General features: G+C 37.1%; 12 protein-coding genes and 1 pseudogene across 13 annotated transcripts; all 13 read right to left on the reverse strand.

Moving 5' to 3' along the window:
- Window positions 1-2,342: 2,342 nt before the first annotated feature.
- LOC148675553 (trace amine-associated receptor 4-like) lies at window positions 2,343-8,810 on the reverse strand. The gene is made up of 3 exons (XM_088623510.1): window positions 8,279-8,810; window positions 8,063-8,248; window positions 2,343-2,482 (listed from the first exon to the last, which is right to left on the reverse strand). The coding sequence occupies exons 1-3, from the start codon at window positions 8,808-8,810 to the stop codon at window positions 2,343-2,345; spliced, it is 858 nt and encodes a 285-aa protein (XP_088479636.1).
- Window positions 8,811-17,430: 8,620 nt separating this feature from the next.
- LOC148675554 (trace amine-associated receptor 4-like) lies at window positions 17,431-19,039 on the reverse strand. The gene has a single exon (XM_088627216.1). The coding sequence runs from the start codon at window positions 18,559-18,561 to the stop codon at window positions 17,530-17,532; it is 1,032 nt and encodes a 343-aa protein (XP_088483342.1). The 5' UTR covers window positions 18,562-19,039; the 3' UTR covers window positions 17,431-17,529.
- A 3,074-nt stretch (window positions 19,040-22,113) lies between these two features.
- LOC148675555 (trace amine-associated receptor 4-like) lies at window positions 22,114-28,348 on the reverse strand (annotated as a pseudogene).
- A 7,957-nt stretch (window positions 28,349-36,305) lies between these two features.
- LOC148675556 (trace amine-associated receptor 4-like) lies at window positions 36,306-37,328 on the reverse strand. The gene has a single exon (XM_088627217.1). The coding sequence runs from the start codon at window positions 37,326-37,328 to the stop codon at window positions 36,306-36,308; it is 1,023 nt and encodes a 340-aa protein (XP_088483343.1).
- A 10,441-nt stretch (window positions 37,329-47,769) lies between these two features.
- Window positions 47,770-48,933, reverse strand: LOC148675557 (trace amine-associated receptor 4-like). Of its 2 annotated transcripts, XM_088627218.1 has the most exons (2): window positions 48,870-48,933; window positions 47,770-48,752 (listed from the first exon to the last, which is right to left on the reverse strand). In XM_088627218.1, the coding sequence occupies exons 1-2, from the start codon at window positions 48,931-48,933 to the stop codon at window positions 47,770-47,772; spliced, it is 1,047 nt and encodes a 348-aa protein (XP_088483344.1). The 2 variants fall into 2 exon arrangements, with proteins under 2 accessions (XP_088483344.1, XP_088483345.1); XM_088627219.1 differs by lacking the exon at window positions 48,870-48,933 and having other exon boundaries at window positions 47,770-48,780.
- Window positions 48,934-65,789: 16,856 nt separating this feature from the next.
- On the reverse strand, window positions 65,790-66,803 carry LOC148675558 (trace amine-associated receptor 1-like). The gene has a single exon (XM_088627220.1). The coding sequence runs from the start codon at window positions 66,786-66,788 to the stop codon at window positions 65,865-65,867; it is 924 nt and encodes a 307-aa protein (XP_088483346.1). The 5' UTR covers window positions 66,789-66,803; the 3' UTR covers window positions 65,790-65,864.
- A 7,514-nt stretch (window positions 66,804-74,317) lies between these two features.
- On the reverse strand, window positions 74,318-75,346 carry LOC148675559 (trace amine-associated receptor 1-like). Its single transcript, XM_088627221.1, has one exon. The coding sequence runs from the start codon at window positions 75,239-75,241 to the stop codon at window positions 74,318-74,320; it is 924 nt and encodes a 307-aa protein (XP_088483347.1). The 5' UTR covers window positions 75,242-75,346.
- Window positions 75,347-83,930: 8,584 nt separating this feature from the next.
- On the reverse strand, window positions 83,931-84,783 carry LOC148675560 (trace amine-associated receptor 1-like). The gene has a single exon (XM_088623519.1). It carries the CDS (start codon window positions 84,711-84,713, stop codon window positions 83,931-83,933), a length of 783 nt encoding a protein of 260 aa, XP_088479645.1. The 5' UTR covers window positions 84,714-84,783.
- Window positions 84,784-94,020: 9,237 nt separating this feature from the next.
- LOC148675561 (trace amine-associated receptor 1-like) lies at window positions 94,021-95,076 on the reverse strand. The gene has a single exon (XM_088623520.1). The coding sequence runs from the start codon at window positions 95,074-95,076 to the stop codon at window positions 94,021-94,023; it is 1,056 nt and encodes a 351-aa protein (XP_088479646.1).
- An 8,215-nt stretch (window positions 95,077-103,291) lies between these two features.
- LOC148675562 (trace amine-associated receptor 1-like) lies at window positions 103,292-104,369 on the reverse strand. Its single transcript, XM_088626860.1, has one exon. It carries the CDS (start codon window positions 104,353-104,355, stop codon window positions 103,300-103,302), a length of 1,056 nt encoding a protein of 351 aa, XP_088482986.1. The 5' UTR covers window positions 104,356-104,369; the 3' UTR covers window positions 103,292-103,299.
- Window positions 104,370-110,894: 6,525 nt separating this feature from the next.
- LOC148675563 (trace amine-associated receptor 1-like) lies at window positions 110,895-113,783 on the reverse strand. The gene is made up of 2 exons (XM_088626861.1): window positions 113,389-113,783; window positions 110,895-113,215 (listed from the first exon to the last, which is right to left on the reverse strand). Exon 2 carries the CDS (start codon window positions 113,205-113,207, stop codon window positions 112,146-112,148), a length of 1,062 nt encoding a protein of 353 aa, XP_088482987.1. The 5' UTR covers window positions 113,208-113,215; window positions 113,389-113,783; the 3' UTR covers window positions 110,895-112,145.
- Window positions 113,784-122,924: 9,141 nt separating this feature from the next.
- On the reverse strand, window positions 122,925-124,069 carry LOC148675564 (trace amine-associated receptor 1-like). Its single transcript, XM_088627222.1, has one exon. It carries the CDS (start codon window positions 123,983-123,985, stop codon window positions 122,939-122,941), a length of 1,047 nt encoding a protein of 348 aa, XP_088483348.1. The 5' UTR covers window positions 123,986-124,069; the 3' UTR covers window positions 122,925-122,938.
- Window positions 124,070-132,448: 8,379 nt separating this feature from the next.
- On the reverse strand, window positions 132,449-137,796 carry LOC148675565 (trace amine-associated receptor 1-like). Its single transcript, XM_088623526.1, has 4 exons — window positions 137,674-137,796; window positions 136,447-136,523; window positions 132,794-133,136; window positions 132,449-132,763 (listed from the first exon to the last, which is right to left on the reverse strand). Exons 1-4 carry the CDS (start codon window positions 137,794-137,796, stop codon window positions 132,449-132,451), a joined length of 858 nt encoding a protein of 285 aa, XP_088479652.1.
- Between the last annotated feature and the right edge of the window lie 1,979 nt (window positions 137,797-139,775).

Raw genomic sequence — 139,775 nt, forward strand, 5'->3', positions numbered from 1 at the left:
ATAGTCCATTAATTTCTGGAGCAACCTCTCTAATTCGTGCAACTACACTGCTGTGTCGGCTTGTCATTGCTCTAGCACCGTCTGTACAACTCCAACGCAATTTTTCAAGTTGATGCCATTCTCTTCGTTGAATTCATCCAGAAGCTGAAATATGGGCTCTCCTGTAGTTTCTGTTGGTAGCGGCTTACAGAACAAAAAGTCCTTATGGGACATACTCTCAAACTCGTATCTAACGTAAACGAGCAAATTGGCCAAATCAAAGGCATCTACAGACTCGTCTAATTGCAGTGAAAAGCATCTGCTCACCTTGACGCGTTCTATCAGCGTACTTTTGATATCATCCGCCACTCAATAATTCTATGAGTGACTGTGTCTTTCAGGGGAAGGGGGGCAGCAAGTCGAGGTGTTTAGCAGCTTTTTCTCCACAGACAATACGTGTCAGCTCTTTTATCAATGGTAAATAAGGTTCTTCAAAAATAGTGTGGGGCTTACCTGCTTTAGCAATCCACAAGCTTGTATTTTTCCCCATTTCCGTTTCAGGAATCCCGTCTCAGAAGTTAAAAGAAGTTTTTATTTCATGCGCATGGGAGCTAAAACACAGAGACGCTCGGTGTATTTTTCTCAAATTAACCTAGAACAGTTCTTAAATATTTTTCTGTTATCTATCACGCATTCCTGTGCTCACACGATTGCCAGCGTCAGAGCACACATTTCTATGGATTACTGTGCTTATAACACTGGCATTGTTCCAAAACCACGCACGTTCTCTTACCTTCCTATTTGTAGGAGATATGTTTTTTTAGATACAATTGGTCACTTATGTTCGTAACACGCATTTCTATGCTTTCCTCTGCTTACAAGATTGGCTGTGTGGTGGGCTGTGTATTCGACACGTATTAAAATAGAAAATAGGAAAACCTGTCCCGATTTTTCAGTGCACTTAACAAAGATCCAGGGTTATATGGCGTACCACCTGGCAGTTTGAGAACCCCTAATTTAGAGAATCCCAGTCAGGGTTCCCAGTGGAATAGTGACATGACCCAGGCTCAAACCTTTGAAGTACATTGATTAGCATTGCTACCCTGCAGCACAGGAACCCTGGGTTCAATTCCTCAGGTGCTATCTATGTGAAATTTGTTCTGTTACGAATAGAGGGTTACAAAAAAAGAGAATATCAGAGATAGCTGAGCAAATTAACACTTTCTCGCCTCTGGAAAAAGAGTCACTTTCCCCCTGGTATGATGTTCCCTCAAACTGTTAAAAATATCTCTGGAAGTTTATACACTAGAAGCCAGGTTTATGGCTTAGATTAAAGCTAAGTAATCATAACCCCCCCAACTTGTAAATATTTTTTCAAGAATACATCCAAGTGTTTGGTATAATCGGAGGCACCTCCATTTTTTTATTGATGCAACTTTGATGAAAAGAGTAATAACTCAGGTTAGACAAACATTTATTAATAATGACAATGACACACTTAATAACACACACAACATAAACATACAATATATGTGTTATGCTATTAGCAAACACTCAAGCAGGGCATTTCAGGAGCCTACTGTATATCCTAACCACCCAGGAAAGCCCCAGAATACCAAGTATTCAACTCCTCTATAATGCCTGCAAAGGCCAACAGAAGAGATAAAGCTGACTTCTAAATCTGACACAATACAACCTACGATTAAAAATCTCTCTGTAATCCAGGATGCTACAAAATGAATAGAAACTTATCTACCTCTTCTAAAAATGCACTCACTAAGCAGGGGAGGCCATGTTTAACTGAGGAATTCTTTAAACAAATCAAAGTCACAGAATAGCTCTCTTAACAAAGTTTCTAAGTTTTAAATATTTAAGTTTAAAATACTTAACTTGAATCTGGTTTTTATGGATGAGGAAGGGGAGGTCTTGCCTTCTCCTTCGGTCTCTTCCCCTGTCTTCCTGTATCCTCTTTTTTTCTCTCCTACCTCTTTTTCTTCCTAAATGCCTGTTTCATGCTGTCTACCTGAACTGTTGTTTGACAATTAATCATTTACCCCAAATGTATTAACTCCTTTGCAATCGCTTTGATCACGGAATCTTGCACCCCTAGATCTCGGCAAACATCTCCTTGCAGTAATAATAACATGTTCTACATTGACCTTTTCATTAAGTGCTAGATAAAAAAGCTGGGCATTGTCTTTCTCTACATGCTAGCGCTCACCAGAGCAGATCTGGCTGATGCGCTGTTCCAGTCTGCAGCCCAGACCCGAAGGCCTGGCTGGGCATGCCCATGTGTTAATGGCTCTGGCAGCCTGACTCCGGCTGCAGCCCCCGGCTACTCGAGGGCCAGGAAGACAGCCTGGTCACCCTGTGGATTTCTCCACACGGAGGCTGTAGAGCCACCTGTCTGCCTTTGCACAGCTGGTCATGTACCTTGACTTTAACCAGGGGAAGCTGAGAGGTGTTGCGCGCTCTGCGGAGGCCATCATCTGTGCCTGGTCACCTGATGGAGAGCAAAAACTCCAGCTGCGGGTCTGAGTAGAGATTTCCCATCTGTCTATCCGGGAGGACCAGAGGAACTTTGCTTCGGCGCGATCAGCAGAGGCTAGCCAGAGGCTGCTGGTCACTGGATCCAAAGACCAGCGCAATATACATCTAGAACTACTGCCTCTAGAGAGCAGTAGTAATGCCTTGCAGAGCCGGGTACCGCTGCAGAGCTCAGACATGTAGATCACCCCAGTCTTTGCTCACGGAGTGGACTGGGGTCACGGGCTCGGAGTGTTTTCAGTACTGGATTCGGGAACATCACTGCATAGCAAGGTGGCAAAGGAAATCCGGCACTGCCTTATAAGCAACTTTGTTCTTTCCTTGGATTTGAGGTTGGTAGAAAGCTGGTTATGATTCGCTATGATACGTTATGATTCAGAAACCCACTGTCCTGTCCCAGGACCTGACAGCAATCAGGTGGGACTGAGTAAAAATGTTATTTCTGTTAACAGAGTGATGTTATTTTAAACAAGAAAGATTTTTCTATATACAATTATCTGTGTTTATGAGGTAAAAATGGAAGAATCTCTGATGCTTTTATTATTTATTTTTTCCCTTGGCTTCATTTATAAGCCTTCTAAGGGTATTTAAATATTATTTGAGTTCTCTTTTTTCTTTCCCTTCTGCATCAGTGAATGTCTTTTTTCCTCTATTTATATGTATATTTGTGTCTTTGTTATTTTCTTGTCATTAAAAAAATAAATACAAAATAATTATTAATTTCTTTAGTTATGTGATTCCATGTTATTATTCCCTATTAAGTGGATTCTAAAAAGTACACGTTTTTTACCACAATATTGACAGCAAGTCAATACAGTCAATAAGACATTCATAAAAAAGATGAAAGCAATATAGTTTTTTTATAAAGTATACAAACTTTATATAGTTTGAATGAGAATGTCAAAGCATTTCCTTATAACCACAGTAAGTAACCGAGTTAAAGACATTGATGTATAAAATGTTTATGAAGAAGGTGGAGTACGTTTTTTAGCTTCCACTACCAGTCATATACAGTACAGTATGTATGATATACTGTATTTATATTCCTAAATTAAAATTCTTAATGATGTTCAGAGACATTATAGCCCTTATATTATTATGTTCAGCAACCAAAATTATACGTTATAAAATTCCATAGTAATATGCCATATGAAGCAGACACACCACAAGTGCCACCTATCGATCATCTTTGGCCAGTGAAATACATACGGATACGCAGCACACGACTTTCCGACGTTGGAAGAAATAATGCATGTTCTGAGTGGATGCATCTGTATTTTGGTAAATGACAGAACCTCAGTTCAGTATTTTTTTCTGTGACAGGGACAGAGCAGCTCTAATTTGTTCAATCAGACTTGTTTCAGCACTTTGGCTATGTCATTATGTCAGAGTAATTTCAGTAATAACCAGTAATACAGTAATTAGTTCAAGTAAAATGCTGATTCAAATGAAAATATCCTTTGAACATACAGTATACACTGTATAAATCATACTACCTAACTCTACTTCCATGGCTGATTTAAACTTATTCTTTTAAATTTGAGCACTGCATTATATAGCTCCCAAGTGGCATCACACCTCTAGCCAGTTCCATGTGAATAGTCTTCACTCACAAGCCTACACTCTTACTTTCTTTCAGTGCTGCCTGGGCATTGTGCTCCTCTGGGAGGTACTGTTAATGTCATTACTTTCTGGTCACTACTGGAACTCCATGGGTCCAGCCTTTACAAAATGAAGCATTAAATCCCTAATCTCCAATAAGTGTTAAAGCTACACTGAGTGCTTCCTTAATGTCTCCCAGAAGACTTTTCTAATTTCTGTTTAAAAGAAAATGAGGCAGAAAAGATCTGTGCCTCTGTGCTGTGCTGAAAGGTGTGGCAGGCTGTATTTGTTTAGATTCTAACACGTAATTATTACTAACAGCGGAATCTTTACTGATACATCTTTTAAAATTAAAATATAGCTTAAACCTTTTTTCTTGTCTGGAAAAAATAGTTTAGGAGCTTAAATTTCTTTTGCCAAGTTTTTTGGAAGAAACAAGAAATTCAATAATAGATTTTTTTATATTTTTCACTACATTTTAATAGAGCTATAAGTTTGCTAGAAATCCAAAACTACACTGAATATTCACACTTCCTGAAGGTTGAATTGATGATGTAAAGAAATGTGTAGATTTAAAAAAACTATGCATACAGTATGTTTTGTAGTGTGCAGGAACCATGGTATAACTGATACATTTTGAAGAGATTCATCATGCGATGGATGATTAAAAAGTTACGGATATAATTAGAGCAATTTATAATAGTTTAAGAATAATACATTACATTACTAATAAAATATATCAGTTAATTAGAAAAAATTAAAAAGACAGTGGGCATCTGTCACTGGAAAAGGTGCCTTTCTTCTCTTTCAGCATGGAATAAACCTATGACTTGTTCCTTTGCGCCTATGCATGCTGACGCAGCTACCCACCTGAACTACTGACAGCTTAGCCATGTTTAGTTCAAGCTAACAGGCAGCCCTCAACAGATAGGAAGTTTATAGTACAGATTGTACTCAATTGGTAAGATGTACATGAGTAGCCGATATGATGTTTTTAATAATTAATCCATTAGATCTATTACATTAATCCATTTACTGCAATTTCCCTCATGGGATCAATAAAGTATCTATCTATCTACATTTTTCGCTCAAATATCAAACAGTCTTGATCAGATCTTCCTCCTCATTAACATAATCAGTTCTTATATTTACATCTATAGCTCTATAAGGCCACCATTTGTTCTGCAAAATCTTTCCAGTTGATGATTTTTGTCCTCCATAATGAAAGAAAGATATGAGTGAAAAGAGTAGAAACATTTCTGCAATACTGTGTATATACTGTACATCCAGCCATTTTATATCCCCTTCATCCCAATAAGGGGCTTAGAGGAAGCCAGAGCCTATCTAAGCAAGTAATGGGTACACCTCGATAGGATTCCAGTCGTACACAGACCAGCACTCACATTAGAACCAGTTTTCCCAGAAATCAATTCACCTACCAGTATGTTTTGGGACTTTTTGATGAAACCAAAATTTTGAGGAAACTCACATGAGCACAGGGAGAACATACAAGCTCCATGCAGATAACACGCAGGCCCATAATAAAACTCTGGCTCCCAGTAGTGTGAAGCACCCATGCAAACCACTACCCCACTGTGCAACAGAATTATATATGATACCAATAACTAGTTACAATTATATGCAGCATTTTTTCCTATATAACATGTATGGCTTTTGAGACTCAATATAGGATTTTGCTAATTATTTGTGTTAAATTCATTAAGATAATCTTAAAAATATGTTTTCATTGCATTAAAAATACTTAATTTTTAGCAGTTTTAAATAAACAAACATACAATATTAATACTTTACACATTTATTGTATGCGGTCATTCATAACAAAGGTTAGCTAATACAATTTCTGTGACTGTCAAAAATAAAAATATATCATACAGCACATATTACCAATTTTGATAATCTGCAATAAAACATATTATTATCTTACAGATCATGTAAATAGTGAAATGATCAGAAAGATACTCTGCTGAGAAAATATTATAGAGAAACAAGCTGCTTAACAAAAACTTGAAAGTGTCTTTCTGGTCCTTTCAACATGACTAAAACTATTAATGAGTTTCTGGTGATTCATTTCCATTTTCTTTTTTCATGTAAGAGTACTAAGACAAAGCTCATTTGTCATATATAAATATAAATGCATGAAATTATGTTCACATATTGCAAAATTTGTTGTAATAAAACAATTCATACCTAAAAAGCGTATAATCCCTAATTATAAAGGCAAATATAAAACAAAATGTAGATATATTTATAAAATCTCTTAGATATTTAATGTTTCTGCAGACTCTTTCTGTAACCTATATTCCTTAAAAATCTTCTCATAATTATTGTGGAGGTAATCAAGGCAGATCTAACCCTAGTTACCAGCACTACAAAAGAGTGAGCTGTTCTTGTAAGACTTAAATTTTTGCTTTTGTCTTCTTGAACCACTTACCTACAACTCCTTTTTTTCCTGGAGTAATCACTGCGTCCTGCCAGACCAGTCAAATAATGAATGGCTTGCACAAGCTGTCACGTTGCTATTTGATACTCGCTAGAAGAACGTGGTTTGTGTGGCATTAAGAAAGCAAAGAAGAAACAATAAATTGACTGGGATTTAATATTTTTTAATAGCTTTTCCTGTCATGATTGTGGGACTATAGAGAAACACTGGGAACTCACATGTTGCATTAATGTTTGTCTGTGAAGAGATTTAGTGATGAAGAACCAACATGGAAAATCTTCCCTATTATGATTATTTTAAAGGATTTCTGAAACCAGGGATAAAAAAGCCATAAATCATGGGATTGCAGGCAGAATTAAAGTAGCCTAACCACATGAGGGTATCCAGTACAATAAAAGGTGTAGAAAAATTAGTGAAAGGATCAATAATAACAGTGACAAAAAATGGCAAACAACAGAGCAGGAAAACTGCCATTACGATACCTAATGTCTTTGCAGCCTTTTTTTCCCTTTTATCAGCTACAGTATGACATGTGGAATCATATTGATAAATTTGTTGTGAAAAAAATAGCTCTCAACAAATTATTTCTAAAATAAACCGAAATAAAATAAAAAATATTATGAATCAATGTTATGATGTTAAAATGTTTTTTCTAAAAGAAATGCAAAAACAAAATATCTATATTCATCTCATATACCTAAAGTATCCTTTTCAAATTATTTTTTTAATTGAATTTAAAATAATTATAAGGCACTGAAGAGCAGACACCCAGCAATTAAAAATAATTTTTAAAAGGTAGAAATTGTATATAATGTATCATTTTGTGTGATATACTGATATACTTCTGCTTCTTTTCTACAGAGACCACTTTAATCTGTTTTTCACCATGCCTAACCTATCAAATGAATGATGAACAGTAAATCTATTTAATAATTTTTCATTTCAACATTTCTATCATTCCATTATTTTCAACATGTTCTCATTCTGCATGTCATGTGTTGTCTATTTTAACTATGATCACATTTTCATGTAATTTTATGTTTATTTGAATTATTAAGAAAAAAATGCTGTTCCTATGAAAGGGTATTCTTAAGTGTTTCTTAATGTTAAAAAGTAGTGTTGAATAATGAAACAATTTGTTGTTCATGGAAAGTTTGAAACTGTGCCTACGTTTTCTAGAATTATGGGATCATGTTAGCAACTTTAGAATTATCTATTAATATTAATCTGAAAAGAGATTTATGGATGAAGAACCAAAATGAAAGACATTCCCTGTTATAATTATTTTGAATGCCTTCTGAAACCAAGGGTAAAAAAATGCATAAATTATGGGATTGCATGTAGAATTGAAGTAGCCCAACCATATAAGGGTATCAAATATAACCACAGGCGGAGAAAAAATCAAGAACAAATCAGTAACAGTAGTAACAGAAAATGGCACATAACAGAGCAGATATATTCCTATTACAATACTCAGAGTTTTTACAGCTTTCCTCTCCCTGTTTGCTTTTATTTTGTTTTTATTGCCATTCTGAGAAACAACTGTCCCTGATATTTCTTTTATTACTTTTGCCTGCCTACTGGCAACAATTAAAATCTTCACATAAAGAGAAATCATCAATACAGCTGGAAGAAAAAATACTAGTAATAGTCCCAGAACTGCCCAATGTTTATCAAACTGTATAAAACATGAGCCCACACAAGAGTTGGAAATGATCAGCTCATCAGTGCTTGCTAAACTTCCTTTAAAGAATACCAATCCGAAACCAAACAGCAGGGAATAAAGCCAAACAATGCCAATAAAAATGGCTACAACCAATGTAGTGATTATGTTTTGGTACCGTAAAGGATTACATATAGCAAAGTATCTATCAACAGCAATGCAATTTAGGTGTAAAATAGATGCTACTGAAATGGTCATGTCAAGACTTGAATGTATTTTACAAAACAAGTCCCCAAAGTACCAGCAGGTTTCCACAGATCTTACCATGCTGTATGGCATTACAAGAACGCCTAAAAGACAGTCAACACATCCTAAAGACAGGATGAGGAAATTAGTTGGAGAATGAAGCTGTTTGAAGTGAGCAATTGAAATAATGACCATTAAATTTCCACACACTGTAACTAAGATTGTTCCCAATACAAATGTGTATATAGCGCCTTTAATAGCTGCCAGCCGGCGTGCTTTGAGGCGTGCCATCTCCTCATTTGTAGAATTCATGATGAATCTCTTCAGTCCGTGATCTACTAGAAATTCCATAAACACAAAAGACAAAGATTTGATTTACCTTTGCATAATTACACTTTTAAATTATGTTTACCATAGTAAATTGTATATTTAAATAACATATCTTTGTGTTTGTACAGTACACTGCAGTGCAAAGTCTCTATTCTCTGCACTGGGTTATTTATTTATTTTTATTCATAAACACAATTCTATGGTTAATCTCAGTGAAATGTTAACTATTTTAGTTCCAGACAAAAAAATAATCCAGATATACAGTATGTCTACTGTAGGTTGCTGTAAAAAAGAGAGGAGCAAATTATGTTAGTGATAATGAATACATGACAATGAGACATTTGATTTGATTGATAAATATTTTACATTAGTATTTAAAGATTGTGTTTAAAAATATTTCTTAAAGGTGATAGTCTCATCACTCAAGCTAAACTTTACAATAACAGTGAAAACTGTTATAATAGTGGATATTCTCATGTAGAATCAGAGTACATTTTCTTAATCAATTATGCTCTAAATAAAAAATACTCTACAACCTTTAAATACATAGGGTACAAATATGTGGTCAAGAACATAAGATATGCATGGAAAATATATAAGTAGTAATAGTAGTACATTGTGTACTGTAAGTTTTCAGTCTGTTCCCTGTGCTGATTAAAAACATTATTGTAGTCTGTCACAAGTGTGAAGCTTGCTTGGTCACAAATTAAATTAAGTGCTGTATCCTATACATTCATTTGCTTTCCTTAAGTCACTCGCATTAATAGGTACAATGCATTAAGTGTAATAATCTTTTTTTCAATTCAATTTTTCAAAAACCTATTAAAGCAAGGTAACATTTATATTCTTATTATAATTAAAGTACATATACTATACAGTATAAACATATATTCTTTCTCTGTATATTATTTCAACTATAAAGTAAAAGAACTTTGAAAGCACTTTGATTAAGAGACAACAGGGAGAAATAAATTGATCATTCTTTTTCACCACACTTCCAACACAATATTTATTCTTTTTGTTAAGAGAACACAACATATGAAAAAACATTACTTGGTATATTTCAGAGTTATTACTTTAATTTTCTTTTTTTAAAACAAACAGACTTTTTGCTATTATTCTAAAGTACTTAAAGTATATTGTAACCTACAATTTAAGCATATTTATATTCAAATACATGAATAAAGATGTAGAAGTACTTCTATCACAATTACCGATCTGTGTCATCAAACTAGATAGCAATTTAATTTCAGAAGAGAAAGAAATGTACTCAGAGATGCAAAGAAACTAACCTAATCTATAGACTGCAGTGAAAATTGAACAATGTTTTTACTCCCTCAGCATCCCAGTACCAAGTTTTACAAGGAACTGCATTCAAACAATATCTAACAATGGCAAAATAAAGAAATACATTTACATTTATTCATTTTACAAATGTCTGCAACACACATTTACAAGCACTCATACTTATAGACAAGAACAAACTCATTTGTCGGTGTATTTTACCAGAGGCCAAACAATTGTTGAAATTGTCTTCAGTTTTTACTGTTAAAAATTAATGTTAAATCTTGTTTAAGATCTGATAACAATTTCATTTTTTTGCATTCTGAATGCAATGTTGTCTCGTTTCCTTTGCAAATAAAGCCCATACATTAATTTTCTAGCTAGTTACCTACCTTGTTTCCACAATAAACAGTAATTGTAAAAACAAAAAGTATGTAATATTATATCTGAAAGCTATCTTGAAGATTTTACACATAAACTAGATTTACATTAAATATGAATGGAAGTGGTAGTATTACACATTGCTTACAATGTTTCATTATAGCTTGAATTTATTAAGAACAGTTTGTTCATCAAACATTTATACTCTCACCTCCAGTAACAGCTAATACCCACAGTGGTCTGACGTGTTGACAGGCATTTGTTTGATGCCTCCCAAAAGTATATTTTTAACTCTCTTGTAAGCACAATGAGGGACTATGTTTCTTTATCTTTTGTTGTTGAACTTGACTGCAAGTAGTGACATGCTAAAATCTAATTATTAATGTCAAAGTTTTACACTGAGATTTCTGATACATTTTCCTAAATGTAAAACATATCTTAACATATACTATTAAAAAGTATTTTATATGATGTCAGGCATTTATGTTGCTTTGAAACAACAAATTAATTTTCAGTAGAACCACAGCATCTATCTTCAAATTTCACTTCACTTTTGCTTTACACATTTTTTGGCTTTTATTACAACAAGTCACTGTAGGAAACTGCATATTCTGAATATTCACTTTATCACTCTGTTGCATTGTGATCATGTCAAAAATGAAGTTTCTGATTGCATAGAAGAGATTGTGCTGGGTATTTTCCAGACACCAATTTAAACTGGTTGAATAAAACCTTTTGGTCCTAATGACAGTAATATATATTTTTAAAATAACGTGGTGCACTCATCAGGCAGTGATAGGGCACTGAGCAGACCAGCAACGGGGCTTGTGATGCCTGCCCCAGGAATAAAGGGATAGATGGGACCCTGTCTGGGATAGTGGGAGATATCTGGTCTGGGATATTGTTAACTCCTGGGACTTGGGGGGAAGGACAGGGATTTATGTAATGTGAAAGTGTACCTGTATGACCTGTACGAAAGTGTACCTGTAGTGTACCTTTATCCTCTTTATCATAAACAAAACCCAACTCAATTTTCAACATAAAGCATTACACAAAATCAATACCTCAACACTCCATACTCAACAACGATAATTCACAAACAGCCAGAACATGTAACTCCACATTCCCAAACAGACATCATTTCCATAGCCCCGCCCCTTATGCAAAACCAACATCCCTCCCCTGTTCTCTCTCTCCGCTGGCGGTTGTAATCATTTTTATTTTTAAATACATTTTAGCAAAGTCATGTATTTTAAAAATCTTAAGATTTCTATATTTATGTCTTTATTTAGTGGTTTCATTAGTGACAAAGGCTAAACTTTCTTGGAAAATGTCTTTTATGTAAACCATGTTTGCTATTAATTCATTTAGGGTTAGAATATTTTCATTGTCTTCCAATGAAAGAAGGGTTCCTTTCGCCGTAGTCGGGTTGACATTAGAAGCTTGCCACGCCCTGACTGTTACACAAACGCATTAGCATGTTAAAGCGATTTCATTGAGGAGCCTAGCTTTCTTAACTAGTAAGTACTGTACTTCCTTGGTTTTGGATGGGGGGAGGTGTCTTTCGCTGGAAATCTCGCCCCCTTCTACTTTGAAAATACCTGTGAAACCAGTTTTATTTGTCACAGCCAGCAGAGAGGGGGGTTGTACTTGCAGTGTATCGGTATACAGTAGATGGGAAAGCCAGAGCGTGTTATGCTCTTCGTTAATGTCTAAGCCGGAACACATCACTATATCTCATTTTGTATTTCTTTTTTAAAAAAATCGTTTGCCCAGCCTAACAGTATTGTTGTTATTGTTTTTATCCTGTAAAGTGCTTTGAGGAGCCACCTTTAAAGGCGCCATATACAATAAAGTTCATTATTATTACTATTGTTAATTTGCTGGACAGAGAGGTGAACATTATTACGCAGAAGACAAAGATAGCGATTTACATTGCATTGTCCATTGTGCTGCTGTAATACAGTTTTAAATAATTAAAAGTCTAAACAGTATCGGCTTTATTTATGGGTTTTAAATAAAGGCAATTTAAATGTGATTTAAATCAATATAAATGTTTATATTGTAACGCATAGGTGACTATTCATTGTTATAAAAATGACTTAAATTCGATCCTGTTGTGATATTTAGAAATATAAATTTGTTTGGTGCGAGTGAAGTTTTATTTAATCTCTGAGCCAGGGAAACGTTTTATTTTTTCAAAGAAATGTTTGTTAAAAAAAAAAGTCATGGTTCCAGCGGGATTCGAACACCCAACATGTGATGTGGTAGTCGGGAACCTAACCCACAGCACCACCGGCAAGGTCACATGAGTGGTGTTGAAAAAGCCCTACAAACATTATCAACAGACATCGTACAGCATGTACAATTCTTGTGTTGCGGTACATGAATATACTTATATCGTTATTAATTTCTTTAAATACGCGATTCTGTACTGTACTTTGCATGATTGGAAACAAATGTGTGATTGCGAAATGCTGTGGTGTTACTTTTACAAAGATGGTTAATGAAAAAAAGAATGTGGACCAGGGCAATACTTTCAGTTTACAGCTTGTCCAAGGTCATTCATTATTAATACTTTTAGTTATATCTTCGTTAAAGACTTTGATGGCGACAGCTCAAACATGAGAGGTGGAGCTTTATTAGCTCCACCTTGCGGAAATTCCGGATACTATTATTTTACTTGCGGTATTATAGGAGAATTTACGGTAACTCGCGGTAGACTGCGTAAAGTGCACTGCAAAATAATGCGGTATCGCCCGCTTGTTTTGAATGGCTGCATCTGTAACTTTAGCAGTTTTAAATAAGAAACACACAATATTAATATTTTACACATTTATTGTATGCAGTCATGCATAACAAAGGTTAGCCTCCCCGCCAGGGTCCTCCTCCCGGACCCGGTAGGGTGCCAGGCAGTCTAGGTGCAGGACCACCACTCTCCCCCGTGTTCGCAACCGGACCCGGTAGCAGAAATCGCCCACCACCAAAAGGACCTCAGTGGGCCCCTCCCACGACGGCGCCAGCTTAAGGCTGAGGCCTTTACGGCGGTGCGGGCTGTACCCAAACCTAGTCCCAGGGCTGGAAGGCAGGCCCCCTGCAGCGCAGGTCGTAGTGCCGTTTCTGCCGGACTCCCGCCTGAGTCAGGTGGGTTCGGGCAAAGCTGTGCACTCGCTGCATCCACTGTCGCAGGTCCCACTCGTTGTCCAGTCCAGCTGGTGGTACCGACTTGTCTCCGGGCAGGGGGCCCAAAGAACAGGTTCGCATTTCCCGGCCCAGCATGAGTGAGGCTGGGGTGCACCTGGTAGATTCCTGGACCACAGTCCGATATGCCCAGAGGGCAAGGGGGAGATGACTGTCCCAGTTCCGCTGGTGCCGGGACACCAAGGTAGCCAGCTGGGTGACGAGTGTCCGATTAAACCGCTCCACCAACCAATCACTCTGGGGATGCAGCATGGTGGTCCGCGTCTTAGATAACCCCAGGCGCTGGCACCCTCTGGCGAAGACCTGGGACTCGAAGTTACGTCCCTGGTCAACATGTAAATCCTCTGGCACCCCTAGCCTGGCAAACATCTCCTCCAGTAGGGCATTGGCCACTGTGGAGGCACTCTGGTCTGGGAGGGCATAGGCCTCCGGCCACTTTGTGAAATACTCCATTGCCACCAGGACGTAGTGGTTCCCAGCCTCAGTGTACGGAAATGGGCCCAAAACATCCACCCCCACACGCTCCATGGGAGCCCCCACTTGGTGTTGTTGGAGGGGGGCCTGAGAGCGCCCGGGGGGACACTTCTGCACCACGCACACCGCACACATTCAGCAGCACTACTCCATGTCCCAGTGGGACAGACCCCAATAAAAGTGGCCTTAGAGACGCTGCAGGGTTTTCTTACAGCCGAAATGTCCCACGCCCGGCTGGCCGTGCACCGCTTGGAGCACAGCCCCCTGAGCGACTGTGGCACAATCAGCCGCCACCAGATCTTGCCGATGGAGGGTACCCGCCACCCCCAGTGCAGCACCCCGTCCCTTACCTCCAAGGCCTCCCACAGGGAGCAGAGGGCCATCACAGACTTTGGGTGCGGGGCGAGCTCCTCCCGCACAGGGTCAGGCGGCGCTTGACAGAATGCTAGAGTCTGCCACGGGTTGTCCATCCTGCCCGCTTCTGACACCAATGTAGCATTTTTTAGTTCACTCAGGACAAAGGACCAATGAATCATCAATGGCACCTGATTTTAGTAAACTGTTTGTAGCCTCTATTTCTGCATGACAGCTGTATATAGTATCTACAAATCCTGTAGTAATGTATGATAAACACAGGTAGCAGCAGTTTCATTGATGTGTAAATGTATAAATGTTGGGGTCTGTAACCCACATTGAAACAGTCCCTTTGAGTAGCAAAGAGGCACAGTCTTTGCATTTGCTTTTTAAGGTTATTACGGCTAATTTCAAACGTCTGCAGTATGTCACTAAATGTTCTGAAAACTCAGGTGTTCTAAAATGTTTTATTTCTTTTCTTTTCAAGCAATATTACATATTTTCTTTGGGCTGTCCTTACCACATTTTCCATGATGATGTTATCTCACAACATCTATTAAAAGTTAACTACCGAACTGGATAGATGGATAGAATGACCTTATCTTGTTTGTAATTGTTCTTATGTTTTTATGTTTCAGAAATCTAGAAACTTTATTCTTTCTTTATATTTCTCCCAGAAATAATTTGTATTGATCCGTTTTCGGGATCTGCAGTATTGTATCGGTAAATGAAACATGGTTGGACACCAGGATTGGATTTAAAAAATTTGTTGAGAGACTTTGTTTTATTTTGTTTAGACATTTTTTATTTGCTTTATTTGTCTGCTCTCTGTGTTCATTAATAATCCCAGGGGATCACCTCAGTGTCCTGGCCAAATTTCCCTCTGGCCTTTGCCAATCATGGTCTCCTAATAATCTATGGCTGCCACCTCATCATCCAGGTGGGGCTGCACACTGGTGGTGGTGGAGGGGAGACCCCATTTTCTGTAAAGCGCTGAGTGGTAGCGTCCAGAAAAGTGCTATATAAGTGTAAGCAATTATTATTAATTATCTTTTTAATATCAATGTTAAATAGAAATGTTCTACATGTTCAGCAATTTCAGCTTCAAGATAGAGCTTCGCTCTGTGCAGCAGCCTTAGCTCTCAGCATCAAACATATAGCAGCTTCAGCTCCAAGCCGGCATTCAGCCTCACCGGCGCAGCAGAATCAGCTCCAGCGTCACCCAACACGCCAGCTTTAGCTCTTTGGCTGCTCTCTGCATCTCCTGATGCTGCAGTTTCATATTCTAGTCCCCTCTTGCTCTTTTCACTGCTCACCGCGTCGACCCTTGTGTTTGCCAACCCACACTCCTGGCACTCCTGAGAGCTGTGTCAGGTGGGAGGCAATAGGCCTTTCAAAAGTTCTCTCTCAATTCTGAGAGCCCCTTTGTCATCACAGCAGCAGGGGGCAGTCCCTGTCAGAGCCTGACAACTAGGAATCCTTAAGGGGCTCTGGCTAACAGAGAGATGCTCTCAGGCATCGAAGTGGAAACAGGATGCTTCACTCCCTAAGAAAGATACAGAAGGTTCTGCTGGAATGCTGAAAGGAGACTGGTAAAAATGATAGCAAAGAAAAGTTACCCAGATAGCTCAAAAGAAAAAGGTGAGGATAAAGAGCCCTGAGTCAGGAGAAGAAGTCACTTCAAGAAAAGCTGAGAAGGCAGCAGGAATGATAACAGATAAAAACTAAACTACTATGGCAGGACCCAAAAGAGCAAGAATGGGGCTAGGCTACGGAGAGGACAAACAGCTGCATGGGGAGAACCCTGGGGTCCTGGACAACAGAAGTTTCCTCTTGTGGGCAGGACAGAACTGCAGGTGACCAGCGGGGAAAAGTCAAGGATTCTGGGGTGGAGTCCAGGAGCTGCAAACAGTCAGGGACAGGAGTACAGAATAAAGTTCTGGAGAAGAGGCAACCTAGAAAAGAGATCTGCAGTGCAGAGAGGCTTGAAGTCATAGACTGCAGTCAGAGCAGACTGGAACAGAGCACTGCAGTGCAGGGTAACGTGAAGTCCTGGACTGGAGACAGAACAGACTGGAACAGGGCACTGCAGTGCAGGGTGACGTAGTGTCTTGGACTGGAGTCAGAGCAGCTTCAGCGGCGAGCAGTGAGGGTGTCAGTATAGAGCCCAAAGATCACAACCCTGGCAAATCAGCCCTTTGACAGGAATTAGGGAGCATCAGTTTCGGATTGGAATCCTGTGCTGAACACCCAAGAAAAATGAGGACACTCGGGTATCTCGGTTTTGGAGTGGAATCCTGTTGCTGTGTCCCCAGGCTGAAGAGCTATTCGACTTTGGAGCGGAATGGTGTCGAGAACCAAAGAAAGGGGTGCGAATGGGCTTAGAATTCCAGAAAAGCAGCTGAGGCATCTGCCCGACGAACAGGAGATCAGAAAGCAGTAGTACAAACTGGATGGGTTAAAAGAAACAATGATGAACCATCATTAAAGGAAAACAGGAACTGAATAATAAATTGAGTAAACATGAAGATTTTTATTCTCATCTATGTGTAATACATCAGAAATAAAGGGATTTTTTATTAATATTGAACACAGTTTTCATATAATAATGAAATGTTCTTGCAATATAATAAATGTACCTGTACCCTAGATTACTTGCCTGTTTTTTTTATTACTGACTGTAGTGTCACAATTAATTCTTCCTTTTTCTTACAGCCAACCACGAGTTATAACTCTGTTGTATTCAAATACTGCACATCTTTTTCCAAACATATTGGAGTATCTCATTAAATTTCTTAATCAGACATTTCTGAAGTTTTTAGTGTTTGAAATTTACATTTCGATAAAGGCTTATTAAGATTTAATATCACAATAAAAAGTCACATACTGTAAGTAATGAAAGCAGATGCTGGTTTTAAACATTTTATTTAAATAAACACAAACACATCTATAATGATGAATTGAAATTGTTCAAAGTGTACTATCCCAGCTATACATTTCGACAACTTTATTCAGACAAAAGTTTAATTCTAGATGAATTACGGTGAAATATTTTACATGTAACAATAAGTTTCAGTGCTTCTCGAAACCATGGATAGAAAAAAGCATATATTAATGGATTAAAAGTTGAATTTACATAGCCCAACCATATTAGGCCATCAAACACGAACAAAGGAGTTGCAAAATTGAGATAGGCGTCTATCATTGTATCTATGAAGAAAGGGACCCAGCAGACTATAAAGACACCCATAACTATACCTAGTGTTTTAGCAGCTTTATGTTCCCTGTTCTGTTGAGTTTTCTTTTTACTGCCGTCCACCGAAAATATTCTATTTTCCATAATTTGTATCATTCTTGCTTGGTTTCTAGCTACACGGAAAATGTGCGCATATATTCCAATCATGGCAAAACAGGGAGCAAAAAAAACAGCTGAATCCAGTAATGCCCATAACTTATTAAAAACAAGTAAACAACCACCCTCACATGACAGTATGGCAACCACATCTTCTAGGCCTTGGTCGTTAGATTTGGTGTAAAGTATTCCAAAGGTGTATAATGCTGGCAATATCCAACCAATAATAATAAACACACAGGACACTCTGATGCTGATTTTGTTTGCATAATGAAGAGGCTCACATACTGCATAATACCGATCAATAGCGATAAAACATAAATGGAAAATGGAGGCAAAGGAAAGCAACATGTCAAAAGATGTATGAAGTCTGCAAAAGAATGATCCCAAATACCAGCAAGTTTCAACCATTCTGACCATGCTAAATGGGAGAACAATTAAACCTAAGAGAAAATCAATGGTTGCCAGTGAAAGAACAAGAAAGTTATTTGGTGAGTGAAGCTGCTTGAAGTGAGAGATGGAAATAATCACAACAAGATTTCCACCAATTGTAATAAGGACTGTAAGACCAAAGACAAAATACATAGCTACCTTCATACCAACAGTTCTGTGCTCTTTTATACAGGATTTGTTCATGTCTTCAAAGCAGTATTCTATTGTGTCGATCTCCAATAATGTTGAATTCATAATGCTGAGATTCACAAAATGAGGCTGAAAGAAACAGAAGCCACGTGTTTCAATGAAACCTATTTTAAATTACTTCTGTAAGGAAGAAAGAGAATCAAATTAAACATTTGTCAAAGATATTTGGATGTTTACTTGAAATCATAAGGGATTATTACAAATATCATATTTCCTGTTGCCTGCATGTATTGTTGAAACAAAGAAAATCTTAATATAGTGAAAAATGCTCTATTGGGTGTCTTAAATTCCCTAAACAATGTGAAATACTAGAGTGCCGGGGAAGTTTTATTGGGATAAATGATAAATCATATTGTACACACTTTTTTTAAATGTTTCAAAATAATATACTGTGTTTTGTGTCTTTTAGTGATTCAAATTTCTGAAGTGTAATCTTAAAATGCCAGTAGAATCCTGTGCTTTAATACACTGTATTAGACTGTTGATGCTTAATGATTTCTAGTTCGCAATTAAATTGCAGTTCCTCAAGGGACGGGAAGATTATTTAATTTTTAACGTAGTCTTTCACAAAATATTTAAAATGTTTGTTTAAATTAATTAAACTAGGAAACTATAACTCTCGTTCATCATACTGTAAATACTATAAACTATAAATCATTTGTTTGAAATAGAATCCTGTTTGAAGTAATGTACAATATCAATAAATTGCTTTTGAATTGCACTGCGTGTTTACAGAGGGGATACAACTTATTATATTTATATAACAAACTCAAATTACCACTTCAATACTGCCTTTGTCAGAGATCAGGTTAACATTCGGGATACTCACAATTTCTAATTGACTCTATCCATAAAGTTTTTTTTATTCCACATTTATTGACTGAAAGCTTTAAATGAATAACAAAATACTCCTCTTGCCTGATAGGCTAAAAGGACAGAAGATTCAGAGTAAAAACAGCCCATTGATATTTATCTATTAACCTATGTTTATATTGAATGTGTATATATAATTAACTGAGGTAACTCTTACACACTAATATATTATGAACTCAAACACAATGAATTGTGAAATCATAAAACAATACTTACTATTTAACAGGCTCCTCATAAAGACATCTTGCAGAAACTTGCTTTCTCTTTCTTTGTTGATTCTTGTTAGAAAACAGGCTTTTATATAGCACTGGGTCTTTGTTATGTTCAACACTGTGTGGATGTCAAGGGGAATATCAAAAAGCTATTGGTCAAAGACAATACACATAATTATGAATAATCCAGCATTGTAAACAGACAATGAGAGAAAGAGATACAGTGCCTGACTAGCAGCTGTTTGCTGTTCCACCTGTAAACAATGGATTAGACCTGTAGTTTAAAAAGGCAATTAACCTTCAATTAAATATTTTATCATCATTTTATATATTATTGTTCCTTTGCAGCCTATGCATGCTGACGCAGCTACCCACCTGAACTACTGGCAGCTTAGCCATGTTTAGTTCAAGCTAACAGGCAGCCCTCAACAGATAGGAAGTTTATAGTACAGATTGTAGCCAATCTTCATAAAATCTGTATGATTTGTGTCCTCCATAATGAAAGAAAGATATGAGTGAAAAGAGTAGAAACATTTCTGCACAACTGTGTATATACATCAATCCATTTTATATCCCCTTCATCCCAATAAGGGTCATAGAGGAATCCAGAGCCTATCTAAGCATCGATAGGATACCAGTCTGACACAGATCCGCACTCACATTAGGACCAGTTTTCCCAGAAATCAATTCACCTACCAGTATGTTTTTGGACTTTTTGATGAAACCAAAATTTTGAGGAAATTCACATGAGCACAGGGAGAACATACAAGCTCCAAGCAGATAACACGCAGGCCCATAATAAACCTCTGGCCCCCAGTAGTGTGAAGCAGCCATGCAAACCACTACCCCACTGTGCAACAGAATTATATATGATACCAATAACTAGTTACAATTATATGCAGCATTTTTTCCTAGATAACATTTATGACTATTGAGACTCAATATAGGATTTCACTAATTATTTGTGTTAAATTCGTTAAGATTAACTTAAAAATCTGTTTTCATTGCATTACAAATATGTAATTTTTAGCAGTTTCAAATAAGCAAACACACAATAGTAATACTTTACACATTTATTGTATGCAGTCATGCATAACAAAGGTTAGCTAATACAATTTCTGTGACTGTCAAACATAAAAATACATCATACAGCACATATTACCAATTTTGATCAGCTGCAATAATACATAATGTTATCTTACAGATCATGTAAATAGTGAAATGATCAGAAAGATACTCTGCTGAGAAAATATTATAGAGAAACAAGCTGCTTAACAAAAACTTGAAAGTGTCTTTCTGGTCCTTTCAACATGATTAATACTATTAATGAGTTTCTGGTGATTCATTTCCATTTTCTTTTTTCATGTAAGAGTACTAAGACAAAGCTCATTTGTCATAATATCTGTAAAAAAATGTTTTGTTTCACATCTTGTATTAAAAGGAGCCACAAATTTTGAAATATGTTTTAAAAAAACACAAATACCAATTTAATTGATTTATAAAATATAAATGCATGAAATTATGTTCACATACATATTGCAAAATTTGTTGTAATAAAACAATACCTAAAAAGCGTAAAATCCTTAATTATAAAGGCAAATATAAAACAAAATGTAGATATGCGTTTTTGCTGTGGAGCCTTCTTCAGGTGTGAGAGAGACAGGGCAGTAGGCAAAGGTAAAGTAGCGGGAGAACAAAGGTTGGGAGGGAGGAGGAGTGAGAGGCGGGAGCAGGGGACAGAAAGAGAGGCCAATCAAGAGGTGTGAAGTCAGAATGGGTGCAGAGAGGTGTGAAATGAAACTTCCAATGAATGGAGAAAATTTAAAAGAACAGTAGTCTGTCGTTAAGGAAGGGAGAATGTGTGATCCTAGCTGCAGAATAATTTTGGTTTTGGTGGTCTTTCTGATGTATGAGTTCGGAAAACCATCTTTGAGAACACAGACGGAGAGATTAGAGTGGTCGTGGCCGTCAGAGGTGAAATGAGAAACAATGGGCTTGGAGAGATCTTTAATCTTCACAGCCCTGATGTGTTCTCTGAAGTGGTCTCCGAGTCTCCTTCCTGTTTCCTCCTTCCTGTGAAATGTAGATATATTTATAATATCTCTTGGATGCTTAATGTTTCTGCAGACTTTGTCTGTAACCTATATTCTTTAAAAATCTCCTCATAATTATTTTGGAGGTAATCAAGGTAGGTCTCACCCTGGTTACCAGCACTGCAAAAGAGTGAGCTGTTCTTGTAAGACTTAAATTCTTTTGTCTTCTTGAACCACTTAGCTGCAACTCCTTTTTTTTCCCTGAAGTGATCGATGCATCCTGCCAGACCAGTCAAATAATGAATGGCTCATACAAGTCAAACCGCCAAAACTGACAAGCTAGAAACATTTTTTTTTGTCAGCACTGCACAATCTGTCTTTTTTGATCAAGCTGTCATGCTGATATTTGATACTCGCTAGAAGAACGTGTTTTGTGTGACATTAAGAAAGCAAAGAAGAAACAATAAATTGACTGGGATTTAATATTTTGTTATAGCATTTCCTGTCATGATTCTAGGACTATAGAGAAACACTGGGAACTCACATGTTGCATTAATGTTTTTTTCTGTGAAGAGATTTAGTGATGAAGAACCAACATGGAAAGATGTCCCTATTATGATTATTTTAAAGGATTTCTGAAAACGAGGATAAAAAAAGACAAAAATCATGGGATTGCAGGCAGAATTAATGTAGCCTAACCACATGAGGGTATCCAGTAAAATAAAAGGTGTAAAAAAATTAGTGAAAGGATCACTAATAACAGTTATACAAAATGGCAAACAACAGAGCAGGATAACTTACGATTACGATACCTAATGTCTTTGCAGCCCTTTTTTCCCTTTTATCAGCTGTGTTGCTTTTATCATCAACTGGAGCTGCTGCAATTATGAGTCTGGCATGCCTTCTAGCAACAAAAAATATCTTTATATAAAGCGATATCATCACTGTTCCTGGAATTAAAAATGTTACCATTATAGCCAACATTCCCCACTCTTTGTTAAAAATCACAAAACATGTGCCAACACAAGCATTCGTAATGTTAAATTCCTCAATACCTGATAAATTTACCTTAGAGAGCACCATTCCAAAACCAAATGCAAAAGAAAAAAGCCAGCTTACTGTTATAAAAATTATTATAATAAGTGTGGTTATTTTATTTTTGTATCATAGAGGATCACATATTGCAAAATATCGGTCAATAGAAATGAAACTAAGATGAGTAAGAGATGCTATTGACATCATCATATCAAGACTGGAATGTATTGCACAAAATATTTCTCCAACATACCGGCAGCTTTCTATAGATCTTATCATGCTGTAAGGCATTATAAGTGATCCTAGCAAGCAATCAACACATCCTAAAGAAAGGATAAGGAAGTTAGTTGGAGAATGAAGCTGTTTGAAATAAGAAATGGAAATAATCACCATCACATTTCCACATACTGCCACCAATATTGTTTTAGCCATAAACACGTACATACAGATGCAGCCATTCAAAGTGCGCGGTAAAGACACCGCAGTACAGATACCGCAGGTAAGATGACACGCGATACCGCGGTGCGTGATTGGTTGACCGACAGGGGCACTCGTGGTCCGTTGGTCTGTCGTAGAAAGACTTACTGTACTGTAAACGTCTTTACTGTGCCCGTTGTAGATATTGAATTTTACCACTGAAGGGAAATCTTAGTAGCTGAGCATAAAAAGAATAGGAGCATACTGTAACGCGTGTGAAGGCCATAAACGATATTAATTTTGGAACGTAAACATACAGTATATGGCTGGTCTTGGTACTTTAAAGAAAAAAATACGCACCAGTATTCCATTTCTCCCTAAACATTGTAAGCTTCGAAGTCTTTAACTAACGTGATACCGGAGTCAACAAGCATACTTTTAGAATTTGATTAAAAGGGAATATAATATGGAATCGCGTATCTCAATAATTTAATAACGGTATGATTATATCCGTGTACTGCGGCAGGGCTGTGTAGGGCTGTTTCGCCTGCCTGATCATGTGAGCTCTCTTGTAGCCTACTGGTCTAGGTGCGTGCACACCAGCTGGTAGGTTGGGTGTTCGAATCCAGCTGGTACTGGACTTTTCATTTTTATTTATTTATTTTTTAATCGCGTAACATAAACATATTACCGTATGCAAACTGTACTGTATACAGTATGTATATGTATATTTAATGTCTTAACTGTGCCCGTTTAATTGAATTTAAAAAACATATTTAACACGAACATTAAGCTGCTTACATCTTCCGCCTGAGAACAGTCACCCGTTGCTACCCAACGCAGAATGGTGATTGGCTGACACCATCTGACACCCCTCTGATTGGAGAAAAAAGACGTGCTGGTGTGCTATACCAGGAAGAGGATTTCTTTCCATTCAAAACGTGTATTTTAAAAGTTTAAGAAGTAAAAACCTTACAGCGTACACAGATTTCTAAACTGATCAGGATCGTTATCTTTGTCTCATGCATAATAATGTTCACCGCTCTGTCCAGCAAATTAATAATAAACTTTATTTTATATAGCTTTTTAAACGAATAAGTAATTAGATTGCTCATAAACCTAATCACTTGCTTTTTCTTTTTATTTAGGCTCAGATTTCAACTATAGATCGTATTATTAATAACCATAATAACAACCAACCAACAAAAACAACCATATAAACATAATACCAACCAAAAACATAGATAACAACCACAATACAAAATCAAATAATCAAACCATTTTACACTCGCAAAGTCATCCAATTATCATAATCCCGCCCCTTATGCAAAACCAAACCTTCCTCCCATCCCAGTTTATCCTGTTTATCATAAACAAAATCCACCTCAATTTTCAACATAAAGCATTACACAAAATCAATACCTCAACACTCCATACTCAACAACGATAATTCACAAACAGCCAGAACATGTAACTACACATTCCCAAACATACCTACTTTCCATAGCCCCGCCCCTTATGCAAAACCAACATCCCTCCCCTGTTCTCTCTCTCCCCTGGCGGTTGTAATTGTTTTTATTTTCAAATAAATTTTAGCAAAGTCATGTATTTTAAAAATCTTAAGATTTTTCTATTTATGTCTTTATTTAGTGGTTTCATTAGTGACAAAGGCTAAACTTTCTTGGAAAAATGTCTTTTATGTAAACCATGTTTGCTATTAATTCATTCAGGGCTAAAATATGTTCATTGTCTTCTAATGAAAGAAGGGTTCCTTTCGCCGTAGTCGAGAGCCTAGCCTTTAACTAGTAAGTACTGTATTTACTGGGTTTTTGAGGGGGGGGGGGGGTGTCTTTCGCTGGAAATCTCGCCTCCTACTTTGAAAATACCCGTGAAACCGGTTCAATTCGTCACAGCCAGCACTCCTGCAGAGAGTTGGGTTGTACTTGCAGTGTATACAGTACACGCGTTATGCTCTTCGTTAATGTCTGTGAAGTTTTATTTAATCTCTGAGCCATACTGATTCTTCTGGAAGCACACCAGTATTCCACTTTCTCCCTAAACATTTTTAGGATCAGAGTCTTACATGTGGTTATTTCGAAAACGTTTGTACGTGCTCCTTCTTACCATGTTACTGTTTACCGTTACTGACCATATTAAGTTTAAGTGCCTGTGGGCACTTTTCCTGTCCGTGGGGGGTGGACCGTCTTTCATTAGAAGGTTAGTCTGTTCTACTCTGAGAATGTAGGGGGGGGGGGGGTGGGAAGTGCCCGCGGTCATTTAATTAGTATTAAAATCTTAGTTATCTTTCTAGTTCACAGGTTTGCATGCATAATTTAATTTTGAAAGCCACTGAGACATCAGGTACTACTGTTGTATTTATGAAAAAGAAACAAAACAAAAAACATACTAACAACTGTGCCATCCTACTCCTTAGTTAATACATTTTATTATTCATAAACAGTTAACATTGTTAGCAAAATATTTTGAATTATATTTAACCCTATTTTTTCTTTAGTTTTGTATTTAACTTATTATATGATAGACTTAATGTATATTAATGTATATTTGAACAATGAAAATATATTTTTACAAGATTTTACATTAAGCACTTAAAATTAATATGGTTAATAATAGTAAACTGTAACATGCTGTAACAAGATCGGTTAAACTTCGAAGAAAATCCTTTCAGAGAAAATGTTTCAGGTGTGAAGAACAAACCTGTTCCCACACACCCTGCCCCCACTACCATTAGAATATACACAAACATTTTATTTTTAGCGTTTCATTCTGAGCAGAAGACCCTCACACCTGAAGAGTGCTGGCTGTGACGAATTAAACCGGTTTTACAGGTTTCAATCACAGATTGGGACTCAGTAAAGTAACACACAGCGCCAGTGGATTTGATAATACTGTACCTAACCAAAATCCGCAATATGGAAACAGAACCTGTGTAATTGTTGATAGATGATGTACTCGTAACATTTTTTCAAGACGAACTACAACATTTAAAAAATGACTTGTATGTACTTGATATCTCTAATCAATCCACGGGTCCCAGCACAAAACGAAAGTAAAACGCATACCGTTTCGCGCTTCTTATTAGTTGCTCAAAAGTAATTTGACCGTATGAAATGCATAATATAAACCTAGAAACATATACGTGAGCAGTACTTAAGCACTGTAGTATCGGTGTTAAGACATACCTCTCAAATACTGTAAATCAAGTTAAAAATATCTCAAGAACGATTCTGGTCGTAATGAAACCATGTTTCGTGTATGTTTTCTTTTTCATCTTGAAATAACTCATTTCTAAATACCTTTTTCACTGTTAACATCTTGTAGCAACTTTGCGACAAAATATACACTCTGACAGTTCATCCTGCTACCAACATTAAATAAAACAAATCTTAAGATTTCTATATTTATGTCTTTATTTAGTGGTTTCATTCGAAGCTTACAATGTTTAGGGAGAAATGGAATACTGGTGCGTATTTTTTTCTTTAAAGTACCGAGACCAGCCATATACTGTATGTTTATGTTAAGATTTCCCTTCAGTGGTAAAATTAGATATGAATATTCAATACTTAAACGGGCACAGTTAAGACATTAAATATACATATACATATTGTATACAGTACAGTTTGCATACGGTAATATGTTTATGTTACGCGATTAAAAAATAAATAAATAAAACTGGAAGGTCCAGCACCACCATTATGTTTATATGGTTGTTTTTGTTGGTTGGTTGTTATTATGGTTATTAATAATACGATCTATAGTTGAAATCTGAGCCTAAATAAAAAGAAAAAGCAAGTGATTAGGTTTATGAGCAATCTAATTTCTTATTCGTTTAAAACGCTATATAAAATAAAGTTTATTATTAATTTGCTGGACAGAGCGGTGAACATTATTATGCATAAGACAAAGATAACGATCCTGATCAGTTTAGAAATCTGTGTACGCTGTAAGGTTTTTACTTCTTAAACTTTTAAAATACACGTTTTGAATGGAAAGAAATCCTCTTCCTGGTATAGCACACCAGCACGTCTTTTTTCTCCAATCAGAGGGGTGTCAGATGGTGTCAGCCAATCACCATTCTGCGTTGGGTAGCAACGGGTGACTGTTCTCAGGCGGAAGATGTAAGCAGCTTAATGTTCGTGTTAAATATGTTTTTTAAATTCAATTAAACGGGCACAGTTAAGACATTAAATATACATATACATACTGTATACAGTACAGTTTGCATACGGTAATATGTTTATGTTACGCGATTAAAAAATAAATAAATAAAAATGAAAAGTCCAGAACCAGCTGGATTCGAACACCCAACCTACCAGCTGGTGTGCACGCACCTAGACCAGTAGGCTACAAGAGAGCTCACATGATCAGGCAGGCGAAACAGCCCTACATAGCTCTGCCGCAGTACACGGATATAATCATACCGTTATTAAATTCTTTAGATACGCGATTCCATATTATATTCCCTTTTAATCAAATTCTAAAAGTATGCTTGTTGACTCCGGTTTCACGTTAGTTAAAGACTTCGAAGCTTACAATGTTTAGGGAGAAATGGAATACCGGTGTGTATTTTTCCTTGTGATATTTTAAGCTCTAGTTGAATGATAGGTGTCGCATTTTAAATCATTTTCGTAGCTAGAAATTATGAAACGCCCTGTTAAAAGCAAGGAAGTTTTTATGCCCCGTTGAAGTAAAACAAAATGCCTGACAAAGTATGGCTTGGACAGATTCCAAGTGCTTGTACAAATGTGCTAAAGAAATTATACTTTGAGTATACAGCTTGTCCAAAGTCATCCATTATTAATACTATTAGTAATATCTTCAGTAAAGGCTTTGATGCATAAATATTTCTGATAAAGGTAGGTTGTGTACTTCTGTCCAACTGAGCAATCTTGCTTTCATAATATATACCAACATTTTAATGACTGATGATTAACATGCTGTAATACACAGTTCCAAATTAAAGGCTCAAATGCTGTACATGAGAGGTTAAGCTCCCCCTGGCGGTTTTACAAGGCGACGCCGGATAGTTAGTCACGTGACACACGTGACACACGTGATACCGCGTGATACTGCGTGATACTGTGACACGCCCACCGGGGTATGCCGCGAAATACCTCACCCATTTTGAATGGCTGCATCTGTAGCAACTTTAGTAACTGCAAGCCTGCGTGCTTTTGGACATGATCCTTTCAGGTGCTGAAAACAGTACTGCATCTCTTCAATGACATCTGTTGAATTCATAATGAAACACTCCAGGAAGTGATTTCCTTGAAGTTACAGTAGCTTCTTAAACTTAACTAAACACAAAAATATAGTTATAATTATAAAATTATGTTTACTATCACTATAAATAAATATATATATGCTCCATGCGCATTCTCATATGAACATTCTTTTTTTGGTTGAGATGAGATAATTTAAGTTTGCTACTTACGTTCCTCATAAACTACATACAGAGACACGTAAATATTCTTAGCCCTATCAATAAAAATGATTAAATATGTGTTTAACAATTGCTTCTTATACAGATGCAGCCATTCAAAATGAGTGGGTTATACCGCGGTAAAACATGGTGGGCATGTCGCGGTATAACACGTCATAACACGGATTACCGTATAATACCACTTAATACCGCAAGTAAGATAATAGTATCCGGAATTACCGCCAGGTGGAGCTAATAAAGCTCAACCTCTCATGTACAGCGCTTGAGCTGTTGCCATCAAAGTCTTTACAAAAGATATTACTAATAGTATTGTAATGCATACGGCCACCATTGAGTGTGTAAGAGCCGGCTAACCAGAGCGGTGACATCACCGCCCTTCCCTCTGATAGCAGGGGCTGCAGCCGCTGGGCTGAGGGGAGATCTCTCTTTAGCTCAACAGGCAGGGTCCCTGTTGAGTGACGCCGGAGACCCGGGTTCGAGTCCCCAACGGTGGGGGGCCGACCTGATGTGGCAGCGGAAAGGGCGCCCACGTGAACCCCCGAGCGTTACAATGGTGTCAGAAGCCGGTTGGGATACCCCCCCCCCCGCTGAGGACGGCGAGTTAAGCGGGGGAGAGTGTAACGCACGTGAACCCCCGAGCGTTACAATATTAATAATGAATGACCTTGGACAAGCTGTAAACTCAAAGTATTACCCTGGTCCACATTCTTTGTAACCGTCTTTGTAAACAAAAATACTTTATTTTTTCATTGACAAAAAGTAACACAAAAGTAACACCACAGCATTTCGTTGAGCCGATCATGCATTTGTTTCCAATCATACAAAGTAATTCTTGAGAATCTCCGATTCACCATGCCTTTCACATGCTCATAAAAGATATTAATTTAGGAACATAAACATATTACTGTATGTAAACTGTACTGTATATAGCTGGTCTTGGTATTTTAAAGAAAAAATACACACCAGTAATTCATTTCTCCCTAAACATTTTAAGCCTCAAAGTCTTACATGTGGTTATGTCGGAAACGTTTTTACGTGCTCCTTGCTCCTTATGACCATGTCACTGTAGGTTTATACAGTATACAGTACTTTGTGAGAAAAGTGATAGTTTTTCTGCGAATACGCTTGATATCGGAGTAAACAAGCATACTTTTAGAATTTGATTAATATAATATATAATATGGAATCGTGTATCTAAAGAAATTAATAACGATATAATTATATTCATGCGGATATATTCATATATTCATGAGGATCACACATTCTCCCTTCCCTTAACGACAGACTACTGTTCTTTTAAATTTTCTCCATTCATTGGAAGTTTCATTTCACACCTCTCTGCACCCATTCTGACTTCACACCTCTTGATTGGCCTCTCTTTCTGTCCCCTGCTCCCGCCTCTCACTCCTCCTCCCTCCCAACCTTTGTTCTCCCGCTACTTTACCTTTGCCTACTGCCCTGTCTCTCTCACACCTGAAGAAGGCTCCATGGCTGAAACGTTGTGTTCTCTTTCTTCATTTTTTCAGCATGGAAACCTATTACTTGTTCCTTTGCAGCTTACGCATGCTGACGCAGCTACCCACCTGAACTAATTATATTCATGTACTGTAACACAAACAGTAGTATATACACATATCTATTGATATGTGTATCACTGTTTCACCACTTCATAATGTCTAATATCTTCGGTGTCGCATCTTCCCAGTATAGCTGATCTTTTGCTGCCTACACATGCTTACACAGCTCCCTAGGTAAATTATCATACTTGACTGAGAAAGCTTTAGAGAACTTAACATTTTTATTATCAACAAATTGTAAATACGACGTTTACATTGGTGTTATTAATTTTTCACTTTAGTGTATGGAGGAGTGTCAGCTATCAATGAGAGCAGACCCCCCCTCTTAGGCTGGGCAAATGATTTTTTTAATTTTTAAAAAAGAAATAAAAAATTAGATATAATGATATAAACATTTACTGCAATACAATACTGCAACGTTTCGGCTGTGAATCCTTCTTCAGGTGTGAGGATCTTCAGCTCAAAATGAAATGCTTGGAGTTTGTAATGTAAGGCGCTCTGAACGGGTTAAACTTTAATGCAGGAAAAATGTATTTCCCCGAAGCTACAGTGTACTGATTCTTATGGGAGCCTGTTTCCACCAGGGAGTAAAAAAAACGCTCTATGGTATTCTCTCCGATGCAGTGCAGTTAAAAATATCTCTGATGCTATTCCTAAATTAATATTGTTTATGACCATCAGACGCGTTATGCTCCTTTTCTTTTTTCCAATGGATTGAACAGGGTGAGGCATCTCATGAGAGAGACACAGAGAGAGACACACACACACATTTTCATTGACAAAAAGTAATGCCACACTCTCGTTTAAAGCACCATGTCTCTTCCTGTTAAAAGGAGGAGACAATTTACACTTTAACTCTTCAGTTCACAGAGAAATTTCACCAGAGCCTCTTCTCTTCTTGTGTCTAATTTTTAGTTTAGCAGGATTTCAGATGAAAGGCAGTGACCTCAAGCACCCCCATAGTTGAACCCGTTCAGAGCCTACATTACATTTCAGCATTTCATTTTGAGCTGAAGACCCTCACAACTGAAGAAGGCTTCACAGCCGAAACGTTGCATTTTCTCTCTTCTCTTTTAAGCATGTATACGATTCTGTAATACAGTTTAAAATAATTAAAAGTCTAAACAGTATCAACTTAAATTCGTATCTTTATTAATATAACTATCAAGTGATATTAAATAAATACAGCTTTTTAGTATAGATTACACTTTTCTAAAATGTATTTAAAAAATAAAAATGATTACAATCTAATCTTTCCACGTTTGATCCCAAGATTCCAAGAAAAATACATCTAAACGGGGAGAAAGCTATGCTGAAAGTTTATTAAGATACTTAGAAGACAAAGACAACAATTTACGTTGCATTTGTCAGATTGTGAATCAATAAAGACATTTAATTAAACACGAGTTTGCGATTTCAATCAAAATGGGGGTAACGGGGACTTGCAGTGCATCGACATAGATGGGAAAGCCAGAGCCGACCGCTACGCTGCCCTCGTGTTTCGAAATCTTGTGACTTTTGAAATTTACTGGGGGTTGAAAATACCTGTGAAACCGGTTTGTTTACCAACAATGCAGACAAAGAGACTCAGTATCAGTTTTGTTCTGTCAGTTCTTCCTCCCAGAACTTGTAAATTGTTGTTGTTATTGTTGTTGTTATCCTGTAAAGCACTTTGAGAAGCATACTGTCCAGCATATTGTATTTCATTGCACTTTGACAGTGAATTGCATTCAAAACCAAACATTTTCATCAATCAGTATTCCAGATGTATATGTCAAACAAGCTCGTAAGTCTTGAACAACAAAACTACAGCATGAGATGACTTGCAAAGAAATCCATTATTTGTGTTTTGAAGTTTAGTGAATCAAAAAAAGAAAAGAAAGGTGAAAGACTTGTGAAAAATATTACCGTACATCTCTAGACAATTCTAGAACATTACAAGTCTAAAAGATAATTTACTAGAGAATATACACAGGAACATATCTGATGGGGTAATTTTTTCAAGAAAGCTAATTTAACATTTTCAGATGAAACAGGAAACAATATATTGAAAAAGAGAAGATGAGAAATATAACAACGGGTTACTGTAGATAGCTAAATAATTGCACTTACCCAGTTATCGACAGACTGTTATTCATACTGTATGGTGGTATACATACAGTTTACAATTAACATTGTGTAAGACCTTTTTTATTTTGTTAGCCATTACATGTTCTTAGTACTGCCTGTATATTGTTATGGTTGATATTGTAATGTTGTTACAAAACAATTCCAAAATGTCAAAAACATTCTAAATTCCGCCCCTGATTCTAGGCCTTTTCGTCTTTTTCTTGGATGTTTCCATCAAGAAACATCTCAATGGATACTGTATGTCAAACATTTACCTAGCTTTTAATTTTTACTCTTTTGATTTACTTACTTAAACAGATTCGCTATGTGTAAAACGCGAACAAATAAACATATAACCAAACAGACACACGCAATGGGCATGCACATGCAATTTAGTGAAAGCTAGAGGTGTGAGTTTTTTTTTGTTCTGCACCTTAAAAGCTCTATAAATGATATTTCAGCCACAATGCTTCAGTATTGCTTAGAAACTTGCAACACTTTAGTGTTTATACTGTTCATAATACAAATAAATTATTGACTACCCCTCAGAACAATATGATTTTGTTAAATGTTTTAAACTTTTTTTCTACCCTGTAAATCATATTTTTTGTTTTGCTTTAAAGAAATGTTCAGGTTTAACCTACCTTGTTGCCACCTTTACTCTAAAGTACAGTAAGTAATAGAATAACTATATTAACAGCAACTTGGAGAACTTTCACACAAAGTTTATATTAGATTTATATAATCATACTGGATGCTTCATTTTTGCATACGTTATTTAACAGTTACTTGGATTTATTAATAAATAGTTAATGTATTAATATTAACTATTTATATTCTTATCTACGGAAACAGGTTACACCCACAGTGTTCTGAGTGGGTTTTGATAGGTGTTTGCTTATCTTAAAGCCTCTATTGCTTGATGTCTCCCAAAAGCCATCTCTTTGCTCATGTCTGTTAATCTTTTTATACAGTGAATAAGACAAAACTGATAGCATTGCAACTGCTTTATCTTTAATTGTAATTCACCAAATGCTACATTTGGGTAGACACAGAAATATACCTTCTTAAACAACTTCCTTTTTACATTAACTTTAACATGATACCTGTATATCTAAAAATAAAATTATACTAATATCCTGCTTAATGATCAAAGTTTTTGTTGCTGGAACAATGAATCATCAATGGCACCTGATTTTCGTAAATTGTTTGTAGCCTATATTGCTTCATGACAGCTGTGTATAGTATCTACACATCCTGTAGTAATGTATGATAAACACAGGTAGCAGCAGTTTCATTGATGTGTAAATGTATAAATGTTGGGGTCTGTAACCCACATTGAAACAGTCCCTTTGAGTAGCAAAGAGGCACAGTCTTTGCATTCGCTTTTTAGGTGATTATGGCTAGTTTCAAACGTCTGCAGTATGTCACTAAATGTTCTGAAAACGCAGATGTTCTAAAATGTATTATTTATTTTCTTTGCAAGCAATATTACATATTTTCTTTGGGCTGTCCTTACCACATTTTCCATGATGATGTTATCTCACAACATCAATTAAAGGTTAACTACCGAACTGGATAGATGGACAGAATGACCTTATCTTGTTTGTAACTGTTCTTGTGTTTTTATGTCTCAGAAATCTAGAAACTTTATTCTTTCTTTATATTTCTCCCAGAAATCATTTGCATTGCACCTTCTTCGGGATCTGCAGTATTTTATCGGTAAATGAAACATGGTTGGAAACCAGGATTGGATTTAAAAAGTTTATTGAGAGACTTTGTTTTATTTTGTTTAGAATTTTTTTATTTGCTTTATTTGTCTGCTCTCTGTGTTCATTAATAATCCCAGGGCATCACCTCAGTGTCCTGGCCAAATTTCCCTCTGGCCTTTGCCAATCATGGTCTCCTTATAATCTATGGCTGCCACCTCATCATCCAGGTGGGGCTGCACAGTGGTGGTGGTGGAAGGGAGACCCCATTTTCTGTAAAGCACTGTGAGTGGAGTGTCCAGAAAAGTGCTATATAAGTGTAAGCAATTATTATTAATTATTATTCTCATGAGGGCTCATGGTTTTCCAGGGTCTGCTGCTCTGACCTGATAATCTTTTTATGATCTACATTAATTTGAAATGTTCTACATAAAAAGGTAAAAACGTTTCCAAAATAACCACATGTAAGACTTTGATGCTTAAAGTGTTTAGGGAGAAAGTGGAATACTGGTGTGTATTTTTTCTTTAAACTACCAAGACCAGCCATATGCAGTTTACATGATATGTTTATGTTCCTAAATTAATATCATTTATGAGCATGTGAAAGGCATGGTGAATCGGAGATTCTCAAAACTTACTTTGTATGATTGGAAACGAATATGTGATCGGATCAACTAAATGCTGTGGTGTTACTTTTTGTCCATGAAAAAATTGTACTTTTGTTTACAAAGACGGTTACAAAGTAAGTGGACCAGGGTATTACTTTGAGCTTACAGCTTGTCCAAGGCAATTCATTATTAATACTATTAGTAATATCTTTGGTAAATACTTTGATGCATAAAATATTTCTTCATAAGGCAACATACAAATAGTATAAATATGGGAGGTACTGTCTCACTCCTGGTCTGGTGTTTTCTGAATGCCCACAGCTGCTTCTTGTATTATAGTTCCTTCAGATGTGGTCATCTAGTAATGGCCCCTCTCTAAAGAGAAGCTCCGCCCCCTGGTAGTCGTATTCTGGATGGCATTGCAGTATAAATACAGTACACATTTATAGAAATTAAGACTGATTGCAGGATTTTGCCAGTTAATTGTTAGATTATCTTTGGTCACCATTTAAAAACTTTTTAATAACATTTGATTTCATTCCTCATTTAATTTTCATTTTATTGAGAACAATGTATTTTTTTATTTTTATAATTTATTTTGTGATACAATACGTTTTATCATTCACTTCCTTAAACATTTATTAAATTCTAGATTTTTTGTAAATAAAATACACATAAAATAAAGTTTTGTAATATATTTATTATATACATGCAATTAAATAATGGAAGTCTGACAGAAATTTTGTTCACAAACATAAAAATGTTTTAATCAAACAATAGTTTAAACTAGAGGTCAACTACATTAGTAAAAACAGATCTGTGCTTCAGTGTGAGCAACAACAAGTACCATGTGTTACTGTTAAATCTGAAAGGTGGAGAACAGAAAGACAAAACAAACTCATACAGGTTTTTTCCAAAAAAGTGGAGGATTATTATTACTTTTATTGATAATAATTGTTACAAGTCAGGAAATCCATGTTCTCAATTAAAATAAAATAACTTATACCCATTTATTATAATAGTTATAAATGTGTATAATTAAATTGTGTGTCACCATTTAAAAAACAAAGCAAAAAACATTTTAATATTTTCTGGACAAGCTATTCGTTAGGAGGATATAACTTATTCTTATACTTAAATTCCACTTTAAAGTTGTTCTGCAGTTTTTAAGTTTTCAAATAAATTTTCCTCAATATAACATTTCAAAAGATTCCATGAATACTTTTCCCTAAAAGGTTATTGTAGGAATGAAAAGTAGTAATATAAAATAAAGTATGCCTAAGTAACATGAAATATGTTTGTCCAGTTATCCTATTTACATATTTAATTAACATTGTCCAGTATGTGTTGTACATGTAATATTACTATATTATAGAACATTACTGAATCATATGCATGATTTCTTTCCATGCTCTTTTATGAGTTTGCACATAATTTACCATGAAAGTTAGATCAAATGTCTTGACAAATTAAACCTGGTCACTAGAACTTCTTTTGCTTCTTTACAGGAGTGATCTCCTCTAAATAAAATGTCTTTATTCAGCACTGTGAAGTCATTTATGGTCTTGTTTAGTCAATATAGTCTTGTTTATCATATAGTATCATAGTATCATCTACTATGGTGATATTTGCTACTATGCATTTTGTAATAATTTTTACTGTCATGATTAAAATAGCGTGTAGCTTTGGGAAACAGTATGTGAACTACTGTAACTCAACATGGAACACTGTATGACATCATAGCATTTTGCATTAATATTTGTCTGTGAAGAGATTTATTGATGAAGAACCAACACAGAAAACCTTCCCTGTTACAACTATTTTAAAGGCTTTCTGAAACCATGGATAAAAAAATCCATAAATCATGGGATTGCAGGCAGAATTAAAGTAGCCTAACCACATGAGGGTATCAAATACAATTACAGGTGTAGAAAAATCAATGAAAGGATCAATAATAATAGTAATAAAAAACGGTAACCAACAGAGGAGGAAAACTCCTATTACGATACCTAATGTCTTTGCAGCTTTTTTTTCCCTTTTATCAGCTATGCTGCTTTTATCATCAACTGGAGCTGCTGCATTTATGACTCTGGCATGCCTTCTAGCAACAAAAAATATCTTTATGTAAAGGGATATCATCACTGTTCCTGGAATAATGAATGCTACTGATGCAGACAGCATCCCCCACTCTTTATTAAGAATTACAATACATGTGCCAACACAAGAGCTTGAAACAACAAACTCCTCAATGCCTGCTAAGTTAACCTTGGAGAGCACCACCCCAAAACCAAATGCAAAAGAAAAAAGCCAGCTTATAACAATAAAAAGAGTTATATTAAACATGGTCATTTTATTTCTATACCTTAGAGGATCACATATTGCAAAATATCGATCAGCAGCAATGAAACCAAGATGTAAAATAGATGCTATTGACATCATCATATCAAGACTGGAATGTATTGCACAAAATATTTCTCCAAAATACCAGCAGCTTTCTATAGATCTTATCATGCTGTAAGGCATAATAAGTGATCCTAGCAAGCAATCAACACATCCTAAAGAAAGGATAAGAAAATTAGATGGAGAATGAAGTTGTTTGAAATGTGAAATGGAAATAATCACCATAAAATTTCCACATACTGCCACAAATATTGTTCCAGCCATAAATACGTACATAGCAACTTTAATAACTGCAAGCCTGCGTACTTTTGGACATGATCCTTTCAGGTGCTGAAAACAGTACTGCATCTCTTCAATGACATCTGTTGAATTCATATTGAAGCTCCCCAATACGTGATGTGCTTGAAGTTAGTTAGTTCCTTGAACACACACAAACAAGATGTATTTAAAATAATTTAAATTTAAATGCCCCAGGTGCATTCACATAACATTTTATTGGTTGCGCTGAGATAATCCAGTGTTGTAACGTTTCACAAAAACACACAAAAACACTTAATACAATTCTTATAAATAATATAATAATTATTATTGCATCAGATAAATGAATACCTATTTAATATGGTTGAAACAGAGTGAAGTCTTGTCAATACAATGATAAAGTAAGTAGCAGAAGAACTTGAAGATTTAAGACAAGTATCTCATGACCAGTAGTTGATAGCTACACGCAGGAAAGTTAGGAGGAAATTTTCAAGAGGTCATACAGAAGCTTTTATGACAAAGTTCGAGACTTTGCAGCAGCTAAGAAAGAATAAATTCAAGAAATAATAAAATAAATAACAACAGGTTACTGTAGGTAGGTAATAAATTGCACTTACTAATGTTCTGGTAAATGTATACATTTCACCATATAATCAATGTATCTAAAATGACTTAATATTCTGTATGCTTATGTTTTAACTTTTATTTTCTGTCTGTTTGTACTCTGTTCTTAATGATACCTATAATATTGTTTATGATTGACATTGGCATATTGTTCCAAATGTCCTCAAAATCATGTCCTATTAGTTCCTGTTTCTAATTCCATGCAATTAGAGATTCAAAATTCCATTGTGTTCTTTGTTTCTTGTTCTTCTTTATTATTCCATATTTATTGCAAATTATATTTTCTGCCTTTACTAATAAACTTTGAATATGACCTATTATTTTCTTTACTGTATAGATTTGCTGATATATTTAAAGTTGAGCTAGTAATTATTATCCGTAAAAAAAATATTTGCCATTACCAGCAAATTAATTAAATAGAAAAGAAATGTGACAACACAAATCCAACTTTAAATCCATTTTACATGCAATATAATAAAAGCTAAACATTTTTTTGGGGTTAGCTATTTCTTTCTGTAATGTATAGTCATAGCTCTGCTTATAATATTTTAGTCACGGTATTTCAGTGTTGCATAGAAACCTGAAAATATTCATTCATGTATACAGTACCTAATTAAAGAACATAATCCTCAGAACATTTTATGCCAGTTTAAATCTTAGATTTTCTACTCTGTAGTTTACATTTTATTTCCTTCAGAATAAAATTGTCTGTTGTAATACAGTATACATGTATAGTATAACCTACCTTGTTGCCACCCTTATACTAAAATAATAAAAAAATAAAAATTATATTCTATATCACAAGTTCTCTTATAGACTTCACATAATTTAAACTAGATGTGCATCATTATACCAGATGTTCATACTGTATGTTGCATACAGTGTTTGTCTGCTGCTTGGATTTATTAAGATGGGATTTGACAATCAAACATTTATTCCCTAATCTCTGGTAATAGGTTACACCCACAGTGATATGAAGTGTGAAGTATTTGACAGGTGTTTGCTTTATGCCTCCCAAAAGCCACATCTTTCCCAATCTCTTTTCTATAGTAGATTAGTAGAGAACAGTAGTTTATTGCCATATGTACACGTACATTGGAATTCCTAATCATGATGATCTCTCAGGACATACAGAACACAGTACAACAGACAACACTACACAATGTAGACAACAGGAGCAATAAATATATTGTGGTAAAATAAATAAATATGTAGTAGACTGAGAGAAAAAAAAGGGTAGACTATGTAAAAACGTTGTGGAACAATAAATATGTACAGGTAGTAGTGAGACAAAAAAATCATAGTACAGTTGGCCATACAAAAAGTGCATAGTACATATGTGTATTGAGGGACTGCAGTTAACTGTTGAGGATGTGTACTGCAGTGGGATAGAAGCTGGTCTTGAGTCTAGAGGTCCTTTCTTTAACAATGCAGTACCGCTTGCCAGAGGATAGGGAGGAGAACAGTTTGTGGCCAGGATGGCTGGGATCCTGAATGATGGATTGGGATGGATGGTGTAGATCTCACTGATTGATGGTAAATCACATCCTATGATCCCCTGTGCCGTAACCACAACCCTTTCTAGTGCACCTCTGTCATCCATGGTAGAACTGCTGTACCAGACAGTGATGCCACTAGTGAGGACACTTTTTATGGTGTTGCGGTAAAAAGTTCATGAGTAGCTGCTTCCCCAAGCTGCATTTCTTTAAGCACCACAGAAAGTGCAGGTGCTGTTGTGCCTTTTTCAGACTGGCTACAATGTTGTGAGTCCAAGCCAGATTGCTGGAGATCTGCAGGCCGAGGAACCTGAAGCAGCTGAGAGTGTCCACTGCTTTGCCATTGATGCTAATTGGGGCAAGACTCTCTCTGGGTCTCCTGAAGTCCACAATGAGTTATTTTGTCTTGTTGACCATATTGTTGTCAAGACACCATCTTGTAAGATGCTCCACCTCACTCCTGTATGCGGACTCATTGTTGTTGTTGATCAGCCCAATAATAGTGGTGTCATCTGCATTTTAATGATGTGGGTGCTGCTGTAGGTGGCTGTGCAGTTGTAGGTGAACAAGGAGTACAGCCTAGAACTGAGACAGCAGCCTTGTGGGGCTCCAGTGTTTAGGATTGCTGTAGAGATATTGTTGGCATTTTTTACCTCCTGAGGTCTGTCCTTCAGGAAATCCAGTATCCAGTTGCAGATAGAGTTGCATAAGCCCAGATTCCTGAGTTTTGGGACCATATAATGTATAGGACAGAAAGATATCATACACCTATTGTTTGACTTCAGTTGCAATACACTTCATGGTGCTTTAAGATATAATACTTTGTATTCCATTCAATTTATATATTAACTGATACTTTTACAAAGAAAAAAACAGTGCCCTTTATTTTCGTAACCTTTAAGTTGCCATGTTTTTGCAAGAGAGCTGGAGTTATGTTCAAAATCTTGGCACATTATCTTGATCATGCTAAGAAAAAAATGTGTATTGTTTTTTAATCAATGTAATCTAATATGCAAATGAAAATGTGTATCAGATAATGCTGGATAATCTCAGAAATTTACAATAAATGATAAGAACTTACAGCCATAATTTAAATATTGTATAGTTTCATATTCATAATAAAAGGACTGGTTAAAATTAACATGCTTTCACTTTATGTGAGATATTTTTTTATCGAGTTATAAATCACACTTTAGCTATCATTTCATACAATAAAGTTAGTTATCACATTAGTTTTTCAGCTTTCACAATTTATAGGAGGAGAGACACTTTAAGTGTCACATATCAGTCACATATCAGAGTAGTCCTTATACACAGTCAGTCAGTTTATTTACATGACATGGGGATTATACTGCAAGCACAGTGTGAGTTTGGAATTGTGTTAATGAAATAGATTTTACCAGAACATTTTGTATTAAAGAATACAATCAGGCATGTGCCTGGACACAATTGTCACAGATGTTGGAAAGGATGAACCGCGGAATGACAGGAGAGCGAAAAGACCCTATGCGTAGAGGCGAGACGGGGGTTATACCTGGCTTAGCTGTTCAGGAAATGCCGTATAGAAACCTATGCCCTCAGGTAGCAGACGTGGGGCGACCTGGTGCTAGGCGGGTTTCAGTATATCTGTATGTCAATGCTGAGCGAAGGTAAATGAAGGACCCAGAAATATATAGCCCCAGAGAGAGAGAAACACCGGAAGTACAGCAAAGCACTGGAAACAACAGACAGGACAGAGAAGGAGCGCCCTTTGGCTGCAGAGGGCGTGATAGTACCTCCCCTTTAATAGGCGGCTCCTGACAGCACTGGGGGGAGGAAAAACCTAATTTAACTGAAAGGATACCTCTGGGAGTCCACGGCTGAGAGCTGCCCACTCCTCCAGGGTATAAACCTTTATTGGGTAGAGGAAGGGGGGGTGGAGTAGAGCTCCGGAGACTTAAAACAAAAAGACAAGTACACAAGCACAAACCACAACAAACAAAAACCTGGGAGACCAGGGTGACAAACAACAAAAAACAGATAGGAACAAAAGTTCCGAGACACAGGGGTCAGGGGGACCAAATAGAAGGGGAAACCAGGAAGTGAAAAATCAAAACACCAGGCAAAAACAAGAATAAAAACAAAAAACCCGGGAGGAAATACTGCAGACTGGGCAATAGGCACATTCACATTCTAACACTGATATCGGAGTGGACAACCGGAGGAAAGCCAGACCATATTCCGCTCACAGCCACAGATGTCCGGAGAGATATCCAGCGAAGAGAATGGAGGAACCGCCAAAAGCTCACCAAACTAACGCTGATATCGGAGTGGGCAACCCGAGGAAAGCCAGGCACAGGACCCGCTCACAAACACGGATGACCGGAGTGATATCCAGCGATTAGAAAGGGAGAGGAAATAAGCTTAGCATACTTTCAGTGATATCGGAGTGATCTACCCGAGGAAAGCCAGGTACAGGACCCGCTCACAGACACGGAAGACCGGAGTGATATCCAGCAATAAGGATGGGAGAGCCAGCTCAACATTCAATCACTGATGCCAGGAGAGACAACCCAAGGAAAGCCAGTTATTCAGGAGTGTATGTCGAAAAAGCATGACACAGACTGACCTGCTCACAGACTTGGAAGTCAGGAGTATTATCCTGCGATAAATAATAGAAGAACCGAAAAAAAAAGCCCAGAGAAAAAGAAAAAAAGCTGAGGAAAAAACAAAAGACGCCGCTCGCGGGGTCGAAAATGGCTCAGCATTCTGTCACGCATGTTGGGAAGGACAGAGGGCGTGACAACAATAGTGCAAGTGCCTGGTTTTACAATCCATGAACAAGGCATCTTTTCTTGTATGTGCTGTATGTTTGTATGTAGTTTCAGTTAACAATGCATGGGCTTCTGTCAAAGCGTTTTTCAGGACCCTATGCAGATGGCAGAATCCAGAAAGGAGTGAAACTAACACGGGGGAAAAGACTAGTATCGGGCTGGAAGAAGAACAGGGAGGCATGTTGATGGTGCGCTGGTGCTCGGGGGGGTGAGGGGTGGTGCGTGGCCAAGGTAAACAAGTCCTAAGGCTGTCCGTCGGGTAATCCAGAATGAGCAAAGTCCAAAGCCGGGTAATCCATCCATGACAGACAAGACAGGAGTTAAAAGCCGGAGAGGGATCCAATGAAGGGTCGGGGGAATAAAAGGGGTAACAGAGCCAGGCACTCCAAGCCCTGGATCCAGATGGTCAGGACGCCACTGCAAAGCCTATGCCCTTCCAGCCTCTCCTGGACTCTCTGGTAGGCAGGCTTCCGGGCGTTCATCTTCCAAAGCTGAGCCTGGAATGGTGGGGCTTTTGTATGGAGGGGCTGGAACAGGAGGCAGATGCACAAAATCGAGACAAACAAGAAAGAGCTGGAGCGCCCTTAAGGAGAGGGGCTTACGATTATGACAGCTTCCTTGGGACAGGAATAAAAAAAAATCCTAAAGATTTTAAATAAAGCCTCCTCTATGCCTTAAAAACTCTCAATTAAAAAGCCAACTACAATGGCTTAAATTAAGTAATGCCAGGCTACTAAACTTTGGAACAATATAAGGATGCCAACTGGCTGGCTGCATTTTCCTCTACATAAAACCAGTTGTGATATACTGTCATGTTCCAAGTCTTATGCACCTTAGGGATATTAAGGATACATATATAGGATTATATATGGATTACTACATAGCCAAGTGATAATTCAAACACATACAAAGGTAAGATGTGAAGATAAAGCAAGCCACATACTGTATGCTAAACCTCTGCTCTTCCTTGAAAATGAGGTATACAGTAAATAGGATAAAACCTTGTGAAAAATGCTCTAGTAATTTAATGAATGGCCATGCTAAGAGATCAATTCTTATGCTAAGAAGGTCAGGCTATTTCTCTAGTTTAAATGACATAGTCCACTAAACCATGGGTTGGTGCATTTACAGGCCTGACAGACTTCAAATGTGTTGAGCCTTGTCCTTAAAGTAAAGAATTTTGCCAGGTAATAGACTGAGATCTTAAGTGATGCAATTTAAATTTAGAAAAGGTTAAATCAGTTTACAGAACAGAATTGTCCTGTTTACGACATTCATTTTGTTTGAATGGCCTTACCTTTCTGTTACTGCATTTGTGTTTTATTTGGACGCTATCAGTTTTGTCAGTGAGAGGCTGTAGTAAGAAGTTATAATTCTGTGAAAAGCTGAGCCAAGGTACTATTACTTTTCTTAAAACATAATACAAGTCCATTCATCCATTTTCTAACTGCTTCATCTTGTAATGCAATGTGTGCAAGGCAGGATACACTGTGGACAGGACACTAGTCCATCACAGGGCACACAGAGACACAAACACAAACTCACTCTCACTCTAGGGCCAGTTTTTCCCAGAAGCTACATAACCATGTATTCATAATTTTGCAGAAATATTATATACAAGGAAATAGTTTTTGAAAGAAGTGTGAAGGGATTGATTCCCCCAAATCCTTTGCCTCAATGTAGGGATGATGGTGCTGGGAGGTGATATACTATACAATTCAGAACTTGTTGGATGCCTATACTTCTTTTCTTCTCTTTTGTAAAAAGTGCTCTTCTTGTCTGTGTTCTCTTTTGTGGCTCTCAAAATTTTGCCCTAGTGTTCTGCACTGTTTGCTTTTGCTTTTATTGTCTTCTATAGGTTCCACACAAATAACTGTTCAGTGACAGTATGATGATCTTAATACTGTATACTGCATAATCAATTGGCATGTAGAGTATTATCATAATGTAAAACCAGAAAATACAAGAAGACCTACAACAGGGCAGTCATGTGCATTCAACACACTGCCTTATTGAGACATCGAAGTTTACTCATTCAGTTCATTCATCAATTTGCTGAATTGTACTGTATATTATTTCATACAGTACTGTATAATATTACAATAATATATATTATAATACAAAGTGATTATTTGTAGTGAGCCACTACAAGTATAATTACATTTGCTATTTACTGTAGATGGTATCACTGAGATACATGTATGTTGCTGCTGTGCAAAGACATTGACAACTTAACTTTGATGTTTGTTATATACTGTGGTAGGTCATTGGCCAAAAGTCTAACACAAACATTGGCAGGGTGTAATGGTATATGTTTGTCTTTTTTGTGGGGAGGACTAAGGACTATTTAGTCTAGGTCATACAAGGTGTTTTCAGTACTGACATTGGTATTTGCCGATGTGGAGGCTATACCAACCTTGATTACCAACAAGTAAACAAAGGTGACGTTTCTTACTTTATGTCATTCATAGAATGATAAGAGAGTTGAACATTCTTAGCAGTCACTGGCTTCTTTAAAAGTTTAATTAGAAGACTCAAACAAAATTCTAAATTATTAAACAGATGTCACAGGACTTAATAATACATAGAAAAAAATAAACTTGCCAATAGATTTCTGGACGCGATTTTATGCAGGAAACTGTCCACTAACTACAAGTTTATTTTTACAGCCTAAATATTAGATTTGATGGGCATTGACAGAAAGAAAAAATATTTTTTTATTATTTTAATTAAATACAGACATGGGAAAGTGCTTTTTCTTTAGATGTATGAAAAACAAGCAAACACTTCTTCCTGCTAGAAAAGTTTGATTTTTCATTGTCCACATTACACAGCTGGTCACTTGCACTTAAAATAACAAATATTATGGAGCCTCTCAAGTGATTTAACCAGTAATTGCATCTGTGCGGACAACAAATCTAACTCTAGGGAATGATTTGCCAGTCATGACAAGGACTGCTCAGGTAAAAGCATATCACTGACTGGCTGAGCAAATCAGTCAGGTTATCCTTGGTATACCCATCTGTCACGGACCAACTGTAATAGAGGCCATTATTCTAGAGTTACACATACTTTTTCCAGCATAGACAGTGAATGTTTATAATAATAATAATAATAATAATAATAATAATAATAATAATAATAATAATAATAATAATAATAATTGCTTACACTTATATAGCGCTTTTCTGGACATTCCACTCAAAGCGCTTTACAGGTAATGGGGACTCCCCTCCACCACCACCAGTGTGCAGCATCCACCTGGATGATGCGACAGCAGCCATAGTGGGCCAGAAGGCTCACCACACATCAGCGATCAGTGGGGAGGAATGTGTTCAATATAGACAAGAAAAAGTACAATTGTTGGTTGTGTTATTTGTTTAATCAGATTGTGTTTATCTATTGCTATGACTTAGATGACGATCAGATCACATTTTGGGAGCAAATAATGCAAGAACACAGATGATTCCAAAGGGTTCACAAACGTTTTTCTCACAACTGTAATTGCAGCACTGACTGACCTCTGCAAGCTTTAATTGTCACGGACGTCCAAAGGGACTAACCGTGGGGAGCAGGAGAGCGGAAAAAGACCCATATGCGTAGCGGCGAGACGGGAAAAAGGCCCGGGCTCATTAGTGCAAAGAGTTCAGGAATGCCGTATAGAAACCTATGCCCTCAGGGAGCGGACGTGGGGCGCCCTGGTGCTAGGCGGGTCTCAGGACATCCGAACGTCAATGCTGAGCCAGGACAGAGTGGAAGACCCGGAAATATATAGCCCAAGGGAAAGAGAGGGACAGGAAGGACAGCAGACCGGAAACTAGGGACAGGTCAGAGAAGGAGCGCCCTCTGGCTGCAGAGGGCGTGACACCATCAACAGCATAATGTACAGTATGGCTTACCCAGGACCTGTGGGTTTTAAGTGTTAGTGATGAGCACTGCATACTGTACACCCTCACCTACTGTAGATGCTCATGTTGGTGCTGAATAAGTGAATAAGAAGGAAGGGAACTGACAGCACATGTAACACATGTTGATTAGAAATGGTCATTTCCAATTTGGAGCGGTAAAAAAATATTGCTTTAATACTAAAAACAATAAATTAAATTCCGTGACACTGAGTACTGCTGGTGGAATGACCAGGCTAGACCTGTACTTTACATTTCTTGCATTTACATTAACCCACCAAAGGTGTAAAAGTAACCCTCATGTCAAAGTACAGATACCAGTGTAGGTTACAAATTGAGACAGTAAAAATCTTATTTGTTACACTTAAACATCTTTGAAATCCACAGGTGAGTCTCAACATTTTAAATACACTCATTTCAAGTACAGAGCCACGAGAAAATAATCAAGTCACTTCATGAACTGATGTGAAGAACATTATTTCAACTGACAGACTGTGGGCTGTTATTAAGTATCTTCTTGATTGTCAGAATTTTCCAATGTATACTTTTAAAACTACAACTTATCAAGATTATTACAAAACACAAGATGAAAGAAAGAGTTGTTGTTTTTTTTATCTTACTATATATTGTTATATACAGTAGGAAACAATTACATTTTAAAAATTGGAATTCCCAGCTTTACAGTTATGACTGACTTCTCCCTGAAGACTATGTGAAAAAAAAATCCTGTTTAAAGCAAAGGAACTGGGGACTTCGTCTAGCCACTATTTGGTACTGTACGTATTTATGAATTCATAAGCTGTATGTGTTTAGACTACACAGTATTCAACACACTTTTTGAGTTTTAGACACATACTGTAAATTAGTCTCACAAAAATGTGTTCCTTACCAATTTTAGAATCCAAGTATTTGATTAATACAGTATATTGGTCAAATTATTGATTTACTATGATAATCGGACATATTGTTAAAATAAAAAAGCATTTTTAACTTATTATTTGAGAATTTAACTGTCTCTCATTGACATAGAATTTAGACACAATTTAGACTCCTTCAGTTGGCGATTAACTAAGTAAAAGCTGATTGAGTTTTGCCTGAGTTTATCTTATTCAATTTCTATTGCATTATTATCTTTCATTATGTATCCTTATTTTGTAACTTTAATTTTGTGATTTTTATGCCCACCCCGGTGAGCTCATAGAAAATACATTACATTGCCAGCAACTACTGCTGCATGCTGTATTGTTGTGCATTTGATAAATAAACTTTGATTGATTAATTGATTGAAAATATTATTTAATGTTTCCCATACATGATAATGGCACACTTTGGTGAACACACCTGAGTAACCCAGTTGAACTGTTAAAAAAAGGTTAATAGAGCCAAGTATAGCAAATATCGCTACCTGAGCCAGAATATACAGTATAGGGAACTTGATAAATAATTTAGGTTAATTTTTCTTCAAAATGTGAAGACACAATGTAGCAAAACCACAAAATAATGTACTGTTTTTCTTAATTGGCAAAACATTTTTACATGAAAATATAAATCCACATAATTTAACTTTATAAGATTTTTTATAGTATGGTTAAGAGTTTTGCGAAGCTAACATAAGCAATACCAACTCTTCAGAAATAACTAAAACAAACATTTTGAAATGATTTTAAAAAAGCTTGCAAAAACTGCACTAGTGTGCTATCGGCCACCCTGGTATTATATATTAATGCTTGTCTGTAAAGAGATGTGTTGATGAAGAGTTATAGCAAAATACCTTCCCTGTTATAATTATTTTGAATGCTTTTTGAAACCAGGGGTAAAAAAATCCATAAATTACAGGATTGCATGTAGAATTAAAGTAGCCAAACCATACGAGAGCATCAAAAAGAATGACAGGAGTTGAAAAACCAATGAAAGGATCAATAATCGTAGCCATAAAAAATGGCAACCAGCAAATGAGGAAAACACCCATTACAATACCCAATGTTTTTGCAGCCTTCCTTTCCCTGTTTTCTACTATCTTTCGTTTATGATCATTACGAGCACCTATTTTCCCTGATGTATCATTTAGCACTCTCACATGCCTACTAGCAACCATAAAAATTTTCACATAAAGAGAAATCATTACTGTTCCTGGTATTAAAAATGCTAGTAATGCCGCCAGCACTCCCCAGTGTTTGTTAAAAATTAAGAAACATGTACCCACACAAGAGTTTAAAATCACAAATTCCTCAATGCCTGTTAAATTTATTTTAGAAAACACCACTCCAAAGCCAAGCCCCAGTGAATAAATCCAACTGATGCCAATAAAAATGGCTACAACGAATGTGGTGATCTTGCTTCTATACCGTAAAGGATCACATATGGCGACATATCTATCAACAGCAATGAAAGTCAAATGCAAAATAGATGCTACAGAAATTGTCATGTCAAGACTTGAATGTATTTTACAAAACAAGTCCCCAAAGTACCAGCAGGTTTCCACAGATCTTACCATGCTGTATGGCATTACAAAAGCGCCTAAAAGACAGTCAGCACATCCTAACGATAGAGTAAGAAAATTAGTTGGAGAATGAAGCTGTTTGAAGTGAGCAATTGAAATAATGACCATTAAATTTCCACTCACGGTAGCTAACATTGTTCCAACCATAAATATGTACATAGCAACTTTAATAACTGCTGTCCTGTGTGCTTTGGGACAAGATCCTTCTAGATACTGAAAACAATACTGCATTTCTTCAAACTCCGTTGTAGAATTCATGATGAAGTTGTCCAGCAAATGGTGTTGCTAAAACAGAAGATAAGACATCGCTTACATTTCACTTAAAATGTCATTTCCTAATGTTTTAGGTGCATGTGATATATTTGGAATATAAAGAAGTAACATACCTTTTAAGCTGTACAATATATTTCAGACTAAATTAAAATATTTCTGTTCACTGTTACAATACTATATATAAGCTCAATGTTACCAAACATATATTCATAATCCTACCTACCTTTTTGCAACACTATCCTAAGAAATCTGTGTCTTTTTTTATTTTTATAGATTATATAATTTTAATGTATTGAAAACCAGAATCAGTATGGTTGATATACATGAATGCGTGCCTTGCGTTTATTAATGTTTTTGACTCAAATATTTATCTCAAAACCTTGAGTAACAGGTTACACCCACATCAATTTGAAGTGTGAATGACTTGAATGGTGTGACCTCGTGATTTCCCACAGGTCACTTTTTCATCCATAATTATAAATGTTCCTTTGTTTCAGAAACTGTAAGGTATTCTGTTGACAGATTTTGATTGCATTAGTTTAGGCACAAAATTATAAGGTCATCATATGTTTAATATTAACCGAGACAATCTGGTTAAAGAACAATGCTAAAGGTCTATTTATTACCATCGTAGTTCAAGATATAGATGTCTTATTAGTTGATTACAGATGAGGTTTAAATTGTGTTGACATATTCTGGCTGTGTGCACCACATAAATGACGAAAAGACATATTGTCTCTTCTTCTTTATTGTGACCTTTCAGAAGTCTGTGCTTTTATGAGAGGATGCTGGAAATCTCATATGCTGTAGCACTATATTGGTCAATTCAAGAGCTGTGCAGCTTTCACCTGTTTTTACAAAGGTGTCCATTAGATGGTGCTGGTTAATCTCTAGACACTCCTACACAAGTAAAAAAGTAAACTAGTCACTGCCAGAATGATGTTACTTTTAAAACAGTAGTTTATGGCCTAATTTGATTTATGATAAAGGGAAACTGGAAACATAATCAGTCTTCAACTAACATAAAGAATTATTGGCTTTCCTTATGTATGTTTAAGTAAACCAAACTATATACTTACATGGGGTAATGTAACACTGAATAATATTCATGATTATAAAATTAAGTCATTTAGAAACATGTAACCTAGTAAACTTTATATATAGACTAATATAAAACTCATATTAACTGTAAACATACTGTACATATGCCATGCATCCCTTTAAAAGCTTTATTGATTATTTTTGCTTACGTTCCCTAAGACATTTGTTTTTATTTTTCGGAATTTGATAATAAATTACAGAATTACAATACAAATAATAATAATAATTAAACTAGTGAACAAGCTTTTATTATTATTCTAAACAATTAAAAAAACTTATCAAAAGCCTCAGTTATCAAGTGCATCACTGTACGTCATAATCTTATTAACAATGCTCTTTCAAAACTATAAAAGTCCAGAGCTCCAACCATTGCAACCCATTGTGAGTTCTCTGATCAACCATAAGTCATCCATTTTGTTTTAAGCTGTCTCAGAGCACACTGGAGTGGTAATATACTGTATATATATATAAAAATAAAATATTATATATTTATATATAAATATATGTATGGTTATATATAAATAATGTTTGTTAAATAGTAGGTAAACTAGTGTCTGCTTTTATGGTAGGTATACTGTAGTCAACAAAGCATGGGGAAATGCAGAGCTTCAGAAGTCAGTGTCACAAGTGTTTTAATCTGTATCACATATGTTAATGGTACACCAGACTATCCATCTTAATTTTTTTATCAAGTACAGTATGTCAAAGCAAAATACAAAATACATTGTTAATCAAACGCATTCCTAATTTCTTTATACATTAATGACCTGGACTGCAAGCCTGTTGGTAAGGGCATCCATTGGTGATCATCATCTCAGCTACACCCAGCTTTGCCTTAATTCTTCATCACTTTTCTCTCAGTGCCATGGTGCTCTGGTTAATCTGTGGATTTGATGTTTCAAACCTAATCTGCTGGGTGGGGTCAATCCCAATCATTCCATTGCTATTTCAGTCATAAAATGCGTACTTGTATCTCTTGACAAATTCTAAATGGACTTTTAGTAATACAGACCTAAATCAATACTGTATCAACACTGTGGGACTGGAGGTCCAGACAAAAATTGCAAATATCAGAAAATTGACTGAGCGCATTAATCAATAAGTAAAATAAATAACCTTGAAGGATTTTGCCAAGAATATCCTTGATCAGTTGGTATAGTTAGAGGGATGTGAAGTCTGATCTCTGGCACAATTATGGCGAAAAGAGTAATAATTTAGATTTACACTTGGTTAAACAAATATGTATTGAAATTGACTATACAAACTAAACAACACACAACATAAACGTACAACATGTTTCTCAGTAATTTTGTGTACATTTTCATTTAATGTTTTTTTTATTCATATCGCTTTATTTCAGAACAATTAGATTTAAGTTATAACATCAGTAATTTTCATTACTGTAGTGTAGTATGTAGCCTCAGAGAAGTAACTAACTTTTACTAACTTTTTAATTACATACAGTATACAGAATTATTAGTTTTTATTTATGGGTTTGAATCTAATACTTACACAAGATGTATACAGTAATTGTAAGCTATTTTACATTTGTTGTACAGTATATTGCTTTTTATGTGCATATGCAGATACATATACTTTAAATACCTTGGATCAAAACTGGTAAAGGGAGGAGAAACACTGGAGGCAGTAAAACAAAGAGTGAAAGCTGGATGGAACAAGTGGAGAGAAATAACTGGAATAATCTGTGACGGGAAAATTCCTAGAAAGTTAAAGTGCAAAATGTACAAGACTGTGATTAGACCTGTACTACAGTACTATATGGAGCTGAATGCTTGGCAGTTGGAAAGAGGGAAGAGAACTTGATGAGAAGAACTGAAATGAGGATGTTGAGATGGATTCTGCAGATTTCAATGAAGGATAAGATCAGAAATGAAGAAATCCGTAGACGATGTAGGGTGGTGGATGTGGTTGAGAAGATGCGAGAGGCGAGGTTACGGTGGTATGGACATATCATGAGGAGGGACGTTGAGGAAGTAACAAAGAGGGTAATGGAATTTGAGGTGGAAGGTAACAGGGGAAGAGGCAGGCCTAGAAAGAGATGGAGAGATTGTGTGAGAAAAGATATGGAAGTATGTGAAGTGAGTGAGGAAGATGTGCTCGACAGAGACAAGTGGAGAAGAGCAACCAAAGCAGCTGACCCCAGGACAGTCTGGGACCAAGGCTGTGAAAAAGAAGAAGAAGAAGATGCAGATACATATACTGTATTTTGCATAAATACCTGTTGAACAGTAATTTTCGCAGTGTAAATTGATGATTGTGCATACGTTAAAGATAAGGTTTCTTAAAACCTCAATGCATAAACAGACAAACTAAAAAATAACTGGCTTTAATAGTTACAACACTTAAACTGTATGTGGGAAACTTCAAAAACAGACAAAATATTTTTCTTACAGGGGCACTAATATTGCAAATATTCTGTTGATACTAACAGTAAAATGCCAGGAACAGTCTTTTTTCAACTTAAAAAAAACTAAAAATAATACATTCTTCTACCTTATCTTCCTTCACCCTCCCATCTCCCCATATAGATGGATAAAATAAAGTTAGAGAGCTGCAGCAGAAGCCCCATGCTGCAAGGCCTTGACTACATGAGCATCAGCACTCAAAGCAGCCCCTGTCCCCAACAGCACCTCAGACCTGAGGAGCAGAGAGTTCCACTTAAATGATAGACCAGGACTGAAGGTTGACAGGAAATGTGGAGGCTCACAACACAACGAAAAACACATTTTGGTTTAGCTACTATAAGATCAGCCAATCGGATCTTGCTGCTAGAACGTACGCAGATTAGAGTTGTAATCAAATAGGAGCTCCCAGGGAGAACAGAGAATAACCCCATTTAGAATAATGAACATGGAATATTAAACCTGAACGTAACCTATACTGGATACTTCTAAAATGTATAAAATGTGTGCAGGATGAAAAAAAAAATTAAGTTAATCGTGTATGTATGGACAAAAGTGCAACCTGTAATATCTAACAAGTAATAGGTTTATTCCATGCTGAAAAGAGAAGAACAACGTTTTGGTCGTGGAGCCGTCTTCAGCCTTCTTCTTTCTTCTCTTTTCAGCATATTCTTTGCAGCCTATGCATGCTGATGCAGCTACCCACCTGAATATCTAACAAGGGCCTAAATATAAATCAGGCCTTAAAGTTGATAAGAAATAAATTAGATGTTCTTCATGCTCTTGAAGATATTTAATACTTGCAAAAGTATTCACCCTCTTCCAAAGATGTCTTTGAAGGGACATCAGCCAAGTTATCGACCATGGTTGAGGATGCAGCTTTCGTTTTTTATGATTCTGATATCTGACCACTGTGCTTTGCACTGTCCTCTGTATAAAAAATTGTGCTCCTTTTCCTCAGGTGTGTGCAAAACAGAAAGAGGAAGAGACAAACAAACTAGCTTCAAACTGGGATGATTCACTTTTTATTTATTTGTCTTTGTACTGTCTTGTTGATTGGGGATCACTGATGGACAGAAATATTCAAGTCTAAATTCAGATTTTCAGTCTGATTATAGTTAGTTTGACTGGGCCACTTTCTTATTCTTAAACCAATCTGGTATAGCCTTGGCCTTGTACAGTACTTTGGCTCATTGTCTTGCTGAAGGGTGAGTTTTTAGGTTTTAGGTTGTTAACACACTGAAACAGGTTTTCCTCCAAGATCTGCTTGTTTCTCCATCCATTTTCCTGTTAATCCTTGTAGTTCTTGTTGGTGAGAAGTCATCCCGTAACATAATGCAGTCACCACCATGCTTGATGGTGCAAAGAATAAGGGCCCACACAGTTAGTGGGGTGGCCTGTCTGTATTCAAAAAAAGGGGTTGACATGATTTCAGAATAAATACATATATCTCTTTAAAGTCTCTCATGGGATAGTTATGTTTTTAGCAAATATTCAACCATGAACACCAATATAGAGCCTTGCTATCTTATTCAGCATAGTGAACTTGATTATTAAGAAGCGGACGTCATCCATACACTGCTTAGATCATACTGTTCCTCCAAACTGAGGGAGGAACAGTATGAACAGCAGGGAGGAAAGTGGTTCGAATAGGGAGCTGAGTTAACAGGCATATGCCGCAAACAAACAGGTAAAGGTTCATTCCATGCTGAAAAGAAAAGAAACTATGTCCCGACTATGAAGCCTTATTCAGTATTACAGAGTTCAGTGGCTAAGATGAGAAAAAATGTCCAAGGATCATCAATATCTTGGTCATTCCAGAAAGGGTGGCTGTATGGAACTGAAAAAAAATCTTACATGGGGTTTGCAGCAAAGCCTCTAAATGATACTGCAAACATGTTGCAAAAGGTTTTCTGGTCATACAAGACAAAGTTGGAAAGTTTTTGGTCTTCCAACTAACTAATTTAGGCTATTAAGTCAAACTTGCACTGTTACGACCCCAAGTGTCTAGGGGAAAAGGGGTGTAACATTTAGGATAATTCTTTTGGAAGCAGGGGGGGTTTTGGTGAGGGACTAGGAAGCGTGATAACAAGAGTAAGGAACTAGAGTGGTGCCAAAGAAAAGAAAATAACAAACAAAATGGAGCTGGCTAGGACAGTGAGGGAAAGCTAATCTGACTACAAAAGAAAACCCGAAACACACGGTCTTCGGCGTCTTCAACACCCTAGCTAACCTGCACTGGCTACCCAAAACCATACAAGACAAATGGCACTCACCCGTACTAAACTAGTGTACTAATACAAAGTCAACTAAGTGTGTAAAGTGTACCCAACAACTTAAACTAACCTCATATACAAAAGTTCACACAAAAACACAAGTGAACCAGGAATACAAATAAGGGAAAACAAGAGTAACCAACAGGAGCAGGGTACAAAAGAACACAAAAGTTGAACATGTAACACTGGGGCAAGGTAATGACAAAACAAGGATGAACACACAAACAAACGAAAGTACAAAGAAACTAACAGAAAACCAACAAAACAACAAAGCCGAAGCTATACGAAAATACACACACACAAAGCAAAACAAACCAACAAACGAAGCCGAAGCAATAACCAGAAGCGAAGCGATAACCAAAACCAAACGGGACCGAAGTCAAACTAAAGGCCTTTTCTTCCTGAAAGCTTCCATGTTATATAGTGAATAAAATGAGTTCTGATTGGCTGAGGGCTGATTGATGATGACATCATATTGAAACAGTGGTGTGATGGTTGGCCAATGGGGAAGGGAGAACAATCAAGGGTCAGCAGTGTGGACATAACAGAAAAAACACAAACAGAACACACACTGGGACGTAACATGCACATTTGGAAAAAGGAGCCATCTGTGAGTTGACACACTCCAAGCTCTTCAGTATCCATCTATTAGAACACATCTCACTTGCATTACAAGAAGCATGCAGGCACCAAGGAACTGGAAGATACAGGTATGGTAGCATATGACAGAAGAGATAGCACAAACTGCACGAGTGGGAAATCTCTCTCTGACAACACTGCCAGGCTTCTTGCACCTAACAGTAAAAGAGTTATTTCTTAGTTCGTTTTAAAGAACCTCAAAGTGGCAAATCGCACAGGTCCATTTTAGCTGGAAAACCACCAGACCTCTGGCCTACTAACATTATATCTACCCAGGTGATGCTACAGATGCAGCCATTCAAAGTGCGCGGTACACACACGTACCAGAGCTAATTGGCTACGGCTTCGCGCATTGTGACGCACGATGACGTGCAGTTCCGCGGTACGTGATTGGTTGACCGACAGGGGCACTCGTGGTCCGTTGGTCTGTCATAGAAAGATTTAAAGTAAACGTCTTTACTGTGCCCGTTGTAGTATTGAAGTACCTGAGCATAAAAAGAATAGGAGCATACTGCAACGCGTGTGAAGGCCATAAACGATATTAATTTTGGAACTTAAACATACAGTATATGGCTGGTCTCGGTACTTTAAAGAAAACATACACACCAGTATTCCATTTCTCCCTAAACATTTTAAGCATCGAAGTCTTTAACTAACATGATACTGGAGTCAACAAGCATACTTTTAGAATTTGATTAAAAGGGAATATAATATGGAATCGCGTATCTAAAGAAATTAATAACGATATAATTATATTCATGTTGCAAAAAAACTGCAACGGACATAAAAACTCCCTTGCTTTTAACAGAGCGTTCCATAATTTCTAACTACAAAATTATTTAAACTGCGACACTTATCATTCAACCAGAGCTCGAAATATCACAAGGATCCTCTGGAGCACAGCAAAGACTGTATTAAAAGAATCGCATATCTAAAGAAATCAATAAGATATAATTATATTTGTGTACTGCGACAGGGCTGTGTAGGGCTGTTTCACCTCTGTCTTCATGTGACTCTATTCAAAAGCCATTTAGCAAAGAGGGGATGAGAAGAGTGACAAACTAGTATACAGTACAGTACTTTAGATCTTTTTTTCTGAACCGGGGAAAATCTGATCATGTTTCTCTATAACAATAATAAAAAACATTGCCACACCCGGACTGTTAAACCAACGCATTAGCACGTCAAAGCCCATTGAGGAGCCGGGCGCAATAACTGTTTTGTCCCTTGATTTACTGATCTGCGTTAATTACAGAAATCGAGTTCCTGCTCTTTGCAGACGACCTGGTCCTGCTGTCGCCCACAGAACAGAGGCTGCGGCAGAACCTGGCACTGCTGGAGCAGCTCTGTCAGACCTGGGCGCTGACAGTCAATCTGGACAAGACCAGAGTTATGGTTTTCCAGAAAAAAAGCCAGACCCCCATTAGTCTTCCTGAGATATAGACTTATGTTCCTAAATCAATCTCTTTTATGAGCATGTGAAAGGCATGGTGAATCGATTCTCATAAATTACTGTACTTTGCATGATTGGAAACAAATGCGTGATTGCGAAATGCTGTGGTGTTACTTTTACAAAGACGGTCAATGAAAAAAAGAATGTGGACCAGGGCAATACTTTGAGTTTACAGCTTGTCCAAGGTCATTCATTATTAATACTATTAGTAATATCTTCATTAAAGACTTTGATGGCGACAGCTCCAACATGAGAGGTTGAGCTTTATTAGCTCCACCTTGCTGAAATTCCGGATACTATTATTTTTCTTGCGGTATTATAGGAGAATTTATGGTAACTAGCGGTATTTACCGGTAACTCGCAGTAGACTGCGTACAGCGCACCGGAAAATAATGCGGTATCGCCCGCACATTTTGAATGGCTGCATCTGTATGTAGTGTGTGGTGCTGCCTGAGGAATTCCTGAGCCTGAAACACAATTAAAATTAATATTCATCCCTGGTAATCTGGTAGCAAATTTCAAAATTTACTGCTGTAATTGAAATGGGTTTGAATTGCAAGAGAAAAACTTGTTGCTTTAACAAATGCTTCTTATGGTATTGGATCACATTTTCTCAGGGCCTGTAGACTGGATGCAAGCCGCTGTGTGGTTAGTGCCCTGACTGGAAAGCAAATAAATAAATAAAAGTACCAAATTATTGTAGGTAGTCTTGATCTTGATAAAATGAAAAACAAATGTCATGGTTTCTTAGTATGTGAGTCACAAAGGACATTCACTTGCAGCACAGGCTGAGCACTGTAAACAGCTCAAGCCTGTGTTACTGTATGTCATTAGATGACTGTAATTGGCATTTCCCAAGCAGCAGAGCAGAACTGGCTGAACAAGACCAGTGTAAGACTAGTTGGCCAGGATATCCTCAGTTAGCCCCAGAGCAGATATCCATCCCCCTGAGACATGCCAGGTTCCAGGAAGATTTCAGTGTTATTAGTTAAGAGAAATGCATCACTTCATCAGCTAATTATCTTATAAAGAACTTTATAGACTCTGGAATTTACAGTGTATCAGATTATCATCACCTTGATATTAGGCATTGGGAAGAGACAGTTCATACTGCTTGTTCCCCCTGTGTTAGTGCAGGGATTATAGCTGCAGCACAGGTTCATTCACATTTGTCCCATACTGTTGTAACTGTCCAGTACATGCTGTATCTATACAGTATATAGTGTATTAGCATTCTGTGCAGCTACTGAAACTTAAGACATTTTGGTCTTTCTCCAAACAATGTATTATTCTGGGCAGTATTTTTTATCATACATAATACATTGTATAAAAAGTTCATTGTTTTTGTAAACCTAAATTACTTGCAGAAGTGGAGAGAATAACAGTGTTATGTGTACTGTATATACTGGACCGTAAAAGGCATGACCTTTGGCATGATGCTGATCTACTGCTGGTTAAACATCAGGAAATACATTTATATAATATGGGTGACTGAAGGAAAATGGTAAAAATATGTTTTTTCAAAAATACATTAACAATGAGTAAATATGACATGAATCTAAAATGATCTGATTATGATTCCTGAATTCTAACTATTGGTTAAATTGTGGCTTCAAATCCTAAAATACAATCATCTAAATTCTGCCTGATTTAATCAAGCTAGCTCTTGACATACTGTATCTAGAATATCTAGTGAAGTAAGTGAAAGAAAAACAGTAATAATAATAATGATGATGATGATAACTGAGTTATCCTCCCATCCTGCCTTCCACGTGCATCCGGCCTGTGAGCAGCACTCAACAGATCCTGAGCCGTGGGGTGCAGTGGTGCATGCAGGGATGCGTCTCGAGGCAGGCGCACTCAGCAACACTGGGCTTTGGGTTCAATTTTGGACCTGAAATGCTGTCTGCTTGGAGTTTGAATGTTTTCTCCATGATAGCATGGGTTTCCTCCATGCACTCCATGCACTTGACTTCTGGGAAAACTGGGCCTGATTTGAGTGTGTGCATGACTAACCAGGGTGTACCCTGCCTTGTGCCCATAGCTTGCTGAGATTATAACAATAGCGATAGCAATAAAAATAATACATTTGCACCCCTGTAACTCTAATTAGGATTTTTTAGTGGAAGATATTTAAAATATATTTAAGTGGTTGTGTAGTTTTATTACTTAAGATTTGCAAAGCAAATTTAAAGTCGATTTTCAGTATAAGACTAGGCTATATCGTGTAAAGGTACTGTCAGCAAATTGGTTAATGTTTTCTGAGAAAATATTTAAAACTGTAAAATTGCATGATACCTGCTATGATGTTACAAACCATACATCCATTTTTCTAGATATTACAATAGTCTAATTTTACACACCCATTCTCCAAAGTGTAGGTGTTCACTGACATCCCTTAACACATACTGTACAAGCACAGGATGTGATTCAGATGCAAATGAAATTGTAATAAATAGCTCATATAATACAGAGAGCAGGTTGAGAGGACAGAAAAATTTGCAAACAGAATAACAATTGTACTGGTATTATTTGATAGTGTATTGCTTATAATTCACTGTGCTTCTGGACAGCGTCAGTCTATATGAAAAAGTCTGTTTTGTATCAGTTCCCTTTTAAGTCATGTACAGTATTTCACAGACAATTTCTGACATGTGCAACACATTTAAAGAAAAAAATCTGTATTCCATACAGATGTGCTGTTAGTAAATTATTTTCAAATTGGAACTTTCAACTAAAGGAATGACAACTGGTATATTGTCTTTTATTCTTTTAAAGATAAATTCTAGTTCAAATAATATTTCATGTTTTATGGTTGCACAGTAAAACCATCAGCCTGATTATAATATTAATAGGTGCTGTTTGTTAACTGAGTATTCCTTTGTGCCCTATTTGTTTTTGTGGAACACCATTTACTGTTTTCCAACAACTCATCAATAAATATCTAAGGGATTTTGCATCATTAATGTGGAGAGACAGCTGCTCACACACCTTCATAATCATGCTGTTTACTGCTGCCAAGCACACGTAATGTTTGACCAGAGGGCACTATTAACACCTGTGCTCATTTGTCTGCTTTAACTCTCACTGGCTTCATGCTAATCAGATGTGTCAAAAAACACAAACATGCCAAATGATGTAATGCCTCTTTCCTCTGGGCTTGGTTCAGAAGGTAGATGCTGTTTGAGAAACCTGTTGTGTATAACAAGTCTCTAAAGGTCCTGACAAAGACCTGACAAGAAGCTGTTGGAATAATAAGAAATATGTTTGTGTACAGATGCCTCAAACAGAACTAGTTAGACATTGCATGTGAAAATCCATGAACAATCAATCCTCTCTATAATGCATTTAACATTAAATTAATGCATCGCTGTGTGATTGCTATGTTTATTATAAACCCAGCAGTTCACACAACAAATATATATTTTAACTGAATTTTGTGTAAATTGCAATACATATAAAAATCATTGTGCATAGTTTGAGTCATCGTAATATAATTTTGTGTTGAAGTCTTAGAATGGTTAATTCAGTGTAATAACAATTATATAAAGTCTAAAATTGTTCTTTTTATTTATTCCTTAAACAAAACTATATCTGTTAATCTAGTTTATGTAAAAAAAATACAAAAAAATTTAATGTTAATTATAATTATATTAATAATTATAAAAATGTAGTAATTCTATTTTAATTTATATTTAACAAAACATGGTAAAAGCACAACAATGTAGATGATGCTAGAATATGAACATTGTCCTTTATTTATTAAAAATAATAACCATAGGTGATTTAATGATGTCAGATAACTGTCATCATTTAAAATAATTTACTAGTTTACTTAAATTATGCAACATATAGTTTATACTGTAAAAGGGTTCTTTAAACAGATATTTTCTTCTATCTCGTGGACAGAGCACAGGCCTTAAAAAAATATTAAATGTTGCAAGAATCTTAATATTATTGTGCAAAACATTTTGCCAAAAATGTCAGGTTGTTCTAATGCATTGTCTATCTTGCACCATAATTTCTAACTATGCTTAACAAAAATGTTCATAAAATCCTTAATTAGACTGTGAATAAATAATGACAATTGTTTTTTTTAACTCAGATTTCTGAATATTTTTGACAAAGACATCCTGTTTTGTGTTTATATAGAATTATTGTTAGATACTATACACCTGCCAGAGAAGAATTTCTCAAAGCCAGAATTTTTTACAGGTATGACTAAACTTGATGATTTAGCCTGGGGGTGTAATTCTTCTGCTTCCTGAACATTCCCCAGAGACTGAGAGCATGCTGACTTCAAGTGCAGCCCTCAGATCACTGGAATGGGTAGTGCTGTATTCTATATTGTCTGTATTCCAAAACGGGCCTAGTTCACACAGCAAAGTATTGATATCTGATTGGTTGAAAGAATAATTATTATCAAAGTGTATCATGGTAAACATATATGGTAATGATCATATGCAAGTGTAACAAATATGCCCCTGCTAATAACAGGGATCTCAGCTGCCCAGACTGGGGGAGTTCTACTTTAGCACAGCCGGCAAGTTCCCTGTTGCGTGACGCTGGAGACCCGGGTTCAAGCCCACGCAGTGAGGGATGAACTGGCAGGGCAGGAGCGGCAGGGGTGGAAACCCCAAGAACTGTTACATGAGCATGCAGCAAGCATAGGAACTATTTACCCGAACAGAGACAACATTTAACCCGTCACACCTGAAGAAGGCTCCACAGCTGAAATGCTGTGTTTCCTTTCTTTTCTTTTCAGCATGGAATAAACCCATCACCTGTTCCTTTGCAGCCTACACATGCTGACGCAGCTCCCTACTTGAACTAATTAAACTTTGGCTGACTTGTGTTAAGATTCATTCTGCAGGTTTAACTATAAATGAAATAATGAAAACATTAAATGCTGTATACTAATGTTCAGGTAAAGCTGTAAAAAACTGACCTTTTCCCAGTAAAGGTCCACACAGCTGTTAAGTATATACAGTAGTTAGGATGGGCTGATATCCTAGTCCTGAAGTGTGTCATCACACTTTACATATGGCAGGACAGTTACGCCATTGCCAAGGCTGCAAACTACTTCAGTAGAACAGGGGTGACACACCTTAAGAAGGCCACACAGTCAAAATGTGTTTTGTTCTTTACCTTTCAGCATGGAATGAACCTTTATCTGCCCTTCTGCATCCTACGCATGTTGACGCAGCTCCTTACTGAAATGTCTTCCACTATTTCAATTATATGTGTTATGCTTGTTCACTTACATTACTACATAAAAAAAACAATAAGAGACGGGGCAGCCTTTAGTGTATGTTTTTACTAGAACTTCCTCTGGCACATCAGTAACTTTCAATGTGCACACACACGCACACACAGTACAGTACAATGTAGTGATAAAATAACTAGTTCCTCCAATGACAAACTGTATACAGTACATAACATATCTTCATGAAAAGTGTACTCTGTGAATAACTACACTTGGAAAATTGTGTTAAGTTCTCATATCACATAAAATCTAGCTAATTAATACATGTGCAAATATAGATGTATGATTTCTTATATGTGCAAATACTTTTCTGCAATAACTTTGTTTTCTGTAATGTTGTGCTAGGAATTGTGGTAAAACCTAGCAATACATAACTTCAAAATAAGTACTGCATCACACGTAAATAACAATAAAAGAACTAAATAAATTATTTTTGTGGTTTTTGTTTTAAAAACAGATAACGACTTCAGATTTGCTGCCTCGTGTTCTATCTGTGTCTATATGTACAATATACTAACCAATGAGTAATCCCAAATATGAAATAACTAAACCTGTGATTATTTTTTTAACTTTCTTAGGGGTTTTAGATAATGTGGAAATGAGATGTCAGGCATCACTGACTGATGTGTCCTGCTGTGGCTGTCTATAATCTTGCTCTTAGTTGAAGTGGTTGTAAATGTAATACTGTAAATGTAAATGTAATACTTAGATCTAATATTTAGACTTCATTTCCATTACAGGAAATAATTGTCTTTTACATCTAAAGATAGAATGTGTGCTCAAATAAATAAAAGAAAAAGGGTATCTCTAATATTCAGATGTACTTTTATTATTAAATTTAACTTAGAACTATTTTAAATTAAATATAACATAAAACTAGAAATCATAGTAGTACATGGAATGTTTTTAATATTTATTCTTACATGTACTACATTTCTCTTAAATTAAAAGGTGTAAACTGTAATTCAAAGGTGTTGCAGAGGATGCATTGAAACTTACAATGTTCTATCAGCAGATGGCAGTGTATCACATAAATGATTAACTTTCCATACATTTCTTGTCAGTCAGCTGTGCATGAAGTAAAAACAAGGATATTAAATACAGATATTCTACAAAATTCTACAGATACAAAACTAACATTATATTACTTATGTATGACTGGTTGAAAGTAGTTTACATAGCTACTGTTGTTATAACTTTTAACTGTTATGGTATCACTCCAGTTCATTAACTGATATGTTAGAGTAAGTCTATTTCAAGCAAAAAGGTCAGAAGATAAATTTAATCACAGTTCTATGCTTCGTGCAGAAAAGCAAGTTTTTGAAATGACTAGGGCTGCAAAGGGATTAAAATAGTATCAGGACAGGACTTCTTTTAATTGCTGAATGAATTTGGATAATAATAATAATTATAATAATAACTAGAATTGCCAGAAATGTAAAGAGAATAATCATACATAATGCATATTTTAAGCTCTGGGCCTGCAACTACTGTATCTCATGGTCTGATGCCATTAAATCATTAATGAGATGCAATCAGGCTTTATTCACAGGATGTTTATGATAAACAACAGTGGAATTACATTACTTTTGGGTTTGTAGTCGCCTTATAGAGGATGATGGATTTTTACTATTGCTGCGTAGCGCGGGGGGCGTGTTCAGAGTGGAGGCGGAGCCCTGGATTAAGGCCGATGCGTTGCCATAGCAACTGCAGCTGTCCTGGCTGATTGAGGACGAGCTGCAGCTGTGGAGGCCTTTTAGCACATCCCTGAGGGGGTGAGCAAGCAGGCCTCCAGTCCTGAACACTTCAGCAACAGTCCCGTTTTTTTGCTTCTTTTTATTTTCTATTTCTTCTCTCCTGTCCCGCAGTGATGATTCACTGGGGCAGCTTGAGTTTTCTTTTGTTTTTGACTTCGCTCCTTTTCTTCCAGTTTGGACCCCGCTAAATAGTCCAGACTGGATCCCTCTGTTCCAAGCTGTTTCTTTTTTTCTGCCAGACTGGACCCCGTTAGATAGGGATGATCCAGTCTGGACGCCGCTGTGCAAAGCTGTGTGTTTCTCCTTTCTCCTTTTTGTTTTTTCTTTTCTTTCGGTTTTTGCTAACCTCACACCAGTGACCCTGCCCCTCAAATGGGGCATCAGCTTTTAACGGGGTTCACTGTGGCTCTTCCCACTTCTGCATTGTTACACTATTATGTGTATTTAATATTTTTATTATTTGAATTAATTCGAATACATAACTAAATCTACTACAGCACTTTCTAAAATTACAAATACTTTTATAAGACCAAATGATGGGATGCACCATATAAATGAATTCAGAAAATTACCTAACATAATTCATTTATATTTACATTTATATTCAATTCATACACTGTAATGTAGCTCTCTAAATAAACAATTTTATCTTAATTTTATTGGCAAAAAAATAACCTCGTTCTTTAAAAAGAGACTCCAATAAATAAAAAATAAATATGTTTAAATTTAATACATTTTGAATGTGTAATGTGTAAATTACATCTTTAAAGTTAACATTGTGAAAAGGTCACTTTGGTTTTGGTCAATTTCTCATTTTAGTACTGAGCAATATGATGATTTAAGTTTTCACTAAGCTTGTGATTAGAAATGAGACTGACAGTCAAAGACAGATAATTCCTACTTCCACAGAACATGGTTCTTTTTCGCAATTACTCTCTTAAAAATGATATGCTGTGAAATAATTATATATTTAATATATATTTAATATATTGTTTTTGTTTTTTTTAATTCCTATAAATTGATTAAGAACATTTTTCATTTGAAGTCCCTATTTTCTGGAGTAATATATATATATATGTGAATTCAGAGATGATTTTCTGTCACTTTTCTGAAAACTTCCTTTAAGAGATTCAGAAAAATAATGCAAAATGATGTGTAATGTGATATACTAAAACATCCTTTATAGCATTGAAAACAATGTTAACAATGAATGCATGTCTACCTTTCTTAATGTTTAAAAGACAAAATATAAGAAAAAATAGATGTAACAATACATTCAGTAGTGTTACTTTAATATAAGACCAGTATTACTCCCTGTTTAGGGGACTGAATACTTGATTGAATATATACATAGTGAACTGAAATAAAATCATTATAAACATTAAATAGATTTTAATCATGAAATACAACAACACAATATTAAAATTTAAAGTATTTTAATATTTTAAAAATGTTTTTTTATTGACATTTTGTTAGTTGTGGAAAGGAATGTGGAGAAAGTTACAATATGTTTTGATATTTCAAATAAAGCATTGAAACAATGTCATCACTTTCAGTAACAATTTCAGAATTTTGTTTGGAAAATATTATTCACATAGATGCATATTCTCAAAATTTGTTTTTTAGACAAACATTTTCAAGACTAATAAAGCTAGTAAATCTAGTAGCAGTCATTGGAAACACAACCTATAAAAGAGATAGAAAATCAAGTAATATGTATCTGCAATGTCATAACACATCTCTCAATTAAATAGGTTGCATAACTAGCTAACTCTTTCACAGACAGAAGAATATATATTTTTTAAAGGTTACAGTATTTCCTTTGCCTTTGGTTTCTGCAATTTCCCTCAGGGTATCAATAAAGTATCTATCATGTTGAATTACAATTCTCTGATACAATATTTTTGTTGTTACTTTTGCATTTTGTTCAGATATGTTTAGAATGAAATTCTCAATAAGTGTAACAGGCGATGGAAGCCTAAGCCTTTGCTCATAACAAAATAATTAGTGATATTCAATATGCATTTATTCATAAGTATCAAAAAACCCTTTACAAATTTCAAATTTACTTTTCTTTCCCATGATTTCCAAAGTTCCAAAGTCCAAAGGAATGCTATCTTTGTTAATTTATTCTGCTAGCAACTCAGTCCAACAGGAGTCTTTTTCAAATATTTTACCAGTGACAATAACACTTGTTGCTTTTCTGAACCAGGTGTAGAAAAAAGCATATATAATGGGGTTACAAGCGGAGTTTAAATAAGCAAACCAGAATGTGGTGTCTACCAGGATAGGTGACATTGAATACTCAAGAATAGGATTAGAGAAGATACAAACAAAAAAAGGAGTCCAGAGGAATACAAACACTCCCACTACTATGCCTAAGGTTTTTGCTGCTTTTCTCTCCTGCTGACTTGAAACTCCAACCTTGTTCTCTTTAGAATCTTGAATTTGCTGTGTTATATCTTTGATAGACCTGGCCTGTTTTCTGGCTACTAAATATATTTTAAAGTAAATTCCCAGCATGATAAATGCAGGAATAAAATACGAGAACAAAGTGGACAGAGGTCCAGAGAATTTACTGAAAAACATAAAACAACCCCCTACACAGTCAATATATCTGTGATAAAAATCCTCTATCCCTTTTATATTCAGCTTCAGGAAAACCATTGTAAAGCCAAATAACCCCGAAACTACCCAACTGATTATGATCATCAGAAGTATGACACCAGACGTGATTTTGGTTCTGTAACTCAGAGGGTTACACACAGCAAAGTAACGGTCAATGGAGATGGAACACAAGTGGAATATGGACGCTGTGGAGAGCATCATGTCAGTGGCCGTGTGAATTTGACAAAACAAACTTCCCAGGTACCAGCAACCTTCAACAGCATAAACCATTGTGTTAGGCATGGTGATCACTCCCAACAGAAAGTCACAAACTGCCAGTGAGAGAATCAAGTAATTTGTATTGGTATGGAGCTGTTTGAAGTATGCAATTGAAATTATAACCACAAAGTTTCCACACACTGTGGCCAGTATAATTATCACCATAATAAAGTACAGTACAAACCGTAAGGTAACTGGTTTGGTTACCCTTCTACAGGAGCCACTAATGGATTCAAAACAGAAGTGTATATTTGAATTTTCAGTAAAATTGAAGTTCTGTCTGACCGAGGAGCTCATCTCTCCAGGTGTGGTGATCCCTGAAAAAAGCGTGTCAAACTTAATTTTCATTCATAAAACTCCTCACATGAGGTTTTTAATAGATAGCTTTATATCAGTCTATACTTTATGCATGTCATAATAAGGAACATCTTTCTGGTGTTCTTAACAGAAAGAACTTTAATATTCATATATCCCATTATATATACTGATGTGCAACACATTTTTCTTATACTATATGACTTTATATACCTTTCTATACAGACATGTATTACATACGGAACAAGTAATAGGTTTATTCCATTCTGAAAAGAGAAGAAAGAAAACACAACGTTTCTGCTTCACACCTGAAGAAGGCTCCACAGCCGAAACATTGTGTTTTCTTTCTTCTTTTTCCAGCATGGAATAAACCTATTACTTGTTCCTTTACAGCCTACGCATGCTGAGGCAGCTACCCACATGTATTACATACTGTACATATAAAACTTTATTTCACCAGATAAGTCACTTTACAGATTTTTCATTTTCAATGAAGACCACTCAAACAGAAGGGCATTTACTGGAGCAATCTGAATAAAGTTACTTGCTCAAGAGTACAAAAATAGCATCCCTCTAGGGATATAAAACCCATGATCCCCTGATCCAGATTCCACTTCTCAAAAAAAAAATAATAATGAATATTCTTTGAACATTTTGTAGAGATCAGAATTTCAGTTTTTCCTGAAATGCATTTTTTTCTAAAGAAACCTTTTTTTAACTTTTTTTAAATTAGGATATATTTTTGGGGAATTTTTTGTTTTGGAAAATCCTTTCAAAAATAAAACTAAAATCTAATATTTATTCTTAAGGAACACATTTTTAAATAAAACTATTGCATAAATCTGATCATTTACCAGTTTCTTCTGTAAGACTTTATTTGTACACAATTAAAGAAAGATATATTTTGGAATTCATGCGTAATACATACAGTGTATTAATCTTTACAAACCATAAAGAAGAGTTAATTGTCACAAGCTAAAGACTTTTAGAAAACTAGTTTTAATGTGTAAAATATTTGTTTTTTGCACCTACCTCAAGTCTTGATTTTCCGATGGACTTCCTGAATTTCCAATGTTGATGTCTTTATAAATGCTTAACTGTGGTGCCGGTATACCCAGAGGATGGTTAAGTCTCTGTGTGCTTTTATAAGGTCATACAGTTAATTTCACCATGGAGAAACAGATAAGCTTCCAGTGGTCATTACAGTTGCTCTACTTGGCCAGTAATATCATTACCTAACACACTGTAAAAAACGTTTACGATGAATAAAGAACACAATATACACTTTATATATACAACAATATACTGTACAAGATCCATCCAGTGGATGCCATTTTTGAACAAAACATTAAATAACTTGCAATTCTTACAATCTTTGGAAATATAATAAATAGATGGACATAAGTAAGATAAGAAGTGAGAGGAAGCAATCCAGACTCTCTAATCAAACTAATTTGTAGAATTGGCTAATGCCTCACTGATCTGAGGATGACATATGGTTGGGTTTAAAAAAAATCTTATTATGGCCAGAGAAGAAGTCAAAATCTCACATCAGCAGACAGCAGTGTGTATACCACAGTCCTGTTCAGCATACTGCTTTCATCCATTCATAGCTCAAAACAAATTGATACATGGCATTTGTGTTGCATTAAACGTTACTGAAATAGCAGCTTCATTTAATCTTTTTTTAGTCTAATAATCATATTTCTTAAAAATATAACATACTCATGACTTCTATACTATACTACAGGACTATATACTACTACAAAAGATCACACTGCATTGCAGTGTTTATTTCACAGAGCGACAGAAATGAGAAGATGGCAGTGTCTTGAGGGCTATTTTTATTTGAGTTACAGTATACACTGTACATATAATGGCCAGTATTTTTGTTGAGTATGGTGATTTTTTTCTCTTTTGTGTCTGCTCTGTCTTTTAGATCTTTAGATCTAGCACAAACAACACATCAAACAGTGGTTTTCACAGAATTATTTGGACACACTGTTTGACCATATGCCCATCAATCACCTAACAGTCATAGGTGACACATGAGGCAAATGGAGATATTGAGCTCGTAGGAAATATAACTGAAACAGAGGGGAAAAAAAAGAGTTAGAAAGGAAAGACAAAACACCATGACACTTGTCAATCAGGTGCCCTTCTTCAGCCAAGCAAGTGGAGACGCGGTCAGCTCACAGAGTTATGAAGGTCTGCAAGACCTACAGGTCCCCAGAAGAAGGTGGGTTTGGAAAGAATGCTTATGATGGAGCTCTTCTCTGTCCTCAATGGAATAATCAATGGCAAAGGGACTCGAATCAACAGACTAAAATGGTTGACAGCATTTCAAAATAAACACACCTGTCTACATAATGTTCCTCAGTTGACAGTGTATGTCAAAGCAAAATCTTTAACATGAAGAACAATGAAGTGTCTGTACAATACCATGGCAGAATTATGAAGAGGCACAGATCTGAGGAGGGATATAAAAACGTATCTTGGGTGTTGAAAGTTTCCAAGAGCACAGTCAGGTCCTTCATTGGAAAATGGAAAGAAATCACATTCTGAAGAATCACCCAGACTCCTCCAAGGGCAGTCCATCCTTCCAAACTGAACAAACTGGAAAGAAGGACCTCAGTATGAGACATGACCAAGAACCCCATGACCACACAAAGCTACACAATCCCATGAGATAGGAGAACCTGTCCAGAGGACATCAATCTCTGCAGCACTACAACGATTTAGCCTCTATGGGAGAGTGGCAGAAGACAATCCCAAGAAAACACCATGTAATAATAAACTTGGAGTGTTGCAAGAAGGCATATGGCAGAACCCGAGACTATATTGAAAAAGCATCACTGGTCTGATGAAACAAAAATTGATGTCTTTGGCCTAAAAGCAAAGAGCTACCTGTATGTCTGGTGCAAATTGAACACAGCTCATCACCTGCATAATACTATCCCTATGTTGAGGCATGGTGGTGGAAGCTTATCTTATGGTAATGCTTGTCAGTGTCAGGTACTGGGACACTTGTCAATATAGAGGGAATAGAGAATGGAGCCAAATACAGGCAAATCTTAGAGGAGAAGCTGCTTCAGTCAAGCTGGGGCAAATATTCACATTCTAACATGGCAATGATCCTAAGCATACAGCCAAAGTGGCTTCAGAATAAAAACATGAATGTCTTTGAGTGGCTCAGTCAAAGTACAGACTTGAATCTGACTGAGAATCTGTGGAACGACTTGAAGATACAGTAGTGTTGACCAATGCTCCCCACCCAGCGTCACGGAGCCTGAGCATATCTGTCAGTAAGAATGGCCGAAAATCTCCAAATCCAGTTTTGCAAAGCTGATACATACCAAAGAAGACTGAAAGTTGTAATTGCTGTAAAAGGTGCCTCTATAACGTATTGACTCAAGGGGGGAGAATACTTTCATTTTTAAAAATGTTGTTACACAAAAAAAATATTTTACCCATTAATTTTGTTGTGCATCGTATGTTGTGTGAATACGGGAAAATAAAACACTTTTCAATATATTGAAAATTCAGCATTATCTGTGCGGGTCCCACAATAGAGCTTATCTGCCCCACAGCTCTTGGGTCCCGGGTCTTATTCCAGACAAAGAATTCTTGTGAGTGAGGTTTTTATGTTTTCCCTGAGTTTGTCAGTATGCTCACTCTTTCCATAGACAGTGGTGACTTTAATTTCTGTCTTTACAGTAACATTTGAAAATTAAAACATTCAATATCAGCTTAATTCTTTATCAATTTATTTTTGCTTGGAATAAGGTACTCTGGTGCTTGGTGTGTACTCATGTTCATTCATGCATGTTCATTCTTGGCAATGGATAAGCACTGAATTCAGGGTTGACTGCTGCTTTGTGCCCTGGGCTCTTGGGATAGCCTCTGGGTTGCTGGGCTTTCTGATAATGGGGATAATATCTTCTTTGCGTGAACTATCTCATTATCTCAAAACTACTGCAGTGAGAAGCTTTGCTTTTCAACTTACTAAAATATAAAAAGTGAGCTTTTTGTAGCTAATGCATCTACACAATAATACCATAATGTTTCTCCCTTCTGAGAGCGTCATTGGACTTTAGGAGTTAGAATAATGAAAACATTAACGGCACAATACTGAAATATTATTTTCTTCCTAGATAAGTGATTGAGTAAATGATAAAACAAGAAAGAGAATTTTCAAAATGTATGTAGAAATGTATTTATTTTTATTTTAAGAAAACATTTTTGGATGTGACACAAAAGGCATAACTTCTTAAATGCTGTATTAGGAAACTTAAAGATGTCAAAATGCTGGCTATTTACTGTAAGTAAAATAAAGGAAATGCTAAACATGTTTAAAGTTTTTACATCATTAACATTATTACAACAAAACATGAAATTGAAAAATAAATGTGTAAATGTTTCCCATTCACTAGAAAATATACTGCAGAAATAGAGATTATTTACAGTTGAATTGCAAGGTCTTGCCAGGAGATGTTTGTGTGAACATAAATGTGTACAGAGTCAGTACGTTTTATTATATATAAGCATTATAGAATTTATAACTAATTATGCACAAATTTTAATTAAAATAAAATAGGGTGTTATTCAGGTTCATTCATTGATTACTTATTATTTAGTGAATACAAAGTCCCTGGGCCAAGCGATCTTCTCCAGTGATCTGGTTCAGCTGTGTTTATAGTGAAGTCCTCCACTGAATCTGTGGAGTGGGCAGTCCTCTAAGATGTGCTGCATAGTTTGCTCTATCCTAAAGGAACAAAGATTCTGAGTGGACCACTCTTTTCTTTGGAGATGAATGCTGGAGGGTTGTTGGATGCTGCTTGTGGTGCTTATTGTTGTGCCCAGGTGGAGTCTGCATTGAGCGTAGGGTTCCAGTGAAGATGTACATAGTAGCATTCAGTTGGCTGTGTACAGTTTTTAGCAACAGATCAGTGTTCAGGTCACAGCTCCCGTCAATACCCAGGCATGACCAGGGAAGCTCATGATCCAACTAGCAGAATAAATTTAAAGGGAAGCTTCAAGAGAAAGGCCAGAAGAATCCAAAGGCAAGCTGATGAATTGATAGTACAGTGTACTTCAAATCTTAACATTAAAATAAAATACTTTGACTTGTGATTTACTACACTTCCTTGTCATTCCATCCAATATTCAACCTCCTTTATCCAGTTCAGGGTCAAGGGGGAGCTGGAGCCTAACAGGCACAGGGCAGGATGCACCCTGGACAAGATGTCAGTTCATATCAGGTCACATACAGACACACACATGCAGAGCAGGGTACATTTTTACAGAAGCCAATTAAGCTACTGTACCAGTATTTCTTTGGTCTTCAGGAGATAACCAAAGCACCTGGAGAAAGTCAATGCGAATCAATGAGAACATACCAACTCCACATGGATAGCACTCCAGGAAATAGAAAGAAATGCAAACCATTATAATATTATGGAGAATAAATGTTATTTTGAAATTCCAGGAGTTGTACAGAAGGATAAGGTTAGTTTGTTATATTCTAATACCAGAATGTTCCCAGTCCCTCATTTGAGACGGGCTCCCTGTGTGATATCCAGGTCAAGATACATGATCTTCCTGTGCTCTTTCTATTGAATGAGCATGTAATGACATTATTGAGTACATGATCACAGAACAACATCAAATGCATAGTTAGTTCCCTGTTTAAAAAACTTTGCAAAAAAACAGGTTATTGTTTTTATACATATATTTACATTTAATTTGCATATATACAGTGAATAATATAATTATAAAATATCTACAGTAGATGTTCCAAATAGCCTCCACTCATTTGTATTCTCTCTTTTGTTAATGCCATTTTAATTGTCTCATTAAGAAATGAGCACATCAGAAGATAAAAGTGCATTGCATATTAAATAACATTACAATAGATAATTGTAATGCCAAAGTATGATTAAATCCTCTGTGGCTGGGTGGCTGTGGTTAACTTTTCTTTAGCAATATACAGTTCATACTGTAAATGCATGTTCAAAATATGTTTTGAACATGATCTTACAGAAACAATGTTTGGTATTATGTATACAGTTTAAGGCAACAAGACAACATTTTAAAGTTTTTAAAGTTTTTGGGAGTATGAAGCAGTGGTTTACATTTCTGTACAATGTAACCCAGTCAGGTACATTTAAGACATAGATCTGGAGAAATGGTCATGGAGAAAGATAGACCCCAATAAAATTAAAATCTTTCACCCTCCTACCAATGAAGATTTCAAACAACTGAATATTCAGCAGTTTGGTCTGATTCTAATAAATGCAATAGACAGACAAAATTAGAAGTTTGTTTGTCACCAAGCTGAGGAAATGGCAGCCTAACTGCAAAGACAAGGCTGACTGAAGCCTCCTTCATTTTCGCGAGTAGTAAGCCAGGGTGCTGCTGTGAAGGTGGGTGGAGATGGTGTGGAGAGATGGGTCCAGAGAGTGAGATGCACAGTGGGACGTTCAGGAGGTGAGATACAGTACATATATACGTAGGAGGGTGGAAGTAGGCAAGTCTAAGATCTGGCCTGAAATTCTGTTAAATACAACATACTGTATGTTTACATGAAATGCACAAAATATCTGAAAAATTATGCTTGGACAATGTGTTAATTAATTGCTTTTACAACCACAATTCTGTATATAAATATCAGTTAAGTGTTTTATAGTTTTTAATTTTGCTTTCATGCATTAATTCTCCTCTATATTTACTGTAATTTTACAAACTGGATTTCGGTGATGCAGTGACATTAGCCCCATGTTCTAAAGAATGTATTTTTCACTAATCCCAACACTAGAAGATAAGGGAAGAAGTGTTTCTTTTCTGATAGCCAATGAACGAAACAAAAAACCACAGTACCAGATTCTGCAACTGAAAAAAAAAAAGAAATAGTCTCTCAACAGCAGAGGGAGACAAACCAAAACATAGCATGAGAAAGAAAAGAGGTAGAGCACAAGCTGTATTAATATAATAATAACATTACTTAAAAATATAATATAATAATAACATTACTTTATTAACCCTTTACAATTTCTTGCATTAGGAATTATCTTTTCACATACCCCAGCTTGCTCTCCATGAGACACACAGACAGGGAGAGAGCCTGGGGTCAGAGCGCAGGGTCTGCCATTGTACAGCACCCCTGGAGCAGTTGGGGTGAAGGGCCTTGCTCAGGGGCCCAACAGAGTAGGATTCCTCTGCCAGCTGTGGGATTTGAACTGGCAACCTTCCAGCCACAGGCACAGATCCTGAGCCACAGAGCCACCGCTCCACCCCATATTAACTCAAATGTATATGACATAGTCTTTGCTTTCTTTCTTACAGTTTAAAAAATCGACATATTGCATTTTTAAATTAATTTATTCTACAATTAACTTTGCCCAACAAGAATCTTTTTCAAATATTTTACCAGAGACAATAATTTTTGTTGCTCTTCTGAACCAGGTGTAAAAAAAGGCATAAATAATGGGGTTACAAGCAGAGTTTAAATAGCCAAACCAGAATGCAGTGTCTATCAGTACAGGTGGCACGGTATACTCAAGAATAGGATTAGAGAAGATACAAACAAAAAAAGGAGTCCAGAGGAATGCAAACACTCCCACGACTATGCCTAAGGTTTTTGCAGCTTTTCTCTCCTGCTGACTGGAAACTCCAACCTTGTTCTCTTTAGATTCTTGAATCTGTTGTGTTATATCTTTGATAGATTTTGCCTGTTTTCTGGCTACTAAATATATCTTAAAGTAAATACCCAGCATGATAAATGCAGGAATGAAATATGAGAACAGAGAGCATAGAGGTCCAGAATATTTACTGAAAAATACAATGCATCCTCCTACACAGTCAATATATTTGTAATAAAAAACCTCAATGCCTTTTATATTCAGCTTTAGAAAAACTATCGTAAAGCCAAATAATCCTGACACTACCCAGCTGATTATGATCATCATAAGTATGACACCAGATGTGATTTTGGTTCTGTAACTCAGGGGGTTACACACAGCAAAGTAACGGTCAATGGAGATGGAACACAAGTGGAATATGGAAGCTGTGGAGAGCATCATGTCAGTGGCCGTGTGAATTTGACAAAACAAACTTCCCAGGTACCAACAACCTTCAATAGCAAAAATCATTGTATAAGGCATGATGAGCACTCCCAACAGAAAATCACAAACTGCAAGTGAGAGAATCAAATAATTTGTATTGGTATGGAGCTGTCTGAAGTATGCAATTGAAATCATGACCACAAAGTTTCCACACAATGTTGTCAATATTATTAACACCATAATAAAATACAACACAAATCGCAAGATAACTGGTTTGATTATCCTTGTACAGGAGCCAGCGATGGATTCAAAACAGAAGTGTATATCTGAATTTTCAGTAAAATTGAAGTTTTGTCGGACTGAAGAGCCCATCTCTCCTATTGTGATGGTCCCTGAAAAAGACATGGTATAGTCCATTTTCCTACAAAATCAATACACTGAGTTAGTTAAGTTTACTGTGTTTTCCATGTTTTCTTGCCACTAAGTAAGGAATGTACAGTAATGATTTTAAAAGGCAATATGTTAAAGTATCTTACGATGAAATACTGTAAAAAACAGTGTATTAAGATACAATAGTTTCTGAATGAAAAATCAGGAGAGTCTGTTTCCAGGTAAAAAAAAATCTTTCAGGATATATTTTTTTTAACTTTTGTCTGCAAATGGCAAGAAAAGGAAAAAAGGGGGGGATAATTTGCAAAGGTGTTTAATTAATGATTTAATAATTTGACCGCTCCTATCTAGGAGTTTGCACAAAATTAGAGAAAGGTACTTTACACTATTTTACACTGTCCTATATTCATGTTCATAAAAACAAAATATCTTCAAACTAAAGCTGTATTGTGGAATATTTTCAAATCTGTATGCCTTCACAAAAGTTGGACCACTAATTTTGTCAGCTGAAAAAACTTTCAACACTTACCCCCAGTATTATTTTTCTGACGCAGCTGTTGAATTTCATGTGTTGGGCTCTTTATAAATGTTCGCACTGTGGTATTGCTGCCCCTAGATGTAATCAATGGAGAGTTATACCTGTTTCTGTGAAAATTTTTACAGCTAATGTTCACCTGGGAGAAACAGAAAGTTTTACAGTTGTCATCACACTTATCATCAATATCATTAGCTAACCTTTGTAAAATTGCACATGGCCCTGTGAGACACAGGCACTAATGAAATTGAGAAAGGTATTCTAACACACTTTTGATGTGTCATATTATCCCTAATAAGCTAAGCAGGGTTAAAGTATTTAGATAAAAAGAATGATACTGAATGTTAGTATAGGCAACATATTCATATTTTTAAGAATGCAAATCACTGAGAATGCCCTTTTGTGGAAGTTGAAATTAAGATAAAAAATATATATTTATATTCTTTAATTTGTGTAAACTTTTGCAAGAGTGTTCAATAGTAAAATATGTGATTTCTGTGAGGTGTATCTGTTTCATGTTATTTACAATTACTTGAATTACGCATCTTCTGTGAATAGAGATCTGAAGAACATGTCTTAAACATGTTTTGAAGAAGCCCTGCAGTTTCGCGACATATTTTAGGTTTGTTTGGTTTATCCCTACACTTTCGTATCTTGACATCCACTTGAAGACAGTCTCTCCATATTCTTTTATATACTGCAGTTTGCATTTTGGAATTATAAATACATAATGAAGAATGCTCCAAAGTAAAGTGTTTCAGTATTTAATACCAGATCATTTGCAGCCTACACATGCTGACACACCTCCCCACTCAAACAGTATTAATACATAGTTACAACAGTTTAGGAGAATGTTTCACTAAATTAAATGATAATTATCTTTTATTTTTTACACTTTAAATAGTTTCTCACATGTTAGTAGATATTTTATGGTTTATTGAAGATTTTTTTTATCATTCCAGGAGTTTCACTCAATATGAACTTTTGTTTTTTAACTTGGGTCTCCATTTTTAAATACTGTACATGCCTACGATATCCCTTGTGTGACAGGACTTTCTACACAACCAATATATAATCCACTGGAATACAAGGGGAAAACATAACGACTGTCATTCTGCATTTATGTATTTTTGTTAGACCGCTTATGCTGTACCAAGCTTTATCTTCTATAATTATTGGGAATTTCATTGAGAGATTGAATTTGATATACAGTACATTCTGTTTCCAAAACTTCTAAAACTTATATTATGCATTTACATTTTTGTGAGACCCTCTGATACTCAGATTTGGTGTTATCATATCCTGTCCTATATTGATATTATGTGGAGCTCTCTACATTTTAGATACATGATGCTAGGTCTGGGCAGACTTGGCTAGTTAGGGGTTCTTGTGAACTGGGAGGAGGAAGTTGCTTTATAGTGAGAAAAATGTATTAAAAATGATCTTACATGTTGTGTTTCTGTACAACATGCCTACAGATGCACCCATTCAAACTGCGCAGTACAAACCCGTACTGCACGCAACTACCCACAAGTCACTGTGGTGTACCGCGGTACATGATTGGCTGGCCAATATCACTGACAGGGGCACTCGTGGTGCATTGGTCGGTAGTGAAAAGATTTAATCATTTAATCTCATTATTGTGCACATTTTAATCCGCTTAGTATTGAAGATTTATATGGAATTTTACAACTAAAGGGAAATTTTCATAGCTGAGCATAAAAAGAAGAGGAGCATATGCAACTTACCACCTTTATCTTCATTGTTTTAATTATACAGAAATATTTTATGCATCAAAGTCTTTACCGAAGATATTACTAATAGTATTAAAAATGAATGACCTTGGACAGTCTGTAAGCTCAAAGTATTACTGTGGTCCACTTTCTCTGTCACTGTCTTTGTAAATGAAGACTTTATGTTTTCATTGACAAAAAGTAACACCACAGCATTTCGTTGATCCAATCACATATTCGTTTCCAATTAATTAGTTTTGAGAATCTCCGATTCACCATGCCTTTCACATGCTCATAAACAATATTAAATTAGAAACATAAACATATTATGTAAACTGTATATGGCAGGTATTGATAGTTTGCAGAAAAAATACATATGTCTTCCACTTTCTCCCTAAACATTTTAAGCATCAAAGCCTTACATGTGGTTATTTCGGAAACGTTTTTACGTGCTCCTTTTGACCATATTAAGTTTCTATACTTTGTGAAAAGTGATAATGTTTTAACCTTTTCTGCAAATATGCTCGTTATCGGAGTAAACAAAAGCATACTTTTAGAATTTGATTAATATAATATGGAATATAATATGGAATCGCCTATCTAAAGAAATTAATAATGATATAATTATATTCATATAATGAACCAAGCCCTCAATGTACTCTACAATGTACTTTTTCATCAACAGAGGAGACCCTAGCAGTGTTATTGACAGGACCCTTGACCGAGCCAAAAACACCCCTCGGACCATCAACTCAATCAGGAACTCCTGCCGTAACAACCGCATTCCTTTGGTGCTTCCCTACCACCCCAACACACTTCCTATCCCCAGGAGTATTAACGACAACTTTTCCATCCTACAGGCCCTCCATTGGGGCCCTCTTTTCTGATCGCCCCATCATCTCATATAGCCGACCACCTAATCTGCGCAACCTTCTTGTTCACAGCTCCCTTGACCACCCTCAGCAACCATTCACACCAGGCACTTTCCCTTGCAACAGAGCTCACTGTATCACCTGCAAGTACACATCTAACCCCGAACTCATTCAAGGCCCCTCAGGACTATTCCAAATCACCCAGATGGCATCTTGTACCTCCAGCAACCTTATTTACTGTATCTCTTGCAGTAAATGCCCAGCCATCTACATTGGAGAAACAGGAAGGAGACGCGGAGACCGCTTCAGAGAACGTTAGGGCTGTGATGATTAAAGATGACCATGACCAATCTAATCTCTCCATCTTTCTTCTCAAAGACTGTTTTCTGAACTCATATATCAGAAAGACTACAGAAACCAAAATTATCACACTTCTCTCCTTCTCTTAACAACAGACTACTTTTCTTCTAAATTCACTCTATTCATTGTAGGTTTCATTTCACACCTCCTGATTGGCCTCTCTTTCTGGCCCCTGCTCCTGCCCCTGCCTCTCCTCTCCCCCAGCTTGTGTTCTCCCGCTACATTACCTTTGCTTACTGCCCTGTCTTTCTCACACCTGAAGAAGGCTCCACGGCTGAAATGCTGTGTTTTCTTTCTTCTCTTTTCAGCATGGAATAAACCTATTACTTGTTAATTATATTCATGTACTGCAGCTCAAATGATCACAGTAGTACACCATCTTTGGAAATGTCTGCTTCAGTTTCACTCTTTGCCATGTGATTATGTTTGTGGTGTGATGGCTTAAGCATGCTTAACCATGTACCTTAAATGCCTGAGGTCTGCAGTTCAAGTCCTGCTGTTGACGTGAGTTTTCTTTTAACAAATAAACACATTTTTTTTAAAGACTAAAATTGCAAATATTATGGACACTATATTGACATTTTGTATATTTCTAAATATCACATGTTCGAAGCTAAGTCATTTATTAATAACAACAAATAATTTCAAGCTGCTACTAATATCATTATTGCCTATAAATATTATCTACACTATATTGAATTTGATGGCATTTCTAAATATCACAAAACGTTCAAAGTTAAGTGAGTTAAGTGATTACCATTTTCCATGAAGACTTTCTCATTATCGCAGTAAAATATACTTTCATACTTTTCAGAATTTAATTATTTAAGCAATAAAGCACAAGAGGCCTTGCCATATCTGGATAGAGTCACAGTTAAAAGGTGTTGGCAGCAAAAGATCAGCTAAACAGGGAAGAAAACGCTTTCAGAGGAAACAATGTTTCGGGTGTGAAGAATACAGATCCCCTATTCAATTTCAGCCTCAACCTTTCCCCCCACACCCTCCCCCCGCTGCGATTAGAATATACACAAAACACTGAAAGCTTTACAGTAGATGATCAGGTGTTTCGCAGACGTAGGCATAGTAAGTAATTCAGGATTCATGAACTCACACCTGGGATATGATTAATTTAAAAACCTGCACCAGGTACTAGATCTTGTTTATATTAAAGTTACAAACAATTGATTTTTCTTCCTCATCATCAGATCTTTCTTGGAAAAATGTCTTTTATATGTTGCAAAAAACTTACTTGTTTTATCAACATATATTTACAAATCATTTCGCCTGGCAATCTACCTGAATGCCCAACTATCTGAGAAACCATGTTTGCTGACAGAATTGCTGTTTTGTATGCGTGCTAATTTTCTAATTCCTCACTCTCTGCCAAATCTGTTTCATGTTTGCATGTTCTTTTGTAACTCACACCTTTCTGTGATTTTTTTTTGTATATCTAAGCAAGTGTTCCTCCATCCCTGTTCTGCACTATGTCTAGTCATGGCTTTTTTGTGTTTGCTTATTTCAAAGTAGCACCTGCTCCATTTCTAAAACCTTTTGCTCATGTGTATTTTTGTATTTTTTTACACCTCTAGCACTTTAACATTTCTAATTTTAATTTACCTTAATTTGTAGACTGAATTCTTGTCCTACAACTGTTATTATTGATCACTGAATTATTGTACTTGACATGACTTCTTTCATTCACCCTTTCCTGAACAGTTAACAGTGTAAACATGATATTGTGATATTTTGTGCTCTTGTTGAATGATAAGTGTCGCATAGTTTAAATAATTTTCATTCTTAGAAATTATGAAACGCTCGGTTAAAAGCAAGGGAGATTATGTCTGTTATAATGGACATAAAAACGAGAGTTGCTGTGGCATTATTGGAAACCCAATTTTAACGACAAAGCACTGGAGTGATATCCTGGCAGGCACTGAGACCTGCACCAGTGGGAGCACTTCCGCAGCGAAAAAGAAAATGCTTGACGAACTAGGGATTGGACAGTTTTTCAATGCTTGTATGATTGATGGAAATGTTCAAATGAATGTGCTAAAGAAATAAACAAAAAAAAAGTCATTTATTCCTTTATCATATTGCCTAGCTAATGTCCTCTCTTTTCTAGTGTTACTAGAAAACTAGTCTAATGTTACTTTACTTTCTCGGGTCGTGATTTTTTAGGCAAAAAACAGGCTTTTAACAGGCTATTTTGTGTTCTTCTTGAGATAGTTGAGTGCAGTGTCAAAATCTTTCCATATGAAAGGATTCATATGAAAGGCAGTGACGTCACCGTCCTGAGGTGTGTGTGGCCACACAGACATCAGCTAGCCTCAGGACATCAGGCAGGCCGGTTTAGCTTCGTCACTAATGAAACTATTAGATAAAGACATAAATTTTAAATAAATAAAGACATTTTGATTTAAATCACAAATGCGTGTTTAAATGCCTTTATTGATTCCAATCTGACAATGCAACGTAAATTGTTATCTTTGTCTCCTAAGTCCCTTAATTAACTTTAAGTATAGCTTTCTCACCATTTAGATTTATTTTTCATAACATCGTTAAACAAAGCAGGAGCATATTTTACTTCCTCATGGAATCACACGTAGAAAGAGTAGATTGTAATCATTTTTATTTCTTAAATACATTTTAGAAAAGTGTAATCTATACTAAAAAGTTGTACTTATTTAATACCACTTGATAGTTATATTAATAGAGATAAGTAGTTCAGGTGGGTAGCTGCGTCAGCATGCGTAGGCTGCAAAGGAACAAGTAATAGGTTTATTCCATGCTGAAAAAAAGAAGAAAGAGAACACAACGTTTCGGCCGAGGAGCCTTCTTCAGAAGATAAGAATTCATAGAGATAAGAATTCAAGTTGATACTGTTTAGACTTTAAATCATTTTAAACTGTATTTCAGCATCTTACACATTAAATATGAAAAAGTTGGTATATTTTATAAAAGCAAGATTGCTCAGTTGGACAGTATAAACAGTATAAAGCAAGTATGTTTTTTTAATGTTTGAAATCGCTATTCTTGCAAGTACAAACACAACATAATATGGAATGCTACAGAACCCTAAACAGACAATACACAATAGCTGAATATAGCAGTGTCAGTCTTCTGTGTAAAAAAATCATGGACATCATGATTTGAACATCATTGGGTGCTGTTTTTAAAAAGCTGTTGAGTAAAGAATATGATTTTTCCTGCTGAATGAAAACAGGAAATAAAAAAAGTTTTTTAGAAATCAAGCAAAGCTTTATTCCTGTGCTTACAGTCTGGGTAATTGGAGACTGCGCTGTTCTGCTTCCTATGGTTCTTATCGCACAAAGCCATACTGAGCCATACTGAACCATTTCTCGCGTTCTGAACTTGTGTACACATTGGTCCCCCCGGGTTCCAGTTAGTGCATAATTCCTCATAGATGAAACACCTGAGGTTTACAAAAAGAGAATTAGTTCACTGATAGTATTATGTAGAGACTTTGAAAATGTTCACAAGTTGAGGTCTTTAAAATGCGTTTTGTGATATTTAGAAATACCAACAAATTCAATATAGTGTCGATAATATTTCTTATCAGTAATATCAGTAGCAGTTTGAAATTATTAGTTGTTATTAATAAATGACTTAGCTTCAAACATGTTGTGATATTTAGAAATATTAAAAAAATGTCAATATAGTGTCATTAATATTTGCTTTTTTAGTTTTTGTTTAGAAATGTTTATTTGTTAGAAGAAAACTCATGGCAACACCAGGGCTTGACCCTCAGGATAACAATACACACACTTACACCATCACCCCACAGACACAGTCACGTGGAAAACATTGAAACACATGTACACATATCCACAGAAAGTCTTATACTACTGTTGAGCTACAGTATATGAATATAATTGTATCGTTATTAATTTCTTTAGATACATGATTCCATTTTATATTCCCTGTTAGTCAAATTCTAAAAGTATGCTTTTGTTTACTCCGATAATGAGCATATTCGCAGGAAGGGTTAAAACATTATCACTTTTCACAAAGTATATAAACTTAATATAGTCAGAAGGAGCAAGTGAAAATGTTTCTGAAATAACCACATGTAAGACTTTGATGCTTAAAATGTTTAGGGAGAAAGTAGAATACTGGTGTGTATTTTTTCTTTAAACTACAAATACCAGCCATATACAGTTTACATAATATGTTTATGTTCCTAATTTAATATTGTTTATGAGCATGTGAAAGGCATGGTGAATCGGAGATTCTCAAGACTTACTTTGTATGATTGGAAACAAATATTGGAAATGTTGATTGGATCAATGAAATGCTGTGGTGTTACTTTTTGTCAATGAAAACATAAAGTTTACAAAGACAGTTACAAAGAAAGTGGACCACAGTAATACTTTGAGCTTTAAGCCTGTCCAAGGTCATTCATTATTAATACTATTAGTAATATCTTTGGTAAAGACTTTGATGCATAAAATATTACTGCATAACTAAAATATTTATGATAAAGGTGGTAGGTTGTGTACTTTTGTCCAACTTAGCAATCTTGCTTTTATAAAATATACAAATTTTCACAATTTCTTGTATAATGTATTCATTCATTGCTTTTACAACCATGTTTCTGTATATAAATATCAGTTAATAGTTTGATAGTTTTTAATTTTGGCTTCATGCACTAATTCTCCCCTGTATTTACTGTATACCAAATTGGATTTTGGTGATGCAGTGATGTTAGCCCCATTTTCTAAAGAATTTATTTTTCACTAAACCTTACATTGGAATATAAGGCAAGAAGTGTTTCTTTTCTGATAGCCAATGAACGAAATAAAAAATCACTGTACCAGATTCTACAATGTAAATCAAGGTATATTTTTGAAAACAAAAAATCTCTCAACAGCAGAGGGAGACAAAGCAACAAAAATAGCATTAGAAAGGAAAAAAAGGTAGAGCACAAGCTGTATTAACTCAGATGTATTGTATTTAACATTCTGTTAGCTTTCTTTTGTACAGTTTAAAAAGTCAGACATATTGCATTTTAAATTAATTTATTCAACAATTAACTTGGCCCAACAAGAACCTCTTTCAAATATTTTACCAGAGATTATCATTTTTGTTGCTTTTCTGAACCAGGTGTAAAAAAAGGCATAAATAATGGGGTTACAAGCAGAGTTTAAATAGCCAAACCAGACTGCAGTGTCTATCAGTATGGGTGGTACTGTATACTCAAGAATAGGATTAGAGAAGATACAAACAAAAAAAGGAGTCCAGAGGAATACAAACACTCCAACGACTATGCCTAAGGTTTTTGCAGCTTTTCTCTCCTGCTGACTGGAAACTCCAACCTTGTTCTCTTTAGATTCTTGAATCTGTTGTGTTATATCTTTGATAGATTTTGCCTGTTTTCTGGCTACTAAATATATTTTAAAGTAAATACCCAGCATGATAAATGCAGGAATGAAATATGAGAACAGAGAGCATAGAGGTCCAGAAAATTTACTGACAAACACAATGCATCCCCCTACACAGTCAATATATTTGTAATAAAAAACCTCAATGCCTTTTATATTCAGCTTTAGAAAAACTATCGTAAAGCCAAATAATCCTGACACTACCCAGCTGATTATGATCATCAGAAGTATGACACCAGACGTGATTTTGGTTCTGTAACTCAGAGGGTTACACACAGCAAAGTAACGGTCAATGGAGATGGAACACAATTGGAATATGGAAGCTGTGGAGAGCATCATGTCAGTGGCCGTGTGTATTTGACAAAACAAACTTCCCAGGTACCAACAACCTTCAATAGCAAAAATCATTGTATAAGGCATGATGATTACTCCCAATAGAAAATCACAAACTGCCAGTGAGAGAATCAAATAATTTGTGTTGGTATGGAGCTGTTTGAAGTATGCAATTGAAATCATGACCACAAAGTTTCCACACAATGTCGTAAATATTATTAACACCATAATAAAATACAATACAAATCGCAAGGTAACTGGTTTGATTATCCTTGTACAGGAGCCAGCGATGGTTTCATAACAGAAGTGTATATCCGAATTTTCAGTAACATTGAAGTTCTGTCGGACTGACGAGCCCATCTCTCCTATTGTGATGGTCCCTGAAAAAGACATGGTACAGTCCATTTTCCTACAAAAGCAATACACTGTTTACTGTGTTTTCTATGTTTTCTTGCCACTAAGTAAGGAACGTAATTGATTATGATTTTAAAAGGCAATATTTAAAGTATATTACGATGAAATAGTGTAAAAACACAGTGTATTCAAATACAATAGTTTCTGAATGAAAAATCTGGAGATTCCTTGGAAAGAGTCTGTTTCCAATTAAAAAACAATCTTTCAGGATATGTTGTTTTAAACTTTTGTCTGCAAATGGCAAAATTAGGAAAAAGGGGGGATAATTTGCAAAATGCTCAGGTATTTCCTGTCTAAAGGTGTTTCATTAATGCATTAATTATTTGACAGAGCCTATCTAGAACATTGCACAGAATTAAAGAATTGTTTTAAAAATTACACTATTTACCTGTCCTGCATTCATGTTTTAAAAACAAAATATCTTCAAGCTAAAGGTGTATTGTGGAATAATTTAGAATCTGTATGAACAATGCCATCACAAAATATTTTTTTTTCTTATCATAGCCTATATTTGGATTCTGTTAAAGTTGGACCACTAATTTTATTAGCTGAAAAAACTTTCAACACTTACCCCCAGTATTATTTTTCTGATGCAGCTGTTGAATTTTATGTGTTGGGCTCTTTATAAATGTTCACACTGTGGTAATGCTGCTCCTAGATGTAATCAATGGAGAGTTATACCTGTTTCTGTGAACATTTTTACAGCTAATGTTCACCTGGGAGAAACAGAAAGTCTTACAGTTGTCATCACACTTGCTCTCCATGGTCAACAATATCATTAGCTAACTTTTGTAAAACTGCTCATAGGCCTGTGAGACATAGGCACTACTGAAATTGAGAAAGGTATTCTAACACTTTTGGAGTGTCATGGTATCCAAAACAACCAAAGCAGGTTTAAAGTATTTAGAATGAAGGATAAAAAGAATGATACTGAATATTAGTATAGGCAACATATTAATATTTTAAAGAATGCAAATCACTGAGAATGCCCTTTTGTGGAAGTTGAAATTAAGATAAAAACAAAAAAATATTTAGATTGTTTAATTTGTGTTAACTTTTGCAAGACTATTCAATAGTAAAAGATGTGATTTCTGTGAGGTGTATCTGTTACATGTTATTTACAATTACTTGAATTATGCATGAACTTTAGGTCTTTTGTGAAAATCTGAAGAACATGTCTTAATCGTGTTTTGAAGAAGCCCTGCAGTTAGGTCTAACCATATTCCTTATATACTGCAGTTTGCATTTTGGAATTATAAATACATAATGAAGAATGCTCCATAAAAGTGTTTCTTTCAGTATTTAATACCAGATCCTTTGCAGCCTACACATGCTGACACAACTCCCCACTCAAACATTATTAATACATACAGTACTTAGTTACAACAGTTTAGGAGGAAGGTTCACTGAATTAAATAATAATTAACTTTTCTTTTTCACACTTTAAATAGTTTGTCACGTGTTATTAGATATTTTATGGTTTTTTGAAGATGTTTGATCATTCCAGGAGATTCACTCAATATGAACTTCATGGCCCTTCTTTTTTTAAGCTTATTTAACTTATTTTACAACTAAAAGGATATTTTAATAACTGAGCATAAAAAGAAGAGGAGCATTAAGCGTCTGATGGTCATAAATGATATTAATTTAGGATCATAAACATATTATGTAAACTGTATATGGCTGATATTGGTAGTTTAAAGAAAAAATACACACCAGTTTCTTCACTTTCTTCCTAAACAATTTAAGCATCAAAGTCTTACATGTGGTTATTTTGGAAACATTTTTACATGCTCCTTCTGACATATTACCTTTATATACAGTACTTTTTGAAAAGTGATAATGTTTTAACCTTTTCTGCAAATATGCTCGTTAGCGGAGTAAACAAAAGCATACTTTTAGAATTTGATTAATAGGGAACATAACGTCTCACGTCATGAAGACACTGGAGAGGCTGGTCTTATCCCACCTGAGACCCCTGGTTAGTTCATCATTGGACACCCTACAGTTTGCCTACCAGCCCAGTGTTGGTGTGGAGGTTGCAATCATCTTCATGCTGCAAAGGGCCTACTCACACCTGGACAGGGCTGGCAACACTGTAAGGATCATGTTTTTCGACTTCTCCAGTGCCTTCAATACCATCCAGCCCTTACTTCTAAGGAGGAAGCTGGAGGAGATGCAAGTCGGTGCCTCCACAATCTCATGGATCACTGACTATCTGACAGGCAGACCACAGTCTGTGAGACTTCAGAACTGTGTGTCTGAACAGGTACTAAGTAACACAGGGGCTCCTCAGGGGACAGTTCTTTCTCCGTTCCTCTTTACCCTCTATACTTCGAATTTTAAGTACAACTCAAAGTCATGCCACCTGCAGAAATTCTCAGATGACTCTGCAATTGTGGGATGTATCAAGGGTGGGCAGGAGGAAGAGTACAGAGGACTGGTCAGCAGCTTTGTGGAGTGGTGTGGGGAGAACCACCTGCAATTGAATGTAACAAAGACAAAGGAACTGGTGGTAGATTTCAGGAGGAAAAAGGTCAAACCTACTCCTGTCTACATCCATGGGAGTGGCGTGGAGATGGTAGACTCGTACAAGTACCTGGGAGTGCACATCAACGATAGACTGGAATGGTCTAAGAACATCGAGGCCATTTACAAGAAGGGTCAGAGCCGACTTTACTTCTTGAAGAGGCTCAGGTCCTTCAATGTATGTAATAAGATGGTACATTTGTTCTATCAGTCGGTGGTGGCGAGCGCCATTTTCTACGCTGTGGTATGCTGGGGCTCTGGGATTAGAGCAGTGGATTCTAACAGGCTGAACAAGCTCATCAGAAGAGCAAGCTCCGTCACTGGGTCTGGCCTGGACCCCCTGGAGGTAGTGGCTAAGAGGAGAATGGTGTCCAAACTAGAGACCATCATGGACAACATTTCCCATCCCCTCTATGACATGCCTGTAGAAATGAAGAGCACGTTCAGCAATAGACGGATTCATCCACAGTGCGACAGGGAGCACTAAAGGAGGTCATTCTTGCCTTCTGCCATAAGACTATACAATGCATCCACCTTGCGTCTGGGCAGAGACAACATTGACAGTGACCTGTTTCTGGACTGAACAGTAAACTGATACATCTGTTTTTTTTCTTTTCCCATTTACAACCATTTTTGTGCAATATATGCCAGGGACCTGTGCAATAAATTTATATTTAAATTCATATTGTGCAATATGACTTTTATGTGTACTGTTCTGTTCTGGTTTGTTCTTTGTGTGTTCTGGACTGTGAGTAACTCTTCTTAGTGCACTTCCCACTGTACTGATTGCATTGTATTATTATTATTGTATCATTCATTACACTGTTGCTGTGTTGTCTGTGTTAAGCTGCTGTTGCACTGCAATTTCCCTCACGGGGTCAATAAAGTATTGATCTATCTATAATATGGAATCGTGTATCTTAAGAAATTAATAACTATATAATTATATTAATGTGCTGTAGCTCAAATAGTGTATTATACTACTTTCTATGGATATGTGTGCTTCAGTTTCACTACATCCTACATGACTGTGTCTGTTGTGTGATAGCTTAAGTGTGTGCCTTATAAACCTGTGGTCCGGTGTTCGAACCCAGCTGTTGCCATGAGACTTCCTTTAAGAAATAAACATTTCTTTGAAAAACTAAAATAGCAAATATTATGGACACTTTATTGACATTTTGTATATTTCAAAATATCACAACATGTTTGAAGCTAAGTCATTTATTAATAACAACAAATAATTTCAAGTTGCTACTGATATTATTACTGCCAATAAATATTATATTGTCATTATAAACATGTATATAATGTCGGCCATATGGCGTATGTGTTAATGAAGGTGAAAGGTTAGCCTTTGTCACTAATGTAACCACTGAATAAAGACGTAAATATAGAAATCTCTATGTTACAAACTGTACTGGCTGGTATTGGTAGTTTAAAGAAAAAATACACACTAGTATTCCACTTCCTCATGTGGGAAGCAGTGAAACTTAAACATTATGCAGTGAACATTATGACTTGCCACAAAGTACTGTATATTAACTTAATATGGTCAAAAATAGCACGTAAAAACATTTCCAAAATAACCACATGTAAGACTTTGATGCTTAAAATGTTTAGGGAGAAAGTGAAATACTGGTGTGTATTTTTTCTTTAAAATACCAATACCAGCCATATACAGTACAGTTTACATAATATGTTTATGTTCCTAAATTAATATTGTTTATGAGCATGTGAAAGGCATGGTGAATCGGAGATTCTCAAAACTTACTTTGTATGAATGGAAACGAATCCGTGATTGGATCAACGAAATGCTGTGGTGTTACTTTTTGTCAATAAAAAAAATAAAGTATTTTCGTTTACAAAGTTGGTTACAAAGAAAGTGGACCAGGGTAATACTTTGATCTTACAGCCTGTCCAAGGTCATGTTTAATGATTAACATGCTGAAATACACAGTTTAAAATTATTAAAAGTCTAAAGAGTATACAACTTAAATTCTTAATTGGAAAAAGATTGTCCCACTGTAAGATAGGGCTGCTAGGGCAATAGGATCCTATGCAGGACTCAAGACAACAGAAAGACACAAAGCAGAAACGCTAGGCTAAAACGAAAACCAGGAGGCAGGCGAGTAGGTCGGAACACAGAGAGACAAGGAGGAAGCAACAATCCAAAAACACTAGGCGAAATCGAATCCAGGAAGCAGGCGAGTAGTTCTGAACACGGAAGTACAAACGAGGAAGCAGCAGTCCAAATCACAAGGCGAAACCGAAAACGAGAAGCAGACTAGGAGATCGAAAACCGGAGAGAAGCAAGAGGTAAACGCGCACTAGAGAGCTCGAGGAGAATCCGCAATAGTGAGCGGGGAAGTGAGGAAAAAGGAGAACTAAAATAGAGACGGGACAGAAAGGTGATTGGCGTTTACTTGCGGCGTGAGCTTGTTTTACAGGGTGTGCGCGTGGGAATGCAAGAAGGAAGAGCAGCGCGAGTGGAATGCGTAACACCCACCACGTTTTACTGCAGCGTACCCCGTTCGTTTTGAATGGCTGCATCTGTATAATCCACTGGATTGCAAAGGGAAAATATAACGATTAGTCTCTTGCATTTATGTATTTTTGTTAGACCGCTTATACCAAGCTTTATCACCTATAATTATTGGGAATTTCATTGTGGGATTGAATTAAAAAACATTCCAAAACTTCTCAAAATTGTATTATGCACTTAATGTTTTTGTGAGACCCTCTGATTCTCTAATTTGGTGTTATCTTATCCTGTCCTATTTTGATTTTACGTAGAATTCTTTAAATTTTAGATACATACTGCTAGGGCTGGGCAGACCTGGAGAGTGAGAGCTTTTTGGGGAATTGGGAGGAGGAAGTTGCTTTATAGTGAGAAAAATGTATTTTACTGTTTTTGAAAAACCTAAAATCAATACTTTTTCATGAAAATTATAAAGAGAGTGGTCCTTTTGTAATAAGCAAACAGTATAGAGGGAATAGAATATGGAGCCAAATACAGGCAAATCTTAGTGGAGAAGCTGCTTCAGTCAGGCTGGGGCAAATATTCACATTCTAACATGGCAATGATCCTAAGCATACAGCCAAAGTGGCTTCAGAACAAAAACATGAATGTCTTTGAATGGCTCAGTCAAAGTACAGACTTGAATCTGAAGAAAGATATAAGATGTGAAGAAGGGGTTAACTGATTCCTTTCTGCACAAGGTCTGGACTTCTTGTGACAGAAGACATTCCAGGCTTAGAGTTATGACAGGAAAGGGGGATAACTGATAAGGATTCCAGATGCCCCCCTTCTCAAGGAAGGAAACCTTACACTGACCATTTGGGCAAAGTCTGTGAACTGTCCCAACACTATGGCCTCTCCCCATTACCATAATAATGAGCTACGTCAGAAGCAGCAGAAAAGGGCTATATAAACTGGAAGTTTTGTACTGGCACTTTGTACAATTCTTCGGTTTTATTGTTCCTTGCATGCAGTAAAACTAATCTGTTTAACTTCATCTCGGGATCCAGAACTTATTTCTCTGTCACAATAAATCTGACTGAGAATCTGTGGAACGACTTGAAGATAGTGTTGACCAATGCTCCCCATCTAGTGTCGCAGAGCCTGAGCATATCTATCAGTAAGAATGGCCGAAAACCTCCAAATTCACATTTGCAAAGCTGATGCATGTCAAAGAAGACTGAAAACTTTAATTGCTGTAAAAGGTGCCTCTATAACGTATTGACTCAAGGGGGGAGAATACTTTCATTTTAAAAAATATTGTTACACAATAAAAATATTTTTACCCAATAATCTTTTGTGTACTGGATGTTGTGCGAACAAAGGAAAATAAAGCACATTTCAATGTATTGAAAATTCAACATTATTTGTAGTAATGGGGGTCCTACAATGATATGAAGTTTATCTGCCTCACGGTACCGGGTTTTTATTCCAGACAAAGGAACCTTTTGGGTGAGGTTTGCATGTTTTCCCCGAGTTTTTCCCTAATTTTGGTCTTTACAGTGAAAATTAAAACATTCAGTATCAGCTTAATTCCTTTATCAATTTAATTTATGCTTGAAATAAGGTACACTGGTGCTTTGTGTGTACTCATGTTCATTCATGCATGTGCATTCTTGGCAATAGATAAGCACTGAATTCATGGTTGAGCACTGCTTTGTGCCCTGGGCTCCTGGGATAGCCTCTGGGTTGCTGGGATTTCTGATAATGGGGATAATATCTTGTTGGTGTGAATTATCTCATTATCTCAAAACTACTGCAGTTAGAAGCTTTGATTTTCAACTTACTAAAATATGTAAGTGAGCTTTTTGTAGCTAATGCATCTACACAATAATACCATAATGTTTCTTCCTTCTGTTCTTCTTTTATGTTAATGTTTATGTATTAAGCTGGTTTAGAGTATTTTCAGATTAAATACATTTCTAAAATATGCTATTCTAAAACTAAAAAAAAAAACATTTAAACTCTTAAACTATGTAATGCTTAATTATTTTTGTCTTACCTGAAACATACACAAATTAATTAAAACAATATACAGAATACAAAGATTTGAATGCTCTAACTCTGAAGTATTTGTCTAAAGGGTATACAGTACATCTGAGCTGTTCTTTTCACAGTGCCTATTATGGAAAGCAAGGATATTGAAATATAGACATTAAAATAGATTTTAATTTGGATAAAATACTGTAAATTTACTGCTCTATTCAGAGAGTGTCATTGGAATTTAAGAGTTAGGATAATGTAAATATTAGCGTCACAATACCAAAATATTATTTTGTTCCTAGATAAGTGATTTTGTAAATGATAAAACAAGATAGAGAAAAGCATCTCTCATACATTTTCCAAATTTATGAAGAAATTTATTTACTTTTACTTCAAGAAAACATTTGTGAAACAAAAAGGCATACCTTCTTAAATGCTGTATTAGAAAACATAAAGAAGTCAAAATGTAGCTATTTAATGTAATAAAAATAAAGGAAATGCTAAACATGTTTTAACTTTTTATATAATTAACATTATTACAATGAAACATGACATTGAAAAATAAATGTGTAAACATTTCCCATTCACTAGAAAATATAATGCAGTAATAAAGATTGTTTACAGTTGAATTGCAAGGTCTTGCCAGGAGATGTTTGTGTAAACACAACATTTGAATAAATGTGTACAGAGTCAGGATAAATGCTGTATGTATTATATTACATATAAGAATGATAGAATTTATAACTGAGATAAATTCTGGTTATACACACATTTTAATTAAAATAAGGTGTTATTCAGGTTCATTCATTGATTACTTATTATTTAGTGAATGCAAAGTCCCTGGGTCAAGCGATCTTCTCCAGTGATCTGGTTCAGCTGTGTTGATACTGAAGTCCTCCAATAAGTCTGTGGAGTGGGAAGTGTGGCAAAGATTCTGAGTGGACCACTCTTTTATTTGGTGATGAATGCTGAAAGGTTGTTGGACTCGGCCTGTGGTGCTTATTGTTGTGGCCATTGGCTGTGTACAGTATTTAGCAACAGATCAGTGTTCAGGTCACGACTCCCGTCAGTACCCAGGCATGACCAGTGACGCTCATGATCCAACTAGCAGAATAAAGTTAAAGAGAAGCTTCAGGAGAAAGGCCAGAAGAATCCAAAGGCAAGCCAATGAATTAATAGTACAGTGTACTTCAAATCTTAACATTAAAATAAAATACTTTGACTTGTGATTTACTACACTTCCTTGTTCTTCCATCCAAGTTTCAACCTCCTTTATCCAGTTCAGGGTCAATGGGGAGCTGGAGCCTAACAGGCACAAGGCAGGATGCACCTTGGACAAGATGTCAGTTCATATCAGGTCACATACAGACACACACATGCAGAGCAGGGTACATTTTTACAGAAGCCAATTAACCTACCAGTATGTCTTTGGTCTTCAGGAGATAACCAAAGCACCTGGAGAAAGTCAATGCGAATCAATGAGAACATACCAACTCCACATGGATAGCACTCCAGGAAATGGAAAGAAATGCAAACCATTATAATATTTTGGAAAATAAATGTTATGTTGAAATTCCAGGAGTGGTATGGAAGGAATAAGGTTATTTTGTTATATTCAAATACCAGAATGTTCCCAGTCCCTGATCTGAGATGAATTTATTTTTCACTAATCCTGACACTGGAATATAAGGCAAGAAGTGCTTCTTTTCTGATAGCCAATAAACGAATAAAAAAATCACATCACCAGATTCTGCAATTTAAAGCAAGGTACTTTGTTGAAAACAAAAAATCTCTCAACAGCAGAGGGCGACAAACCCCCAAAAAATAGCATTAGAAAGGAAAAAGAGGTAGAGCACAAGCTGTATTAACTCACATGTACAGTATATTACATACTGTTAGCTTTCTTTCTTACAGTTTAGAAAGTCAGACATATTGCATTTTTAAATTAATTTAATCTACAATTAACTTTGCCCAACAAGAATCTCTTTCAAATATTTTACCAGAGATGATCATTTTTGTTGCTTTTCTGAACCAGGAGTAAAAAAAGGCATAAATAATGGGGTTACAAGCAGAATTTAAGTAGCCAAACCAGAATGCAGTGTCTATCAGTATGGGTGGTACTGTATACTCAAGAATAGGATTAGTGAAGATACAAACAAAAAAAGGAGTCCAGAGGAATACAAACACCCCAACGACTATGCCTAAGGTTTTTGCAGCTTTTCTCTCCTGCTGACTGGAAACTCCAACCTTGTTCTCTTTAGATTCTTGAATCTGTTGTGTTATATCTTTGATAGATTTTGCCTGTTTTCTGGCTACTAAATATATTTTAAAGTAAATACCCAGCATGATAAATGCAGGAATGAAATATGAGAACAGAGAGCATAGGGGTCCAGAAAATTTACTGAAAAATACAATGCATCCTCCTACACAGTCAATATATTTGTAATAAAAAACCTCAATGCCTTTTATATTCAGCTTTAGAAAAACTATTGTAAAGCCAAATAATCCTGACACTACCCAGCTGATTATGATCATCATAAGTATGACATCAGACGTGATTTTGGTTCTGTAACTCAGAGGGTTACACACAGCAAAGTAACGGTCAATGGAGATGGAACACAAGTGGAATATGGAAGCTGTGGAAAGCATCATGTCAGTCGCTGAGTGTATTTGACAAATCAAACTTCCCAGGTACCAGCAACCTTCAATAGCAAAAATCATTGTATAAGGCATGATGATTACTCCCAATAGAAAATCACAAACTGCCAGTGAGAGAATCAAATAATTTGTGTTGGTATGGAGCTGTTTGAAGTATGCAATTGAAATCATGACCACAAAGTTTCCACACAATGTTGTCAATATTATTAACACCACAATAAAATACAATACAAATCGCAAGATAACTGGTTTGATTATCCTTGTACAGGAGCCAGCGATGGATTCAAAACAGAAGTGTATATCTGAATTTTCAGTAACATTGAAGTTCTGTCGGGCTGAAGAGCCCATCTCTCCTATTGTGATGGTCCCTGAAAGAAGACGTGGTACAGTCCATTTTCCTACAAAAGCAATACACTGAGTTTTAATTGAGTTTACTGTGTTTTCCATGTTTTCTTGCCACTAAGTAAGGAACGTTATTGATTATGATTTAAAAAGGCAATATGTTCAAGTATATTACGATGAAATACTGTAAAAAGACAGTGTATTAAAATACAGTAGTTTCTGAATGAAAAATCAGGAGATTCTTTGGAAAGAGTCTGTTTCCAATAAAAAAAAACTTTCAGGATATGTTGTTTTTAACTTTTGCCTGCAAATGGCAAAATTAGGAAAAAGGGGGGATAATTTGCAAAATGCCTAAGTATTTTCTGTCTAAAGGTGTTTCATTAATGCATTAATTATTTGACAGAGCCTATCTAGAACTTTGCACAGAATTAAAGAAATGTTTTAAAAATTACACTATTTACCTGTCCTGCATTCATGTTTTAAAAACAAAATATCTTCAAGCTAAAGGTGTATTGTGGAATAATTTAAAATCTGTATGAACAATGCCATCACAAAATATTTCTTTTCTTATCATATTTGGATTCTGTTAAAGTTGGACCACTAATTTTATTAGCTGAAAAAACTTTCAACACTTACCCCCAGTATTATTTTTCTGATGCAGCTGTTGAATTTTATGTGTTGGGCTCTTTATAAATGTTCACACTGTGGTAATGCTGCCCCTAGATGTAATCAATGGAGAGTTATACCTGTTTCTGTGAACATTTTTACAGCTAATGTTCACCTGGGAGACACAGAAAGTCTTACAGTTGTCATCACACTTGCTCTCCATGGTCAACAGTATCATTAGCTAACTTTTGTAAAACTGCTCATAGCCCTGTGAGACATAGGCACTACTGAAATTGAGAAAGGTATTCTAACACTTTTGGAGTGTCATGGTATCCAAAACAACCAAAGCAGGTTTAAAGTATTTAGAATGAAGGATAAAAGAATGATACTAAATATTAGTATAGGCAACATATTCATATTTTAAAGAATGCAAATCACTGAGAATGCCCTTTTTGTGGAAATTGAAATTAAGATAAAAACAGAAAAATTTTTAGATTCTTTAATTTCTGTTAACTTTTGCAAGACTGTTCAATAGTAAAAGATGTGATTTCTGTGAGGTGTATCTGTTACATGTTATTTACAATTACTTGAATTATGCATGAACTTAATCGTGTTTTGAAGAAGCCCTGCAGTTTCGTGACATATTATAGGTTGTTAGGTCTAACCATATTTCCTTTATATACTGCAGTTTGCATTTTGGAATTATAAATACATAATGAAGAATGCTCCAAAAGTAAAGTGTTTCTTTCAGTACTTAATACCAGATCCTTTGCAGCATACGCATGCTGACACAACTCCCCACTCAAACATTATTAATACATCAGGTGGGTAGCTGCCTCAGCATGCGTAGGCTACAAAGGAACAAGTAATAGGTTTATTCCATACTGAAAAAAGAAGAAAGAAAACACAACGTTTCGGCCACGGAGCCTTCAGGACACCTGAAGAAGGTTCCACGGCCGAAACGTTGTGTTTTCTTTCTTCTTTGTTTAGCATGGAATAAACCTGTTACTTGTTCATTATTAATACATACTTAGTTACAATAGTTTAGGAGAAAGTTTCACTGAATTAAATAATAGTTACCTTTTCTTTTTCACACTTTAAATAGTTTGTCACGTGTTATTAGATATTTTATGGTTTATTGAAGATTTTTGATCATTCCAGGAGTTTCACTCAATATGAACTTCCTGGCCCTTCTATTTTCTTAATTTAGGTCTCCATTTTGAAATACAGATGCAGCCATTCAAAACGAGCGGGGCACACCACGGTAAAACGCGGTGGGCGTGTCGCGTTATAACACGTCATATCACGTTATACCGTATAATACCGCAGTAAGATAATAGTATCCAGAATAACCGCCAGGTGGAGCTAATAAAGCTTAACCTCTCATGAACAGCATTTGAGCTGTCACCAGAAAACACCCGGTTGCGAATTCCGATCACTGCCGAGGGACAATCTTTATTCAATTAAGAATTTAAGTTATATACTCTTTAGACTTTTAAATTTAAATTGTGCGTTACAGCATCTTAATCATTATACATTAAAAAGTTGGTATATTTTATGAAAGCAAGATTGCTCAGTTGGACAAAAGAACACAACCTACCACCTTTATCATAAATATTTTAATTATGCAGAAATATCTTATGCATCAAAGTCTTTACCAAAGATCTTACTAATAGTATAAATAATGAATGACCTTGGACAAGCTGTAAACTCAAAGTATTATCCTGGTCCACATTCTTTGTAACCGTCTTTGTAAACAAAAAGACTATTTTTTCATTGACAAAAAGTAACACCACAGCATTTCGTTGATCCGATCAAGCATTCGTTTCCAATCATAGAAAGCAAGTCTTGAGAATCTCCGATTCACCATGCTTTTCACATGCTGGTGTAGTGCAACAGGGAACCAGCTGAGTGACCTTAAGGAGACCTCTCTCAGCCCAGGCGGCTGAGCTCCCAGCTACGTGCAGGGAGGGCGATGTCATCGCCGTGCCCAAACTATCTCCGCTACACCTACACAGCTGTCATATTTTAAAGATTCACTGTGCTACCCTTCTGTTTTTACTGTGAACTGCAGTCCTGCATCACATTATCATCAGCATCACATGCCTGATGCCTCATACATTTTAAATGGCTGCATCTAAACATGAGATAAGATCACTTGATTGGCCATATACAATTTCTTGTGTTAGGAATTTGTCTTTTTCACATACCCCAACTTGCTCTTCATGAGAGATAGACAGGGAGAGAAGCTTGGGGTCAGAGCACAGAGTCAGCCACCCCTGGAGCAGTTGGGGTTAAGGGCCTTTGTCAGGAGCCCAAATATAGTAGGATTCCTCTGCCAGCCATGGGATACGAACCAGCAACATTCCAGCCATAGGTGCAGATCCTAAGCCACAGAGCCACTGCATCACCTAATAAGATAATGCATTAGCTAAGTCTAAGGCCCTGGTTGACTGCCCATGAGCCATTGAAATGTGACCTTTATAAACCAAAACGTGGGACCTTGTGATAATATGACAAAGACAAGTCTTGTTTAGCCTGATTCAAGGGTAATTTATAATAATAATAATAATAATGTTTCTTTATTAGGCCTATACAATTTCTTGCATTAGGAATTCGTCTTCTCGCATACCCCAGCTTTTCTCCATGGAGACACAGACACACAGACAGGGAGAGAAGCTTGGGGTCAGAGCGCAGGGTCTGCCATTGTACAGCACCCCTGGAGCAGCTGGGGTTAAGGGCCTTGCTCAGGGGCCCAACGGAGTACGATTCCTCTGCCAGCCGCGGGATTTGAACCAGCAACCTTCCAGTCACAGATCCTGAGCCACAGAGCCACCGCTCCGCCCTAATTTGCAAGTATGCTTTGGTCAAGTAATGAGCTTTTTCCATCTCCCAATTTAAGAACACAAGAAAGGCTTCATTGGGCCCAACTTGCCCTTTTGGTTGCCAATAATTAATTTATGCAAAGATCCCTTTTCTTTAACGAAGCTAGGGCATTGTCTTCAACAATATGGTTGAGTAGCTTTCTCCATACTCCCACAATCCTTTGACTTGACACATTCCGAATAACCTTTTCTTGCTTGCTCTGCTCCTTTAAACATTTTCATCCTCATCTAGGGCACATCAAGTGCTCACAGAAGACAAAGTTTTTTGTAGCAAAATGTGCCATTTTATAACCTACTGTAGCTGAAGTTTCTGAAATCTTGAAATCAGTAAAGACAAACAGTACTTTCTCCATGTGAATTAATTTACTAAATTTACTAAATTCACTGCAGTTCAAATGGAAAGCAAGCCAGCAGAAAAGACAACTAGCTGTACTTTCAATCACACACGCCATATATATAACCCATTGAGAAATGTTGTGTAAATACTAAGACATTCATTTTTTAGAGGTAACATTTTTCAAAAGCTAAACTTTTCCACAGTCGTGTCCTTAAAATACTGTAGCTCTAGAAGCATCACTCTTGTTTAATATTATAGTAAAATTGAGTTATATTGATTATATGGATTTTTATGGACTCAAAAAATGAAAACACTGTAGTTATGTTATCCAAATTTACAGTGCCTTGCGAAAGTATTCGGCCCCCTTGAACTTTTCAACCTTTTGCCACATTTCAGGCTTCAAACATAAAGATATAATTTTTTTATTTTATGTGAAGAATCACCAACAAGTGGGACACAATTGTGAAGTGGAACGAAATCTATTGGATTTTTGAAACTTTTTTAACTAATAAAAAAATGAAAAGTGGGGCGTGCAAAATTATTCGGCCCCCTTGCGTTAATACTTTGTAGAGCCACCTTTTGCTGCGATTACAGCTGCAAGTCGCTTGGGGTATGTCTCTATCAGTTTTGCACATCGAGAGACTGAAATTCTTGCCCATTCTTCCTTGCAAAACAGCTCGAGCTCAGTGAGGTTGGATGGAGAGCGTTTGTGAACAGCAGTTTTCAGCTCTTTCCACAGATTCTCGATTGGATTCAGGTCTGGACTTTGACTTGGCCATTCAAACACCTGGATACGTTTATTTGTGAACCATTCCTTTGTAGATTTTGCTGTATGTTTGGGATCATTGTCTTGTTGGAAGATAAATCTCCGTCCCAGTTTCAGGTCTTTTGCAGACTCCAACAGGTTTTCATCCAGAATGGTCCTGTATTTGGCTGCATCCATCTTCCCCTCAATTTTAACCATCTTCCCTGTCCCTGCTGAAGAAAAGCAGGCCCAAACCATGATGCTGCCACCACCATGTTTGACAGTGGGGATGGTGTGTTGAGGGTGATGAGCTGTGTTGCTTTTACGCCAAACATATCGTTTTGCATTGTGGCCAAAAAGTTCGATTTTGGTTTCATCTGACCAGAGCACCTTCTTCCACATGTTTGGGGTGTCTCCCAGGTGGCTTGTGGCAAACTTTAGACGAGACTTTTTATGGATATCTTTGAGAAATGGCTTTCTTCTTGCCACTCTTCCATAAAGGCCAGATTTGTGCAGTGTAAGACTGATTGTTGTCCTATGGACAGACTCTCCCACCTCAGCTGTAGTTCTCTGCAGTTCATCCAGAGTGATCATGGGCCTCTTGGCTGCATCTCTGATCAGTCTTCTCCTTGTCTGAGCTGAAAGTTTAGAGGGACGGCCAGGTCTTGGTAGATTTGCAGTGGTCTGATACTCCTTCCATTTCAAGATGATCGCTTGCACAGTGCTCCTTGGGATGTTTGAAGCTTGGGAAATCTTTTTGTATCCAAATCCGGCTTTAAACTTCTCCACAACAGTATTACGGACCTGCCTGGTGTGTTCCTTGGTCTTCATGATGCTCTCTGCGCTTTCAACAGAACCTTGAGACTATCACAGAGCAGGTGCATTTATACAGAGACTTGATTACACACAGGTGGATTCTATTTATCACCATCAGTCATTTAGGACAACATTGGATCATTCAGAGATCCTCGCTGAACTTCTGGAGTGAGTTTGCTGCACTGAAAGTAAAGGGGCCGAATAATTTTGCACGCCCCACTTTTCATTTTTTTATTAGTTAAAAAAGTTTCAAAAATCCAATAGATTTCGTTCCACTTCACAATTGTGTCCCACTTGTTGGTGATTCTTCACATAAAATAAAAAATTTATATCTTTATGTTTGAAGCCTGAAATGTGGCAAAAGGTTGAAAAGTTCAAGGGGGCCGAATACTTTCGCAAGGCACTGTAAGAGTGACATCATCTTGAAAAAACATATGGTCATATGGATACAATAGTTAAATTAAATTCTAAGTATTTATTTTAGCACTCTTCATGTGAGAAATAGTTGAAATACTAACTTTACCACTGTTGTGAGTGTGGACTGCTGGCAAACAAAGGGTACCTGATATGTTTTGTCAAATGTACAAATATAGAGCATGCTGGATATGACAATAATACTGAAAAGTCACTGAGGGGGAAAGAAATATCAACAGTAAATTAAGCAGGAACTTAGGTGTGAGGCTGCTCTTTGTTTAGAATTTGATTTCTTTGGAAGGAAAGAACGTAACTTAAAAAAACCTTGATAATAAGCTGCACTTAGCTTAGGTATTAGGACCACACCAAAATTAACATAAAATACCACACATTTAAAACATCAATACAGCTCATTAAAAATGAGCTGTGAGCATTAATGTGGTTAAGGTTAAAATAGAGACAGAGATAACTGAATAATTGAGGAACAAAAAATTGCCCCTGCTTCTCCCCTCAAACTTACACCTGGCAGGTATTATTAAAATACACATGAAATATCAATACAGCTCAATTAAAACATCTTTTTATTAACCGTTAAATAATGTGCATTTTGTACTGTGACTGACAGAACGATCTCAAGTGAGACACTTTTGTAATAAAGCAGCACTCAGGAAGAGAGCTGGTGATGCAGGTGCAAGCTGGTGAACATCGAGCGGAGACCGGGGCGGAGATCACAATTCAGAACCGACGGGGTTTCCAAAAACTCAGAGTCCGACAGGTTCATAGCCGGGAAAGCGCAGAGTAGATAAATTCCGACAAGGTTAGCAAGCAAAGCAAGCAGGCAAGAACAGCACAGCACAGCACAGCGCAGGTGACAGCACTCTTCAGGGAGAAAACTCACAATGACAGAGCTCTAGAGCTGGGGTAGCCAGTATTTAGAAATGATAGGCAAAGGCTCCTTAATTAGAAGCATGGGACACTGACAACCACCCATACCATGTGCAGACGGCCCCAGTAGTAATAACTGACCATGTGAAGACGAGGGGGTGTGAGCCGACATTGGCATGGCTATTACAACTTTTCTAATGAAACTAGGCTCATCTCTGACAAAATAATTGCTTTATAAGATATAACTTTATTGTCCTATACAAATATAAACTTATTTCCATACATAAGACACAAATAATACAAAATAAAATAAATACACATTTTGAACAATCTTAAAGTGTTGTTAACTGTCTCAGTCTTAGGCAAGTAAACAATACATATACACAGATCTGACTCTGCCCATATTACATGGCTTTTACACATAATCTGATAGATAATAAGGAGTCAGTCACTTGTATTTAATGTTATATATATATATGTTTGTGTGTGTGTGGTATGCCTCTATAGCATAATTGTGATTTTGTTTTAAATTGGGTTAAAGACTCATAAAAATGTATGATTCCAGTACCCACAGAAGTGTTATCTGTCCATGGGTGGGAAGTTAAAGCAGTATCTCATGACACATTGAAGGTATGATTTACTGAGTTAAATTAAAAACATAAGACAGGTTTCAAACAAGAGGAGGTCAGACAGAAAAATCAAATGATTCCATCGATCCATCCATTTTCTATCCTCTTTATCCTATACGGTGTCGTGGGAGAGCCTATACTTGACATTTCTTGCATTTCCATTAATGCCACAAAATTGTAAAAACAGTCAGATAACGTTTTATGTAGCAGTAGAGCTGTAAAGACGCTCATCATAGAAACCAGTGTGGATAACAAACTGTGACAGTCAAGAAAAAATATTTTATTCATTACAATTAAAAATCTTTGAAGTCCACAGGTGAGTCTCAACAATTTCAATAAACTGATTTTAAGTACAGAACCTCAAGCAAAAAATCAGGTCACTTCAAAAACTGATCTTAAGAATATTATGCCAGCTGAGCAGACAGACTACAGGCTGTGATTAAGTGTTCACTAATTGTAGGTATTTTACAATTAATACATCAGTAAGTTATAATTAATTTTACAATTAAAACTACATCAAGAATAGCTATCACAAAAATAAAGATGAAAGAAAGTCGTGCTGTAATCTATTTTGCATAATGGCATATAAAAATCAGTGAGTTCAGAATTTTAATTTCCACTAATCCAAAACACTGGAAAATAAAGGAAGAAGTCTTTGAATGAATGAAAAGCCGATGAATGAAAAAAAAAAATAGCTGGTTTGTGCAATATAAAGAAATGTACGTTGTTGGAACAACAGCAGAGGGAGACAAGACAAAAACAAAATAGCTTAAGAGAGGATGAAGAGGAAAAGCTGCATCAACTCAGATGTAGACAATATGACATTATTGTTTTCTATTTAACTCATTGACCAAATACATTTAGCTTTCTTTAATATGGTTTAAAAACCCAAACATGTTGCCTTGACTTAATTTATTCTGTAATTAACTTTGCCCAACAAGAATCTCTTTCAAATATTTTTCCAGAGATGATAATTTTTGTTGCTTTTCTGAACCAGGAGTAAAAAAAAGCATAAATAATGGGGTTACAAGCAGAGTTTAAATAGCCAAACCAGAATGTTGTGTCCATCAGAATAGGTGGCACGGTATACTCAAGAATAGGATAAGTGGAAATACAAACAAAAAAAGGAGTCCAGAGGAATACAAATACTCCCACTACTATGCCTAAGGTTTTTGCAGCTTTTCTCTCCTGCTGACTTGAAATTTCACTTTTGTTCTCTCTAGCATCTTGAATTTGCTGTGTTATATCTTTGATAGACCTAGCCTGATGTCTGGCTACTAAATATATTTTAAAGTAAATTCCCAGCATGATAAATGCAGGAATGAAATATGAGAACAAAGAGGACAGAGGTCCAAAGAATTTACTGAAAAACACAATGCATCCTCCTACACAGTCAATATATTTGTAATAATATTCCTCAGTGCCTTTTATATTCAGCTTCAATAAACCCACCGTAAAACCAAATATTCCAGAAACTATCCAGCTGATTATGATCATCATAAATATGACTTCAGATGTGATTTTGGTTTTGTAACTCAGAGGGTTACACACAGCAAAGTAACGGTCAATGGAGATGGAACACAAGTGGAATATGGAAGCTGTGCAGAGCATCATGTCAGTGGCCGTGTGTATTTGACAAAACAAACTTCCCAGATACCAGCAACCTTCAATATAAAAAAACATTGTATAAGGCATGATGATTACTCCCAACAAAAAATCACAAACTGCCAATGAGAGAATCAGATAATTTGTGTTGGTATGAAGTTGTCTGAAGTATGCAATTGAAAATATGACCACAAAGTTTCCACACAATGTTGTCAGTATTATTATTATCATAATAAAATACAATATAATTCGTAAGATAACTGGTTTGATTACTCTTGTACAGGAGCCAGCGATGGTTTCATAACAGAGTTGTATATCTGAATTCTCAGTAACATTGAAGTTCTGTCTGATTGAGGAACCCATCTCTTCTACTGTGATGATCCCTGAAAAAAGGCATGGTACATTTGGAATTCCTACAAAATTAAGTTTTTAGTGAAGTTTTCCATGTTTTCTTGCGACTAATTAAGGGACGTAATTGGTTAGGAATTGAAAAGAAAAATTGTCAAAGCATATTTTGATGAAATACTGTAATTCTTAATTTATTAAAATACAGTTTATTTTTTCTGAATTAGAAAATCAGAATTAGAATTCAGAATCTGAATTAGAAATCAGCAGATAGTCTAGAAAGAGTCTGTCCCCAATAAAAAATAAAAATACAATTTTCAGGCTGTTTCCTTTTTAACTTTTATGTGAAAGTGGCAGAAGTAAGAAACAATTTTAAGAGGTGATCATTTACAAGATGCCTAAGTATTGTTTCTCTAAAACAAATGTTTTGGATATTTGACAGTTGCTTTCCAGAACTTTGCAATTAAAGAAATGTGTTTTTCAAAATTTGAAAAGTAACTCTACTATGATCATGCTAACTAAAAAGAAATCTTCCAAAATAAAGTTGTAATTTGGAATAGTTTGAAATATGTATGTTCATATTTCCATTATTTGCATGCCTTTATGTTGTAACTTACTTTTTCTTGTCATAAGCTATGATATATGTTTGGAATCTGTTCATGTAGAACCACTAATTCTGTTAACTACAAAATAATTATTTTCAACACTTACCCTTAGTAATATCTTTTGATGCAGCTGTTGAATTTCCTGCATTCAGATCTTTATAAATCTTCACGGTCTGCTAATGGTGCCCAAGGTGTACTCAATGGAGAATTATGACTGTTTTTGAGAACAATGTAAAGGTAATTTTCACCTTGGAGAGACTTGCTTTCTATTGTCAACAATATCATTAGCTAACCAATTAGAAACCACGTTTCTTGAACCTCTGCCCATCTAAGGCATAACAGCGAGAGATTTGAAACTTTAAAACAATGGGGTTTTAACACCCAGGGTAACAATCAGGAAGGGATACAAAAGCCTACTGTGGATAACAGAGATGTAAGGGGAAAGCAATAAGCACCAGCAACTATTTACAAGGGTTATTCAGTAACGCACTACAACTATTTACACTGTCGGTCCCAGGTCAGCGCACTGACCACAAATCCAGGGCCCCTCCCAAGACGATGCATGTTTGGGGCAGAGGACTTTATGGTGGCGCAGGCTGTACACCCAGACTAAGTCTCCGGGGTTGAAGGTGCATGTCATACTGCCACTATTGCTGGAAGGTGGGTCCAGGCAAAGATGTGCACCCATTACATGTGTTGCTGCAGGTCCCAGGCATAGTCCGGGTTGGCTGGTGGCGCAGGGTTGCCCCCATGTGGTGACCCGTAGGCCAGGTCCACTAGAGTGCGGATCTCTCTCCCCAGCATCAGGGATACCGGGGTGCACCCCTTCCTAGGGGAAGGTGGTGGTCCCAGTCACATTGGTGCCTGGAGACCAGGGTGGCCAGCTGGTTCAAGAGCATTTGATTGAAGCGCTCAACCAGCCTGTTGCTCTGGGGGTGAGTGTCAGCAGCAAGCAGCACCTGCCAGTACCCACAGCGGAGACCCAGCGAGCTGAACCAGGTTGACCTGGCTATAAAGTCCATTGCATCGTTGATCCTGGGCAATGGCTCCGAGTCCTTCAGGATGCCCTTGTTCAGTTTTTTTATAGTCCACACAAAATCTCCACGTTCCGTCCTTCTTATGGACCAGGACAGCTGGAGCTGACCATGGGCTGCTGGATGGCTCTCTATGACCCCTGCTGCTGCCATCTCTCTGATTTTCTCCTTGGCTGCAGCTCCCTTTGCATGGGCCCTGTGCTGGGGCGGAATGCGAATGGGTTGAGCTGGTATCGATGGCATGCTGAATGAGGGTCATCCATGAGAAGTCCCCATCACTTGCCGTGAACAGATCCTTGTTCTCGGTGATAAGTGTTTGTAATTGCCACTGCTGAGTCCGGGTGAGACCAGCGCCGCTGTGCTGCAATAGATCCCCGATGGTAAGCTTGGGTTCAGACAGTCGCCTGGCTGCGGCTCCCACCTCAGTGGGCGCCTCTCCGGAGGCCCCTTTTGGTGACACAGGGGCAAGGTCTGGCACACACACACCACAGGTCACTCCCTCGGCGGACCAGCAGCAAACAGGTCGGTGATCTCTCATCCCAGGGGAACGGGGACCTTTGGAAAGGCCACTGCTTGAGACCACCAGTCGCGCCAGAGAGATGCTCAAGTTCTGCCTTCTCCACGAAGGCGTCTCAGTAAGTGTCACAAAAATCAAACATTATAAACTGACCTCTCTCTCCCTGAAAATATCCACCTATTTTCTCACTGGTTACTCATGTGTAACTATGTACACAACACCCACCACGTTTTATGCCACATGTTGGGATAGGAGGTGTTACGGATCCAAGAGCAAGGGCGTCACAGTCCAGGAGTGGTGGTCAGTGCACTCCAAAACTGTCAGGCCAGACTGGGGAGGTGCGGCAGGCACCAGGCAGAACAATGCACCCACTGAGGATCAGATCCAGTGCAGAGTCCCAGAGGCAGGTCAGGACATGGGGCAGGCAGAGAGGAAGCACAGTCCAGTGGGGGATGCCCAGGCAGTAAGCAGGCTGGCTGGAGGGCAGGGCTGGAGAAGAAGGGAAGGCCCACCAAAGCCAATGGCTATGCAGAGTTTCAGGATGCAGGACTGACCTGCCAAGTGGAGGGTCAGCCACAGCACCCTGTGAGAACAACCCGGTACAGCAGCAGACCCCACCTCCGGCACACACATCAAGGGTAAAAGACATGCCTCACCCATTGTAGAAAGAATGCTGTGTGACATGGGCACCAAGGGACTAGAAGTGGCTAACGTCAAATCCAGTACGACATGAGCACCAGAGACTGGTAACGCAATGCTGGGTTGCCAAAGAAAAAATGAACAGGGCTTAAATCACTCACAGCACCTGATGCAGAATGACACCTCATTACAATCCAGTGCGCTTATATTGTCTTCTCAGCAATAGCCAGGAGAGTGGAGGCGTGGTCAATGGCCACTTCAGCTGCACATTCCCCACAGCTTTGCCATATCATAACACACAGTTGGTGTTTTATTAAGGTGGTACCTTCTCCAAAACAGAACAGCAGCAATTTGACTTTAGTCTTTAGATTTTTGTACACACATGAAGCCTGTAGAGCATTTACTATTTATAATATTTAGAAACATTTTAGAGTATAAACATGATCAAATAGGTAAAAAAGCCTCTTAATAATCAGATGGAAACATACCATTTAACAATTATACCATCATACAATTATATAAACATAAAAACATATAATTGTCTTCTTAAAGACAGACATTGGAAAAAAATATTAACAATGTCTTGATGTTATTGTCCAACTTTGAATGCAGTTTCATTATAATACAATATATTTATTTCCAGAATCATATGTATTCATTGACTTAATTGAGGCAAGCTAGACTGTCGTCAAAATCTAATTTTCAGAGACTTGTGATCATAATGCTACACTTTGTGTAAATGTTTTGCCCTGTGTTACGTTGCTCATATTGGTGAACTGCTAGTATTCAGTCATCAGATGGTGCTCATGTGGTTAGTGTATCCATTCTACCTCCCTAGCCCTCTCCTCTCTCTCTCAACACACAGTTGGATTCCCTCGGTTTAATTTTCAGAACATAGTAAAATCACAAATTGTCACAGCTGCAGGGCCATGAAAAATGCATTTTGTTAATTATCCCTCAGGTGAAAGAGACAACTATTGTAAATATGACTCTTCGCCATTTTAGTAGTTAGTAATTACTTAATTACTTCTCTTGAAAGAAACCATCGTATCTGCATTAACAGCATGACTGAGTAGCTTTTTCCAAACTTACACAACCCTTTGACTTACCACATTCGATATAACCGTTTTATTTCTTTTTTGCTTTGCAACTTTGAACCTGTTCACCCTCATCCATGGCACATCAAGTGCACACAGAAATAGAAATTCACCTTTAACATTGACATTTGTTTTAACCCAATGTGGTATTTTATAACCTAGTGCAGGGTTTGGAAATCAGTAAAGACAAACAGTACTTTGACCATGTAAATTACTTACCACAGCAGTTCAAATGGAAAGAAGGCCAGCAGAAAAGGCAGTTACTAGCTGTATTCCCTGTCAGGTAATCTATACAATCCTGTTCAGAAATGTTGTTTTCATGTGAAGACTTTCATTTTTTAGAAGTAACATTCCATGAGATCCTGGCATGTGTCAAAGGAGTCTTCATAAGCTATCCTTTTCCACTATTCTATCCCTAAAATAGCTGTACTGAAAGAATCAATACTAGAGTAACACATTTAAATTGATGCTTTGTATTTTTATTTATGTGAGAATTCATGCTACAATTATATTCATAATTGATTAGTAATCCAAGTCTTTGCAGTACATTATTTTGAAAATATTTGTAGCACAAACCAAACAGAAAATGAGCTACATTGATTTTGGGAACACGGAACACTGGTGATTTTATTCAATTACTTTCAAAGAAAGTTGAGTCTTCTGTTAAGGACACTGTATTTATATAGGACTTATACAAATTGGTCATATTAGGTACAGCAGTTAAACTAAATTCACAGTATTTATTTCACAACCTGTCTGGATTATTTTAGTATTACTCAGACTGAAAAATAGTTTAAATAGTAACTTTAGTACTGATGTGAGTAAGGCCCGCTGGGAAACAAAGGGTAGGAGATATGAGTTATATAATTTATAAGAAAAAGACAGGAGAGGCTGGACATGGCAGAAATTGTTAGACGTCACTGAGCAGGCAAGAAAATGGTTGGTGGCATGAGGGCGCTTTTTGTTCAAAATTTGCTTGCTTGGAAGAAAGGATCCTAAGGTTGAAAAATATATAGGGTTGAAGATAATATTACACTACAGTTAGATTATTGTGTAACGAGGTACCAGGACCAGACTAAAATGAACATTCACTGGAAGAAGCAGGGCCTAGTAAAGTACAGGAAAGGGGAGCCTGGACCTCACTGGGAATCCAAGTGGTCGTTGGCTGGCTTGGCAGCCTCTGGGGCCTGAAAACATGAATGGCCCTGACTTCCTGAGAGCTGCTTGAGGGGCACTCCCTCATGACTGATAGCTACAGTAGGCCCTCACTAGACAGAGAGGAGGAGAATATGTGGGCAAAATATGTGGGCACAGCCCTACTCTGTGAATACTAGCAATGGATAAATGGGCAATGTATTTAAATTAATGACAGACAAATGTAAAATATTTATGTAATGGTAGAGCTGAAAAAGCACTTATAATTTGCAAGTATAGAAACCAATGTGAATTACAATTTTCAGCAGTTCAGGAAAAATATTTTATTCATTGCAATTGCATGTTTTTGAAGTCTACATTTGAGAATCAACAATTTGAATAAATTGATTTTAAGTACAGACTCTCAAGAGAATAGTCAAGTCACTCCAAAAACCGATATTATAATATTACTGTATGCCATCTGACAAACTATGGGCTGTGATTAAGCATCCTCTAATTGCAGATGTTTTACAATTAATACATTTAAAACCACAGCCTATCAAGATAAACTATCACACAACACAAGAAGAAAAAAGCAGTGCAGTTTCTCATCTTGCATAATGGGAAATAAAGAAAAAAATCAAACATTATAAACTGACCTCTCTCTTCCTGAAAATATCCACCTATTTTCTCACGGATTTGAGCAATACAGATTCACGAGGGATCCGGAGTCTATCCCTGCAAGCAACAGCACACAAGGCAGGCTACACCCTGGATGAAATGCCAGTCCATTGCGGGACAAACAGACACAAACACATGCACACACTCCCTGCAGGGCACAGTTTCCCAGAAGCCAATTCATCTACCAGCATGTCTTTTTGGACTGGGGGAGGAAACTGTACTAGGAATTGTCCTTTTCTCTGTCATGCAATAAAATGTTGGGAGCAGTTACTGTATGTGCTCTTGAACATATCCTACACCCAGGATATGCTTCAAACATCTCTAGCTTTACAGAATATTCAACAGGATAAGAGGTTTGTTAATAATGGTTTTACTGCACTTTTTAATTTTAATGCTTTTTTTTCTCATGCTACCTGTGAATGACATTTTAAGTCACATTGCATATTTGTTTCTAACATTAAATATTGTTGAATATTTTTTTTGAATTGTTGAATATTTTTTAATATTCACAGGGAAATAAAGGAAAACCCGGAGAAAGCAACTGGGTAGAGCTTCCAGAACAGCGTAGGTGTAGAAGCATTGAGAAAACTCACGCATTTAACTGAAGGTGTTCAGTGGTTACAGTGGTTCACATATTAATATGCTCTTCGTTTCCCTTTACTGTTTGCCAGTTGTTTGTAAAAGAACAGCACACTTTTTAATTTGTCACTGCCATTTTAACCATTTTTAAGATGTTTAATTTAAAACTTGCCGTCTTATCCTCTCCGCCACAGCGTTGCCCCCCACCTTATGTAAATAAAAATACAATGCACTAAATCCACGACTGGATGCAAAGTAATAAAAAAATGTCACAAGTGACAGAAGTGTCCAGGAACTACTTTGTTAAGAAATATCTAGAAGTCCTTGTATGATAAAGTAAACAAGGAACAGTGTTTCATTGCATGTAATGTACTGATCCCAGAGGATAAGTAAAAATGATCTGGTCCCTGGCCACACACTTCATATCGTAGTTTGTTTCTTATGGAAGAAATGTAAATATAAATTTTCATAAAACAGTAACATCTTTATAGATTTTTTTATTAAAATCATAATATGTGTCGGCCATTGTTGTTTCGGCATTACATTTCATAAGATATGACTTTTCCTACAATAGGAAAGCAGAGATTGAGTTCAGCTGAAGAATCATTTCCAGCACATAGCCCGCCAGAGGATTCTCTCCTTGTTTCATATACCATACAAAAGGGAAACAACAGAATTCATCATACACATTATTTCAATACATGAAAATAATCACATAGCAAATATTCTAAGCATTTATCATTATAAGATATATACATTCAAGTTGCCATTTGTTTTCTGTCCTCTCACAATAGGTGGGGGTCTGTAGACCTTCCCTATGACTGCCAGTTCACCAAGTAGCAGTGCTGCATTTAATTTAAATTACATATTTACATTGAACTATACGGTGACTTCATATGATGTTCCCTATGCAGTACATGAACCTCAGGAGTAGTATTCCTTCATTTAAACATAATACATTTAATGTATTAGATACCTATAAAAGGCATTGGTCATAAGACAAATTAGCATATATTACATTAGAAAAAATAATGTACATTTATTACATAATACATGTATATTTTGAAATACACAAAAGTGAGATCTGATATTTAAGATTCAAATATATTGTTTTTAATATTCTTACAAAATATACAGTATATGCAACATATGTATGAATACACATTGTATAGTCAGTTTTGTGTAATTTTATTCCTTCATTTCATTATGAAAGTCAACTGAGAGCGAATTCTCACTTACAATAATGAACCGGAGACCCAATTATACAGCAGGAAATGCTGCGGAACAATTCTAGTGAAGTACTCAGGGGTACAACAGCAGCATCCCACCTGAGCCTGAAACCACAACACTCCAGTCCAGAGCCCTCGGCACTAATCCACCCTACACTATCAAGGCAGGCTAATTTGACTTGTGTGAAAAACAAAATGCATGCCCTGTTGTTTTGTAGTTTAAAGCATAAGAATAACACATTCTTTCAACTGCAATTTTATTAATTCATCATGGGACATTTTTGTAAAAGCATTTATTCTGAAAATAACTTGGTCCGACAAGATTGCGGGTGAAAGACTTTACCAAACACTATAATCCTCAGTGCTCTTCTGAACCAGCTGTAGAAAAATGCATAAACTATTGGATTAAAAGCAGAATTTAAGTAACCAAACCAAACAAGAGCATCCACCAGCAGTGGTGGGACTGAGTAGTCAATGAAGGGATCCATGGTGTTACAGACAAAAAATGGCGTCCAGCAGATAAGGAAGACTCCCATTACTATCCCTAGTGTTTTTGCAGCTTTTTTTTCTCGTTGACGCTGTACTCCAGATTTATGTTCTTCTGCAATTTGAAAATGCTGTGTCATATCTTTTATAGATCTTGCTTGACTTCTGGCTACCAGGTAAATCTTCAGGTAAATTCCCAACATGACAAAGCCAGGAATAAAAAATGAGATCATAGAGGCAAATGTTCCAGAAAGTTTATTGAAAATCAAAGTGCAGCCTCCAATACAATTTCTATGAGGAAAATCCCCGGCACCTATTATATTAAGGTCTAAAAAAATCATCCCGTAAGCAAAAATACCAGGTAGAATCCAACTACAAATGATCATTGTAAGGATGGTAAATGGTGTAATTGAGGTTTCGTACTTCAGCGGCTTACAAACTGCAAAATAGCGGTCAATGGAGATGAAGGACAGGTGGAAAATGGATGATGTGCTGAGCATTATGTCAGTGCTGGTGTGTATTTTGCAAAGGAAGTCTCCCAGATACCAACAGCCATCAACAGATCTTATTGTGCTGCAGGGCATTACAAATAACCCTAGTAGGAAGTCACATACTGCCAAAGAGAGAATGAGATAATTTGTAGAGGTGTGCAGTTGTTTAAAATGGGCTATAGACGTGATGACAAGGAGATTCCCACAAACTGTGATCAATATGGTGACCACCATGAACATGTACATAGTAAATCGAATACTGAACGGTCTTTTTAGTCTTGCACAGGATCCACTTAATGACTCATAACACAAGGGCGTGTTTGAAAGCTCACTGATATTGTAGCTCATTCCAGATGGGTGGCTCATTCTTCCAAGCATGATAGAGTCTAGATAGAAAGTACACAGTATATTTAGTTTTCACTTAGTCAAAATAATTTAAACATTGTCATTTTAACAAAATCTTTTTCAATGAAAAGAATTCAACTCCCTTTTTTCTGCTAGGTAGATTTACTGTACATAAAAACTGTTAAAGCAACAGTTAACAACTTAGTATACATACCTTTGCAAGCTGTTAGACCTGACTGAAGAAATTTGGAGAGTCACCAGCAGACGACATCCAGCTTTAGCAATGTGACAAAAACTCAATTTGAATGTAATTATTAAGCACTTTTCAGAAATTCAACCTCTGCTGCCTGTGACATTATCAGCCTGTACACTGTCCATGGTGAACTAAAGTATTTTCTTCTCAAAAATTGATTTTTTTAAGTCTCTCAGCCAAATGGATATAAGCCAAATGTAAGCACAGAGGAAATGACAAATAAATTATAAATTTCCATTGGTCTCAAGTTGTGGGAAATGTCCTTATATCTATTTTCTTCCCTACAACTGAGACACATTCTCAAAATATCACAAAGTAGTCTCTGTGGTTTTTTTCTTTACCAAAGCCTAACTTGAAATTATAATGTGAAACACTGAAGGAAAACATTATACATATAAAAATGTCTTTAAGAGGTATACAATTCTAAAACTATGTTTAAACTTTGTTTACAAATTTCCCTGAGAATACTGAAACAATTTTAGCATAAAAGCTTTTTTTTTTGCTTTTCTTATTAGTTTTTGCCTTTCTTGTGCCATTAATCACAAATAATTGTGATTTTCCAAGAAGGACACTACTATTTGATTTATTTTCACAGTTGTGAAGTAGATACATGGTATTTATTTTATTATTAATTCATTTTTTATACTTTGGAAGCATGGAATAATTTCTACATTTTTTTTCTTTAAACATCATGCCATGCCATGTTAAACAAAGCCATTCAAAATGAGAATACTACACATTCATAAAAGATAATGTGCCTTCTTTCTTGAACATTTTGTAGTAAACTGTTATTTTCTATAAAGCCATTTTGCATGGAATGCAAATCTACAGACACTTGATGATAAATAGGCTTGCTCTTATATCACATTATGTTCACAGTCTATACATTCATTATAAAAACACCACTTGCACTGGTGAGGGACACTGCAACTCAGAGCCTATCCCGGAACCACAGAGTGCAAGATATAGTCCTCATAGTATCATAGTAATGAGTTAAAATAACTCTCCTGTAATAGGAATATATTATTTCAAGCTCTTTGAAAACAGTGAGGTATTCATAGTACTTACCATTTAAAGAATTTTGTATGTGGCCCTTATGAAAGATTCACACATTTTGTGCAAGTTAGCAACATTTATGCAAATATGTTCTATAATATTTGGCTCCTTTTTCTTTATAACAGAGTAAAACATGTACTGTGTCATAATGTAATATTGGTTCTAAGATTGACAAAAATTTTCAAACAGAATGCTGCAAGAAGTAAATGTTATAATTTAATGATGAAGCGAAGTTTTCTCTGTAAATCAAAATGCTTTTAAAAAAATAAATAAAATAATTGCATGTAGTTAAAAATTAATGCTCAGCAATTAACAGAGATAGCTCCTGTAACATTAACGCTATTTGTTTTGACAGCAAACAATATCTTTCTTCTATACTCACCATTAGGATTGCTTTTTCAGATCTGTCCAATGTACATTATGGGGATATTTATATACACTACATTAGACAAATCCTCTTTCCTTGCTTCAACTGTGCCCAGTGGACCCTTCATTCTGTGTACTTTCTGAGCAATCACAAAACTAATTTCTACCTTGGAGAAATATCACAGCTTCCAGTGGCCAACCACTTAGCTCTCTATGGTTAAAGCAAGTTCATTAAAAATAAAACGTGCTCTAATATCTATTTATAGTATGACTCACTTAATTCTAAAATGGGAGAAACGGCGATGTAAAATAGTGAATGTTTCTGAAAGATGTTAAAGCAAATAAAAAACAAATCCGTGTCTCTATCTTTCTAGACTGTTCTTTCTTTGCTTTCATGTTTCCAGGAAAAAGAACTGCATCAATATAGAAATTAAATTATCCTGCCTCTGCAGGTATATTGTTCCTTAACACGTCAATTTACTCTATTTAAACTACAGTCTTTACAAGCTGAGTAGCAAATTGATTGATGTAAATTACTAATGATAAAATGAGATGGGAAAAGAGGCCATTGACATATGGTTCAGATATCTGATGAAAAGAATATTACCTACAGTTCAGTAATCCTGTTTCTACATGCTGTATCCCCCACTAAACAAATCTACTCTTTTGCAATCCAAGAGCTTTACATGCTGTATATTACATCATGAAAGAAAACCTGTATAAAAAATGGGTTGTTATTTCAAACAACAAAACTTAGTTTATTTAGAAAAATACAGATCAGGCGTCAATGTGAAGATTAGATGTTGTTCCACTACCCACTTTTTATTTTGTTTTCCAGTGAATACAAAAAGAGATGATAATTGTGTTTTTTAATCATGAATGACAAATAGCAGTTGGAAATCCAAATATGTACTGTATTTAACAAACAACTGATAGCTGCATCAGTTAAAATTTCCTCAAAAACCTATTCATATATGGTGCTCACCAGCTGTTCCTTATATAGAGTATTTCCATTTTGGCTGCTTATAGCGCATGTTTCTTCAATAAGAATATTTGTCTTATCGCACATGAAGTTATCCACATGGGATAAGTATTAGTGATATCTGTGTAGCACTGTAGGGCCCATATACTGTTCCTATCTAAAGACTGAACGAATGAAGTAATGATACTAATTAAGGTAAAAAATAAAACACTAATAGTACTTCACTGTATTGCACATGTATTGCAGACTTTTACTAACTTTTGTATAATTATACGCTACAGTAAATGCTGTGTGTACTGCATTCCAAAATATAAATACAGTAAACCTTTGCCATTGGGAAGGTGAAGTTCCTGAAAACTCTCACTGTACTGTATGTAAATTGTAATTGATCAACTTAAGATTTTCTGGTAAAAATATGGGTATAGTAACCAAATTGAAATATTTTTTCATTCACTTCCAATAAATGAACCCAAAAACACAGACTAAAGTGAAATATGATATTATGATATTGAAGGTTTTGAGGTAGGCAGTGGAAGAAGGGAGAAAAGGAGGCTGTCACTGGCTCATAAGGAAGATTGGTTATTTTTCTATCTATCCTGCTTTCCTATGCTCACAAGATTGCCAGTGTTTGTAGCACGCATTTCTATGCATTCCTGTGCTTACAACATTGGCATTGTTCCAATATTACGCACATTCTCCTACCTCCCTATTTGCTGGAGATACCTTTTTTTAAATACAATTGGTCACTTACGTTCATAGCACGCATTCCTATAGAATGGTATAGAAATACATAGTAGCTTTTGTGTTCACTCAAGTATTACCGTGCGCTGTATCGTAGTACGTAGGCTGCGTATTCGACACGTATTAAAATAGAAAATATGAAAACCCATCCAGATTTTTCAGTGCAGGGTTCATGTCATATGGCATACCATCTGGCGGCGCTCCGTGTACCACTGGTGGTGCGCGCACCACTGCATTATGTAATTCACTGGCCGAAGATAATCGATAGGTGGCACTTGTGGTGCGTTAGATATTAGTAAAACGATTGCTTTATTCATTCTTTTTCTCTAGTGTGCATGTTTAAATCCACTTAATATGAAATATTAATATGAAATTTTGGTAGCTGAATATAAAAACGGACGTATAATGTAATATAAATGTAATTCACCTAATGTAAAAATGTCAAATTCCAGCAACAAGTAATCAGGAAAGAATTTAACTTTAAATTTTGATTGTGAAAAGTATATTTCACACATACTGTACTGTAGTGGCTTACGTTATACGGTCGCATAAGTTATCTAATGGACATACAGTTTATGGTAGTAGTAGCTGACTTAGTAACTTTGAGTAGCTGAAGTAGTAGTAACTTTGAGAAGTCATGTACTGCCTGCAAAGTAGCTGATTTTGACAAACTTAAACTGCTAATTTTCCTTGAAGAATTTAAAATCTGTCTTCCTGACTGTACTGTAGCTTTCGTTTCATTGAGCAGAAAGTCACCTTGTTAACAGATGAGTTTGTGTTAACAAACTGCACCCTGTTGACTGAACTTTTATCACCTTTTTCACCTTTGTCTGTCCGGGGGTTGGGAGTTGAGGCTGAAGTTATTGTTTCTCTTTAACATCTGATAAGTCCCCAGTAAACCGAGATACTAAAGTTCGATTATGAAATATATATTTCACATAAATATATTTATCAGTAGTGGGATCTTTAAAGTTAAATTGTTTTCTGATTGCTGAAATTTGCATTACGACAAAATAGATATCCAACTGAGCACTTTTGTTTTTAAAAGACAAAAAACAGCCATCCTTTCTTTTTTAAATTAATTTAATTCAACACACTGTATTACACAGTTTACAATTAGTAGAAGTCTAAACAGTATATAACTTAAACTCCATAATTGGAAAAAGATTGTTCCTCAGCATTGACCGGGATTCGAAACCAGACGTTTTCTGGCAACAGCCCCAATGCTTCTATGCATTTTAATGTTAAGCATTCACTGCTCCACCTGGTGGTTTTACAAAGTAGTGCAGTCAGACCACTGAATATTTTTTTTAAATGTGCAGCGCAATGCAGTGCCTCGAGGTGTGCACTGTGCAATGTACTGCATTATCTGGCATGCATTCTGAATGGCCTGTACCATTCAGACATGTACATATTATATCTTCTTCTTCTTCGCATTTTCCCACTTATGTGGGGTCTGCTTGTTTGCACCGATTTTTCCACTTCATACGGTCTGCGGCATCTCTGCAGGTGACTTTTGCGAGGCACACGTCATCTTTCAGCCGATCCAGCCAGTGTGTAAATGGTCGTCCACGGGGCCGGCGGCCTTCCACCTTCAATTCCACGGCAGTCTTTGCCATTGATGTGTTCTTGCTGCGGAGCACGTGTCCATACCATCGCAGGCGCGATTCCCTCATTTTCTCAGTGATTGGGGCAACTCTGAGTGTTTTTCGCACCCCTTCATTCATGACATGGTCTAGTCTTGTCAAGCCAAGGGTCCATCGCAGCATCTTCATTTCCATTGTATGGAGTGCCTGTTCATGTTTCTTTGTAGTTGGCCAGCATTCAGTTCCGTATAGGGCCACTGGTCCGACCACTGAGCGGTAGACTTTGGATTTTAGGCATAAAGGGATCTTCTTGTAGCATAGTGCTCCAGTGACCTGCCGCCATTTCATCCAAGCGGCGCTGACTCGCGTCTTGGCGTCTTGGAGGGTAGTGCAGTCGGAGTTGACACATGAGCCTAGGTACTTGAACTGTGTCACTTTGTTCAGTTGGACCCCACCAGCTGCGATTGTGCCATCGGTTTGATCACCGCATTCGAGGTACTCCGTCTTCTGGATGTTTAATTTCATCCCGAATCGTTCAAGGCGCGTCTTCCACTCTTGTACTTGTTGTTCGAGGCCGTGTCGCGTTTCACCTGCTATCATAACATCGTCAGCATACAATATCCTCCATGGATGCCTCGTTTGGATATCTTTGGTCACTGTATCCATGCAAAGTATGAATAGCAGAGGAGACAAGGCTGAGCCTTGGTGGACGCCAACATTGATCAGGAAGGTGTCTGAGGTTCCAGCTGCGCAACGTACTGAGCTACTGGCCTTCTGGTACAGGAGCTTTGTCCAGCTGACATAGGCTTCGGGGACGTGGTGCTGTCGCAGCGCCAGCCAGATGAGATCGTGCGGTACTCTGTCGAATGCCTTTTCCAGGTCGAGAAATGCCATGTGGATCGTTTTCCTCTTCTTGTGGTGCCTTTCCATCAGTAGGCGGGCTGCGTGTATGGCGTCTGTGGTTCCGCAGTTTTTCACAAAGCCACATTGGTTTGGCGAGATATCGACGATGGTGCTTAGTTGTGCATCCAGCACACGCTCGAAAATCTTCATTGTATGGCACAGCAGCCGGATCGGCCTGTAATTTGAACAGTCATTAACGCCGCCTTTGCCTTTGCAAATTGGCACTGTGATGCTGGTTTGCCACGTTTCCGGGGGTGCCTTTTCCTCAGTGATCTTACTGAAGAGGTCGGCGAGCCATGCTGCTCCTTGTGTTCCAAGGAGCTTCCATACTTTGGCTGGGATGTCGTCTGGGCCAGTTGCTTTGCCACTTTTCATCTTGTTGATGGCGGTGGTTACTTCTGCGATTGTGATGGTGGGTACTGGGCCGGAGATGATATCGGCTGCTGGTAGTGGAAAATGCGGAAATTCCTCGTTGCATATTTTCTCGAAGTCATCCTTCCAGGATGTCTTTTGGCTTCTGCAGCATCTGTCCATTTTCATCTTTGATGTTGATAACGTGTCCTAGGTCTTGTGAGGCGCGGTACAAGTACATATTATATGAAAAACTTATTTATCACTTAACTCATGTGGTACAGAGCTTTAAGGGAAGAATGCCTACTCCTGGGAACATTCGCTCTGTTAATTTTTTTTTAATGTGATACACATATCCATTAACACCACATCTACCAAGAGCGCTATTGCTTTGACATTCTCACAACTTATCAAGAAGGTTTTTTGTTATCTAGAAATATCACTGATCTTTCACACTTAGCATACCTATATTCTTCACCCTTTCTCATGTGGTTAGGTAACATTTTAATTGTTTATTTAACTACTGTATACAGCAATTGCTGAACATATTGTAAGACCGTAACTGTAGGGTGAAGTGTGAAGCTACAATGCATACACTCATCGATACCCAGGAACCAGCTGTTGTTGTGTTAAAATGGCAGAGCAATAAAACAAATATGTCTGTTTGGCACACACCTCCTTACTGTCTTCACTCTTTCCCAATCCCCAGTGAATATTACCTCCTCCAATTGCCTGTACATGCTTACACAGGTGGCAGCAGTGTCTTGTTTCTCCCGGACAAAAAGGAGTATAAAAACGGCTCAGAAACATCCCTGCAATTGTGCGACTCCACTGACCTGAAGTGTCATCTGGAACACGTGTGCTGGACACTTTTTTTTCTTTTTATTGATGTAAGCTGCTGAAATATTTCTTTTTTGAAGTAATTTACTTATACATTATGGGAAAATCTACTTAACTGTTTGTACTTCAGTAAAAAAAAGAAAGCAACAATCTTTTCTGAGTTGCATTTTGAACTGAACATAAAACAAAACAACAATATTGTAAGCTAACTGATTCAAGTGCATCTCAGATAGTTAAGAGCAGTTGGCCATATTAGCAGCACAAAAACATTGTGATCGTGTGATCTGTAGCAAGGAAAGACTATATCTGGTGATATAGCAGGGAATAGGGCTGGCTTTTTGGGGGTCCTAGGCAACATCGCTATACTAGGGCATTAGGGCCCACATAGACCACAGGGTGAGCGCCCCCTGCTGGCCCCGCTAACACCTCTTCCAGCAGCAGCCTTAGTTTTTCCCAGGAGGTCTCACACCTGCTTATGTAGCAGAGCTAGTGTGGTGACGTCAGCTCCCTCACTGCGCGTAGCAGGGTCCTCAGCTGCCTGGGCTGGGGGAGGTCTCCTTTAGCTCACGCGGTTGGTGCCCTGTTGTGTTACGCTGGAGACCCGGGTTCGTGCCCCAGGTGTGGGGGACGGAACAGGTGGCGGAGGGCACAACCCCGCGCGGAACCGTGGCTATCACACTTCTGCCTCAGTGGGTTGCCAGTTGTGAGTTGTAGAGTGATATGGCTGCTTGATCCAAATGTTATGAAGGTTAGTGCAATAGCACTGAGTTACATGTTTAATTGCATAATTGTTTAATTGTACTATTACTGTAAATACAGTATTTAAACCCATATGCAATGCAAAAATTAATGGAAAAAAGTTTCATTTGATTAACAGCTTATTTTTTCAGCTTGCTCTTTCTCATTTGAAAGAGGAAGTAGATTTGAGAGCAGTAGCAAGTGATAGATCAGGGATCAATTTCTACAGATATAGTTATGGTAAAAAGTTTAAAAAAACTATACAAGTATAGCTATGGTAAACAAGTTAGTTGTCAATAACCACAGCACCACTCTAGTGACATCTCTTTCCCCTATTTCTCTGTTGTAGGAAGTTAAACACATTTCACACAGCTTGAACCCCATCTGCCATTTTCCCACTTCATCTCCTTTGAGTGTCTCTGGTGACCTCCAATCACCCTCCACCTCGACCTTCTCCGCCAGCCACCAAAAATCGCAGAGTCCTGCAGTTGGATTTCTGCCTATCAGCAACTGCAGTTTTGTTGGAGTGTAACAATGCAGAAAATAAAGTGATTCCCCTAAGATGTAAATAGTTTTATGTTTTTGTTACTTCAAGAGTTATTTTATTTGTGTTGTGGTGTTAAAGAATATCACATTCTTCACACATACAACAGGAAATATTTCAAGAGGTTTGCGGTACAACATATAATGATACCATTTTGCAAAAGTATTTTTTTTTAATTAACTCATAATTGACAAAGTCTATTTGTCTAAAATTCTCATTCTTTTGCCCTGTTTGTAGACAATGCCACCTGTCTGCTGAGGAGATTCTTGACAACTTTGCTCTTACAGTTGACAAGACCGCTGTTTGTCGATTCAACATCAGTAGAGCCAATATTTGTGAAGGAATCAGACACACAGCATGCAATCCCAATAATTTAATGCTTGTGAAATTCAGTGGTGTGTATAGAAAGCTATTAGTGCTAATCCAAAAACAGAATTTGTAACATTGCACTTGGATTGTCATCCACAGTATTATATTATTTTTTTCTCTAGTGAAAATGTACATATCTGAGAAATGAGACTTTAATGTGCGACATCTATATATGTCTACAAGAATGTTTTAGAGATCTTTGTAACATGTTGCTTTTGTCAGTGGAAAGAATAAAAATCAAGTTACAAATAAAAAAAAGCTTTGAACAGCAGAGTCCACATTGGCATAGACAAATAACCACTTTGAACAACAGGACCCAGACTGAACTAAAAAGAGCCACTTTGAACAGCCAGACTGGAGTAGAAAAGAGTGAGGCCTACAGACTGAGGCTGTCCCGGTGTACTCACGACAGCGAATGAGATTAAAATAAAGTAAGAAAATGGCCTTCATGCTCTTTCTCCACAATATCCTCTAGGACTGTCACTTTAATAGTCTCCTGTCACAGGGTTAGTTTGCTTTTTCTCTCCATCCAGGTAGGCAGACCTGGACAGTCCACAGTGCTGTTGTTCCAAAAACATTGCTTTACACTGGGGTTCAAGCCTTTTCTGTCTTTTTTCTGTCTAGTCCAGTCTGGACCCCTCTGGCTTTTTCTTCTTTTGGCCTGCACCCTGCTGTAAAGCAGCATTTTTTGTTTTTGTGTTCTTTGTGGCTCCTTCAAACCCACATTGTTACACCAGTTAGAGTAATTTGTTTATCACTACTGTATACTGTAAGTGAAAAAAACATATTTGTTAGAATTTGAAGTTGTTCATGTTTTCATTTACTTGTATAACAGTTCAGAAGTTTGTCCAAAGTTCAAAATTCATACTCACACATAAACATAATGTAAACTTATTTTTGTTTTATTTTGTATTTTCAGTTTTTTCAGAAACACAATATTATCACAGCTGTGAAGTGCTTTATTTTTTTCAAAATGTTTGAAAAAAAATAAAAATTATATGATTTTTCTTAGTGTTAAAATATGAAAACAAATATTCAATCTGTAGTTAGTTTTGTTCTTGAAGAATTGGCTTGAAATATTTGACCAAACACAATCATACCAAGGGCTTTTCTGAACCAGCTGTAAAAGAAAGCATAGACAAGAGGATTAAATGTAGAATTTAAATAACCTAGCCATGCAAGACTGTCAAATAAGACAGGTGGAGTGGAATAATTAAAAATAGGATCCAGGTTGACACTCAAGAAATATGGCGTCCAGCAGCAGAGAAAGACCCCCATCACTATTCCCAGAGCCTTCGCAGCTTTTCTTTCTGTCTTGCTTGAAGTCATTGTTTTGCTGTGTTCTGAGCTCTTACTCTGGGATACGAGGCCTTCAATTGCCCTGGCTTGTCTCCTTGCTACAAGGAAAATGTTCAAATAGATTCCTAACATAATAAACCCAGGGATGTAAAATGCCAGCAGGGAACAAATCAGGCTAGATATTTCAGTCTGCATCAGAGTACAGCCCCCTACACAATATACATTCTCATAGTAGACATATTCCTTCCCCTTTATATTTAACTTTAGAAAGATCATTCCAAATCCAATAACAGCTGAAACACTCCAACTAATAACAACCATATAAACTGCAACACAAACAGTGATTTTAGCTTTGTATTTTAGTGGTTCACACACAGCATAATATCGATCAATTGAAATGAAGGAGAGATGGAATATAGAAGTAGTAGATAACATGACATCTGTGCTGGAATGGATTTTACAAAACAAGTCTCCATAGTACCAGCAAGTTTCAAGTGATCGGACCATACTGGGAGGCATAACAAATCCTCCTAATAACAAGTCAGCAACCGCTAATGAGAGAACGAGAAAATTAGTTGGTGTGTGAAGCTGTCTGAAGTGAGCAATGGAGATGATGACAAACACATTTCCAAAAACAGTGAAGACAATAATAGCTACAAAGATGAAATACAGTGAAGTACGTATAGTAGGCAAATAAACATGTTTCAGACATGACTTGTTCACTGACTCAAAACAAAAGTGTGTATTTCCAGTTATTCCAGTGACATTCACCATGAAGTTCATTCTATACTGTATATCCCAGGACTTGTAGAAAAGTTAATTTCCTGTAAAAAAAGACCAATATAACATTACAGTATGTGGTTACTCTTTATTTTTCATACTTTAGTATTTCAGGTAAGATTTCAAATGGAATTTTGTCAATGTCACAACTGACTGTATCTCTAATAATTAAAAATGAAACAGCTGGATTTGTAACCTGTTACTCTACCACATTATGTTCATTCTGTTATTTTGAAATCACATACACTGAAGCAGTCTTTCTTGGCTGTAAAATCTACGTGTTCTTTTTCATTTTGACGTAATGGAATAAATGTATTTTCTTCTAAAATACTATGGTGCCAGTGATTTGTTTCTTGTTGCTTACAGGACTCCTGTGCCAATCTCAATAGACATGACTAAAGAAACTTTTGATTAGCAGAAATTGTTGTGGCAGCATCTATGGAAAAATTAGCCATGAAACATAATTATTATATTAATGTAGTTCAGGTGGGTAGCTGCGTCAGCATGCATAAGCTGCAAAGGAACAATAGGTTTATTGAAGGCTCCACAGCTGGAACATTGTGCTTTCTTTCATCTCTTTACAGCATGCAATAAGCCTATTACTTGTTCCTTATTATATTAACTATTATTAATACAACAAGTACAGCTTTAGAAGTGAAAGTAAAAATACATCTTAAAAATCTTTCTAAACTGTTTAAAATGATCTTAATTAAAAGACGTATATATCCATACATTTGCAGAATTAAACATGAGAAATTGTTTATTTCAAGACCTTAAATTTGGCAAGGAATCTCTTATAGTGAATTTTTCTCAATTACTACAGCATGTTCAGTGTAAAAAGCTTACAACAACAATGTAAAATGTACTTTTTACTCTTGAGGTTTTGTAGTGCAATTTGCAGATAAATAAAAAAAAATCAACATTGACCAAATGAAATTTAAAAATTCTTGTGAGATGCAAGGATTATATAGTCGTCATAAGCTTACCTTGTTCAGATGTCTGGTGTCACTATAACCTGACAATTTGTATGTGGCGTTTTATATACTGATTGTCCTCCAAAAATCCCAGCAGTGTAAACTAGTGTTTTGTCAGTAATTACTGGTGATCCATACTGTAGCATCACCATCTCTTTCCCTTATGGAACTACAGTATTCCCCATTGGTGAACAAACATCTATTATGCCATTATGCATGAACATTATAAAAAAACAACAACCAAGATTTAACTGCTGCCACTCACAAATACTTTGCTTGTTCCATATGAATTTTTAATGAATCTTTTCAACAGATTGTATCACAGTAAATCAAAGATTATATATTCTGTAAATATCATGAATAGATATTTTTTATTTTAACCACAACAATATAAATTCTTATAGAAACATCAACCCAAAACTGAAACATTCCAAATAATAACAACCATGTAAAGTGTAACATGACCAGTGATTTATTTTTGTATTTTAGTGGTTCTTCAACAGCATAATATTGAGCAATTGAAATGAAGGAGAGCTGTAATATAGAAATAGAAATATAGAAATAGTTCATAACATGACATGACCTACTGTACATGCTGCGCATGCTGCATGTCAACTTGACAATAGTGCTCCTTCAGAGTGAAAAAAGTGACTTATTTTGATCTTATTTTGAACACATTATATCAAGCGTATAAAATGTATTTTGTGTACTGTACATTTCATAACAAGTAATAGTAAAAATAGCCTAAATTACGGCATTGTTTTACTGAAATATGGTGTTGAAAGGGATAATTATTAAGAATACTATATCAGTGAGTTGAAGAATTTATGCGTTACTCATGCTGTCTGATATTTATGATATTATAAAATAAATCATGCAGTAATTTCCCTATAGTTTGAGCACGTTATAAAATAGTTATAAAAACCTTCAAAATTCAAGGAATTAAGAGTTCCAAAATAGATATTAGGAAACACTCATACAATGTTTCCATATAAAAATATTTATTATTTACTCTTATCTTGCCCCTCAACCTACTGTATACAGTTCTTTCTAACTTTTAAATTATGTATGAACCTTTAAACCTTAACCAACAAATCAGTTACAGTACATTGCTCGACGTGAAACTATCAACATTCTTAATCCCCATCACCTCATTTAAAATGATCTAACTGTACCTAAATGGTGGCCAAGTGTGGGGAAAAATGCCACTTTGTTACCTTATTGTAACAAAAGGTGTTCCCTGAATTTAGAGTAGCAATGGCAAGTACTTTGTCCTGGTCGATTCCAATTTGGCCAGTGTCACTCCTGTCCTTATTGTCAGCGGGGAACTGACACAGAAATGACCAAGGCCGCTACTCCAAAGAGAGCTTCCCCTGCTCTCGGTGTCCTGAATGACTAACCTGGGTTTAACAGTTTCGCACTACACACCTGTCTCACCAAGAGACTAAGCTTCCCCTATAGCTCCCTGTGACTTGTCCAAGCAGAGCGGACTCTTACGGATGCCTCACAGAGGGTCGTCGGTCACTCAGACAGCCCTACACTCTCCTTGGAACAGGCTGTCTGTAGCGTAGCTTAATCCCCTCTGGGATTGTGATGTAACTGGCTGTCCTGGGGAGTGATCTTAAACAGGCACTGTACTTCAGTGGATATCTAGGTTAGAAAAGAGACTTCTTCACTGGAAATTGAGAGGTGCGATGCCCACATTCTCTTGTCTGTGGGCTGAGTATTATTGTCTCACCTTGGTCAGTCTCCTTTGTCAAGTGGTACGTTCTCCAGGTAAACAAGCACAGTGTGTTGAAGTGATCACCCCTAGTAGTTTAGTCCCAGAACTTTAGCAACATCTGCTTGGAGGCCTATGAATTAGTCCCAGAGCCATACCGATTAAGGTACTTGAAAAAAAGTTTATTAACACTTTATTCCTTTCCTGATCTTAAGTAAAAAGTTTATTTTACTGTATGTCAGTGGTCACTGTGCAACCCCTAGTAGTAAAGAAATGTCTGAATTACTCTGCAAAGTGAACTGGTAGCTATTGCCTGCTAAGGAGAAACGTTAATATTAAGTGTAAATAATTCCATCTAGATGAAGATGGTTGTAATTGTTGATGTATGGTTTACTGTGTGGCTTACTTCTCAGAATTCTTTAAATTAAAAAAGAGGGAAGAAGGTGGAGGATTTTAAGAAAAAAAAATTGGAAGGTTTTCCTTGGTATACTTAGCTATGTTGTGGGTTAATGACTGTCAATGAGCAGTACAGAAACACACAATATAAGATTACATTAAGAGAATAAAGAAGCTGTATTTGTGCTCTAATCCGGTTTGGTTTGGATGACCATGTAGGGATTGTAAGCCGCCTGGCGCAAGCTTCAGGTCCCAACTCTTTTGGACTCCTCTCTCCTCTCCTCTGCTTTGAACTATTTGAAGCTTTGAACTGCTTTGAAGTATTTGAACTTTGCTATAGAGAGCATGCTATTCTGTCCTTTTAGGTAACTTGGGTTTCCTGGGTAAAAGATACTTCAGTTAGAAACGTCCTTTCTATTTAGGGGGCAATTTTATGGATAGGGATATAGGCTCCAATTGATTTCGTGTCATCCAGGGTGCAGAGAGAGAAATGTAACTGCTGCTTGATTTGTATTTAGTTAGAAGGCTTAGAAGAGTTTAATGCTTAGTAGCAGTCTGGGGATTTCTGGGTGACCAGAATGTTAGTCCTCTGACATGCCTTGTTTATTAATACTGTACATAGAGTAACTTGTGTGTTGTATGTTGTGGTGTGTTGTGTGGTTTGTGTCTTGTCATTGTCATAAATATTTGTTTAACCAGGTGTAATGTTGCCAGAGCCGGCCCAGGGATGCCAAAATGGAATGTAGGTGTGCTCTCTGAAGGCACCAGTTCTGTAGGGTTTGGGCATTTACTGGGACAATTATTAATTGTAGCAGTAAATCACAAAATTATTCTTTTGATGGCTTTAGAATCCAACCATGCGATATAACTCAAACAACGCACACACACAGGTACTAATACACGAGGATACATTTATTAATACATAGAATATGCATATAAAACTAACAGATCTTATCGAGAGGGTTATCAGAATACAAAAGATATATATTCAATCAGTTACAAAGAGTTACATATATCAAGAGGACATACGTTCAGTATATCATTCATTTAGACCGTTTCGTAAATGAACTTGGTTATAACTTCTACATTAGATACTCAAAACAAGTACATAACTCTTAGGAATTAAATTGATATCAACTGGTTGGGATAACAATTGAATTCTCGAGCAGTAATGCATTGAAGTTGAATACTCATCCAATCTTTGGGGATTCAGATCTCCTGTGGGCACAAAGAAACAGTTGCAGGCTGTTGCTGTCCAATCCGCGCTCTCTGGCTCGGTGCCAGGCTGTGTTGTGCGGCTTGCGACGGTGCGCTGCAGATGCTCACTGACCGGCTAGTTAGTGTTGGCTTTAACTAGCAAAGTTTGTGCACAGGAGAAAAGATGACTGTGGGTCCCAGCAAGTCAGGAAGTGGACCGGTTCGTTCCTGATGAAGAGCTAGTTCTGAATAGTGATTCAGCTGTCCACAGTTCCGACCTGTTCATGAGGCTTGCTGCTGGTGCTAACCTCGGGTGGATCCTCTGGTTACTCTCTGGCAACCTCCGCTCTAGACTCTTAGAACAAAGGAAAGTTCTGGCACTCGGACACACTGGCCGTTCCGTGGTTGTCCGGGCTGAGTCTTAGGATGGTCAGGAGGCGCGCTGCGAGAATGTCCTGCCCTTAGGTGCCTTCTGCTCCTGGGCTGTCTCTTTAGAAAAGTCCACAGAATTCTCCGAAATCCACTGAATCTTACTGAATCTCTGTGTTGCCTGTTTTTACCTGGAGGAACTTCAGCTCGTTGATTGGCTGAAAGTTCCATGGGCATCAGAGTCCCACGTGGGTTACTCAGCCCTACCAGTCCCTGATTGGTTGATCAAGGTGAGATATGAGTCACTTACTCCTGACACTTAGGAATGCAGTCCAGATGTCCATCTGGCACTCCCTAGACAGATAGGCGCCAATGGATGACCATTGATCATGATAGCCAGGCTTAGCTAAGTGCATCCCCCTTTGGGAGCTGTCCTAGGAAACCTTATCAAAGGAAACCTTAAATCAGCCTGCATGAATAGTTTCTCTGTGGTTGCACCACAGAGATGAACAGAGAATTGGGGCCTCATTTGGGAAGGCTCAGAACACTTAATTCTTTCTTATTAATAAGCCTCGCCGCTACACAGGTGAGCCTGGATTATTGCTCTTTTCACCAAAGTTAAGCCAAAGAACAAAGAATTCATGTGCCTTTAATTATATCAACCGCTCAGATATATTTTGGAGAATTCCTTTTGGGGGGGTCTGAGATTATAAATAATTATTTTACTTATTGACTAAAGTTCTCTGTCAATTCCTGAAATTCACCAGTCTTGTAACCCCCCATTTATAATAATATGTATATATTTTTTTACCTTTTGTTTTACAATACTGCCAGAATAACTGTTAAGTTAATTTGAAAACAGTACAACAGCAATTAATAATAAAGTAATGTAAAATACTTTTATGTAGTTTTGATGTATTCAGTATTTTTTTCTTTTTCCTTTTCTGATTTAAAGATGGGCTTGCCAGATTAAACTTTCTCCATGTGCTGGATCAGCACACAGATGTCCTGTCTGGTTTCATGGACCACACTGCAAGGAAACTGTTTCTTGAGAGGGAGGATTTGAAAAACTGAAATAGATTATGAGCTGGGTGAGAGGGGTCTGAGAGGATTCTCTTGGCATGACTGAAGGTGTGGCTTGAGTAGAGAGATGAAATGGAAGGGAGTTCACAGCCAACAATTTTTGCATCTTTGGTCACAATCCTTTCCAGTTTGGAAAGTACTAAATCCTAAGGTCCTTTCCAAAAGTAGAAAACTACTTTTGAGTAGCTATCCAAGGTCCCATTCCAGACTGTAATGGAGGTGGTCAGAACACTTTGGATTATGGCTGTATAGAATTGAAGAAGTTGCTTGTTCACTCTGTGGTTTTTGAGCTGCCTAAGAAAAAACATCCTCTGCTGTGCTTTCCTGACTATGTGGTCAGTGTTGGTGCTCCATTTAAGATCACTGTTTATGTACGAATGTACCAAGAAATTTAAAGGAGTTTGTGGGCTCTATAGGAAGATCATTAATGAAGATTGGAACTTTTGTGTTCGGGATGCGTTGGAAGTCAATGATGATTTCCCTGGTTTTAGAAGCGTTGAGTAGGAGGTCGTTGTCCATACACTAGGCTGTTCCCAAATCAATCTGCTTTCAGTAACAAGTCTCATCATTTTTTCAAGATGAGGCCAACAATGGTAGTGTCATTTGTCATGTGTCATGGTGTCCTGTGTATCATATCATTACATCTTGCATGCTGGTGTTCTCTTCCATTTCTTGCCTCTGGATAAAGAGTCATTTTCCACTTGGTGTGATGTCCCCTCACACATTTTGTAATATCTCTGAACGTTTAAATAGTAGAAGCCTGGTTTATGGCTTAAATAAAAATGAACTACTTTGGCATTGAGTGCAAACCATCAGATTTCTTCAATCAATCAATCAAGGTTCATTTATCAATGCACAACAATACAGCATACAGCGGTGGTTTTCCACAGTGAAATGTATTTTCCCCAAGCTCACCAAGGAGAGATAGGACAGAATTTGATAGAAGGTTAAAAGAAGAATACAATAAATTATACAGTAACAATTTACAAGATTACACAATAATAAAAAATGCAGGCGGAATAAAAACAGGAGAAAAAAATGCAGTGGACTGACTATTTATCAGTGGTCTATGGGTAATTGCTGGTGGCTGCTGTGGTTGGCTGTTCAGCAGTCTTATTGCCCTTGAGAAAAAGCTGTTTTGAAATCTTCTGGTCTTTGCCTGTAGGCTTTGGTATCGTTTTCCAGACAGTAGTAAGGAAAACAGATTGTGGTTTGGGTGACTGGGGTCCTTGAGTATACAACTGGCTTCCTTGAGGCATCTCAGAGTAGATATCCTCGATGTCCAGTAGTACGCTGCCGGTGATGAGCTATGCTGATTTCACCACCCACTGCAGTACTTTGCGTTCATGAGTGGTGCAGCTCCCCTACCAGGCAGTGATGCAGCCAGTCAGGATACTCTCAACTGTGCACCTGAAGAAGTTGTCTTGGATAAGTGACGGCACAGCAAACTTCTTTAGCCGACGGAGAAAGCATAGGAGTGGTGACACCCGAATAAGGCTCCACAGCCAAAATGCTGTGTTTCTTTTCTTCTCTTTTCAAAATGGAATAAACCTTTACTTGTTCCTTTAAAATCTAATATCATATATAATATAATATATTTTGCTCAGCTTTTGATTTTTAGGTTTTATTTTGGTGTGTGAGATTTTTTTTATTATCAGTTTATGATAATGGTTCCTCAAAAAGGCTTTACTGCAGTGAAAAAAGACTTATTGTCTGTGTTTTTTTTAGAAGATATTGGAGATCACTTGTAAGTTGTAAAACATACTCTGATTAATTGTGTTTTAGTGTGATGCAGATGCCGGCGCCTCAGTTTGGTTTCGTTTTAATACAGGGCATTACAACTTGTTTTAAATGAAAAGTTTTCTCCATTTTCAATTACCTAGCAAAAGGTGTTAAAGCTTTATCTAGCCCTGATCAATAATACCTTGTACTACTGTACAGTAGTATCTTGAAAATTATTCTAAATTATTCTAAATGCTCTGCAGTGAAAACTAACATTCTCCCACCTAGTGGGCTAATTGATCTCTTGTCTCTCAGGAACACAGTCACCTCTGAAGCCTCCCAGGTATTTGCACACTTGTGGTGCTGTCAGTAAGGGAGGCGCCTCTTGTAAAATCATTGATTAACTTCCTTGAAAGGGCTTACTGTCCCTGTAAAGTTGTAAATGATGAGTGAGCGTAGAGATGAGCAGGTCAGAGGACTTTGCTATATATACAATATGACTAGATAACTAACAAACACAATTCAATTTGGCATTGAAAAATCAGGTGAGTATATAAGAAATAATTAATGATATAATGATCGTAAAAACAATTTAAATCTAAATTAAAAACATTGAAGTTAGCAATTAAATAAAATCTCAATTAAAAAAAGAAGAATATTTGAACATGTTTGTATCTTCCCAGTTTCTCTGTGAAAGATGCTCTTGAACTTCTGTATACTTTAAGTGAAAATATGGGTATATATTTGTGAAAAGTTTGCGTTTTTCACTTTTTCATTCGCTTACATTATAAGGTAGAATTCTGTCCAATGTTTTAACATCATACTCATCCATAAACATATTGCAAACTTTAATTTTATTTTCTCTACTAACAGGTATTTTTCTCAGGCACAATATTGTCACAGATGAGAATTGCTTTTTTTTTCAAATTTTCAAAGAAAATTTCAAATTTAAGAAAAGAAACAATTATAGAATTTTGCTTAGTGTTAAAATTTGTAAAGAAATAATCAATATGTAATTAGTTTTGTTCTTGAAGAATTGGCTTGAAATATCTGACCAAACACAATCATACCAAGGGCTTTTCTGAACCAGCTGTAAAAGAAAGCATAGACAAGAGGATTAAATGTAGAATTTAAATAACCTAGCCATGCAAGACTGTCAAATAAGACAGGTGGAGTGGAATAATTAAAAATAGGATCCAGGTTGACACTCAAGAAAAATGGCGTCCAGCAGCAGAGAAAGACCCCCATCACTATTCCCAGAGCCTTCGCAGCTTTTCTTTCTGTCTTGCTTGAAGTCATTGTTTTGCTGTGTTCTGAGCTCTTACTCTGGGATACGAGGCCTTCAATTACCCTGGCTTGTCTCCTTGTTACAAAGAAAATTTTCAAATAGATTCCTAGCATTATAAAACCAGGGGTGTAAAATGCAAGCAGGGAACAAATCAGGCTAGATATTTTACTCAGTATCACAGTACAGCCCCCTACACAATATACATTCTCATAGTAGACATCTTCCTTCCCCTTTATATTTAACTCGAGAAACATCAGTCCATGTCCAAAAACAGCTGAAACACTCCAACTAATAACAATTATGTAAACTGCAACACAAACAGTGATTTTAGCGTTGTATTTTAGTGGTTCACACACAGCATAATATCGATCAATTGAAATGAAGGAGAGATGGAATATACAGTGCCTTGCGAAAGTATTCGGCCCCCTTGAACTTTTCAACCTTTTGCCACATTTCAGGCTTCAAACATAAAGATATAAATTTTTTATTTTATGTGAAGAATCACCAACAAGTGGGACACAATTGTGAAGTGGAACGAAATCTATTGGATTTTTGAAACTTTTTTAACTAATAAAAAAAATGAAAAGTGGGGCGTGCAAAATTATTCGGCCCCCTTGCGTTAATACTTTGTAGAGCCACCTTTTGCTCCGATTACAGCTGCAAGTCGCTTGGGGTATGTCTCTATCAGTTTTGCACATCGAGAGACTGAAATTCTTGCCCATTCTTCCTTGCAAAACAGCTCGAGCTCAGTGAGGTTGGATGGAGAGCGTTTGTGAACAGCAGTTTTCAGCTCTTTCCACAGATTCTCGATTGGATTCAGGTCTGGACTTTGACTTGGCCATTCAAACACCTGGATACGTTTATTTGTGAACCATTCCTTTGTAGATTTTGCTGTATGTTTGGGATCATTGTCTTGTTGGAAGATAAATCTCCGTCCCAGTTTCAGGTCTTTTGCAGACTCCAACAGGTTTTCATCCAGAATGGTCCTGTATTTGGCTGCATCCATCTTCCCCTCAATTTTAACCATCTTCCCTGTCCCTGCTGAAGAAAAGCAGGCCCAAACCATGATGCTGCCACCACCATGTTTGACAGTGGGGATGGTGTGTTGAGGGTGATGAGCTGTGTTGCTTTTACGCCAAACATATCGTTTTGCATTGTGGCCAAAAAGTTCGATTTTGGTTTCATCTGACCAGAGCACCTTCTTCCACATGTTTGGGGTGTCTCCCAGGTGGCTTGTGGCAAACTTTAGACGAGACTTTTTATGGATATCTTTGAGAAATGGCTTTCTTCTTGCCACTCTTCCATAAAGGCCAGATTTGTGCAGTGTAAGACTGATTGTTGTCCTATGGACAGACTCTCCCACCTCAGCTGTAGTTCTCTGCAGTTCATCCAGAGTGATCATGGGCCTCTTGGCTGCATCTCTGATCAGTCTTCTCCTTGTCTGAGCTGAAAGTTTAGAGGGACGGCCAGGTCTTGGTAGATTTGCAGTGGTCTGATAGTCCTTCCATTTCAAGATGATCGCTTGCACAGTGCTCCTTGGGATGTTTGAAGCTTGGGAAATCTTTTTGTATCCAAATCCGGCTTTAAACTTCTCCACAACAGTATTACGGACCTGCCTGGTGTGTTCCTTGGTCTTCATGATGCTCTCTGTGCTTTCAACAGAACCTTGAGACTATCACAGAGCAGGTGCATTTATACAGAGACTTGATTACACACAGGTGGATTCTATTTATCACCATCAGTCATTTAGGACAACATTGGATCATTCAGAGATCCTCGCTGAACTTCTGGAGTGAGTTTGCTGCACTGAAAGTAAAGGGGCCGAATAATTTTGCACGCCCCACTTTTCATTTTTTTATTAGTTAAAAAAGTTTCAAAAATCCAATAGATTTCGTTCCACTTCACAATTGTGTCCCACTTGTTGGTGATTCTTCACATAAAATAAAAAATATATATCTTTATGTTTGAAGCCTGAAATGTGGCAAAAGGTTGAAAAGTTCAAGGGGGCCGAATACTTTCGCAAGGCACTGTAGAAGTAGTACATAACATGTAATAGGTTTATTCCATGCTGAAAAAAAGAAGAAAGAGAACACAACGTTTCGGCCGTGGAGCCTTCTTCAGGTGTGAGAGAGACAGGGCAGTAGGCAAAGGTAAAGTAGCGGGAGAACAAAGGTTGGGAGGGAGGAGGAGTGAGAGGCGGGAGCAGGGGACAGAAAGAGAGGCCAATCAAGAGGTGTGAAGTCAGAATGGGTGCAGAGAGGTGTGAAATGAAACTTCCAATGAATGGAGAAAATTTAAAAGAACAGTAGTCTGTCGTTAAGGGAAGGGAGAATGTGTGATCCTAGCTGCAGAATAATTTTAGTTTCGGTGGTCTTTCTGATGTATGAGTTTGGAAAACCGTCTTTGAGAACACAGACGGAGAGATTAGAGTGGTGGTGGCCATCAGAGGTGAAATGAGAAACAATGGGCTTGGAGAGATCTTTAATCTTCACAGCCCTGACGTGTTCTCTGAAGCGGTCTCCGAGTCTCCTTCCTGTTTCTCCAATGTAGATGGCTGGGCATTTACTGCAAGAGATACAGTAAATAAGGTTGCTGGAGGTACAAGATGCTGTCTGGGTGATCCGGAATTGTCCTGAGGGGCCTTGAATGAGTGTGGTGGTGGCTGTGTACTTGCAGGTGATACAGCAAGCTCTGTTGCAAGGGAAAGTGCCTGGTGTGGATGGTTGTTGAGGGCGGTCAAGGGAGCTGTGAACAAGGAGGTTACGCAGATTAGGTGGTCAGCGATATGAGATGATAGGGCGATCAGAAAAGAGGGCCCCAATGGAGGGATCATCCTGTAGGATGGAAAAGTTCTGGTTAATGGTCCTGGGGGTAGGAAGTGTGCTAGGGTGGTAAGGAAGCACCAAAGGAATGCGGTTGTTACGGCGGGAGTTCCTGATCGGGTTGATGGTCTGGGGGGTGTTTTTGGCTCGGGCAAGGGCCCTGTCAATCACACTGCTGGGGTATCCTCTGTTGATGAAAAATGAGTACATTTCGAGGGCTTGGTTCTCGAAGTCGATGTCGTCGCTGCATAATCGTCGTAACCTAAGGAACTGTGAAAAAGGAAGAGAGTTTTTAGTGTGGTTGGGGTGAAATGAGCTGTACAGGAGGTAGCTGTGTGAATCCGTGGGTTTGTAATAAACTGAAGTGGACAGTCGGGGGTAGTTGATAGACAAGTGGATGTCTAGAAACGGAAGAGTGGTGGAAGATATGTTAACCGTATATTTGAGGGATGGGTGGAAGTTGGTGAAATGGTGCAGGAAGAACTCAAGCTGATCATTGGAGCATGTGGCGGCACCGACGCAGTCATCAATATATCGTTTGTAGAGGTCAAATGAGAGAACGAGTCTGGTTGGTTGGTTGTGTGAAGCTGTTTGAAGTGAGCAATGGAGATGATGACAACCAGGTTTCCACAAACAGTGAACACAATAATAGTTACAAAGATAAAATACAGTGGAGTATGTACAGTAGGCAAATAAACACGTTTCAAACATGACTTGTTCACTGACTCATAACAAAAGTGTGTATTTTCAGTCATTCTAGTGACATTCAGCATGAAGTTCATTCTGTATATCCCAGGAAAAGTTCTGTAAAAAGACCAATATAACATTAAATGATGTAGTTACTATTTATTTTTCATTTTTGGAAGGTTATGGAGTAATATGAATTTTTTTACCTCTGCTGGCACTCTGGTAAAGAACGCTGATTTGGTGTCTGAGCTGCTTGAGGCTTTCCAACTCCCAAAGCAGGTAGCTGTGGTCAAATGTAAGGGCCACAGCAGAGAGAACACTCACGAAGACCGGGGCAATAAGTTGGCAGACTGGACAGCATGTCAAGCCGCCTTGGGGCAATGAAGGGAGTGTTTTATAGAAAGGCCTCTTCAGATTGTTTCAGTTTGCACAGTGAATATCCAGGCATTCCGTGCGGAACAGCTCAGCGAGCTCCAGGCCCAAGGACTGAGAAATGGACATGGATGGAACGCAATGTGGGGCTGCAGAAGGATGGGACCTGGAGATGCCAGCGAACAGGCAGACCCGCCTGCCCAAAGCAGTAAATGCACAACAAGTACACTCCAAAAGGCACCCAGGAATTAACCAAATGACTCGACGCTTTGCTCAGAGCTGGGTGGGGACAGAATTCGCATCCTTTGCGGCTGATGTGGTGAGACGATGTGGTGAATGCCAGAAAGCCTCCGGAGCACCTCCAGATCGGGCACCTAACCTACGACGTCCTGCACCCGAGGGGCCCTTTAGACACTGGCAAATAGACTGTTGTTCAATGCCACCCTGTAAAGGGAGGACAGGCCTCCCGGTGATGGTGGAGCAGTTTTCTAGATGGGTGGAGGCTGTCCCTGTCAAACGAGAGACTGCGCAGACAACTGCCAAATATCTTGTAACTGAAGTAATTCCCCGATGGGGACTCCCGTGTCGCATAGACTCAGACCAGGACACACATTTTACTGGAAAAGTGTGTCAGGTGGTGGCAGACCTACTGGGGATCAAATGGGACCTGCATTGCCCTCATCACCCGCAGTCCTCTGGCATGGTGGAACGGGTGAACCGAACTTTGAAAGACAAATTGACAAAGTACCACCTGGGAGATATCCCCTGGGTGGATGCATTGCCCACTGTATTGTGTAGCATCCGTGAGGGGACAAATGGAACTGTGGGGCTGAGCCTGTTTGAGGTGATCACGGGGCCCCCCATGAGACTGAGTGATTCCCCAGGACATGATGGAGTAGACTTGAGTGTACTAACTGATTCTCTGTTACAGTATTGCAAGTTGCTGACAGAAGCCACCCAAGGTGCCCGCGAGCAGGTCCTGGAGGTGTGGGGACCACCACCTAAAGGAGGACACGACCTCATCCCAGGAGAGTGGGTGTGGGTCAGGAAATTTCCCTCACAGGTTCTCCAGCCAAGGCGGGACAGACCCTACCAGATCCTGTTGAAGACCGATTCTGCAGTTTGAGTAGAAGGAAAAGATCGCTGGATCCACGCCTCGCACTGTCGACGAGCCTCATCTCCATACTGTTGATGATGTTAATGGTTTCTGTAGGGCTATGTCTCACAGGGATTAATGAACATCATTCCCACAAAGGGGAACATGGAGTTAATTCCTTTTTAGGCCTCTCCTATCTGACAGCTAAGAAAACCAACCAAAGTGCCTGCTGGGTGTGTGCAGCATTACCCAAATATGTACAGGGAGGACTTCCTATGGGGGTCATTCCTTGGTGTCTCGAGGAGGTCATAAGCATGATAATTTGGAGAAATTATATAGGGGATTTTAATATGACAAACTATGGAGGTTGCAATGACACAACTTTAACCTGCACTTCATTGCAATATCTGCAGGAGTGAGGCCTAGAGCCCACGAGCTTCACAGGCTCTTACATCCTAAATATAACAGAAGCCATACACCACCATACATTACTCTAAATAAGGAATGTGAGGGAAACATATGTTTTCAGCATACTGATGGCCTGCACTTGATGGGGTGGAGTCATTGCAACCTTACCATCGTTGTAGATCAACCTCTACCATTCAAATTCCAGGATGGGACAGGCGTACCCCACATTTCGGTATACTCTTCTTATTTTCAGAGGCATGGGGAGTGCCAAATGAAACATACTTCATTTGTGGAAAGCGAGCCTACCCATGGTTGCCCGCCCAGTGGTCTGGCTCATGTTATTTAGGATATGTGGTTCCTCATATCCATATTCAATCTCACAGCCCCTTCGGATCTATCCACAGACCACAAAGGAAATTGGCTGATTGGGAGTATTATTTAGGTATAATATTTCCACAGGCTGGCAAGAAATTTCTAGGTTGAGAATTAATTCAAATGGCCTCGATTAGCCTATATCGATTAGCCTTAGATTATGTGCTGGCTGCCCAAGGAGGAACTTGTGCAGTAATTGGCACTGAATGCTGCACATACATTCCCGATAATTCTGTGCACATCTCAGATCTAGCCCAACACATTTACGATGAGGGACAGAAATATCATGACTATTACACCGAAAATGGGGAATTGGGTCTTGGTTAAAGTCTGTGTTTGGGGCCTGGGGTGGAAGTTTATTACAATATTTATTTGTAGGATTAGTATTGTTTATATGTATAACTGTAACCATCACTTGTACAAAGACATTAATCACATCTTGCTGTAACCATGGAACACACAATGTCATGGTAATACATGCCTGTACACCTAGAAAGGATTGATCTGCCCTGACATTGTTTGTGTAAAAAATAGCCAGCACTGCCGTATGCTATATTTTATAAGGGGGGAATGAAGAAAGACACAAGATTTGAAGAAAGGGTTAACTGAGTCCTTTCTGCATGAGGACTGGACTTCTAAGTAACAGGCTAGAGTTATGGCAGGAAAGGGGGATAACTGATAAGGATTCCAGATGCCAGCAAGACCCTCCCCCCCCCCTCCCCTTCTCAAGGAAGGAAACCTAACATGGACCATTTGGTCAAAGTCTGTGAACTGTCCAAACACCATGACCTCCCCCCATTACCATAGTAATGAGGTATGTCAGAAGCAGCAGAAAAGGGCTATACTGTATAAACTGGAAGTTTTGTACCGGCACTTTGAACAATACTTCGGTTTTATTGTTCCTTGCATGCAATAAAACCCATCTGTTTAAACTTCATCTCGAGATCCAGAACTTATTTGTCTGTTACAACAGCTGTAATACAGAAATAGTTCATAACGTGACATGTCCTATATACAGTATTGTTTTTTCACAGAGGTAACAAAGGTTGTCATACATAAACTGATTTGAACATACTGTACCATTTTTTAGCAGGACTACTCTCTGCAATTCAACCTTGTTTTCAGCTGAAAACAGGAAATGCTATTGTACCACAATGTAAATAGAATGCATTATGAGTTGCAAATACTAAGCAAGAATAATGTATATTTTACAATTTAAATATTAGGGAATTACTATTTTAATGTCATGGCTAGTGATTAATGTGTAAGGAGTAAGATTAAAATATG

Source organism: Lepisosteus platostomus, chromosome 3 (genome assembly GCF_059453375.1).
Source record: "Lepisosteus platostomus isolate fLepPlt1 chromosome 3, fLepPlt1.hap1, whole genome shotgun sequence".
Taxonomy (NCBI): domain Eukaryota; kingdom Metazoa; phylum Chordata; class Actinopteri; order Semionotiformes; family Lepisosteidae; genus Lepisosteus; species Lepisosteus platostomus.

Bases quoted from the DNA above. Each gene is read 5' to 3' on its own strand.
- LOC148675553 (XM_088623510.1), bottom strand. From the start codon at position 8,810: ATGAATTCTACAAATGAGGAGATGGCACGCCTCAAAGCACGCCGGCTG. The intron at 8,249-8,278 runs GTTTTATACAGT...AACATTGGGCAG, and splicing joins CAACTCTTGTGTGGGCTCAT to TTCTGGGACTATTACTAGTA. The intron at 2,483-8,062 runs GTATTGTAATAG...GCTCTCCATCAG, and splicing joins GAAAGCTGTAAAAACTCTGA to GTGACCAGGCACAGATGATG.
- LOC148675554 (XM_088627216.1), bottom strand. From the start codon at position 18,561: ATGAATTCAACATTATTGGAGATCGACACAATAGAATACTGCTTTGAA.
- LOC148675556 (XM_088627217.1), bottom strand. From the start codon at position 37,328: ATGAATTCAACAGATGTCATTGAAGAGATGCAGTACTGTTTTCAGCAC.
- LOC148675557 (XM_088627218.1), bottom strand. From the start codon at position 48,933: ATGTTACTTCTTTATATTCCAAATATATCACATGCACCTAAAACATTA. The intron at 48,753-48,869 runs GTGAAATGTAAG...AGTATCTAGAAG, and splicing joins ATTAGGAAATGACATTTTAA to GATCTTGTCCCAAAGCACAC.
- LOC148675558 (XM_088627220.1), bottom strand. From the start codon at position 66,788: ATGGTGATAATTATACTGGCCACAGTGTGTGGAAACTTTGTGGTTATA.
- LOC148675559 (XM_088627221.1), bottom strand. From the start codon at position 75,241: ATGGTGTTAATAATATTGACAACATTGTGTGGAAACTTTGTGGTCATG.
- LOC148675560 (XM_088623519.1), bottom strand. From the start codon at position 84,713: ATGCCTTATACAATGATTTTTGCTATTGAAGGTTGTTGGTACCTGGGA.
- LOC148675561 (XM_088623520.1), bottom strand. From the start codon at position 95,076: ATGGGCTCTTCAGCCCGACAGAACTTCAATGTTACTGAAAATTCAGAT.
- LOC148675562 (XM_088626860.1), bottom strand. From the start codon at position 104,355: ATGGGTTCCTCAATCAGACAGAACTTCAATGTTACTGAGAATTCAGAT.
- LOC148675563 (XM_088626861.1), bottom strand. From the start codon at position 113,207: ATGCTTGGAAGAATGAGCCACCCATCTGGAATGAGCTACAATATCAGT.
- LOC148675564 (XM_088627222.1), bottom strand. From the start codon at position 123,985: ATGAACTTCATGGTGAATGTCACTGGAATAACTGGAAATACACACTTT.
- LOC148675565 (XM_088623526.1), bottom strand. From the start codon at position 137,796: ATGGAGATGAGGCTCGTCGACAGTGCGAGGCGTGGATCCAGCGATCTT. The intron at 136,524-137,673 runs GTGAGGGAAATT...ATTTGACCACAG, and splicing joins CCGCCTTGGCTGGAGAACCT to CTACCTGCTTTGGGAGTTGG. The intron at 133,137-136,446 runs GTAAAAAAATTC...TACTTTCGCAAG, and splicing joins TTACCAGAGTGCCAGCAGAG to GCACTGTATATTCCATCTCT.